The following is a 144,179-nucleotide window of genomic DNA, read 5'->3' as shown; positions in this document are numbered from 1 at the left end:
GTTCCCGTCTGCATGGGTGTCATGAAGTTTGTCACTTCTGACTTGAGTAGCATGAAGTTGGCTTTGGAGAAGTTTTTTTTGGAGGTTTTCCTACTGGGGTGGGGGTGGGATGTGGACGTCAAGGGTGATTAACTTATGGTCAGACCTGACCAATGAGGGGGTGACCACTGGTGTGGAGACTTGATCTCCCATGTTGGTAATGACCAGGTCTAGGATATTTGAGCCCTTGGTGGGACTATGGCTTAGTTGGTCCAGGGCATTGGAATTTATGAATTCCAAGAACCATTGCGCAAAGGTGTTGGTACCCAAATAGTTTTCCCAGTTAATGGCAGGGTAGTTGAAATCATCCAGTATTAGGGTGTTTGGTTGTATCTCAATATTTTCTAGTATGTTTAGAAAGGTGTAGTGAGAATCTTGGGGCATGGTGGGGGATCTGTAGGAAGCTAAAATTTGGATTGCAGTCTTACCTAGTGTTAGTTGCACCTGTATGTTATCTAATTACTTGTTAAATATAAAATTATTACTATGTCAGGCTGACTATTAATATAATCATTGTGAAGAGGAGTGTATGCCAAGTAACTGCCATAGTTTATAATTTTTTGTAACTTTTATCATTTTTGAGATATATGCATTAGCTTACAGCTAGACTGAAAAAAATGCATTGTCAGAATTTTAGCTTAGGCAAAGACTGTCCAGGCAGGAGCTCTTTGGGTGTCAGAAGGTGTGAAATTCCACTCAGGCTAGGTGTGAGAGAGTTAAGAGCAATCTTTCTAAACTCATGCATACTATCCAAATACTTTGTTATTCTCTCTTTAGCTTTCTGCAGTTGTGTCTCTTCTTGTACTGTGAGGTCCCCTGAATTCTGCAATCCTTTAACCTTTGTCAGCCCCTCTAAATAATTCCTATTACTTTTAACCCTATGATGTTTTCTTTTATTTCTACTCTATTTTTGAATTCCATTTTCATGTTATCCCCCACACTACCTATCACTTCTAAAGAAATTCCTGTCTTCTCTAATAACTCTTGAATAATTTCCACTACCCATTTCCTAAATTCCTCAGTTTTTAACAGGTAGTTGGGAAAGCTCCTTATTTCTACTTCATTACCATGTAATTTTATCTTATTTTTTATTGGTGCATGATCTGAAACAGTTATTGGATGGGTATTAAAGCTTTCAGTCAAATGCATATGTTCCTGTAAAATGTGACTTCTGTCCAGACTAACCCACTTATTGTACCTTGGAGAACAATATGTAAATTCTGTCCAAATTCTTACTATTGAATTCATGTCTTCCAGTCCAAATATTTCATACATTTCTTCAGAAATCTACTGTCTTTTGTTATATTTTCCCTTGTAAATCACCCTGATATATCCTCACTACAGCAAATCAACTTCCAGTCACCACCTGTATGTAATAGTCCCTGCTGACAGCTGATTATTTCTTCTAAAATTTTCTTAAGCTCCACAATACCATTTTTTGGTGGAATATAAACACCGGCCAGTGTATTCCCCTTCCCTTGCCAATAGATCCTTACTACCACAAATTTAACATTATTGTCTTTCTTTCCTCTTCTGTCACTATTGGATCTCCTGTAGCAATCAGTATTATTACCCCCCCCCTTGCCATTGTCCCTGATATTCAGCTGAATATCCATCCTGAAATAATTTCTTTGCCAAATTCACATGCTCATTTCTTTCCAGATGTGTTTCCTGCAACATTGCTATTTTCACTCTGCACTTCTTAATATAATTCAGTACTCTCTCCTTTTTCACTAAACCAGTAAGGCCATTTACATTCTATAAGATGGATAGCATAGCTATTATGACAAAAAGCTACTGTTACCACCCAATATGTACAACAGTTTTCTGAATGTATATTTATAACTTTTGTCTTACATGCAGACACTAATATTTGGCAGGCTAATCTTTTTACAGTTTCTTCTCATCTCCATTTGAATGCATTTCACATTTTGCAAGTCTTTTTGTTTTAATGAAACCCCTCAAACAAACAAAACTAAATATATTTTCAGAACATCCCCATTCCTTATTAATGTAGAACAAACACACAAAACTATATACATCTTCAAAAATGAAACTTAATACCCCAGGTAGGAACAATTGCCCCAAATCAACAGCAACAGTCACAGGCATTACCTAACCTAAAATTAAGGTTGCCAATACTAAAGTGCATGTTGCAGTCTGTGTTCTCACTTCCATTGATTGGTGTCTATTTTCTCCTATCTCTGTTCCCCTCCCAGATGTGAAACACAGCATGTAACCTTTTGGAAAACATTAACTTTTATCCATAGGAATAAAAAACACTGGATATCTTTAAGTAAAACTAAATTGTATGCTGTTCTATTAAATGCATTAAATCTTGACTGCTATCTCTTATTCAGTTCCCATAACTTACACCTTTATTTTTCACTAAACTGCTGCCATTGTACCTTTAAATTTTGCTTTTCACTCAGCAAAGTATGCTCAGAACTCTCAAGATTAGTTGGTTGCAGCTGCAGACAGCCCTTCTCCTTCTGAAAGTAGTCAGCAGTGAGAAAAAAAGAGCTAACATTTCTGCAGATACATGAAGGAATCTTTGTAAATTTCACTTAGGACAGAATGTACAACTGCCTTCAACAGCAGACTTCTTGATTCCCACTGAGAACATTTGCTAATGGAATAAAACAAGCTAATATCTCTGCAGGTGCAAGGAACTTAGCATTTTTCATTTTGTTTATCATTTTGTCTTATTTCATAAGACTACTTGCTTATAAAAGCATACATTTATAGCTTAAGCCAAGGGCATTAATCTAGGCATCCACCCACATAAAATAACAGAAATTATCTTATTTCTACAGGCAGTATAATCAATGCACTTTTATATCCCACCCCACCTAGCAGCCCAAGATCACAGCATATTAATTTAATCTTGCTTCTGTCCAGGTTTTCTTCTCTTGTTATACTGTAAAGCTTACATTTCTTTCAACTAAAACGTACTTGTTTCCTTTAATATCTTTAACATATACAACTGTCAGTGGAAAGACTTCCCTACATTAAAAATACCCAGATACACATTATACAAAGCTGCTTTACTGCAAAACATGCAGTTTTTATCATGAAATGTTTAATACAAATACTAAGTACAAAGTGTGTTTTACTTACAGTTATTTTTTTCCTTTTTGTGTCCTTCTAAATATTAATGGCATAAAGTGGGTATATCCTTTACAGTCCACTCATAAGTTTAACAAAGTCAGCAGTCTTTCTCAGCCACTTTTTTTGCAAAGCCATATTTCACAAGTGTGATTGATGCTTTATAATCTCCAATTTATTCACTAATTGTTAGTGTTACTAGTCTTCATTATGTTCACTTCCATCCCCCAGCATAAGACTGTGGTTCAAATCCAAGGTACTTCTGATTCTTCTAGTCAACTCCTGTGGTTTTTTCGGTCTCTCAAGCATTTTTCTTTGGAACATTGGAGAAGGTTTCCCTGGTAAAGTCTCTCTGTGAGCTATATTGGCAGAAAAATGAGAAGCTGAACCCCCTTCTGTTTTCTGGCTCAATTTTTTGTTGGATAAGGTTTCTTATTTCCTCTTTAGCATGTTGTGCATTCAAAAATGTATTTGATTTTCCAGAAAAAATATTCTGAAGACAACTGGATAGAGCAGCCTGAATCTCACGCCTGCTAATGAACAAAGGCTTTTTCCAGATCTAGCATCTCCAGTCCTATTCAGCACTGTGGGATGATGTTTTAATGGTTTAACAGGTCATTTACATTTCCCTTATTTTTCTTAAAGTAAGCTAGCTGGGTACATTTAATTCAGTTGCAATAATACATGTACATTTATTTTCATTCCAGCAGAGTGTAATGTTAATACATTTTAACACAAGTAAGACAAGCAAAACTCACAAACACATTTTCAGCACAAACATCTGTACAAATCAGTTTGACATACAAATGAAATACAGTTCTAATACATTAAACACAAGCATCTTGTATAAATCAGTTTGATATTCAAAGGACATATCATTCTTTATAAAACTCCAGCTGGCTATGCTGGCACTTGTCCATATAATCACAAGCTACTTAAAGCTTCTTCTGTTTCTCCAGCCTTTTGTTATTTGAGTTGATATAGCCCTTTAATGTTTGATTTATTTTAATCACCTCTAAGTACATTTGATTTATTTTTTCCTCTAAATTATTGGAAACCATCTCTTGCACCAATGCTGAGCATTAAAGTTGATCCAGCAGACTACCACTGCACAGGGACTACACATGAATCTAAGAGAACCCATGGGAATCAGTTCAGGACTCTGCAGCATGGTCCACTGGCTATTGTGGAAATGTCTGTTCATCAGAATAATTTGTACTCTATGGAAAGAAAACATTTCCTGTGTTATCATAGGGTATTTCAAACATATTTGTTTAAACTGCTGTTGGGATAATACCTAAAACCTAATGAGTTTAGGAGCTTATGGCACTTCTTTGGTGGTGAGCTGTTATTAGTAGTAGGAGTGAAGGCAGACCATTACAGAAACCATTTTTCCATTTTAGAGGTGTATCAGACTACTGAGAAGAGAGATACGGCATCAGGCATTGCATTTATTAAGCCTGCAGTAGTGAGAAATATGTCCCATTCCATCAGTTCACTTCTTCAAAAGGACTCAGTACCAGAGCTGATATAGCAGAGCTAATTACTTGGCTGTGTTGGATTCTATAACCATCTGGATATACCAAGCCGATATAACTAACTTTTTTGCAGTTTATCTGTTTCAGTGATAATTAACAAAACTATATATTTGCTTCATTGTTCATTGCTGCCCTCTGCCTGTCTGCATTGTTTGTTTTCCCCCTCTCTCCCTCCCACCCAACTGTTGTTGTAGTCTTAAACTTGGTGGATTTGGAATTGCCCACCCCTGCTATAAATTTGATTTTGGTCACTCCTCTCATTCCTGTTTCATTTTGCTCACTCAGCTGAGCACAGTGAGATCATTTGGGAAGGACAACCCCCTTAATTGCTTAATCTTGAACTATCTTCTGTTTCCTCCCTCTCCACTTAAAAAATATGCTTTATTCAGCTGCTTTTACTGTAATTGTGTTCTTCCTACTTTAATGCCTTATTTTGCTGAATGCTCTTAAGTGTTCAAGTGCTTTTGTTCTGCTGCATTTATTACTAGTCATTAATAGCCTGATTAAATTTATCTGTTATTCTAAGCATCTTAGTTTTGGTTTCAGCACTTGTGCTTCAGGCCAGTTACTTTACATTTAAGAAGGTTTTTGTGGTCTACACTCTTGTGGACAAACCCTTATCAAAGTCCTCTCTCCATAAGTCTGCCCAAGTATTTGGAACACTATGTCTGGACAATTCTCATCAGTTTCTCCTGCCAGCCTGGTCTACATGGGCATACTGAGACAGTGTAGCAATTGCTGGATGTTTACTGACAGCCCTCTTCTCCTAGCACATAATTCTTCTACTTGCAAGAAATGCATCTACATCAGTAATCTGGAATCCATGTTCTCTTGTGCCACAGTTAGTACTCCTGATAAAGAGGAGGTTGCCAGCACAAACACCACACCACTCAGATCACATAGCCAAGCACAACATACACCCACCTATGCAGAGGTCTTCAATAAAAACTTACCTAAACAGCAGAGACCTCCAAAACACACTCAGAAACATTCAACACACAACACCAAACACATCACACTCAGCAGACAACACACCAGTGTCTCACAAACACAGCCCATAAGGCAAAACAATAAACCAACACAGCCCACAGGGCATAACAATTAACCAAACATACTAGTCATTACCGACTCAGTTGTGAGACACACCAATGTCCCCCTCAATGGGCTCGACAAGGAGAGGGTCATTGTCAGTTATCTGTCTGCTGCCAGAATCCACCACATCACGCATGCACTTAAGTCTGTCCACAACAGGTACAAGTATGACTTTGTCATTGTCCATGTTGATATGAATGACTTGAGATGTACCTCCCTGGACTATATGAAGAGAGACATGATTGATCTCTCAGAGTAAGTGTCCCAGGTAGGTATGACCATAGCTCTAAACAGCATCCTACCTTCACCAAGAATGATACCACAATACCAACAAAAAATAATTGACGTCAACAATTGGCTTAGTTTCTGGTATCATTCCAAGGGGCTACAGTATCTGTCTGCCTGGGATGACATGGTTGACAGGCCTTGATGCTTTGCCAGAGATGGCCACCAACTGTCACCACTGGGATTCTGGATCCTGGCCAATGCTCTTGCCTCCCTCATTGTCCCTTTTCTAGGCAATGTCCCAAAGTCAAATCTTCATAGGTTCATAGGTGTGTACTAGGCTAATGGCCCTCTTTGCCAGAGATGGCCACCACCCGTCACCACTGGGATTTCGGATCCTGGCCAATGCTCTTGCCTCCCTCATTGTCCCTTTTCTAGGCAATGTCCCAAAGTCAAATCTTCATTGGTTCATAGGAGTGTACTAGGCTAATGGCCCTGGAGCCTTTACAAGCCTAGCCCATAGGATAACCCTGGCATTGTGCCACCCGACCTTAGTTCCCAGTGCCTCTGTTGAGCAGAGCCACTGGAGTGATCCCCGGGGTGAATTTTCTATTTCCCATCCACTCATCAAGATTTCTCTTGAAAATGGCCAGTGAGGTGTTCTGTTTGACATGTATGGGGAGTCTAGTCGATAGCATGGGCAGTCTCTGGGTTATGAACCTGTCCCTTCGCCATGTTCTGTTGATTGTGGTAATGAGGTTGAGGTCTCTGGAGCATGTGGTGCAGAGGGATTGGGATTTCTTTAGATGTAGCATTTCTAACAGAGCTGGGTCAGACATGGCTTTGTAAATCAAGCAGAGATTGCCTCTAAGTAGGTGATATGAGACAGAGAATAGTAAGTCTGCCCATATAGGACAAGTGTTTAAGGCCTAGGATCCTCTTTGTGAGGTACTTTTGCAGGCTCTCCAGTTGTTGCAGATATCTAGGGAGGTACATGCCAAATGGGGAATTATACTTGATGATTGGCCTAATGAGGGAAGAGTAGAGGGGGACAATGACCTCTTTCTTCCTGGATGCAAAACCCTTAGTAATGAGATGTGCCACATAGAAGGACTTTCTGACCACTTTGGCAATGTGGTGGTCAAAAGAGAGGTTGCTGTCAACCTGTGTTCCCAGATCTCTTATAATGCCTTCTGTGTTCAGTGGTCTACCATTGATGTGGTAATTCATGGGAACTGGGTTTTTCCCAAAGGGGATGATGACACATTTTTTGGCATTGCGCTTAAAGCCATGGTTCTGACACCAGTCGTTGGTCTCAGTGAGGCCTTTCTGTAGGATGTCACCATCACTTGGGGAGTTAATAATGGCTGCCAACTTGCAATCGTTTGCGAACTTTGTCAGCCAGAGTCCCTTCGTATTGGCCTGGATCAAACAGGAAAAGACCCAAGACTGATCCCTGTGGGACTCCTTGTGACTGGTCGGCAGTCTGACTTGAAGTCATCTACTTTCACACTGTGGGTTCTATCTGTGAGCCAGTTTGCAACCCACCAAGTGATACAGGGTTTGATGCCTAGCTTAGTGAGCTTTTCTATGATTCCTGAGTGGGGAATGGTATCAAAGGCCTTGGCCAGATCAAGGTAGGGTGTATGAACCACCTTGCCTTCATCCACATCTCTGGTGACTGACTCAAAGAAGTCGACCAAGTTGAGCAGGCATGATCTATCCTTCACAAAACCAAACTGTGTAGGATCCAGAGTTTGGAGATTCCATATATCCTTGTTTATTAGGTCCACGATGATGCATTCCATAGCTTTACATATCAGACTTGTCAGACTAATGGGGTGATAGTTGCCAGGGTCTGTAGTTGTTCCTCCTTTGTGGAGAGGGATGACTGTAACAGTGCACCATTCGGTAGGGTCAAAGCCTGAGGTAAGGCTGTGACTGAACAGGGTACACAGGTGAGGTGCCAGTTCACTCAGTAGTTCATGTAGAACACAGCCAGGGATATTGTCGGGTCCAATGTAAGCTGTATTCTTGGCCTTGGGCAATACTGTTTTAACCTGTGCAGCAGTAATACTGGGTGCCTGGCAATCTACTGGTATTATGATTGGTCTTTTGGGGGGGGGAGCGGTAAAGTTGGCACTGAATCTGTCAGCCAATATATTGGCAATATCTGTTGGCTTGGTATAGGAAGTACCATTGTGCAGTAGCTCAGAGCAAATCTGTGTATTGCTGTGGAAATTCTTTACATAACTATAGAAGGCCTTGTGGTTGTCTTTACTATCTGCTGCAATTCTGTTTTCATAGCTAGCTTTAGAGGATTTGATGAGGATCTCAACTTTTTGTTGAGGCTGATAAGGGAGTTTTACCAGTCTTGAGACTTCACCTTATTCAGCATTAGTTTCCTCCTTCTGTTGTAGAGTTTGTTTCCATAAAACATAAAAGATCTGTCAAAATGTAAACTGAAGGTCATGGTGCTTAACGCTAGGAGCCTTAACCTGAAAATGCACTCACTGGAGGCTTTCCTTGCACTGGAAGATACTGATATTGGTGCAGTCATGGAAACTTGGTTCAGGCCTGCAGACAGCACCCCTGGCTTATCAGGCTATATCTCATTCCACAAATTCCGTCCCCAAAAGGAGGTTAGGAAGACTAAGTGTGGTGGAGTCTCCATTTTCATTAAGGACAGGCACACCTCCAGCATGGTTTGCCAGCATGATGCATTGGAACTACTCCAGGTGCAACTGACAGTTGGCAAGACACCCATCCAAGATAAAGCCATTTATACACCCTCATCCATGACTCAGGACACCCACTCCTCCTACCTGGATCTACTTGACTCTATCAAGGTAACAACTAATATCCTGATCCTTGGTGACTTCAACTGCCCCCCATAGACTGGGTGAAGTATTCCCGCACTAATGCACCTACCCAACAATTCCTTGATTTCATCAATTCTAATGCATTAGACCAGCTCTTCTTGTCCCCCACAAGGGGAGATAACATTCTGGACTTGCTTCTCACCAACATGGGTGATTGCTGCACCACTCCCATAGTATGTCCTTCCCTGGTTAGATCAGATCATCGGTCTGTCCCATTAAGAGTTTCTATCCCACCCAACCCCCTCAGCCATAATCAAGCTAAAAAAATTCTTAAAAGCTGACTACAGCCTCCTAAGGGAGGGTATCAATAGCTTCACACCACCGCCCCTCTCAGAGGATGCAGTAAACTGTGCTGAGAAGTATGCCAGAGCAGTATAAAAGCATCTGTACAACTGCATGGACTCAGCCATACCCAACAGAGCTAAAACCTGCTCCTCAAGGAAACACAAGCCTGTCTGGTGGACATCCTCTATCAAAGGAAGAAACTGTTGTCCAAGGGTAAAAAGGAACAAATTCCAAATTGGAAAACCTCCCTCCTTAGCTTCAACAAGCAAATTAGATCACTAGTGAAAACCTCCAAAGCCAATTATGAATCAAAACTAGGCTCTGAAACAAAGGGAAAGCACAAAGCCTTCTTCAATTACATCAGGAACCTCCATGGCAAAGCCCAGGTTTGTTTCAAATTAGTTCTTAACAGTATCACTTACACTGATCCTGTTGACTTAGCCAACAGATAGGTTCAGCACAAACTTCAACCCCCTGTCCCCCCACAAAGGCCCTTTTGACATCTCACATACTTGTCCCGTACCTCACATCTCCATAGATCAAGTGTTAGAGGCCCTATCCAAAGCAAAGAACACAGTTCCATGGGACCTGATTGTATCCCAGGCTGTATTCTGCACCATCTCCATCAAGAACTAGCTTCACCATTGAGCACCCTATTGAACCACAGCCTAAGTACAGGTTTCATTCCAGCAGAGTGGAGAACTACCATTGTCATTCCTTTGCACAAATGCAGTCCCACTTCTGATCCTGGAAACTATCATCCCATTAGCTTGACAAGTCTGATCTGTAAAACCATGGAGTGTATTATTATGGATCTCATAAACAAGGACATAGGTAATCTCCAAGCACTTGACCCCACCCAGTTCGGACTCATCAAGGGCAGATCTTGCCTACTGAACCTTGTTGACTTCTTTGAGACTGTCACCAAGGTCCAGGATGAGGGAAAGTCAGAACATACAGCTTACCTTGACTTGGCCAAGGCCTTTGACACAATCCTCCATTTAAGTGTCATCAAAAATCTAACACAACTTGGCGTAAATCCCTATCTCATCAGGTGGGTGGCCAACTGGCTCACTGACAGGACCCTCAAGGTCAAAACTGGTGCCTCCACCTCTGATAGCAGACCTGCCACTAGTGGAGTTCCCCAGAGATCTGTCCTGGGACCCCTACTGTTTGACATCTACTTCTCAGATGTCCAGACAAAGACAAAAGGCCTGTGGCTGACCAAGTTTGCGGATGACTGTAAGATGGGTGCTGTCATTGACTTCCCAAATGATGCTAACATATTGCAAGAGGGTGTCACAGCAGCTAATGACTGGTGACAAAGTCATGGCCTCAAGTTAAATGCAAAAAAATATATCATCATACCATTTGTCAAAAACACAGCCCCTACTGATTACCACATCAATGACAACCCCCTAAGCACACAACCTGTGGTATGAGACCTGGGTACTCAGGTTGACAACAATCTCACATTCGGCCATCATGTAGCGGCAGTGATCAGAAAAACCTTTTACTTGGTTCATTTCATACGTAAAGGGATTGCTACCAGAAAACAGGAAGTTATTACCTCTTTGTACTCTTCCTTCATTAGACAAATAATTGAGTATAACGCCCCGTTTGGTATGTACCTCTCCAAACATCTGCACTAACTGGAAAGGCCACAGAAATACCTCACAAAGAGAATCCATGGCATCCAACACCTGTCCTATGCAGACAGTCTCAAATCACTATCACTCTACTTGGTATCCTACAGATTGCTCAGAGGTTGACTGTATCTCACGCACAAGGCAGTCTCGGACCCTGCCCTACTAGAGATGCTCCATAAAAGTAAGTCTAACTCCTCATCCATTACCCGCTCAAAAGGCCTGAATCTAATATGCGACATCAATAAAACCTGCTGGAGAGACAGGTTTGTCTCTCAGAGGCTGCCTTGTCTCTCGAATAGACTTCCCATACACATTAAAGAGAGTACCTTGCTGATTCTCTTCAACTGCAACCTTGATGAGTGGATGGGAAACCACAAATTTATCCCAGGGGTTCCACCTATGTCCCTCATTGACAGAGGCAACAGGTGCTTACTGAATTTTCTTTCTGGGGACAAATTCTTGTCTAGGCTTGTAAGGGCCCCATGACCATTAGCCCAGTAACTCCTATGATCCTGTGAGTAGGGGTACCTCATCCCACTACCTGCAACCAGAATCTTACTAAACTGGAAAGGTGGTCATATAAGCTAGCAAGTGATAGTGTTAAAAACTATCTCACCAAATGTCCTAATTTGTGTTTATTGACTGGGAAAGCCCAGCTGTGCAAATGCACCTTTTCAGCAATGGCAAGGGGAAAAAAGCCCCAGTACAATTCTTACATACAATTTCAAAAAGTATACAAACAGATATTACATTACATACAAACCAGAATAAAGCGAGTTGAGTGAAACGAACACCAAAAAGCAAACGGCAGCTAGCTGTAATAACAGCTGCTGCCTCTCTCTCAAATAATCTCATAAAAAAAGAACGAACGTTGTTGGTAAAATCCAAGATTCATTTAATGAACAAAACAAGAGTTTAGCTTTTTCACCTGAGGCTTAGCTTTTTTCAGACACACAAAAAATTCAAAAAAACACTGTGTAAATAAAAAAAAAGGCAAAACTGGCTGAATCAGATAAATTAAAGAAATATATGCATATTATAGGCCAGGTGATTTTTATGATTGCCACCCCTGGGTTTACTCTCCTGACCAAAAAAAAAAAAAAAAAAAAAAAAAGTCAGTTCCATATTCCATTCCAATATGTGCCTGTATATATTTATTTGTATTCTTCTTTCTAGATATACAGGTGAGTTGCCTTTCAGTTTTGCCAATATAGAAAAACTGACAGAAAGAACAAATAGCAATATACACTAACATAATAGATTACAACAATGTCCCTTAGATAAATACATAAGTAAGACAGATGTTGTTTAAACATATACTGTTTGAATCAAAAAAATATATATGAACATGATGCATGAAACATTTTTCCAAAATGTGTTTCAAATTTTTACCATTTTTTAAAAAAAAACAATAAGTTCCTGGCTGTATGGACATATTCAACTATAAGAGCACTACAAAAAAATTTAGTGTGGCCTTTAGGTGGAGTGTTTGTGTGTACTGGAACAAACAATATAGATCCTGTAGATCTAATGTCCTTTAAAAATATTTCTTTTTTTTAGAGGGGATGATAGCTATGTAAATCTAGGTATGAATTTTGAAAAAGTGGCTCCATAAATTGTAGATTTAAAAAAACTTCAACAATGTAATCAGAGTGTCCAGTCCAGTAGGGTGGGACTGATGTGTAAAGTAGGAGTAAATTTAAGAAAGTCACTACTATTTCTCAGACTTCTAGAAAAAAAAAAAAACCTTCTCATAGGATAGCTACTAATAAGTCGAGCAACATCAATCGAACTGAATATTAAATTTTTGTTATTAATGTGAAATAAATAAATTGCGAAAAAAAATAAAAAGAGTAAGTGACCAAAAAAGTTGGGGATTGAGTTGGTCATAATGAAAGATGAGTGAATGACAAGGGAAACACCCCATAGGTTTGCTTTTACCGACATAATGGAATAATGGGAGTGGGTGGGGGATCTAACTTATGGATATGTGCACTTTAACCACTCATGGTATGAAAATTAAAGTGGGAAAATAAACTTCATAAATTCTCAAATTTCTCTCTGTTAACTCTCTTCAAGAAATTAACATATCAATCCTTCTAAATATATCAATTCTTTTATATTTGTAATTCAATTCATTTAAAGAAGAAGACAAGTATATATACTCATTTTGGAACTATACATCATGGTGTCAAAGATGACAATACCTCAGCCTCAAAGATTGGTTTCAGCAAGCCTTTGTTATTACATATCAATCAATATTAGATTAATTATAGAAGATCATTAAGAATAGCTAAAAAAAAATTGAAACAATTAGAAAAATTTTTGAAGTTTTTTTCCTTTTTTTTTTTGGTAGTAACCTTATTATCAAAGGCAGAGATACAAGGATTGTTGGGCAGAGATACAAGTACTTTTTTCCCCCAGACGCTTGAAGCATAAGTGCGAGGGTGGTGTGTGTTTAGGTCTAGCTTCTGTGTGTGTCTAGCTTCTCAAAAAAAATTGACGAAAAAAAAAAAAGTAAAGTCGCATGATGTTTCCAGTCTTGTTGTCTAAAACAAAAGACAGACCCAGAGAGAATCAATCACCATATGCGCCAAGCAACCCCCCATCCCTATTTGGGGGATTCCTGGTGACGGTTGGAGACTTGTCACTTCCTCCTTGTCAAGTGGAGACGCAGACCCGCGGCCCTCTGGCCCCTGGCATGAAGCAATGATCAGGTGGGGTGCTGCTGGTGAAACTGTGAGGGGAACTCATGACGACACCAGAATAAAGTGAGTTGAGTGAAACGAACACCAAAAAGCAAACGGCAGCTGTAACAACACGCTAGCTGCCTCCTCTCACAAATAATTCTGTTTAAAATGTTTTAAATGTAGAGATGGACTGTTTGTTTTTTTTGTTTCCACGTTTTAATGTCACTTTTATATTTATTTTTTTATTTTATATTTATCTTTTTAATTTATCTATTCCAGCCTTTTTTCATTTTTTTTAATTTTGTATTTCAAAGTTGTTTTCATTTTTAAGTTCTCAAGTTTTCTTGTTCAGCTAATGGAAACTTGTTTGTTCTTAAATGAATCTTTTGTTTTTACAAATGAACCTTTTTATTTACTGGAGGCTATTAGGCTTTTGTGCCATAGTGTTGCAGCTGTGTTTTTGGTGTTCGTTTCACATTACATACAAAGAGAGGAACGAGTTATGACATATTTAGTCATTATGTTGTTAACAGAAACAGCACATTATAGTATGTTTGGTAGGGTACACAGTAGGGTACACATGCCTGGAAGAAATGCAAGGATGTATTTAAAAGAGTATTATCATCTTAAGATTGTTGGTAGTGGAAAAAACATGGGTAGTAGACGTTGGAGAGAAACATAATGTGAGCGATTAAGATATGAAAGTAGGGTAGGGTACTAAGACATTTGCAAAAGTCTAAGTTTAGGTGATTTCTATGAAAGGAATAGAAAAGTAGGGTTGTAGTGCCCTGCTTTTAGGCAGTAATTGCTTTAACACACATATCAGTATGCATGCAATCACATGCAGCCAGGCATAAATAGAGTCACATGGATTGTTGACACATGCACACACACACGCTCGCACACACACACACACACACACACACACACACACACACACACACACACACACACACACACAATTCCCAGGACAATGCCCATGGCTCTATAACAGGATGGCACTGTGATTCAGATCTACAGCAGCAGCTGAGAGCATGAGTCTGAGTCACAGGTAGCAGAAAATAAATAGCTGTTATCCAATAATGATTTGAGGAGGATCAGCAGGGAGAAGCTTGGAGAGGTGTAGCTCTTAAATCTGACCTTATAGGATTTGTGTGAGTTAGGTGAGGGCCTTCAGACAGCAAAGGACACAGAGTATGGAAGCAATTAGTTGTACAAGAAGTGGATTCCTAAGGATGGAACAGAAGAGGAAGTTGTCCAGCAGCTGATCTTCCCAAGGATATGTTGTATTGCGCTTCTAGTACTGGCCAATAATGTGTCATTTTTAGGTTATTTAGATATAATGTGCATCATGAGGTGGCTTTTGCATAATATTTGTTAACCTCATATTGCAAATGATGCAGCAGAGTACTGCAGTACCTATGAGCAGTGTAAACAAGGAAGTAAGGCAAAAGATAGAGCTAGGGCCCAGTCAATGCCTTTACCCATCTTAAAGCCATATCCAAAGGAAGTTACTGACACAGCAGTGGCACTTAGTATGAAGCACCACAGATAGACATTTGTGCTAATACTGATGGACTATGTCATTGGTTACCTTAAGGTAGTGTCTCTGTCATCCTTTGAGGCAAAAAATATGGCAAATAGTTTGCTTGGGAGATTTAGCATGGTGAGATTCACTGGAAATTTCGATAAGCCAAGGTACAAATGTCATGTCAGAGTTAATGACCTATTTGTAGGAACAGAGTGGCATGAGGCAATTAGCCACTCCATATGACCCACAAACAAAACAATCTGGCAGAATGATTTAATTCAAATCTCAAGACCATTCTTAGGGCATCTGCAGATCAGTTTAAGAAGGAGTGAGACAATAATTTGTTACATATCCTCAATGTGATCAAAAAGTGCATAAGGAATCCACAGGGCTTTTCACCATCTGAGCTATTGTATGACAATATGGAGAGGCAGACCCTGGATTTAATCGGTGACTAGTGGGAGTATGAGACAGATTTGAACAGGATTTTACAAAGAAAAGACTGGAACCAGCAAAATGTTGCAAGGGTCAAGAGGGAGAAGCCACATCTAGTGGTACAGTTTAGGTCAAATATTTCGTTGTGAAAGACAGCTGAAGTGGCAAAATGAAGGACAAGGGATAGAGAACGTGGTACCTATGGCACTTTGGAATTTATAGTGCAAATCTCACATATGCAATTGCTTTCTTATATTATCACAGAGTAAAAGAAAAACTTCACTTATCTGTTAAGCATCTAAAGGTCTCCATTAGAAAGGAGGGCGTTGGTATAGCAGGGAAATGGGGTGATATGTGAGACAATCAAGGACTATTCCCAGGGGACTGCCTGCATCTAAGTAAAGCAAGAAAGCAAGTATTAAAGGAAATACTAAAGGACAGGTTAGATTTAGTGTAAGATGTCTTGATGGTAATGAACCGGCTCTTAAAAACAAATATCTGTCATATATAACTGCTTATGATTGCTTGTTGTCTCATATTTCTCTGCTATTACTGTAATAGCCTCAAGCTAATTTGCTTTGTTCTCCTTGTATTTGCCTGCTCATGACCTTTGGAACTAATACCATAGAGACAGGTTATCCTTTCTTGTCAGTATGTTCTTGTTCTTCTTTCAGCTCCACCACGGCTTAAATCCTTTCTTGTCAGTATGTACTTATTGTAAATACATTGTGTCAGTTGTTTTGTTTGCATTTCTTTTCAGTGCTTGTGACTGTTATGTGACATCACATTGCACTCTAGTTTTCAAATTTCTAGGACTTTTTTATGGATTTATAAATTGTTTAACTTGTCCTATTTCAGAGGCTATACAGCTTTGGGTGATAGTATATTACTAGATGGTATACAGTTTCTGTCTGTCTCTGTTCTGTAAATTTGAGCAGACTTTACCATAGCGTCAATTTGTTCTGCTAGCTATGCTTCATGGTAACATCATCTAACTGTAAACTTGCTCTGTTTAGTGCCTTGCCTCCTGAGTATTTCCCAGTAGGATTTTCCGCTGAATCTGTTCCACATATAAATACTTTGTGGAAAGCTATACTGGATTATGGGCTTCTTTAAAATGAAAAATGGGGGGGGGGCAACAACAGGTTATTCCAAAGGATAGATAGGGAAGTAAGGAAGTACATGTGTGAGTTGGGGGGGGGGGTAAAGATTACAGACTGCAAAGAGTAGGAAGATTAGGTGGGTGACAGCTGAAAGTCTGAGGACCACAATTGTGATCGCCCCAAACAATGTAAATAGAAGTATATACTAATTCTGAGATTGCAGTATTTTGGAATAATATTTCAGTGTACATTAATGTTGAAGTATATATAAAGAAGCAGGAGGGGATGGCACAGTCAACCACATCAAGATGTGGAAGATGTGGGAAAGGGCTTTCACCCTGCAAAAACCTTTTAAATGTGTAACAGCAGGTTTGACAATTCAGTGCTTTTTATTAGCATTGCATTTACATTTTTGATTTATTAAGACTTGCGGTACTGAGTCTCACTGCTCTGATAGGGAGTCAGGAAGATCACAGGAAAAACTGGAAAAGGGTGGTATTGAATACCAGTGGCCTTCAGAGGATAATGATTCAGCAATCATGCAATAGCAATGGTTGGAGCTCTAGATTCTGCATCAGAACTGAAGCACTGAGACAATGAGAGAGTTACTGAGTTGTGATAACACAAAGTAAATGGGATAAACACTGGTGCATTGTATTGCCAGAATACATCCCCTACAGAAAGGACAGAGAGACAAAAGATAGACCAAGTGTTGCGTCATGTGTTAGGGAAGAAATCAAGAAAGTGATAGATAAAAATGCGAACCACGACCAGAGTGCCAGGTCAGATATGTTAGCTTTGAATCTTTGGTAGGTAAGTGGAGGAAGCCTTGGCTGTACTATTTATCACCATTATCCAAGGAACAAAGACGATCAAACTAAGCAAAGAAAGAGGAGAGCAATAACAACAGGAGACCTAAACCTTATGGGATTTACCTTGGAGACACCTATCCTGTTGTATGAAAGAGTAGCAAAAGAGAGAGACAGACTTGCTGGAAATATTAGGATTTAATGTTTATATATTTTGATTTATGTTCCTTTGCAAAACTGCACTGTATAGCTATCTTCTTTTTTAACTTATTCTCATGAAGTACACACTACAAGCACTCACCAAAAGGATGTAACACTAAAAATAGTGTTATCCTAATGCTTACTTAGTTATCCTTTTCTAAATAGTAAAAGTGCAATGTTAGCTTTTCATTCATCGGTTTTGGGATTGCCTTGTTTGCCTCATATACATTTTGCACATGGTACAGCAGTAGCGTTGTTGCCTCACAGCAAGAGGTTCTCCCATTCGATTCTCAGCTGAAGCGCCTTCTGTGTGGAGTTTGCATGTCCTCCCCGCGGTCGAGTGGCATTCAAAAGACATGCATAGAATGGGCATACCTTTGTTGAAGGTTGGGCGTCGAGCTGGCACCTCGCCACCTGTAAAAAAGCTACTGCCAATCATTAGTGGACCGAAGTTCCGCTGTGGCGACCCCTAACCGGGAAAAGCCAAAAGAAAAACAAACATTCATTCATTTTGTGTTGAATGCTAAGTCACATACCTCAAAGTTAACACTTAGGCAAGCACTGTCTTGCAGCTCAAAGGATTTGACAGTTTTTGACCTCACATTTTTCAGCTCTGTCCACCTGGCTGATCTTGGCTTCATTGACAGGGTAGTCACACTGTAAACCCTTTGAGGCATCCATTAAAATGGCACAACTAGTCTTTATGTAAGCTTCTTTTAGCCTGTGTATTTTTCACTCAATAAAAATAAACTGAATGCCACCATAAGAAGACTTTTTTCTGTTTTTCTTATCCAACTCAGAAAACAGTCCTCAGGTCGAGACTCATTAATGCTACAAGGCTTCAGAATTTTCTTCTAATTAAATCATTAGCATAAAAGGCAAGCATTCCATTTACACATTTACGTTGTAACCTTCATCTAACAAGTACAAAATGAGAGGATTTGTCTTTGACTTGGTTACACATATTTTAAGCATTACTTCCTGGTGCATGTATTAGGCTGTATACACACTTTTCAAGTTTCACACTTACATAGAGCTTCTGTCAGTGGTCCCAAGACAACTCAGGAATGCAGATTTGATATACATACAATGCAGTTTCCAATTTTGTGACACATCGGTGGCAGAAAGAATCAAAATATTCTGAGAGGCATGTTGGAGAATTTTTTGAGAGCTCCTTGATGTCCATTTCTTCAACGCCTCTGACCACCAGATAGGCTTTACTCGCTATTACATACAAAGTCTTTCCTAAGGTCTCATTGAGACACACTTTGGCAATTTATATTTCCTCAAGCACATCATTGACTTGCTATTTAATTAGCTCATCTTGCCTGTCTGAATAAAATGCTTAACATCAAGCACATAATTCTCATAAAATTTTCTGTTTGCTCAATGCATATATTTTCAACATATGGCATGTTAGCTGATCTTCTGGTACCAAAAGTCAAATCTAACTTAGAAGAATACAGTTTGCACTAATTCTTGTATTTCTCTTTAGTTTTTTTTTCCTGCTTAATCCATGATCTTTGCAATGTATAAAGTTCCACTTTCTTTGTCTCTACATTTAAATATCCTTGTTTATGATAGCAGGCATCAATTTACCATTTTGACAAAGCATTTTTGGTTTGTATATTCCTTTCTTCATCTGTAGTCTCAGCAATTGTACTTATTTTCTCTCTCTCTCTCTCTTTTGATTATTTGTTAACCAAGTAAACTAACTAAGCAAAAATATCTAAATTCATTCCTTTCAACTTCTTCCTTGCACAAGAATTGTGGACAAAGGCCCAGAGTCAAGGACAATTTTTAAATGTTACTGCACTTTACTTAGCTAATTAAACAAAAGGTTTTGCATCAACATGCATATTTTGAACAATGAAATTCTAATGTCTGGCATTATAGACTCACTATAATCCAAAGTGTTTTACCACAAAATCAAATATTTTATGAGGGACAGGGCAACAATATGAGGCAAAAATCAGCGACAGTTGAGAGGTTAGCCTCATTTTTGGGGTAATACAGTATGTTTAAGTGACTTGATCAAAATCACAAAATACACACATGGGGAAGCCAGGACTATAGGGTGAAGATTGTTGGCAGCTTTTTATAGCCTTAATTCTCTGCACTAAATACTAAACAAAATTATCTGTGTCACAGTGGGTAGTTTCCAAGGCTTCCTTTATGTCAACCTAAACACAAAGGCCGATGTGTTTTATAGGTGTGTATTACCTTGAGATAACTGCCTTTGTGAATCATAAAGATCAGTGTTCTGTTTGATAACTTTTCCAGGCCTATTCCATTCTGCACAATCAGCTGTTTCATAATGTACTTCCTCTTTCATTTCAGACTTATCCACTAGAAAAAGTTTTCAAAAGCAGCCTGAATTATTCTGGAGCGTTCTGATTCAGTAAATCCTTTCCTTGCTGCACATAACTGTGGTGTTTGTGAGTGCAGGCAGATTGTCAACCAGCACAGAAAGGTTTGGGTTTTGCTGAAACACTTTAACTGGTTAAAAATGTAATGATGACTACTGTAGTGATTTTTTAACCATCGGTGATGACCATTCAAAGGATGTCTACCAGTCACATGACTGTCTTGTGTAACCTACATTACAATAAGTGTCTGATTATGCATTTGTAAATGTCCATTATTTGAGGGATTAGATGTTGTGGCTGATTTAATTTCAGTATTGAAATGCTCTGTCATGTCCCTCATCTAGCCATTACTAAACACTGTTCCATTATCACTGTATAGCTTCTGAGGTACCAGCTGAGGAAGTTCACTCAGGTAAATGAAAGTATTCACTATCTCAGGGAAAAAATGTTTTTGGTGTGGACACTAAGCTGGCTAGATGTATGCAGTGGTGGACAGGAAGCGGAGAAAGATGCGAACACTACCTAATGAGAGACTGGTGGCAGTTAAATAGTAGGGCTTGATGTTCATCACTATATCTGTCGCTGAAATAGCCTAGGGGTCTAAGGATCAATGAACATTATAACTGTCTGTGCTTCTTTACTGCATCAACATAGAAGCTATAGTCACAGCGATGCTGACAGGGTGGGCAGATGGAATTTAAAGTTTAAAAAAAAAATCAACATTATATGTCCTGATGAATATAATTCATAATCTGTGGGTTCTATATCAATCTACATCAGAAATCAAGTCTGCAGTACATTTATTCAAAAACATGCAATAGCATCTATCACTGTGTATCGACTCATAGGTATTTAACAGGCATGCTGTCCAGGAGACCCTTAAAGAGCCTTGCCCAATTTTCTAATTGCCCCATTCCACTGTTTATGTCACTGACTCTGCATCATACAGTAGGCAAATGAAGGCTGAGGGAATCACACTCTGTACTACAGAAAGCAGCTTGTTAACAGCTTGTAACCTTAATCCTTTGCGGCATCTGCCAGACTGGCAGAAGAAGAAACTTCCAACACACCTCTCGTTTTAGTCAATAAATATCATAGGATAAAACACAGTAGTAAAATATTATTACCATTTGTTTTTTTATATTCTGGACTAAATATTCACCTCCTCTGTAATAGAACAAGTAACACCTAAAATTATGGGCTAAGTATATCCTGGGGCAGATGGGTGAGAAAAACAGAAAGGGAAAGATCCAGGCGTGATTATGTTTATTGGTTCCCTCAAGTTGTAAGTTTCATTGTACAATACAGTTAGACAGTGAGATGTGGCTAAAGCAAATGGGATGGAGGGTTATATGTAAAGTGAAGTGGACTGCAGTGACACAATGGTCATTATCACCCTAAATTGAGTACTGCTGTAATACAGTGTGCATTTCAATAGTTTATTGAGGGAAAAGGACATTAGGCTAGCTCAGAGATGTACAGTCATTCCTTACACTGGTATTTTGTGATGGAAGCAACAGACATCATGGCTTTCCACAAAAACAGTAGCACCACTGTCTTATACAAACTAAATAATCAAATCTATCATAATATGAAGAGGGAAGAATGGACAAGAACTTTTTTTATCTTAAATTTGCATTTGAAAATGCTGACCACAGTTTACTTATAAGCAAGCTGAAAAACATTTGAAGTGTTGTAGTGGTTTCATAGCTGCCTGTCTTTTAGTACTTTTACAGTTTACACAAACAATAGCTCAGACTTTGGCACTACCTCAAATGGTGTACCGCATGAATCTGTATTTGGAGCACTTTTGTTCTTAGTTTTATATATGACTTGTCATCATACCTTCCTAACATAGATTGTATATTGTACACTAATAATAATTTAGTACTACTTGAAGCCTACAAAATCCTAACCAACTTAACTCAGGTCTGTAAAATTATTTCTCGGGGGTTTAATTTCTCCAAGTATTCTGGGTTTCTAACACCATGACAGGAATAGACACCATTCCTAAGTCAGGATATTATTAGAATTCATAGAAGTCAGTATTGTTTCAGTTTTTAATATTAACCAAGAGTGCTCATCTTAGCACCCTCAATGTGCCCAGAACTGTCTTCTTATGCAGTTCTTGCCGGGTTACATGTATTGGTAGCATATTTATCGAAGATTGTAAATTATTTTTGATTAGTTCTGTTACTCTCACTTCTGTTGGAACTGTCTGGATATCTTTCTCCGACATTCCTCTCATTTCTGCTTGCAAATCCTGGTAGTTTTCGATTTTGTGTTTCTCAGTACATAAGACACTATAATTTCTGGGTATAGCAATTTCAATGACGAAAGCTGCTTTTGTCTATTTTTGGACTATTCTATCTGATTGTTTTGCATCTATTTTTTTAACTGTTGGTAATGTGATATAAACTTCATCATGCTCAAAAATGCTTTGTAATCCATGTTTCCAATTCTTCTCAGCTACTTCTATGTTGTAGTGTTTGCACAACCCCAAATGCAACAATCTTAGCACATTATATTTTCTTTCAGTGTTTAGCCACTCTGCCATGAGTGTATCACACCCAGCAACAACATGTGCAGCTATTTCCAGTTCTGTTTTACAGAACTTACATTTGTCTGTTTCTCCGACTTTTTCAATGAACTTTGTAAACCAAAGTGTACATAGCCCACTACCTTTGGCTGCTATTACTTATTTCTTTCAGCTATTTCTTTCATCTATCTTAATATATTGATTAATCTCTATTAAATCAAACAGATCTTCCGATAGATGATTTTCTTCTAAACTGAGAGCATCTTCTTTGCTCTGTGTTTCCTCTGAGTCTTCCACAGAAATTCCTGATCATCTTTCTGTGACATATCCTCTTTCAACTACTGCTTCTCCATATGGGGACCCATTGACCCCTTACTCCATACGAGGACCCACTGGCCTCTTACACCCAACATTACCTGCATTAGAGTTGTTAATGTTTTCTGCTCCTTCCCTTACTGTGCAACTTCACCTGGACTTTCATGTGAGTTTCCTACAGGAGGCTTCAAACCATCACCTTGTGGCAAGTCCTCCTCAGGGGCATTCTGATCCACCCACTGCTCCTCTGTCTGGGGATACACTGGTCCATCATGGTGCAACATTGCCTGTGTTGGAGTTTCTATACTAAACACATGATTTTGCATAGCCCATCATTTCAATTTCTATTTGTTTAATTACCTAACTAGTCTTCTTTTCTACATTCCCCCTTTCAATCGTATTTTTGTATTGTGAAAGTTTCCATATCCAAGAGCCTTTGCCCGTATTTCTCTTCAAATATTTTGGAGCTGCTTTTTTTGTATTAGTTTGGCTTTCTCCTTTACATAAATATTACACCATATCAGATCTCTTTTTCTTTCCCATGTCCATGTTTCTATATTATACCTATGAACCTATAAAATATAGTCTATATTTTGTGAGATTTTGTACAGACAGGTCCACCATGTGAAGGTTCTCACAAATACTTGAGAATGAGTTTAGTTGCAGCTCGTTTTCTTGCCAAGTTCATCTCTCCCTATTTGCAATTAGGTATGTAAAAATAGACTAACTACTAATAGCAGCAAATCGACCATTATGGTGCATGTAATTCATTAAACAGCTAAAACCATATCATTGCTAAGCAAGGCTCCAGATAACACTCCAATATCTTATACCATCACTTGAAAGTGCTTGACCATTACCCTGGACCAAACACTGACCTTCACCAAACACAGAGAAAAACAAATTAGTAAAATCCTTATCCAACTGAAACTGTCATGCAGAACATCTCATCTTTTATCATAGGAAGTTAGCCAGGCAAATGCAATCAGCATCCTGCTACTAAGACTTGAATATGCTTTGACTAATATTGTACTCCATTTCCACACAATACAAATATGTTAAAAATCACATAGAATAGGGTACTAAGTATATCTGGACCACAATCATCATCATCATCTCTCTGCTAACTTGCAGATACGTAAGTGGCATTTAGGGCTAATTTCTTACCCAGTAACCTGTCTTGTTTGTTTTTTAGTAATGAATGGCAGGAATTACATCTGCAGTAAGCTCTTCATTAGAAATCTCACTTACAATCTGAGAAGTCAAAAAGAGCTTCCATTTCCAAAGACCTTCATTTACCATAAGTGGCACAGATAAAGGATTTAGCAAAGTTGCTCCTAGCATCTGGAATACTTTCCCAAAAATGTGCAAAATAGTGACAGTCTCCCAGTATTTTGCTAACTGCTACACTCTCACCTTACAAATGGATTCAAGTAGAGCTGTCCTAGGGAAACTGGTTAAAAGCCACACATGCAAATACTTTTCTCTGTATGCAGATACTCTTACAGGACAAGCAGTGGCTTTGTCATCTGTTCAGAACTCAGGCACTCATTCCCTGAAAGCTGCTATCATTTCAAAAATATGAAAAAATTCTTTTATTAGGGGATACATTGGAGGATAGTTATTACCATAATTTTACTTTTTGCTCTGTTTTTCAGTGAATGCATTTTATTATTCAAATTTATTGGGCAATTTGTACTTATTTAGGATAAAAGAAATGCTGAGTTAAAAACTAAGTATCTAGTTCATTACTATATATATGGTTCCTATTGTAATTCCGAGAATCAGAAATGCAATCCCTGGAATTATTAAAGATATATTCACAAATGCAGGAAACAGTGAATGTAAAACATCACTGTTCTGCTTCAAAATTGTGTTTTGCAGGGGGAACAAGCCCCCCCTGCACATCTCAGTGCCAGGGGGGTAAGCCCCAAGACCCCCCCCCGAACTTATAAAGTCCAACTTCAAGATCACCATAACTTGGAGAAAAGAGAATACCCGGCCCCTAGACTTATTTTGTTTAAGTTCACATTTACACTGATGCAATCTAGCTATTCCAGGACTTGCATTAACAACTCTTAGAATATTAAATCCCACCATATGTGCATGTACATATATGTATTTTATTACTTCTTGTTCCTGTATATTATTCAAATTTATTGGGCAATTTGTACTTATTTAGGATAAAAGAAATGCTGAGTTAAAAACTGTCTAAGTATCTAGTTCATTACTGTATATATGGTTCCTATTGTAATTCCGAGAATCAGAAGTGCAATCCCGGGAATTATTAAAGATATATTCACAAATGCAGGAAACAGTGAATGTAAAACATCACTGTTCTGCTTCAAAATTGTGTTTTCCCACCTCTCCTCGACTAGTTAAGACCAGTTTACAGGCATTGCTGTATTCTGGGCTGTGGTGTAGTTCCTGTGTTGTCCATTACCTTACTTGGATAGAAGGAAGTTTCTTTGCTCACCAGTGGGAGTGGGGAGCCTTGAGCAGCCTACCTGTCCTGTAGGAAGTGACCTCAGCACAAGAAGCTGTAGTAATTGGTTGTTTTGGACCATTTCTAGTTCTTTTGTAGTTCCCTGTTTAAAATCAGCCTCTGTGCGTTTTTTTCTGGCTATACTGCTCAGACAAGCTCCTCGTGGTCCTGCAGAGTGGTCCTAGCTACAGAGAACTCAGAAAAGCGACTACTTTCTGGATTTAAGTATCTTTGCTTTTTTTCACTTGGAATAGCTTCTGCAGCTTACCCTGAACTAGCTTGAACTGTTTTTTAACTGTTTGCAGCATTGTTTTAAAATCTGCACTTAAAGTTACTTTTTAGTCGAATTTGATCGAAAGTTTGTTTGTTTGTTTGTTTGTTTAATTTAACTGTTGAGGCTGCCCACTAAAGTGTGCTAGCCTGTGTAACTGATTTATCACTGCTTCTGCATTTTCTGTGTGTTTCTATCAAAAACAAAAAAAAAAAATAATCCTTGTTTTCCCGCCTCTCCTTGACTAGTTTAGACCAGTTTACAGGCATTGCTGTATTCTGGGCTGTGGTGTAGTTCCTGTGTTGTCCATTACCTTACTTGGATTGAAGGAAGTTTCTTTGCTCACCAGTGGGAGTAGGGAGCCTTGAGCAGCCTACCTGTCCCTGTAGGAAGTGACCTCAGCACAAGAAGCTGTAGTAATTGGTTGTTTTGGACCATTTCTAGCTCTTTTGTAGTTCCCTGTTTAAAATCCACCTCTGGGGGGGGGGTTTCTGGCTATACTGCTCAGACAAGCTCCTTGTGGTCCTGCAGAGTGGTCCTAGCTACAGAGAACTCAGAAAAGTGACTACTTTCTGGATTTTAGTATCTTTGCTTTTTTTCACTTGAAATAGCCTCTGTAGCTTACCCTGAACTAGCTTGAACTGTTTTTTAACTGTTTGCTGCATTATTTAAAATCTGCACTTAAAGTTACTTTTTAGTCGAATTTGATCGAAAGTTTGTTTGTTTGTTTAATTTAACTGTTGAGGCTGCCCACTAAAGTGTGCTAGCCTGTGTAACTGATTTATCATTGTTTCTGCATTTTCTGTGTGTTTCTATCAAAAAAACAAAAAAAAATCCTTGTTTTCCCGCCTCTCCTTGACTAGTTTAGACCAGTTTACGGGCATTGCTGTATTCTGGGCTGTGGTGTAGTTCCTGTGTTGTCCATTACCTTACTTGGATAGAAGGAAGTTTCTTTGCTCACCAGTGGGAGTGGGGAGGCTTGAGCAGCCTACCTGTCCCTGTAGGAAGTGACCTCAGCACAAGAAGCTGCAGTAATTGGTTGTTTTGGACCATTTCTAGCTCTTTTGTAGTTCCCTGTTTAAAATCTGCCTCTGGGCATTTTTTTCTGGCTATACTGCTCAGACAAGCTCCTCGTGGTCCTGCAGAGTGGTCCTAGCTACAGAGAACTCAGAAAAGCGACTACTTTCTGGATTTAAGTATCTTTGCTTTTTTTTCACTTGGAATAGCTTCTGTAGCTTACCCTGAACTAGCTTGAACTGTTTTTTTAACTATTTGCTGCATTATTTTAAAATCTGCACTTAAAGTTACTTTTTAGTCGAATTTGATCAAAAGTTTGTTTGTTTGTTTGTTTAATTTAACTGTTGAGGCTGCCCACTAAAGTGAGCTAGCCCGTGTAACTGATTTATCACTGTTTCTGCATTTTCTGTGTGTTTCTATCAAAAAAACAAAAAAACAAAAAAATAATCCTTGTTTTCCCGCCTCTCCTCGACTAGTTTAGACCAGTTTACAGGCATTGCTGTATTCTGGGCTGTGGTGTAGTTCCTGTGTTGCCCATTACCTTACTTGGATAGAAGGAAGTTTCTTTGCTCACCAGTGGGAGTGGGGAGCCTTGAGCAGCCTACCTGTCCCTGTAGGAAGTGACCTCAGCACAAGAAGCTGTAGTAATTGGTTGTTTTGGACTATTTCTAGCTCTTTTGTAGTTCCCTGTTTAAAATCCGCGTTTGCACGGCTTTGCACGGTTGTGCGCATAGCGCAGCGCCGGTTAAACAAGGTTGAACTTCGTCTGGCTCCGCCAAGTCTGCTCTTCAAATTTTCCCTTAAGGAAGCTCTACTCTTAGTATAATCAGACTACTCACTATATTATAAGCCTAGCACTTGTTCTCAATACTTCTCTACTAAGTAAGCACTATCGTACTAAGTAGAGCACTACATCTACCTACCACCCCTGTGAATATCCACTTCCCTTAAAGGTACAGCACTCCCTTATACTGTTCTAGCATGTCGAGTGGTAGATTACTGTCGTCCTCTCCAGTTCAGCTGGTCAATCTGGGTATCTTGAGACAATGCTACAATTGTCTCATGTACACAGACAACCCTCTCCTCCTCCCAACAAACACAAATACATGTGAGAGATGCAACTATATAGCCAAACTGGAGGCTGAACTCTCTCAACTCAGGGCTGGCATGACCAGACAGGAGGAGATGGTAACCACACACACAACAATCCCAGTCCCACATAGACCTACCACAACTGCAGACCAAACACATAAAAACACAAAGACATACTCGGAGGCTCTAATAAAAAACTTACCAAAACAACAGAGGCTCCCAAAGCAGACATCCAAAAATCCACCACCTCAAAACAAAACACATGCAACACATACTTCAATAAATCAGTGTGTCAACCAATCACAGCCCTTAAGGCCAAACACCATGCCTGATACACTAGTAATAGGTGACTCTATAGTCAGACACACTGATGTCCCGCTGACCAGGCTGAACAAGGAGAGGGTGACTGTGAGCTGTCTATCGGGAGCTAGGATCCGCCACATAACACACGCACTCAAGTCACTCCAAAGCAAGTACAAATATGACTCCGTCATTGTCCATGCTGGCGTGAATGACATGAGACGTACCTCCCTGGACTACATGAAAAGAGACAAAGAGGAGCTCTCCGATTATGTAGCCCAGGCTGATATGACCCTGACCCTGAGCAGCATCTTGCCCTCACCAAGAATGATACCACAATACAAAGACAAGATGATCAGCTTTAATAATTGGCTCAAGTACTGGTGTCATTCTAAGGGGATCCAATGTCTGTCTGCCTGGGATGACATATTGGACAAACCACGCTGCTTCGCAAGGGATGGCTTACACCTGTCACCACTGGGCTTCTGGATATTGGCTAAGGCTCTTGCCACTCCCATAGTGCCTTTTTTAGGCAAGGCTCAAAAGACAAACCCACCTCCTTAGAAAACAAAAATGGAAAAAAACTAAAGGTAATGCTGCTCAATGCCAGAAGTCTAAATCTCAAGATGCAGGCACTCAATGCACTCCTCAGCATGGAGAACATCGATGTCTGTGCAGTAACTGAAACCTGGTTCAAGACTCCTGAGAGCACCCCAGCGCTACCAGGCTATACCTCGTATCATGCTTTTCGGACCCAAAACCCGGGCCGAACCACAAAGGGAGGGGAAGTGTCCATATTCATCAAGGACACTCACACCTCCAGGTTAGTAGCAACACATGAAGCATCAGAGACCATACAGGTGCAACTAACCATAGGCAAAACTGCTATACAACTGGTAGCATGTTACAGATCACCCTTCCAATCTCAGGAACCCCACTCAGCCTTCCTGAAGACATTGGAGGATATGAATGTATCACAAAATACCATCATACTGGGAGACTTCAACTACCCAAATATAGATTGGCTACATTATTCTAGCCCTAATACCCTAGCCCAAAGGTTCCTGGAATTCATAAATTCAAATGCACTGGAACAACTAGTCACCTCTCCCACTAGGGGAGATAATATACTAGACCTGATCATCACAAACATGGGGACAAAATGCTCCACACCAGAAGTATACCCCTCACTAGTGAGATCTGACCACAAACTAATCACCCTGGATATACATATCCCACCTCCACCCGCAGCACAAAAGACCACAGTGAAAAACTTCTCAAAAGCAGACTTCACTCTTCTTAAGACTGAGATGGTATCCTTTAAGCCCACTGTGCCAGTGGATACCATATCCCACGATGCCGAATCCTTCACAAATGCTTTCTATGGACATCTCCAAGAATGCATGGATCATGCAATCCCAAATAAATCCAAGTCCCTCTCCACCAAAGGCAAGCGTCCTGTCTGGTGGACCTCAGCCATTAACAAATTGTATAACAAAAGAAGGAAGCTACTGCACATCAGAGCAAAATCCCATGAAGGGAAGACATCTCTGATCAACATTAGCAGAAAACTATGTTCTCTCATAAAAACATCCAAGGCCAACTTTGAGAGAAAAATCGCTAAGGACACTAAAGATAACCACAAAGCCTTCTTCAGCTATGTTAGAAACCTGGGCGGAAACCCTCAGATATGCTCAGAGTTAGTTCACAACAACAAAAAATACATTGAACCCACAGATATTGCCAACATTCTGTCTGACAGGTTCAGTGCAAATTTCTCCCATCCCTCACCCCCAAAAGAAGAAATACTTATCCCAGCTGAATGTAATCTCCCTGTCATCTCAGATGTCCAAGTGAGAACCGCCCTAAACAAAGCTAAAAACACAGCATCAATGGGACCTGACGGTATCCCGGGTTGCGTGTTACGTGAACTCCAAGAGGAGCTAAACCCACAAATAAAAATGCTATTTAACCTTAGCCTTACTTCAGCATATGTACCTGAACACTGGCGTACAGCAACAGTGGTCCCACTCCACAAAGGGGGTACCTCTACAGACCCTGGGAGCTACCGCCCCATAAGCTTAACCAGCCTGGTCTGCAAAGCTATGGAAAGAATCATTATGGAACTCATAAACAGAGACATAGGGGACCTACAGACACTTGACCCCACCCAGTTTGGCTTTGTAAAGGGCAGATCCTGCCTTTTGAACCTGGTTGACTTTTTCGAAACAGTCACTAGAGCCATTGATGAGGGCAAAGCAGTCCATACAGCCTACCTGGACTTGGCTAAGGCCTTCGACACAATACCCCACTCAGGCATCATAGATAAGCTCAACAGCTTAAACGTAAACCCTTATGTCACTAGATGGGTTGCAAACTGGCTAAAGGACAGAACCCATAAAGTTAAAATCTCCGGAGCAATGTCAGACTCAAAGCCAGTCACAAGTGGTGTCCCACAGGGATCTGTCCTGGGACCCCTCTTGTTCGGCATTTATTTCTCAGATGTTAAAGCAAACATGGGAGGGTTGTGGCTGACAAAGTTCGCAGATGACTGCAAACTAGGCGCCATAGTCGATACACCAGCGGACACATACATCCTACAAAAAGGCCTCACAGAAACAGACAACTGGTGCCGGAGTCACGGCCTTAAACTAAATGCCAAAAAATGTATAGTCATCCCTTTTGGGAAAAACAAAGTACCCACAAATGATCACATAGACAGCAACCCACTGACTACGGAAAAAGTAATCAGAGACCTATGGACCCAAGTCGACAGCGACATCTCATTTGACACCCACGTTGCCAAAGTGGTTAGAAAAACATTCTACCTTGCACACCTCATCATGAAGGGATTCACATCCAGATCCAAGGATGTCATTGTACCCCTATACTCCTCCCTCATCAGACCCATGATTGAGTACAATGCCCATTTGGTATGTACCTCACCCGGCATTTGCAACAGCTGGAGAGACCACAAAAGTACCTCACCAAGAGGATCAAGGGTCTCCAACATATGTCTTATTCTGCCAGACTAAAGAAACTTCAGCTCTATTCAGTAGCATACCGCCTGCTCAGAGGTGATCTCTGCCTGACGACAAGGCCATGTCCAATCAGGATCTGATGGACATGCTCCACCTCAAAAATCCAAATCCATCAGGACCACAAGAGCTAAAGACTTAAACCTCGGCACAAGTATGAATAGGACATGCTGGAGGGATAGATTCATAACCCAGAGGCTTCCCATGCTTTGGAACAAGATCCCAGTTCGTATTAGGCAGAGCCCTCACTGACTCTCTTCAAGAGAAATCTTGATGAGTGGATGGGAGATCGTAAGTTTACCCCAGGGGTCACATCTGTGTCACTGCTAGACAGGGGCACAGTAAACTAATTCTATTATATAAGGGGACCTTCATTGTGTCACTACTAGACAGAGGCACAGTATTCTAAATTTATTCTGTACATTTTTTGTACCATTTCATGGGGTGGCAAAAGCCACATCACTATGGCTAGGCTTACAAATGCCCCAGGGCAGATAGCCTAGTACTATACTATGAAACTATATGTTACTGCATGTTTGTTATTGCCATTTGGCCTGGGAATGATTGAAAATGGACTTCTATTTAGGATGAGTTGATTTACCCAGTTAAGAAAAGAAATAAAATATGATTCGCATGGGATTTAGGTGAACCTGTAACAGGTAGATGAATGGATAGATAAGGGAGACAGTAGGGGCAGCTGTGTAGGAACTGGCTATAGATCATGGGATGACTTGGGGGATCATTGGCCTTGTAACTGAAAATTGTTCATAGGTAGGTACTAGGCTATCTGCCCAAGGGCATTTATAAGCCTAGCCAGAGTGTGTCGGCTTTCGATTAATTAACTGAGCCTCTGTCAAGCAGAACCAATTAAATGATCCCAGTGGTGTATTTTCTGTTACCCATCCACTCGTCAAGGTTTCTCTTGAAGAGTGTTAGTGAGGGGCTCTGCCTAATGTAGTTAGGAATTTTGTTCCAAAGCATGGGGAGTCTCTGTGACAGGAATCTATCCCTCCAGCATGTTCTATTTATTGTTGTGGCGAGGTTTAGCTCACTAGAGCACGTGGCTCGCAGTGACTTGGATTTCTTTAGGTGGAGCATGTCCAGAAATTCTGAGTTGGACATGGCTTTGTAAGTCTGGCAGAAACCACCTCTGCGTAAGCGATATCCCACTGAGTACAGCCAGAGTTTTTTCAGTCGGGCTGCATAGGACATACGTTTGAGGCCAGTAATCCTCTTGATGAGGTACTTTTGTGGTCTTTCCAGCTGTTGGAAGTGTCTTGTGAGGTACATCCCAAATGGGGCATTGTACTCTATGATGGGTCTGATGAGTAACGAGTAGAGGGACACTATAACCTCTTTATTTCTAGATGCAAACCCTTTAGTAATTAGATGGGCCCCATAGAAGGATTTCCTAACTACTTTGGCAATATGATTGTCAAAGGAGAGATTACTATCTACCTGGGTCCCCAGATCTCTTATTACCTCTTCTGTATTAAGGGGGCTGCCACCTATGTGGTAATTTGTGGGTGTTTTGTTTTTCCCAAATGGGATGACTATGCATTTTTTGGCATTTAGCTTGAGGCCATGACTTTGACACCAGGTGTCCGTCTCAGTAAGGCCTTTTTGGAGAATGTCCATGTCAGCCGGAGAGTCAATTATGGCTCCCAGTTTGCAGTCATTGGTGAACTTGGTTATCCATAGTCCTCCTGTGCTTGCCTGTACTTCTGAGAAGTATATGTTGAACAGTAGGGTCCCAGGACCGAGCCTTGTGGGACACCACTTGTGACTGGTTTGGACCTGGAGCCTGCTATTCTTACCGCGTGAGTTCTGTCTGTAAGCCAGTTGACAACCCATCTCATGACGTAGGGGTTTATGTTCAAGCTGGTAGGTGAGTTTTTCTATAATTCCTGAGTGAGGAATGGTGTCAAATGCCTTGGCGAGGTCAAGGTAGGCTGTGTGAACCACCTTTCCCTCATCTATGGCCTTGGTGATTGTCTCAAAGAAGTCAACCAGGTTTAGTAGGCATGATCTGCCCTTAACAAAGCCGAACTGTGTGGGGTCAAGTGTTTGGAGGTTCCCAATGTCTTTGTTAATAAGTTCCATGATAATGTGCTCCATAGTCTTGCAGACCAGGCTAGTCAGGCTTATGGGGTGATAGTTACCATGGTCAGTTGTTGCCCCTCCTTTGTGGAGTGGAATAACCATTGCTGTGCGCCATTCTACGGGCACGTAGCCTGTGGAGGGGCTGAGGTTGACTAGCGTGTTTAGGTGGGGGGTTAGTTCGTTCTGTAGTTCATGCAAGACGCATCCTGGGACACCATCTGGCCCCATTGATGCTCTGTTTTTGGCTTTTGAAAGGGCTGTTTTCACCTGTGCGTCTGTGATTTCCGGGACACTACACTTTTCTGATATTGTTGTGGGCCCTTTTGGAGGTGAGAGGAGGGTGAAGTTTGCACTGAATCTATCTGCTAGGATGTTGGCAATATCACTAGGTTCAGTATATTTTGTGCTATTTTGCACTAACTCAGAGCATATCTGTGAGTTGCCACTTAAATTCTTGACATAGCTAAAGAAGGCTTTGTGGTTATCTTTCGAATCCGTGGCTATTTTTCTTTCGAAATTAGCCTTGGATGATTTTATGAGGGACCTTAGTTTCTTACTGATACTGATCAGGGATGTGTTTCCTTCTTGGGATTTGCTTTTTTTCTGAACTAGTTTCCTCCTTTTATTGTATAACCTATTTATGGCAGGGGTCCACCAGACTGGTTTCCTTCTCTTAGGGGAGTGAGTCTTAGTTTTGCTAGGGATGGCATGATCCATGCATCCTTGTAGGTGCTCATAGATTGCATTTGTAAAGGATTCTGCATCTTGGGCAGCATTATCCTTTAGCGTGGGGGCTGTGAAACTTACCACTTCTGAGTTAAGTAAGGTGAAGTTTGCTTTAGAAAAGTTTTTCACTGTGGTTTCCTTGGTTGGGGGTGGTGGTGGGTTGTGGACATCCAGAGTGATTAGTTTTTGGTCTGATCTAACCAGTGACAGGTTGACCTCCTGTGTGGAACACCTGTCACCCATGTTGGTGATGACCAGGTCCAATATGTTTTCACCTCTGGTAGGGGAGGTTACCGGCTGATCCAGGGCATTTGAGTTGATTAATTCCAAGAAGCGCTGAGCATGGGAGGTTGTACTCAAGTAGTTTTCCCAGTTAATGTTAGGGTAATTGAAATCGCCCAATATCAGGGTGTTCGGTAGGACCTTCATGTTTTTCAGTGTCTCCAGAAAGGCAGAGTGGTGGTCCTGGGTCATGGAGGGTGATCTGTAGCAGGCCACAATTTGCATCGCAGATTTGCCCGATGTTAGTTGCACATGGATGATCTCAGAGGTATCATGCTGCGCCACTAACCTGGAGGTATAGGTATCCTTGATGAATATGGGTACACCCCCTCCTTTTGTGTTTTGGTCCATGTTCTGTGGCCGAAATATGTGGTATGAGTTGTAGCTTGTAGTGCTGGAGTGCTCTCTAGAGCCTTGAACCAGGTTTCAGTTGCTGCACAGATGTCGATGTTCTCCATACTGAGGAGTGCTTCGAGAGCATGCATTTTGAGATTTAAACTCCTGGCATTGAGTAGCATAACCCTCATTTTTTTATTTGTGCTGTTTATGGAGGTGGGTTTGTCTTTTGAGCCTTGCCTAAAAAAGGGTCCATGGGGGCAGCAACAGCCTTGGCCAGTAGACAGTTAGCAGTTATATGTTGGGGGGCAGTCAAATTACATCCTCTTGGAAGAAAAGTAGAGAACAAAACAGAGGAATATGATTAGGTCTACAATCATAATTAAATTATTATATGTCTGAGGAATGCATGTCAAGAAATTCACCTTGAGAGAGTGAAAGAAATCTTGAGAGGTGAATCATGATATACATTTTGAGAAAATACAACTACCTGATTTTGGTCGGACAGACATGATCATAATTCTTTGTTTGCTTTACTTGCTCCACGTACTATCACTTACAAAGGAAGAGAGAAAAACTCTTTGTAGGAGAGGCAAGTGTTTTATAACTCTGAAAGGTGGAACACACGTGGTGCTGCCAAGCAAGTCTTTGTAGTACATGGAGCTTTGACTGCATCAATGCATTACAAGACGGGGGGGGAGGACTGTAGGATCACAACGTGTTTTAGAACTGTGAAACTTGTAACACACTTACTGTTGTTTTACACACAGTGGCCAGAATCAAAGTGTATCTGACACTGTAACAGCTTTAAAATCTATAATACACTTTGCACTGTCATTGCACTGCCATGCACAAAAAGAAGCAAGCAGCTCAAAGTGAATTGCCACTTTTAAACTGTTTGAGCTACTTAATGCTGTTCTTGGGAGCATTTATGCTCTAGCATGAGACTAGAGCTTAATATTGATAAAAATGTACATTTCATTATGCACCTTTCTTACTTAAGAAAGGTGCTTAATAAAGTTTCCTTTCCCAATTTTGGAGCGCAGTCACTTTGCTGTATGTACTACATCCAGTTTATGCCAACATTCCATGGAACTGCCCCACTCACAGGCACAGTTCAGACGTTTGGATTTGTATATCAGTTTCCAGAGTGTAGCTCAACTCCACCATGTGTAACTCTCACTCCCACTCCAGACAATGTATGGTTCTAGGCAGCATCATTTTACAAGGCTGAGGAAAACTGATAAGTTGGGCCTATGTAAAATAATAATATTAATGATAATAATAATAATAAAAATAATAATAATCATCATCATCATCATCATAATAAAAACAAGCATCCTGAAAAAAGATATTTCTTTGTCCTTTGTTTACAAGGTTAATTCCATTAGGCTAGTGGCCTCTTTTCAGGGGAGATAAGGTGGTATTTTTAGTACTAGGGGAAGTTTGGCCAGGGCACTAGGGAATTTCCCCCACTCTTTTCGATATGTGCTTTGGGATCTTTTATATCCAGATGAGCTATCACCAACTCAAGCAGATGGGACCTCAGTTTAATGTCTCATCAGAAGGATGACACACACAGGAGTGTGTTGTTTTGAGTGTGCCATCCTTCAGATGACACACTCAGGAGTGCAACACATCCCTAATGCTGCACTACAGTATCAGCAAATCAGTCACCAACTAAATATATAATTTAAGAAAATAGAACTTATTTTAAATTCTAGCATATCTTTCTGGGGAAAATAAAGAATTTTAAAAAAGTGTAAAAGGCTTTCAACCACCATGTCTAAAGTAGTAAGGAAATCATTCTATGTTGCTGAACAAGGGTATGGCATCCACGTCCAAGGAAGTCATCATTCCATTGTATTCAGCCCTCACCGGACTCATCATTGAGTATAATGCCCCCTTCAGAATGTACCTGACCAGGCACAGAGGTTCCTCACAACAGTAATGCAGGGCATAAACAACATGTCCTATGAGGATTCCCTCAAAGCTCTATTCCTATGCTTTGTCTCCTACAGCTTGTTGAGAGGTGATCTGTGCTTGGCATGCAAGACATTTTGGGATCCTGCTCCGATGGACCTTTTTGCATATCTACCCAATCCAGGTGTCTGCAACACAATTAGGACTTGTTTCCCACAGGTAAGTGTCACTGGAACAGGTGAAACAGAGATCTTCTCTAGCCATATTCAAAAATAAACTGCGCCAGTGGGTGGGAAATCAAAAATTTACCCCTGGTCTGTCACCTGTGTCTTTAATGGACAGAAACAGCCTGTAAATGCTTGACCAACCATGCCCTTACTTACATATAACCACTAAATATACCCCTAAAATAACCTATAGGGCACTGAAAAACTTGCAGGATACATTTGGGAAGTTTGGTTAGGCTTGTAAAGACCCTTGTTGTAATTAGCCTACTATATTTACCTATGAACTTACATTGGCATGCATGGCATGGGTCTATAGTAAATCACTGAATTGTCGAAAATACCTTTAATCGAATGGCCATTTCATCATAATGATTTTCATTGAACGATGATAGTTGGCCAACATAAAGGAAGTGTAAACATATACTTACTTACTGGTAACTGAGCTATAAGTAAACCTGCCCCTTCCCCACTGTACTGCGATCTCGGAGTTAGTATATATAATTAGCCAGGGTGTGGGAGGTGCAACCCCCCCCCCCCACAAGAGGAACATTATGTGAACAATAGACACTCGTTATGCTCCGCACACCCCTGGTGATTATATATACCAACTCTGAGTTTGCACTACAGTGGGAAAAGGGCAGGTTTCCTTATAGCTCAGTTACTGGAAAGCAAGTATTCGTTTATGCTTCCTTTATGTTAGCCAATTATCATCATTCAAGGAAAATCATTACAATGATATGTCCATTTGATTAAAGGAATTTTCGACAATTAGTATTCGATGAACAGCTGTTCGATTAACGTGCTGTTCCATGAATAACCATAGACCTGCATGTTATATGCCTGGATATGGCCTTGGCCCCAGTATATTTGATCACATGCTAAGTCAAGCCCTGGTTAAATATTCCCAATGTGCACATAAAACATCATAATATTTTATCCTAAAGAAAGGACTTTTATCGATTTTGTTAACCAGATGATCATACTGTGACATGAGAAAGAAAGAGAGAGAACAGGAGAGACATTCTGACAATGATAGATATGTACGGGTCTATAATATGATGTCAAATGCACAGGTGTTCGAACGTTGTTATATCGCACTCATATGTCCGAAATGTAAAAATAGAGAAGCCGTAGAACACAGATTTTTTTCCCAGGGAAAAAAATTGGTGGGCCGTTTTTGCGGTTTTGCTATTTCCTCCGCTGTGGTGTGATCTTGGAGTTGGTATATTGAAGTAAGGGGGTGTGGGGGGGCACAACCCCCCATGTTGGGGTGTCTGGGGGGGTGAAGCCCCCCCACATTAGTATTTTTAAAGTGTATGTGGTTTTTTTTTTGCTTTTGTACCAGAACAGCAATTTTTTTCTCTGGGAAAAAAATGGTGTTCTGTGTGTTCGTACTTCTTGCATTTTGAACTTCTCAGTTCGATATTACATCATTCGAACACTTGTGCATTTGACGATGTGATATAGACCCGATATTTATAGTGACTGTGAATGGCTGTCTCAAACGGCTGAGAAGCCTCCATCATTGTCTCACTCAGTTAAAGAGGTAGAACTGTGGAACTTTCCAGCTATAGGCCTATAGATTTGCCCCAAAGTATTAGAACATTTTACCTGTAAGCAAATCACAGTAGACATAGAAAGCAATACCTTGCTCTCAACCACACAACATGGCCTTCTCTGTGATCACAGTACAGAAACTGTATTCCTAGTTTTCACAGATTTTATTTGTAAGAAAGTCAGTGTTAGTGAAATAGAATTTCTGTTGCTCAGTCAAAAGTGTTTGATACTGTCTTTCATTACATTCTAATTGCATGTCTAAATCGGGTCTATATCATTTTATTGAAGCCCCAGTTTGCTGAACGCCTATTTGTCGAACTTAAAGCATCAAATACCATTTCAGCGAATAATTATATCATCAAAAAGATTTCTCAGGGAAAAAAAAACACTTATCCACCAGAGCGATTGTAACACAAATTATATTAGCTTAAACTTACCAAGGTGGGGGGCTTTACCCCCCACACACCTCAACAAGGGGGGGCTGCACCCCCACACCCCCCAATTATATATTCCAACTCAGAGATTGCACTACATTGGGTAAAAGAGCAAATTTGTTACAATGGCCAACTAACTCCCTTCCCTGGGAAAGATTTTGATGATGTAATCCATCACTGAAATAGTATTTGATGCTTTAAATTTGACGAATAGATATTCAGTGAATTGGAGCTTTGATGCAATGATAGGTACCCATCTAAATCATCTTGGCATCACTTGTGCAGCCATCAGTTGGGGCTCTAACCAATCATTCAGTCAGTTCACTGGGTTGACTCCCACTCCAGGCCTGAAGCTAGTCCATCAGGGATCAATATTAGGCCTATTACTCTTTAATATTTTAATGAAAAACATGCTTACTGTTATCACTCATGGTGCCTTTAATACAGTATACTGACATCTCTACATTTCTGTACTCTCAAGAATCCTTAAATATTGCCGGGGCTCATCTCTTTTGAAAATGGTCTCTGCTCAATGACTTTTCCAGGTAACAAGTAAAAATAAAAATAGATTTTATTTATTTATTTTTTTATTTTGAATTTGTTAACCAGGGAAAAGCACTGATCCCATTTAACCCACTTCAGTCTCAGTCCAGGATAACTCCTAAAAACAGTTTCAAGAAAGTGGCTGCAGACAGGACCTCCAGTAACAACATTTTTTGACTGTTGGATAAGAGTAAGAGGTGGACAGGATAACATGCTCTGGGCAGCACAATGTCTGGCAGTACTTGAGCAGATCAATTCGGTGTGTCTTAGTCCTAAAAGCTCAGATCACAATATAAAGCAGACAATGAGCAGTTAAGGAAAGTACAAATAACTGATACTGGAGCCTCAGCATTTTCATATAGAATGTATATTTATGTATTTATTTTAGAATTTAAAGATGTGGGATTGATCATGCAATAAAGATAAGAAAAAAGGTGAATGGGTAGTAACTTTATTCACAGTAGCATACTGTCAGAAAAGAACCATACCATTGTGTTAGTACATAAAGAGTACGATAAACCATGTGATGTGAAAATGCTACTGATTTCACTAAAGCAAAAATGTGAAGCTTTCCTTTCATAGAAGTAAGTACAAAACTGGTGATAAGATGTTTGAATGTTGGAGATGCACTTCCCTGAGCTGTAATACATAAAAAATGCGTCCCCTCAAAGCAAAAGAAAATTGTAAGAAAGAATTGTAAACCTAAAATTAAGTATTTTTATATTTATTTGTTAACCAGGTAAGCCCACAAAGCATAGCTGTCTTTTTTCAGGGACTACCTGTGGGTAGTGTCTGCTTAAGAGATTTTCCCACATGACACAGTAGGCAAATGTAAACTGTAGGAATCAAACACTGGCCTACACAGGTTGTTAACAGTTCATAGCTTTCATCCTCTGTGCTAAATAACAAGAGTTATTAGCTTGCTGTATCTGAAGAATTAGATCAACAATACAGGATGCAAGCCTATAACAAAAACGATAACAAGGAATCGTGTAGAAATATTGGAAATACTTAGAAAATTCTATGAAAGCCTGTCTAAAGCAGAGAAATATGGAAATCAAGAAAAGGTATAAATGGAATGTTTATGGAAGAATTAAATATGCCAAGGTTAGAGGTAGATGAGGCTCAAGTACTAACAGTCAGGATAGTAGGAGATGACATAAAAATGGATATGTATAGCCAATCTACAGGGAAGTCCCCAGGAATGGGTGGTATTCTTGTGGAGGATTGGAAGGTAGGAGGGAAAAACTGTTAAAAGATCTGTAAGGTTTCGTTTAACAGTATTTTAAGAGGAGGAGAAGCACCAACATCCTGGAAGAAAGCAGTGGCGAGTGTAATACCTAAAGTGGGTAAAGATAAATCAGATCCATCTTCGTGCAGGCCCATTTCAATACCAAATCATGATTATAAAATGTTTATGTCTATAATGACAAAAAGAATGGCAAAAGTGATGCCAAAATTGATAAATATGGATCAATGTGTAGTTTTGTGGAGGGGAGGCAAACATTTGACAACATTAAGAGAACACTGAAGATCCAGAGGGAAGCAGAATGTAAAAAAATACCGCTGTTGTTGATAGGTCTTGATGCAGAGAAATCATTTGACAAGAGTGAGCTGAGCATTTATGAACAGGGCAATGGAAGCATTTGCATTCCCTGAAAAAATTATAAGGTTGATTAGGAAGATATATGAGGGATCGAAGGAGAAAATTAAAGTGGGTGAGGTCCTCTCGGATAATCTGTGCTTGAACAGAGGAGCTAGGTAGGGGTGTACTCTCTCCCCTTTGTTGTTTGCATTATATTTGGAACTATTGGCAGAGAAAATAAGCGACTCAGAAATTCAAGGATATAGTTGGCATGGTAGTCAAGAAAAGCTGGGTCTATTTGCAGAAGACATTATTTTATACTTGATAAACCCAGAAAGAGATATTACAGTGCTGTGGAACATATTGAGACTATGTCAAACCTTTTTGGGATGCAAAATGAATTAATCCAAAACAAAAAGCAGTAGCAGTAAATTATGTACCCACATACGAATTGGTTCAGCAATACCTATACTTATGGGGACATGATAAAATGAAGTATTTAGGAGTATGGATTAAAAATTATACCGATGGAGCAGCTAAGGATATGTGGGAACAGACCAAACAAAAGATAATACAAAAATTGAGAAAATGGAAGCTCTGTTATATTGATATTGATAGTAACATACAAGCAGTTAAAATGTTTTTAGTCCCTTTAGTCTTATATATAGATCAGGCATATTTTTATCAACCAGAATAGAAGTTGTGGATAGTAATTAATAAAGTGTTGAATGATTTTATCTGGGAGGGGAAGATGACAAGAATGAAGCGGGATAAGCTTATTCTTCCAATAGAACCGGGTGGAATCGAGATTACCCAATCTGAAGGGGTATTTCAGACCTGCCCAGTTAAGGTTCCTATACATAGCACAAGCAGAAAACTATAACTAAAAATGGAAAGAGATGATGAAGAAATGGGGGGGGGGGGAGTTCAAGTAACAGGGAGAGACTGGGATTTTGGATGCAAACCTATAAGGAGAACAACATAATCATACAGAATATTATATTTACAAAGTAGTAGAAGGTATTCTAAGAATTAAGCCAATACAGGAATGGAGAAAGGAGATTCTGCCAATAGGGGTGGCTGCAATTAGGGATACAGACAATAGGAAAGAGATGGCAGGAGTATATCAGAGAAAACTGGCAAAGGAAACAACATATTGGAAGCAAGTAACTAAACAGGGAAAGGTAATAGAATGGGAAGACGTTAAGAGCTTATTTGGACACTAGGCGAGAGACTGCCTTCTTTATCGAGGACTGATATCAGAGCACATGCAAAAAGAAAGAAATAAGGGGGTCCTAAATGAAAGACCAGCACTGGTAGAGTTGTTAGTAGAATCTAGAACAGAAGTGGCTGATGAGAAAGGAATAATTAGTACAGCATATAAAGTATTGCATGATAACTATGAGAATCAATCAGAAGAGGTTAGGAAGAATTGGGAAGAGAGATTGGATAAGCAATTCACAAAGAAACAATGGGGGGGGATATATGTATGTCTCCCAAATTCACTGGGAATCCACATCCCGCCCCCACCCCAAACAAAAAAGACCACAGTGAAGAACTTCTCTAAAGCAAACATTACACTACTCAAAACTGGTGTGGTATCCTTCAAGGCCCCTGAGCCAGTGGAAACCACAACCCAAGCTGCGGAAGCCCTTACAAATGCCTTCTATGAAAACCTCCAGGACTGCATGGATCAGGCAATCCCAAATAAAACCAAGACTCTTTCCACAAAGGGCAAACGTCCAGTCTGGTGGACCCCAGCCATTAACAAACTTTACAATAAGAGGAGAAAGCTATTACATGATAGAACAAAATCCATAAAAGGGAAGTCACCCCTGATCATTATTAGTAAAAAAATACGAGCACTCATAAAATCAACTAAGGCCAATTTTGAGAGAAAAATTGCCATGGATTCAAAGGACAATCATAAGGCCTTTTTCAGCTATGTTAGGAACCTGGGTGGAAACTCCCAGATATGCTCAGAATTAGTCCAAAATGATACAAAAATCACTGAACCCACAGACATTGCCAACATACTGGCAGACAGGTTCAGTGCAAACTTCACCCCTCTCTCCCCCCCTAAAGGAGAGATAACTATCCCAGCGGAGTGTAGCCTCCCAGACATCTCAAATGCGCAGGTGAAAGCTGCTCTCTCTAAAGCTAAAAACACAGCATCAATGGGACCGGATGGTGTCCCCGGCTGTATGCTACACAAGCTAAATGAGGAATTAAACCCACACATAAGGCAGCTGTTTAATCTCAGCCTTACCAAGGAGTGGCGTACGGCAACTGTGGTCCCACTCCACAAAGGCGGTGCCTCTACGGACCCTGGTAATTACCGCCCCATAAGCTTAACAAGTCTAGTCTGCAAAGCTATGGAGAGGATCATAATGGAGCTCATAAACAAAGATATAGGGGACTTGCAGACATTGGACCCAACCCAGTTTGGCTTCGTCAAGGGCAGATCATGCCTTTTGAACTTGGTCGACTTCTTCGAAACAGTCACCAAGGCCATTGATGAGGGAAAGGCAGTCCATACAGCCTACCTTAACCTTGCAAAGGCTTTCGACACAATACCCCACTCGGGTATTGTAGAAAAACTTACCAGCTTAAATGTAAACCCATATGTCACAAGATGGGCTGCAAACTGGCTTAAGGACAGAACCCACAGGGTTAGAGTTGCTGGCTCTATGTCAGACTCCAAGCCGGTCACAAGTGGTGTCCCACAGGGCTCGGTCCTTGGCCCCCTATTGTTCGGCATCTACTTCTCAGAAGTACAGGCCAACATGGGAGGACTTTGGCTGACAAAGTTTGCAGACGACTGCAAACTGGGCGCCATAGTGGAAAGTGCATTGGACACGGATATCCTTCAGAAGGGACTCACGGAAAAAGATAGCTGGTGCCAGAGCCATGGCCTGAAGTTAAACGCCAAAAAATGTATAGTCATACCCTTCGGGAAAACAAGGTAACTCCAAGCTACCATATAGGTGGCAATCCACTAAGCACAGAAGAGGTTATCAGGGACCTGGGGACCCAGGTTGACAGTGGCCTTTCTTTTGACACTCACGTTGCTAAAGTGGTTAGAAAGACCTTCTACATTGCCCACCTGATCATGAAGGGATTCACATCCAGATCTAGTGAGGTCATTGTTCCCTGTACTCTTCACTTATCAGACCAATGATCGAGTACAATGCCCCATTCAGGATGTATCTCACCCGACATCTGCAGCAATTGGAGAGACCCCAAAAGTTCCTCACCAAAAGGATAAAGGGACTCCAAAATCTGTCATATGCTGCCAGATTGAAGAAACTCCAGCTCTATTCAGTCGCATACCATCTGCTCAGAGGTGACATGTGCCTGACATACAAGGCCATGTCCAACCCGGAATTAATGGACATGCCCCACCTCAAAAAATCCAAATCCACCAAAACCACTAGAGCAAGCGACTTAAACTTTAGCACGGATATAAATAGGACGTGCTGGAGGGATAGATTTATCACTCAGAGACTCCCTATGCTGTGGAATAAAATCCCGGTCCATGTGAGGCAGAGCACCTCGCTGGCTCTGTTCAAGAGAAATCTTGACCTGTGGATGGGAGATTGTAGGTTTACCCCGGGAATCATCGCTGTGTCACTGCTGGACAGAGGCACAACAAACTAATGGGCACGGTATTTTTTCATATAAGGGGTGGCGTAAGCCACAAAACTTTGGGCTAGGCTTATAAATGCCTTAGGGCAGATAGCCTAGTATAAACCTATGAACCTATGAACCTAAATATGCAACAAAATGTAGAAGATTTCATAGGATCATAGGATCATAAGAAGTTACTAGCCAGGAATTTAGCCCATGTTCCAACAAGTGATGCCACTGTCCAGCAGGGACACAGGTGGCACCCCAGAGGTGTATTTTCTGTTCCCCATCCAGTTATCATTAGGATCTTTGCCTGGAAATGTTTACAAAGATATTTTTATACCCCATGCAGGCTCCAAAGAATCTTTCCTTAGGTAGACAGCAAATGTTAGAGATGTGATGGGGAAGAAAGATATAACTGGGAACATATTTTCTGGGAGTGTAATGAATTGGATGACTTTATAGATTCCCTGCAGACTGCTGTGTCGGAGATGCAGAGTGAACAAATTGGAGTGACTAGGGAAATGATTTTTTTGAGCTATGATGCAGAGTTGGAATTGCCTAGATATAGGCCTTGTTGAGTCTCATTATGATGGCTGCCAAAAAACAATAATTAGAAAATAGAAATCAAAGTGTAAACCAACTTTACTAGAAGTAACAAATATAGTAACAGAGATAAAACAACTGGAAGCTTTAGAAAAGGGTAGGAGTAAATTACACAGGAAAAAATGGGAAATGTGGGACCACATGCAGAGGATGCATAATGTTTAAAAGAAGGCAGGATCTGAATGAGTTACGCAATGGTTGACTGACAACAAATGGATATATTAAAAGTGATGTATAATGTTTGCAGTTACAGTTGTTTGTAAGGTATAATGTTTGCAACTGAGATTGTGTCGCTATGATTTATTTTCATTTATATAAATGTAACATTGTCTGTCTGTGATAACTTAATAAAGATGTTTCTTGTAAAAAAAAAACAATACAAGATGCAAAGCTTTCATGAATACGTCATTTCTTCATGCAGTGGTCATCATAAGAGTTAAAGAGTGCAGAAGAAATCATAATTAGATATGACTTACTATTATATTTTTAGGAATTTTATATTCAAAATGTACTGGTTAATGATTGATTAGCCCCTGCATTGTCCACTTTGTAGCAACAATCCTAAACTTCCATTTATAGAGAGTCATTACTGCAAGGGAGGTTTTGATCAGGAATTGAGTTAACCATTAGCAAAATGCAGTTTCTGCTGTTATTGAATTTGTAGACAGGGGACTCCATGGGTAATTTAGAAACACTGGATATGCTCAGGGTCCCACTGATTACACATGGGAAGCTACAGATTCAAAATACTGTCCATTGGAAGCAGTTAAATTGCAGGCCCTGCTGTTTGGTATAACAGATATGGGGTAGTGCTAGTAACAGACAGCTTCACTTTACTGAGTACTACATGGAGCCTGACCTTGGCTAAGAGAAGATTCTTCATCAAATCTCTGTAAGGGATCTTTCTAAGGTCAAATCCTGAGAGCGTTGTTCTTGATAAAAAATTAAAACAGTGTCTGACCTAATGGATGTGATTAAAACAGTCTTTTAGTATGAGAGTTGGGTATCACATAGAAATGCTAATCCCTTGATAGTACTATTTTTTGTTTTCACTTGCTAGTGGATTTTATTACCAGGTAGATGCAGACGTCCATTGGTGTATACTCAGGCATAAACAATGTCAGAAAGATGGCAAGATAATTCTAACAGAAGATGGTATTTTAAAGTTACTAGGTATTCAGAGACAATAAGAATCTAGCTAGAATAACAAGAAGTTTGTACAGCTCATATTACAAGCTATGACCTTGTAGAAACAGCATTCTTGTATCAGCTGTGAAATCAGCTAAACTTGTGTCAAAGAGCAAGCCACAGAAAGACAAATACTACTTGGCCCTACTATGGCAAGCCGTAACTGAAGGAAGGCATGTATAAATCTGAACAGGAAATGAAAACATTTGTTTGCGTAATTGCATAATCACTGCGGATCGCCTGAGGATGGCTTAAATAACACAAACATTTAGGTGGTTGTCAGCTGTTGTCACTCACATACAGTTTGTTAGTTTATAGTTTATCTAGTAAATGTACCTTATATGAGAGCTGCTGTTCTGTACTGCATTTTGCTCATCTAATTCCCCAGGATCCCCTAAACCTATACTATAATTCTCTGTTTTTACACCACCATTGGACAGAATTATCCTTTCTTGGCATGGTCTGAATGGACATGTGGCCTTTAAGGTCTCTTTTTAATATGTAGTTTTGGTTATGTTGAGTATGTGTATTTCCCAAGTTTTATTTATTTAATTATTGTGAAAGAGTGCAATAAGCATCTGACAAGGGCAGGTGTACCTCTGATGACTTTTGTTCTCAAGAATAAATACAGCAAAGTCATTATAGCAGTGATTTGTAACTCAATACAGCAGAACAGTACTTCTGCAGAAATGGGAGCAGAAACTTCATATGGTGACATATTCTGGCAATCAGAGGCATTCTATGTGTGTGTGTGTGTGTGTGTGTGTGTGTGTGTGTGTGCGTGTGTGCGTGTGTGTGTGTGTGCGTGTGTGCGTGTGTGTGTGTGTGTGTGTGTGTGTGTGTGTGTGTGTGTGTGTGTGGTGTGTGTGCATACATGCTCATTTTAAATGGCTCAACATGGCATTTCTAGATCTATTGTGGAGACTTGATTCACTAAGACTGGGAGTTTTGAGGTAACTATATTAGATTACGCTTTACAAGGATGGGCATTGTAAAAATGCAGAAAGGGATAGCTATGCCAGTATTAGAGAGTTTCATAATGACACAAAAACAACTGCAATTAAGGGTGAATTTTGAAATTTGCTCATTCTGGGAGGAAGGGATGGGACAGCAATTTGGTGCATCCCCTATGATGTGGGAATGCAGTGATTACAAGACAGTCTGCCGTTGGATTATGGCATTAAGGTAGGGCTAGAGCTGACTGATGTTACATGCAGTGATGCATGTGACATCAGCAGCTCAGCCCATTTACACATCCCAAAAAGGAGAAAAAAGAGCATATATGGTGCTGCTATAGTCTCAGGTTCATGCAGCCTTGCTATGGCCAATGCAGTTCCTGCCCCTGCAGGGGTAATAATGAGAAAAATAAAGTTAGGAGCAATAGCAATCAAAATCAGCAAACTGATAGGCTGAAAGGTTGCAATCATGGGGTCAGACAAATTAAAATAAATAAATAAAGTGGAAAAGAGGGAGGAGAAGCTATGCATCTTGGGACAGGTCACTTTTGACGTAGCTATGGAATACAAGCTTTTGTGCATCTGACATTGAAGGTGGGGTGGGGACAAAGTCCAGTAGTGGAAGATAGCCATATGGTGGTAACAGTCTGGAAGACATTCCTACATAATTTTCATGTTCTAGATGTCCAGGTATCCACATGAATCTCTGTTTTAGCCAGGGTTCATATATCCTACAAGTCTTATAGAGGCTGTGGCAGTCTTCAGCTTGAGTCTGAATCTGCTAGTGATGTGAGCTTCTGAATGTAGTACTATTAATCAGGGATAGAATCACACGATTCAGTGATAAATTGTGCAGAAGGTTTAGTATCATATTGTCTGTTTGATAATAAAGGGCACAGAAGGTTTAATATCAGACAGACAACATTGTTTATTTATTTATATAAATATGGTCTTGCAACAATGCAGTATACTTTGCTAGTGAGGCAATAATTGTCAGTGATTTCATGGAAAAGAAAGACAGGGCTCACTTAAACAACACTGGAGGAATCTATGTAACAGAAGTACAAAGCAATATAGTAATGACTAAGAAATAAAATTTTCATGGCTATAATATGACGGAGATGGAATAATATATAATTAACTTCATGAAAGGAAGCAAAGACTGTGTTATGATAAAAGGCATCAAATCAGCTAAACACTACTCACAACAGCCCACCTAATATAAGTCCTACAGACTGACTCTTATCCCTAGACTCAGAACATTTCAACAATAAATGATACCTAACAAAGGACACACTCCACAAATAAACCTCCCCTCCCATACCCACATGCACTCATATCAAGACATCCAATGTCCCCCACACTTAACAACTACCTGCTCCCTTATAATACTCACAATACTCATATAACCTACCATCACTCAGTAGAATCCCACTGGATATAATCATCATCTCTAATCCACTATCAGCAAAACCCCTAATCCATAGCTAACGAAAACACTCTCTGCTGTGCACTATTCAGTGCCAAAATCGTTTGAAACAAACTAGATAATCTCACAACCTCAGATTTTCTCAAATAATTCACTAACTTCAAAAAAAATCACTAAGCTCCTACTAACACCCACATAACTATCCCTCTATCCAATCACAGCCCACAAGAATACATTCCCTCCTACTTCACCAAGATTTCAGCAAAACAAATAACACCTCTGATAAAAAAACTCTCTCTTTATTCATTAACGGGCACATACAGTCTTTGATTTCTATATCACTACTAAATAATTATCCCTCTGAAGCATATTTACAACTTCTGCCTCATTACAAACACCATGTCATCAGTCTGGAAATCTACACTAATCAACCAGTGCCAAAAGAATCTAAGCCAACCAGCCCTATTCAGTTATGACCATTTTCTATACTGCAAACACTAGGCAAAATCATAGAAACTTATCAGTGATCAACTCACCACCTGTCTTCAGAAAAAATCACCTACTCTTCAAAAAGCAGCATGGATTCTGGTCTGTGAGGAGTTCAAAGATTGCTCTCTGGACCATAACTGATACACTTATCAACATGGATAATGGAAACCTAACAAGTGCTATCTTCATTGACTTAACTGGAGCGTTTGACATGGTCAGTCATGTCATCATGCTAACACACTTCACAGACATACGAATCAGTGCACAGGTCACACAGTAGTTCCAAGATATCCTCAACAAAAGAACCTTCCAAGTGAAAATTGAATCTTCCATTCCCAGCCAGCTCATGCTTTCTCAAGTGTTCCACAAGATTCTATTCTGGACCATCTACTCCTCTCCACATTAATTTATAAGCTATTACTTGACCTAACAACTACACTTCCTTCTGTATGCCAATTCCATGATTATTTATTTGCCATCTAGTATCACCTTGACATACAAAAAACACTGCAAACAGGCAGAAATCTAAGCAATTGGTTCACAAAAGAAAAAAAAAAACCTCTTACTCTGCCCCCCCCCCAAAAAAAAATCTTTCGAGCAAACAAAATACTATCTTAGTGCCTTGCATATCACTGACCACTATAATAACCCATTGAAACAGTGTCATCCTTTAAAGTCCTAGGCATTTGGCTAGAGCAATCACACAACTTTCAGGATCACAGTAACAAACGCAGAACCAAGATTAATTACATGCTGTTTTGGGAACAAAGAATTTCCCACTGTCTCTGTTCAGCTGTCAAAGCTGCCATTGGTAAAGGCATTCTCTTGCTCACTGTAAATATGAGTTATTACTCTATCTCTAAAGTCTCTCACAAAAATAAAACAATACTGCAGTCCATCGCTAATAAAATCTACTGCTTCATTACCAACTCCCCTCAACTATAACATCATTATGTCACCAAGTCTAAAGCCAACATAGTAAGAAGATCATGTCTTCTATTGGGATCCCTTCTCTTCAGACTACATCACCAAGTCACCTGATAATCATTTGCCATTAAATTGATTGCAACACCTCCACCATACAAACTCAGGAGCCATGCTGACACAGGTCCAACTCTCTAATGTTCTGCAACTAAACTTGAATGTAATTGCCATAATGCAGGGCATATCACTATGACACCACCATTATCTTGCCCCTTACCTCAACATCTCTGTTACCAGCACTTAACTATAAACAATATTAGTTTATGTAAATATGTGCACGGTGCTCCTTGCCTTACTAGCACTACACCCCCTACTCCACTTACTAATCATACATCACTGCGCTCAGTTTCTATTTTACTTCTACAATGCATTCATTTAAGTTGTTGTTGTTGTGTCTTTTGGCTTTTCCCAGTTAGGGGTCACCACAGTGGAACTCCGGTCCGCTAATGATTGGCAGTAGATTTTTACGTGCCGAGTTGCCAGCCCTGATGCACAACCTTCAACGTAGGTACGCCCCTTCGCGCATGTCTCCACACAGAAGACGCTCTAGCTGAGAATCGAACAGGACGACGTCATACTGTGAGGCGACAACGCTACCGCAGCACCACCACCGCAGTTTTACAATGCATTCATTTAAGTACTTACGCTTAAGTTCTGGTCTACTGTTTATGTTGCATTTGCTGGATTCAGTCATTCAATAAGTTACGTTCACTACACATTCTAAATGTATTCTTGTATTACTTGTATACCTATCCTTCCTAGATCGCTTTGTTGTATATTACAACCCAGGCTGAGTCTGCATTTGGTTATGTTTAATCATTGCTCTCTAGGATGATAAGCTATCATTTCCTTAGATACTGCCATTCGCTTCCCCAATATATCTGACAGAGTATTCTGTAGAGAAATTTTTTAATTTACCAACTCATTACACTCCCAAAAACATGTTCTCGGTTATCTCTTTCTTCCCCATCACACCTCCAACATTTGCAATCTACCCAAGAAAAAAATATTTGAAGTCTGGTTAGGGTAGAAAAGTACCTATGCAATCACTTCCAAGAAAAAATCCTAAACATTCTAGACTTTGCTGCATACTTGGGAGCTCTCTCTGTCTCTCTCTCTCTCTCTCTGTCTCTCGTCTCTCTCTCTCTCTCTCTCTCTCTCTCTCTCTCTCTCTCTCTCTCTCTCTGTCTGTGTCTGTGTCTCTGTCTGTATCTCTCTCTCTGTCTCTCTCTTTCTCTCTTTCTCTCACTGTCTCTCTCTGTCTGTGTCTGTGTCTCTCTCTCTCTCTCTCTGTCTCTCTTTCACTGTGTCTCTCTGTCTCTGTCTGTGTCTGTGTCTCTGTCTCTCTCTCTATATATATATATATATATATATATATATATATATATATATATATCCTCCCAGTGTTCCCTTTTAAATTACTGTTCCAGTCTCCTCTCTTCCTAGTCTTTTCTAACCTCTTTCAATTAATTCTTAAAGTTTCCATGCAAAGTTTATATGCCCTACAAATTATCCTTTTTAACAGCAGCTTTTGTTCTAGATTAGACTAAAATCTCTATCAGAGCAGAACTTTCACTTACAATTCCCCTAGCCCTTTCCCTATAGTGTGATATCAATATCTGGTAGGAAAGGCAGTTACAACCTGCAGTCCAAACTTCTTCTTGGCCTCATTCCACTGTATTAACTTTCCCTTTAAGTTATTTGTTCCCGATACCATGGTTCCTTTGCCAGTTTTGTCAAGTACATTCCAACCCCATCTTGTATATTTTCTGTACCCCTAATTGCAGTCACCCCTATTGGCAAAACCTCCTTTCGCATTCATGTACTGGCTTAGTTCTTAGAATACTTTCTGCAACTTTTTGAATATAATATTCTGCATAGTTGTTATAATTCTACTTAAGGATCATTTTTTAAACATCTTTATTGAATTATCACCTGTAACACAGGTGCATTTACATTTATATAAAAGTAATCAAACTGTATTAACAAATTAACATTAACAAACATTATACTTCATATATATTGCTATATATCATGTAACCTAAGCAACATTACATAGACTATTCAATTCCTGCCCCTTTTTTTAAACAATAAACATATTTGTTAAACCATCATTTATGACATAAGCAGTCATACATTTATATAAATGAAAACAAAACGCAATCCTAGTTGCAAGTATTTTACAATTCATACCTCTCAACTGTCCAGATTTTCACAGAATGTCCAGATTTATGGTTCATATATTTGGTTTGTTCCTCATAAAATTTGTGGTTTTCTGGAAAATCACTGGTATGATCTGCGGATTGAAGTCACTGAATAATTACATACATTTGAGTTTCAGACTTCATATCCACCAGAAAATGTATGTTAAAGCAAACCCTGTTATTCTAGCAGCTTTCTAAGTTTATAAGAGCACTATTTAAAATATGTCCCTATTTTTGGGCCTTTGTCCCAATTTCTTACGCTAAGACGTTGAGAGGTATGTTTTACATAGCAAATCATACTGACATACCCCTAGCTGCAAACATTATACATCACTTATAATCTACTCGATCATTTTCAGTCAAACATTACATAGCTCATTCCTCCCCTGTATTTATTATTCACACAATTCCCATTTTTCCTATGTAGTTTGCTCCTACCTTTTTCTAAAGATCTCAGTTCTAGCTGTTTTATCTATGTTACAATATTCACTACTTCTAATATAGTTGGTTTAGATTTTGATTTCCATCCATCCATCTTTTACTAATTGCTTTTTGGGCAGGCTAAACCATGTCTAGGCAATTCCGATTCTGTATCATAACTTAGAAAAATTATCTCTCTCATCAGACCAATCTGCCTACCCAGCATCTCCGACAGTGCATCCTGCAGGGAATCCTTAAAGTCTGCCAACTCACTGCATTCCCAGAAAATATGTTCCCAATTACCTCTTTTTTCCCTGTCGCACCTCCTACATTTGCTATCTACCTGGGGAAAAATTCTCTGGAGTCTACTTGGGGTATAAAAATATCTATGTTAACATTTCCAAGCAAAAATCCTAAATATTCTAGATTTTGTTGCATATTTGAGAGACATACATATATCCTTCCATTGTTTATTTGTGAATTGCTTATCCATTCTCTCTTCCTAATCCTTTCTAACCTGTTTTGATTGATTATTATAGTTATCATGCAATATTTTATTTGCTCTACTAATTATTCCTTTTTTAATGGCAGCTTCTGTTCTAGATTCTACTAAAAACTGTACCAGTGCTGGTCTTTCATTTAGGATCATCTATTTCTTTCTGTTTGCCTATACCCTGATATCAGTCCATAACAGGGAAGGCATTCTCTAACCTGCAATCCATATAAATTCTTGGCCTCTTCCCATTGTAGCATCTTTCCCTCTCTAGTTATTTGTTTCCAATAAAAATTAGTTAATTTGCCAGTTTTCTCCAATAAATTCCAGCCCCCCTCTTGCCTATTGCCTATATCCATAATTGCACTCATCTCTATCGGCAAAATCTCCTTTCTCCATTCCTGTGTTGGCTTTGTTCTTAGAATACTTTCTACTACTTTATGGATATAATATTCTGCATGATTATTGTTATTCTCCTTAATGGCTTGCATTGAAAATCTCAGTCTCTGCTTGTTTCTTGAGCCCCACCCTCCATTTCAACATCATCCCTTTTCATTTTGAATTATAGTTTTATGCTGTGTATAGGAGCTTTAACTTTGTAGCTCTGAAATATCCCTTCATATTGGATAATCCCAGTCCGCCCTGTTCTACTGGAAGAATCAGCTTATCCCACTTGACTCTTGCCGTCTTCTTCTCCCAGACAAAATCCTTCAACTCTTAATTAATTACTGTCTACAACTTCTCCTCTGGTTGATAAAAATATGCCTAACCTATGTGTAAAACATCTTCTTCTTCTTTTGGCTTTTCCCAATTAGGAGTCACCACAGCAGATCACCTGTCCGCTCATGATGACTAAAAACATTTTGACTGCTTCTATCTTACTATCCATATCCATATAACAAAGCTTCAATTTTCTCAGTTTTTGTATTATCTTTTGTTTAGTCTCTTCCCATATATCCTTAGCTGCCACACCAAAATAATTTTTAATCCATAGTCCTAAATACTTCATTTTATCAGGTCCCCATAAATAAGGATATTGCTGAACCAATTCATGTGTGGGTACATGATGTATTGTTATTGCCTTTGTTTTAGCTTTATTAATTTTGTATCCTGAAAAGGTTTGAAACTGTCTCAATATATTCCACAACACTGTGATGTCTCTTTCTGGTTTTGTCCAGTATAAAATAATATCATCTGCAAATAGAGCCAGCTTTTCTTGACTACCATACCAATTATACCCTTGAATTTCTGAATCCCTTATTTTCTTTGCCAATGGTTCTAATTATAATGCAAATAACAAAGGGGAAAGAGGACACCCCTGCCTGGTTCATCTTCAAAAGCAGAAATGATCAGAAATTACCCCATCCACTTGAATTTTCACCTCTGATCTCTCATATATCCTCCTAATCAACCTTATCATTTTTTCAGGAAATGCAAATGCTTCCATTGCCCTAGTCATAAAGTCCCACCTTACTCTGTCAAATGCTTTCTCTGCATCAAGACCCACCAACAACAATGGTATTTTCTTACATTCTGCTTCCCTCTGGACCATCAGTGTTCTGTTAAAGTTGTCAAATGTTTGCTTCCACAAAACCACATTGATCCATATCTATCAATTTTGGCATTATTTTTCTCACTTTTCTAGGCATTATAAACATGAACACTTCATTATCATAGTTTAGTATTGAAATGGTCCTGTATGAAGCTGGGTCCGATGGTCTTTACCCTCTTTAGGTATTACAGCTACCACTGCTCTCTTTCAGGATGTTGGTACTTCTCCTCCTCTTAAAATACTGTTAAACAAAACCTTTCAGTTTTTTTTCTGTCCTAGCTACAAACTTTCACAGGAATACCATCTATTCCTGGGGACTTTCCTGTAGATTGGTTATACATCACAAGTTTTATCTCATCTCCTTCCATCCTAACCATTAGTAATTGAGCCTCATCTACCTTTAACCTTGGCATATTTAATTATTCCGTAAACATTTCCATTTGTATTTTTTCTTGATTTCCATATTTCTCTGCTTTATATAGAACTCTATATACTCTACAGGATCTCTTGTTACCTTCCTTGTTATAGGCTCTCTAAGCTAGGTGGTATCCCTTTCTACTTTCTGTTACCCAAGTTCTTGTGCTAAAAGTTTTTTGCTCCAGTGTTATTATCAAAAAACAGTTGCTTAACAGCAATTTTTCTAAACTCATGCATATTATTGAGGTAATCCATTATTTTCTGCTTATCGTTCTGCAATTGATCCTCTTCTTGTTCTGTGAGATTCCCCCATTCTGCAATACTTTAACATTTGTCAGTCCCTCTAAATAATTCTTATTACTTCTTAATCATAGCTCCCTTTCTTTTATTTCCACCCTATTTTTAAGCTCTACCTTAATTTTATTCCACTCCCTAGCTATATTTTCAGAAGAAATTTCTATCCTCTCCAATAGCTCCTGAATAATCTCCACTTCCCATTCCTTAAACTCCTCTCTTTTCAACAGATAGGTGGGAAAGCACCAATGTCTCATTTTTATTTCATTACCCTGTCTTTTTATTTCAGTCATTATTGGTGAATGATCTGAAATAGTTATTGGGTGAGTATCAAGACTTTCAATTAAATGTACATGTTCTTGTGAAATGTAAATTCTGTCTAGCCTAGTTCAGTTTTTATATATTGGGGAATAATATGTAAATTCACTTGGAAGTCCTATTACTGAATTCACATCTTCCATGCCAAATATTTTCACAAGTTTCTTCAAAAATCTACCCTGCTTTGTTATATTTTCCCTTCTCAGCCCTCCAGGCACATCTTCACTACTGCACATTGTAGTCCCCACCTGTAAGTAATACTTCTTACTGAAAACTGATTATTTCTCCCAGAATTTTCTTAAGTTCCATTATTGCAGTTTTAAGTGGAATATAAATACATGCCAGTGTAATCCTCGTCCCTTGCCAGTAGTCCCTTAGCACTACAAATCTGCCATTACTATCTTTTTTGTCCTCTTCTATCACTATTGGAGCTCATCTTGCAATCAATATAAGTACTCATCTTTTCCTTTGCCTGAGGTGTTCCGTTAAATAACCATCCTGAAAACCTTTCTTTATCAAATTCACATGCTCAGTTCTTTCTAAGTGTGTCTCCTGTAACATAACTATTTGCACTCTACATTTTTAATAAACTTCAGTACTCTTTCTTTTTGGCATTTATCTGTGAGATCGTTGATATTTAAAGACATTACAGAAAGCATCTTTACATTAAAAAGTTATTATTCCCACCTTTTGTGTATAACACTTTTTTTGTTAAATGTCTAGTTCCAGCTTTTGTGTTACATGTATACACTGTTTGGCAGGTTGAACTTTTATAGAGTTGTTTTTGTCATGTCCATGTGAGACTATGTCACATCTTGCAAAACTTTTTGTTCTATTGAGAGCCTTCAAAAAAAAAAAAAAAAAAAACAAACACACCCAATACCCACCAAAACCTATTAACTTAATACTACCACACAAAACTATGTACATTTTCAAATATTGAAGTTTTACCCTCCCAGTAGGAACGTAAGTCACAAACTGACAGCCACACTCATAAACTTGAGTTAACCTAAAAGAAAGGTTATGCATGCTAAAATGCATGGTGCAGCTTTTGCTTCTACTAAGTGGTAATTGGCTTATAGCTCTCCCAGCTGGGAAAATGCTTTCAGAGAACATTATGTCCTAGCCAATTTCTCTTTTCTTTTTTTCCTCAGCCAATCATTCTCCACCAGACTTTAGCCAGTTTCTCTTCATCAGATTGTCTCCATGGAGACATGAGAACCAGATAGCCAGTTACTCTTTATCAGATTGTTTCCATGGAAACATGAAGACCAGCTGCAGAATTTCTACTAAGCAAACATGTATTTGCTAGAAAAAAGCCTCATAATATTCAATATTTTTTCATTTACTTGCTCTCTCTTAAAACGTGTTACCATATCAATCTAACATTCTTAATCCAGTCATTTCCCTATGCAAGAATGAGAAAAAGCACATTAATTTTTCTCTTGTCATACTTTTTAACCAGGCTTTTTCTTTTACATTGCAGTGCCTACATTTCTTTAAACTGAAGAAGAAGAAAGAGAGAAGAAGGGAGAAAGAAAAGAAAAAAACCCAACAGCACCTGTTTACAATCCATATTACACTTATAAATAATGGAGAAAACTTGATAGCATATAAAGAAAACCACACACCACAAAAATAGTACTATTTAAGAAAAAAATATTTACTTGCGGTTAACTTTCTCCCTCCTCTTCCCCTCCCCAAAGCACTTTTTGAACATCAATGATATGAAGTAGGGCATATGCTTTAGAGTCCCCCAAAAGTCCAACAAATTCTGAAAAAGTCCAATAATTCCAGATTTTCTTCTGTCATATTTCATAAATATAATTATTGCATTGTAAACCCATATTAAGTTACTGGTTTCATTGTTGTTCATCTCCATCTCCCAAATCCTGTCTCTACTTCATTTCCAACATACTCTCAATTCTTCTAGTCAACTCTCGTGCTCCCTTCCTTCTATCCAATGTTTTCCTCTGTCACATTGGATAAAGTTTCACAGGTACAGTCTCTCTGTGGTCTTTATTACCAGAAGAACAAGAAGTAGAATCCCCTTCTGTTTCACAGCTTACATTTTGTTGGATAAACTTTTGTATTTCTTCCTTAGCATGTACGTAATCAAAAAATGATTTTGTCCCTCCAGGGAAGAATACCTTGAAGACAGATGGGTACAGCAGTTTGAGTCTCACACCTGCATTTCACCATTCCCTGAATAGTGGAATACATTTGCTCCTCTTCTGCTTGGTGTACAATGAGTAATCATTCTCCACAAACACTCTGCTATCTCGCACTTTTAGTACTTTGTCCTTCTGCCACAGTTTTGTCAGCATCAACTTCTTCTGCTGGTAGGATTGCATTTTTACTATTAAAGGTCTAGGTTGCTTTCTCCTAGCCATGTATGGAGCATACACATGATGTGCCCTTTCAACTAACAACTTCTGCTGTGGAATACAAGTCCAGTTGTTTATTTGTGATTTCATAAAATTAATGTAGTCTGTTTCTTCCAGCTTCTCTGGTATAACTGAAAATCTCTAGTTTTCCCTACGTCTTCTGTCCTCTAATTCAATTATTTTTTGAAACATCTCTTCCTGAGCAGTCTCATATTCAGCCAGCCTTTTGTTCATTTTGACCTCTGAGTTTTGCAGCTTTATCACCTCATCTGAATATCTGTTTAAAGCTTCTTCCAATTTTTCAAACCTTTTGTTGTTTGTGTTGATATACTCCATCAATGTTTCATTTATTTTAACCAGGTCTGTGCGCAGTTGTCTTATATCATCCTGTAGGTTACTGGACTTTATGTCTGGAGATTGCATTGTTTTTTGCTGAACAGCTGCAGAACTTTCCCCATTCAGTGTTTCTTCCTCACTTTTTGTAGCTTATTGTTTACCAGATCATCTGTATTTCTTTCTCCTGGTATCCAGGCAGTACATTTACTAGCCCATTACTGAAATTTACCCATAAACACAAGCCCACTGGCCTTCTCTGCTGAGTTTCTGTTTTCACACTGGGAGAGCTAGAATTAAGTTGTTACTCAATGTGCAGCCATATTGGAAGTTTCTCCTACTTAAGGATCTTCAGCCAAAATCCCACTTTCTACCTTTTCCTTGAAATCTCCCCCACTTTCTTATCACTCCTTTCCACTTTGAATTATAACCTTCTGCTTGTGTTATGTATATGAACCCTAACTGCAACAATTTCTTTAAACTCTTTATTGATTATTGTCCATAACTTCTGCCTGATTGATAAAAATATGCTTGAGCTGTATACAAACTAAAGGGGCTGAAACATTTTCATTGCTTGTATATTGCTATCTATATCCATAAACAAGAGCTTATAGTTTCTCAAGTTTTGTAATATCTTTTGTTTAGCCTCTTCACACATATGCTTAGCTGCTATAACAGAAACCTTTTTAACCCATACTCCTATTTACTTAATCTTATTGCATCCCCATGAATATGGATATTGCTGAACCAGTCTGTGCATTGGTATATAATTATCAGCTATAGCTTTTGTTTTATCTTCAATAATCTTGCATCTTAAAAATACATGAACATGTCTTAAAATATTCCACAACACCATAATATCCATTCTTGGATTTATTAAGTACAAAATACTATCATCTGCAAATAAAGCCAACTTTTTGTGATTACCATACCAGATATATCCCTGAATTTCTGAGTCCCCTATTTTCATTGCCAATGGCTCTAAATATGAAACCGGTATCAATAGTGAAATAGAACTCCCCTGCCCAGATCCTCCATTCAAACACAAATTATTGGAGGGGAACTCTCTAATTTTAATTCTTGCCTCTGATCCTTCATATAGCCTTCTAAAGTCTGGTGATATTTTTTAAACACCTTTATTCAATTACCACTTGTGACATAGGCAAACTTATATCTATATAAAAGTAATCAAATCACAGTAAAAAACTTCATATTTACAAACATTATACATCACATATAATCAAACTAACATTACATAAATTGTTCATTCTCTGCCTTCTCTTAAACCTCATTCCTCCTACAAAACATTTTTTCTGCATGTATTTTTCCCAACATTTCCATTTTTTTTCTAAGTAATTTACTCCAACCTTTTCTAGAGGTCCCATTTCCTGTTCTTTTATTTCTGTTACTGTATTCACTACTTCAAGTATGGTTGGTTTAGACTATGATTTCCATTTTCTATCAATTTCTTTTTTAGAAGCTAACAGAATTAAGTTTAACAGGTCATTACTACTGCTAGGCAATTCAGATCCTGTATCCCAGCTCAATAAATATAATTTCCTTATTTGCTCATTTGTTTGCTCAATACTCCTGAGAGAGTACACTGTAGGGAATTTTTAAAGTCTGCTAACTCATTGCACTTTGAGAAAATTGCTCTCAGGTACCTGTTTCTTCCCCAGGTCACCTCCAACATTTGCCAGCTACCTGAGGAAAACTTCTTTGGAGTCTTCTTGGAGTAAAAAAGTACCTATGTGAAACACTTCCTGGCAAAAATTTAAAATTTTCTAGATTTTGTTGCATATTTCAGAGCCATACATATGTCTCCACCATAGTTCCTTTTTGAATTGTTTATCTAATCTATCTTCCCAATCATTTCTGACCACCTCTAATTGATTCCTATAGTTATTGTGCAATAGTTTATATGCCACACTAATAATCCCTTTTTAACATCAGTTTATGTTCTACATTCAACTGAAAACTCAACCAGTGCAGGTCTTTCATTTAGGATTCCTCTATCCCTTTCTCTTTGCTTATACTCTTATATCAGTCCATGACAGGGAAAGGCAATCTGTAGCTTGCAGTTCAAATGTCTTGTTAGCCTCTTTCCATTCTATTACCTTTCCCTCTCTAATTATTTGCTTCCAATACATTAGTTCCTTTGCCAGCTTCCTTCAGTAAATTCCAGACCCCTTTTGCCTATTCTCTGTATCCCTGAACTATAGTCATCACTACTGGCAGAATCTCCATTCTCCATTCCCATATGGCTTAGTTCTTAGTATACTTTCTGCTTCTTCTATAATATTCTGCATGACGGTTATTATTCTCCTTAAGGATCTGTGTCCAAAATCCCACTCTTTGCTTATTTCTTGAATTATCCCCTCCTGTTTTATCATCATCATCCCTTTCCACTTTGAATTGTGGCTATCAATTTTGGCAATACCTTTGCCATTCTTTTAGTCATTACAGACATAAGCACTTCATAATCATGTTTGAAAATTGTAATGGGCCTATATGAAGCTGGATATGATGGATCTTTACTGTTGTTAGGTATTGTACCCACCACAGCTTTTTTCCAGGATGTTGGTGCTTTTTTACTTTTAAAATACCTTTAAAACCTTCAATATTCTTATCACTCCCCCCAACTTCCAAACTTCCACCAGAATACCAACTATTCCTGGACTTTCCTGTAGATTGTTTATACATCATTGTTTTTATCTCTTCTTGACTGTTATTTACTGAGCCTCATCTACTTCTAGCCTTGGCATAGTTAAGTCTTACATAAATATTTCCATTTGTGGTCTTTCTTGATTTCTCTCCTTCTCTGCTTTATACCAATTTTCATAAACTTCTGAAATATCTCTAATACTTCTACAGGATCTCCAGCTGGTTTTCTTGTTATAGGTTCCGTAAGTTTGGCAACAGCCCTTTTTACCTTCTGTTGCCCAAGTCTGCGTGCCAAAAGTCTTTGTGCTCTCGAGTTATTATCAAAAACCTGTTGCTTAACAGCAATCTTTCTAAACTCATGAATATTAACCATATACTCCATTATTTTCTCTTCAGCACCCTGCACTTTTGTCTGTTCTTGTTCCGTATGATCCCCCTTAATCTGCAATACTTTAACTTTTGTGAGCCCCTCCAAAAAATTATTATTATTTCTTGGCCATATCTCTTTCACTTTTATTTCTACCCTGTTTTAACCTCCACTCATTTGCTATAATTTCTGAAGAAATATCTGTTTTCCCTAGTAACTCTCATATAATTTTCTCTACCCATTCCTAAATTCTTCTCTTTTTACCAAGTAAGTATGGAAGTGCCAGTGTCTCATCTTTGCTTCATTAGCCTGCACTATCTTTGTAATTATTGGTGCATGATCTGAAATAGTTATTGCACGTGTGTCAAAGTTTTCAAATAAATGCATGTTCCTGTGAAATACAATTTCTGTCTAGTCTAGCACAGTTATTTTACCTTGAGGAATAATATGTAAATTATTTCTGAGTTTCTACTACTAAATTTATGTATTCCATAGCAAATACTTTCATAAATTACTTCAGAAATGTTTTGTTATATTTTCCCTTCTAGGCCCCCAGATACATCTTCATTGCTGCAAATCAAATTCCAGTCCCTTCATAAGTAATATTCTGCTGAGAACTGATTACTTCTCCCAAAAGTTTTAAGCTCCATAATAGCAGTTTTAGGTGGAATATAAATACATGCCAGTATAATCCTCGTCCCTTGCCAGTATCCCTTTACAACTACAAATCTGCCACTTTTATCCTTTTTTCTTTTTTATCACTATTGGAGCTCCTCTAGTAATAAATATAAGCACTCCTCCTTTGCTTTGTCCCTGACAATCTGCTGAATACTCATGCTGAAGTCCTTTCTTTATCTAGTTCACATGCTCATTTCTTTCCATATATGTCTTCTGTAGCATTGTTAGTTGAACTCTGCATTTCTTAATATAATTGAATAATCTTTCCTTTTTGTTTATAGCTGTGAGACCAGTCACATTCCAAGATAATATGGAAAGTGTTGCCATTATGATAAGAAGTCATTATTCTCACCTATTGTATATGAAATCTTTTTAAATGTATATTTCCAGATTTTATGATACATGTATCCACTAATATTTTGCAGGTTAATCCTTTATGTAGTTTTTTTTCTTATCATCAACATTGGAACCTATGCTACATTTTACAATATATATTTTTTGTTTTAATGAATGCCCTCAAACAAAAAAAAACACCCCAAGAACACCCCAGAACCTTTTAATACAAACACACAAAACTATGTACATTTACAAATAATGAAGTTTAAACCTCCTAATAGAAAAAAAAATGTCCCAGATAGACAGCTGCAAACACAGACCTTAATTAAACTAAAATTAAGGTTATCCATGCTACGGCTTATGTTGTTGCTTGTACTTCTACTTACACTAATTGGTGTCTGCTCTTTTTTTATCTTTATTTCCCTCTAAGATGTGAAAATAACTTCCATCCTTTTAGAAAACATTAACTTTTAGCCTAGAAGAAACAAGTGTTCTGGCTTTTTATTGCCCTGTTATCTGCTTGTCTCCATGGAAAAATAAGAGAAAGCAGTGTAGCCCTCAGCTGCAGGCTTATAAAGACAAGCTGAAAAATGTATTGCTTGTGGAAATTTTTTTTTTATATTTAGCGTTCTCTTATTTGTTTGTTTCCATTTAAAACATGTAATTAGATTAAGCCTAGGGTCTTAAAATATATTTTTACCTATGCAGCAGTAAGAAAAAATATATCAGCTCTGCATATATTGTGATCTGTGTACTTTTGCACCCGCTGAACAACACAAAATTACAGCAAATTAACTTAAATGTGTTTTTGTAGCCTTTTTTCTCTTTCTGTGTTGTAATGCCTACATTTCTTAATAATAAAAAAGAAGAAAGAAAGAGAAAATAAAAAAGCCACCTGTTTACTTTAGTAGCATATACAAGAACAACTAAAATGCTTTACTATAAAACATGCAATTCATATAGTGGTGAAACATTTCATAGAAATACTGTTAGGAACAGAAATTGTTTTACTTACACTTACCTTTTTATCTTATTCCCCTCCCCTCATTGTCCTTTCAAATGTTAATGACATGAAATGAGGCAAATGCCTTACATTCTCCCACAAGTTTAGCAAAGTCAAAAGAAGTCCACTATCTCCCTTTTTCTTATACAGCAGTATTTCACAATTGTGACTGATGTTTTGTTGAATCAGATGTATTCACTAATTTCCATGTTGATGGTCTTCTTCCTGTTCATCTCCAACTCCCAGCTCCAGATTCAGATTCAGTTACAAGGTATTCCAAATCCCAATTCTTCTACTCAACTCCTGTGCTTTTCTCTGTCTTTCAAGTGCATTCCTCTGGGATAGTGGAAAAGGTTTCACTGCAGGAGTCTCTCCATGTGCTTTATTATCTGAAGAATCAGATGCAGAGTCCCATTCTTCTTGATGACTAATTTTTTGTTAAACAAACTTTTGTATTTCCTCCTTAGCCTGTTCTTTATAAAAAAATTACTTTGATTCCCCAGGGAAAAAAGTATTCTGAAGACAGCTGGATACAGCAGCTTAAATCTCACATCTGCCTCTTGGCATTCCCTGATTGCTGGAATAAATTTATTTCTCTTCCGCCTTGTGGACAGTGAATAATCATTTTCCATGAACACTCTACTATCTCCAACTTTTAATCCTTTGCCCTTTTGCCACAGTTTTGTCAGGATCAACTCTTTCTGCTGGTACATTTCCATTTTTAATAATACAGATCTTGACTGCCTTCTCATAGCCAGATTTGGAGCATACACATGGTGTGCCCTTTCAGTTAACAAACTCTGCTGTGGAAAACTAATCCAGTTCTTTATTTATGCCTTAATAAAATTAATACAGTCAGCTCCTTCTAGTTTTACTAGTATAGCAGAAAATCTCAGATTTTCTTATGTGCTCTGTCCTCTAACCTTACCATTTTTTGAAACATTGTTTCTTGAACATTCTCATATTCAGCCAGTATTTTCTTCATTTCAACTTCTGATTTTTTGCAGTTTTAACAGCTTATCTGAAAATCTGTTTAAAGCTTCTTCCATTTTTCCAACCTTTTGTTATTTGATTTGATATACTCTTTCAGTGTTTCATTTATTTTAATCAGCTCTGAACATATTTAACTCATTTTTCCTCTAGATTAATGGAAGCAATGTCTTGCACCAAAGTTGGAGGTTGAACTGCTTTTTGTGAAGCAGCTTCAGGATTCTTACTAGTCAGTATTTTCTCTTCATCTTTTCTCTTTATTTTCTTTCTGTCTGTCTTAGTTTCTTCTTTGCTGGCATCCAGGCAGTGTACTTACTCGCCAGTAACTGAATTTACTGAAAGTGACAGAGTTCCTGACATTGTCTTTTAGTTTCTGTTTTTACACCTGGAGAACTGAAGATAAGCTGTTAATCAGCATGAGGCCATTTTGGAAAGTCAAAGTTTGGTGATTTTGCAATAGGTTTGTTCTAGGTGATGAGTTGGATTAACTGAATGTTGGTGAGAGTGAAAACTGCATAAGAAAGAGTGGGTAATGCTCGAGCAGATGCTATACATTTCACTGTGGAATATGTAAAGTAGACTTTTGCTCTGTAGAGCAAGTACACTTTTTTTTGTCACTTGAAGGGCATATATGTCAAATGTAAAGTTAACTGTGATAGCTTGGTGTATGGGATGATTTCAGCAGGAGTCGTACTTGAGGAGGAAAGACAAAAATTAGTTATGGCATTTTAGAAGGCATTGGGGCAAACAACATAGCCTTAGACTTTTTGCATTAATAATGAGATTAAAATCTATAAGCCATGTTTCATAACAATGAGTGTTATGTGATTTAATTATAGTTCTTACATTGTTTTGCAGGGCAAATATTATGATGGAATCATTGTCACATTGGAAAATGGAAACAACGCTAGAGTATAAAGGGAGGCTACTGATGAAGATGTTAAAGATAATAGGACTTGAAATGGAACCTTTGGGACTCCATCAGGTATGAGGAGAAAGGAGGAATTGAAATGCCATCTTTTGATACTTTGAGTTCTGTTGGAAAAGTAAGATCTGAATCAAAAGACAGAAGAGGAGGACAGGCCAAGTTGTCAGAGTTTTGGATGAGAATTTGGTGAAAGACTGTTAAATACTTCTGAAATGTTGAGGGCCACTCTAAACACAAGTAAGTTATTTCTGTGTCAGTGTATGATATTAGAAAATGAAAGGAGTGCAGTATTTGTGCTATGTGATGAACAAAAACCATGATGAGATAGAGAAAAAATGTTATTAGATAGTAGACACTGAAGCAGTTGATTGTGTATATATTGTCTACGATTTTGAAGTGTGGAGGAAAGGATAGCAATGGTTATAAAGGTGTTAATTTCAATTGAAGTGTCTCCTTTGTGGAGAACAATGTTGTAGAATTATCTTTAGGAGTGGGGGAAGTAAGATTTTTGAATGGACCTGTTGATGAGCATAGAAACTGGGTAGGTTATGGCATCATCAGCTAGTCTGAAATATTGGGAGGGAAGGTTATCAAGAGCTATTGTCTTGGGCTTTATTTTGAAGACATATGTCTGTATTATGGTGAATAGGACAGGTTGGATAATGTAGGGATGAAAGTGATTGCCTGTTGCTGGGTGTTGGGAAAGTTAGAATGTGGTTCAGAATTAGATAAAGAGGTAGCAGAACTGATGAAGGGAGTGTTGAAGACACAATTTGTTGTGCTAGGTAGGGATGGTTTGTCTTGTTTAAGGAGTTGAGATATACCTGACCAGAAGTGTTTTTGGTGATTTTGTTTGTGGATTTTGATAACTGGTGAAAACCGGACTACACCTTTTCTGGCAATTATGTGTGTGTAGGTTTTGATGGCTATTCTGAACATGATCAAACATTTTTTGGCGATTTTGTGTGTAAATTGTGATTATTGAGGAAATGCATTTATTTATTTTTTGTCAAGAATAACTTGGGTTTTGGATGCACTTCTCAGGGTTTGATAGGACTGGATGGAGGATGGAGATTTGTTTGTGCAAGAAAGTCAATGGGTAAGACTTTCCAAGTTGGATGCATATTGATCAGGGCTTTCCAAAATGGCTACACACTGATCAACATCTTAATTTCAGCTTTCCTAGTGTGGAAAGAAAAGTCTGTTACTGGCTAGTAAGTACATTGCCTGGATACCAGCAAAGAAGACACTTAGAGAGCCTGAAAGCAAAGCAACCATAAAAGGTGAAGTGAAAGCACTGACAGGGAAGAATCCTGCAGTTAGTCAGCAAAAAGCAGTTCAAGCTCCAGCTTTCGTACAAGAGATGGCTTCCAGTAATTAGAGGAAAAATAAGTCAAATCTGCTCAGAACTGATTAAAATAAACATTCAAGGAGTAAATAAACTAAAATAACAAAAGGGTGGAAAAATAGAAGAAGCTTTAAACATCTATTCAAATAAACTGATAAAACTGCGAAAATCAGAGGCTGGAATGAAGAAAAGGCTGGCTGACTATAAAACTGTTCAGGAAGAGCTGTTAAAAAAATGGTAGAGGTATGGACAGAGTACACAGTGAAAACCTAAGATTTTTAGCTGTACCAGACAAACTGAAAGGAATAGACTGTATTAATTTTATGAAAGCACAAATAACTATCTGGTCTGGCATCCTTCAGCAGGATTTGTTAATTGAAACATTACATTGTATGTATGCTCCAAACATGGCCATGAGAAAGCAGCCAAGACCTATATTAGTAAAGATGCAATCATTCCAACAGAAAGAGTTCATCCTGAAAAAACTTTGGCAGAAGGAAAGTATTAAAAATTGTAGACAGCAGAGTGTTTGTGGAAAATGATTATTCATTGCACACCAGGCAGAAGAGAAACAAATTTATCCTAGAAATCAAGGAATGTTGAGAGGCTGGTGTGAAATTCAAGCTGCTGTTTCCAGCTGTCTTCAGAATATTTTTTTTCCTGGAGGATCAAAGTCATTTTTTGATGCATAACAGGCTAAGGAGGAAATACAAAAGTTTGTCCAACAAAAAGTCAGCCATCAACTGAATGGGTCTCTACTTCTTGTTCATCTGATAATAAAGCTCATAGAGAGACTTTGCACTGAAACCTTTTCCAGTGTTTCAAAGAAAAATGCTTGAGAGACAGAAAAAGCACAGGACTTTACTGGAAGAATGAGGAGTACCTTAGATTTGAACCAGAATCTGTGTCTGGGAGATGGAGATGAACAGGAAGAAGACCAGCAACACTGAACTTGGTGAATAAATATGAGTCTATAAAGCAATAGTCACATTTGTAAAATATGGCTTTACAAGAAAAAGAGGCTTACAAAGATTGGATTTTTGTTGACTTTGTTAAACATGTGGGGGGGACTGAAAGGCATATGCCCTACTTCATGTCACTGACAAGGGAAAAAAAGACAAGTAACAGTAAGTAAAACAATTGTTCTTAATAGTATTTGTATAATGCATTTCATGATATAAATTGCATGTCATTTATTTATTTATTTTACATTTGTTGACTGGGAGAGTCCAACTGGATTACAAGTCCATTTTCAGTGGAGGCCCGGGGAGAAAAGCTCCAAGAGAACAATTTTTTTACAAAACATAGTTTTAAGGACAAACTTTTGACATACAATTTCCATAGAAGAGACTTTGACATACATATTAACTAACATATAGGATACATTCATTCTCTACAATATAATATTAAATTTTAGAAGATATTCCTAAGTTTAGGATTCCTGTGATAGAGTTACTATCAGAGTAAAAGCAGAGAGACGCAGAATAAGGCTGTGCGAGAACAGATGATGCTCGCTATAATTCAGAAGGATAACAAATTGATTCACTATATGTCTTTGCCTAGTTTTAGTTCAGAAGGATAACAAATTGATTTTAATACATCTTCTCCTGGTTTTAGTTGCTTATGGAAAGCTCAACATTGCTGGGGTAGTTTTCCCTAACTCCTGGAGAGATGAGCAGTAGATTAACAGTTCTAAGTGGGTACAGTACTATGATTGGTTGGCTTAGCAGAGTTACTTAAGTTAGGCAAAGTGTTCTAATGAGACATTAGCCAGGGGGATACATGAACACAGTCAATTATTCAAAAAGTGAATTTTAACAAGTTTCTTGAACTGTGATGGGGATTTGTTGTCAGTTATGTGGGCAGTGAGTTCCAGGTTTTTGCTATACAGTGGCTGTAGTCAGACTTACCAGCTTCATTGTTATATTTGGTTACTTTGAGGAGGTTTTGTGTGTTAGACCTCAAGGGCCTGGTGGTTGTATAGGATTGCAAAATATTTTATAGGCTGGGGTGTTTTTAGAGTTATGTATTAGCTTGTGGGCTAGTGATAGTTGATTGAGTTGAAGTAGTAGTGGTAGTTCTAGCCAACTGAGTTTTTTTAGGCATTCACAGTGATGTGCTCTGATGCGAGAGGTTGTAGCAAATTTGACTGTCTTATTATAACAACTCTCACGTTTGTTTAGGTTGGATTTACAGAGATTTGTAAGCATGGGGGAGGCATAAAGTAGAGTGGATAGTAGGTGAGTCATCACTATTGTAGTTTTGGAGTGGTTAGTGAGGAATTTTTTATTGCGATACAGTAGGCCAAGTTTTTTATGTACTTTTTTATGGTTATAGAAATATGTAGGTCACATCTAAGGTGATTATCTATTTCAACCCCTAGGAGTTTGGTGTGATTTGTGGGGGTGATTGTGGTCTTGTTAAATGAGGAGGTGAAGTAAGACTCAGTGGGAGGTATGGCTCTGTGGGAGCTAAACAGTACTAGCTTTGTTTTACTTGGGTTCAGAATGAGCCTTTGGTTTGTAATCAAAGTTTCTGCTAGGGAAAAGCATTCTTGTATTAGGGAGTGAAGGATGTCAACTGATTTGGCTGTACATATTATGGTGGTATCTTCTGCATATTGCACTACTGAGGCTTTAGAAATACTGTTTGGAAGCTGATTGGTGAAGAGGGTAAAAAGAAGTGGCCCCAGGATGGAGCCTTGGGGTACTCCTAGGGAGACTGGTAGGGAGGGGGAGAGTTGGTTTTGCCACATAACAGCTTATTTCCTTCCCTCTAGGTAGTTTTTGAACCAGGAGATGGCAGGGGTGGTAAGGTTTAGAGTTGCTAGTGAAAGAAGGAGTTTATTGTGGTTAACCATATTGAATGCTTTGGACAAGTCAAAGAAAGTGGCAGATACAAAGAGTCCATTGTTTTTGTGAGTATTGACAATGTTGGTGAATTCTATTAGCATGGTGGTGGTGCTATGGAAGGGTCTAAAGCCATGTTGTTGTGTTGCTATTAGATTATTTTCTAGGAGATATTTCATTAGTTGCTTGTGTATTACCCTCTCTAAAAGGTTATATAAAGGGGGTAGTATGGCTATTGAGCAATAGTTATTGAGTTCTAGGAAAGTTCCCCCTTTATGTAGAGAGATGATATGTGATATTTTCCATAGCTTGGGTACTATACACTCGAAGATGGATCTGTTAGTTAGGATGGAGACTGGATGTGATATGGCTTCTGCAGCCAGGTGGGGGTATTCAGGGGTAATTTATCTGTGGCTGGAGATGTTGGTTTGAGCTTGCATAGTAGTTTTTCAATGGATTTGGTTGGTTCTGGGTAGAAGCTGAACTTGGGGCAATTGTTAGTTGGGGTGGGGTGGATTTGCAGGGGTGGGGATTTTGTCATAGGGTTGGTTGTTTGCAAGGGTCTGTATGGTTTTTGTAAAGTATTTATTAAATTGAGTGGGGATGTCTTCTTTGTTGTTATCTATTTTGGGGGTTGGGGTAGTTGTTTTACCTGGTTGTAGAATAGAGTTAATTGCTGCCCAAAATGTTTGTGGGTTGTTCCTGTGCTTATCCTGTAACTTTTGGTAGTAATATGTTTTGTCTGTTTTGGTGAGTTTTTTGGCTTTGTTACGTAGTTCAATGTATATTTGTTTGTTCAATTGGAATTAACTGTTGAGGTAGTTGGTCCAGGCCTTGTTTCATTTTTTGAGGAGGGATTTTGTGCCTGGGGTCAACCAGGGGGCATATTTAGTTTTAATTCTTGTTGTTCTGGAGGGGGAGTGATGGTTAAGGGTGTTTAAAAAGGTAGTATTGAAATTTAGTAGAGCTTCATCAAGAGGTAGCTTTTTTAGGAGGGGGGCCCAGTTGCACATTTTTAGGTTGTTTATAAAGTTGGAGTGGTTAAAGTGTTTTTCATTTCTAATTAGGTGCATAGATATTTGGGTCAGTTGTGGTGATTTTGATCTGATTAAGAATGTGGCTTGGTGGTTACTCAGGGTGTCTAGTAGACACCCTGCTAGGGATATCAGTGATGGGTGGGATACGAGTATCCAATCTAGAGAGGATTGGTATTTGGTTTTCTTGTCTGTTCTTGTGGGAGAAGTGATGAGTTGGGTTAGACCATGTAGGTTAATATAGGAGAGTTGGTTATGACTGGAACAGTTTTGTCAGTCAGTATTAAGGTCTCCTAATATTATGCTTTCCTGGGGGAGGGAGTTGGATATCCATAGCTTCATAGGTTCATAGGTTCATACTAGGCTATCTGCCCTAGGGAATTTATAAGCCTAGCCAGAGTGTGTTTGGCTTTCGCCACTCATTTTAAATTTATTTTGCTATGCCCTTTTTCGAGGTTAGTATACTGTGCCTCTGTCTAAGAGTGACACAGAAGTGATACCCGGGGTAAACCTACGATCTCCCATCCACTCATCAAGATTCCTCTTGAAGAGAGTCAATGAGGGACTCTGCCTAACCTGGACTGGGATTTTATTCCAGAGTGAAGGGAGCCTCTGGGTTATGAATCTGTCCCTCCAGCATGTCCTATTTATTTCAGTGCTGAGGTTCAAGTCTCGAGCCAGAGCTCGATGGGATTTGGATTTTCTGAGGTGCAGCATGTCCATTAATTCCGGGTTGGACATGGCTTTATACGCCAGGCACAGATCGCCTCTGAACAGGCGGTATGCCACTGAGTAGAGCTGGAGTTTCTTTAACCGGGCAGCATATGGCATCTGTTTGAGCCCTTTGATCCTCTTGGTAAGGTACTTTTGGGGTCTTTCCAGTTGCTGCAGGTGTCTGGTAAGGTACATCCCAAAAGGGGCATTGTACTCAATTATGGGCCTGATGAGGGATGAGTAAAGAGGCACGATGACCTCCCCTGATCTAGATGTGAATCCCTTCATGATTAGGTGGGCTATATAAAATGTTTTTCTAACCACTTTGGCCACGTGGTTGTCAAATGAGAGATTGCTATCAACTTGGGTCCCCAGGTCCCTAATTACTTCTTCTGTACTTAATGGATTACCACCTATGTGGTAATTTGTGGGCACTTTGTTTTTGTCAAAGGGGATGACTATACACTTTTTGGCATTTAGCTTGAGGCCATGGCTCTGTCACCAGTTGTCTGTTTCTATGAGGCCCTTTTGGAGGATGCTTGTGTCGGCTGGAGAGTCGATTATGGCGCCCAGTTTGCAGTCATCTGCGAACTTGGTCAGCCACAGTCCTTCCGTGTTGTCCTGTACCTCCGAGAAATATATACCGAACAAGAGAGGTCCCAGGACTGAGCCTTGTGGGGCAAAACTTGTAACTGGTTTGGAGTCTGACATGGCTCCAGCAATTCTAACCATGTGGGTTCTGTCCCTGAGCCAGTTTGCAATCCATCTAGTGACATAGGGGTTTATATTTAAGCTGGTGAGCTTATCTATAATGCCCATGTGGGGTATTGTATCGAAGGCTTTTGCAAGGTCCAGGTAGGCTGTGTGGACCACCTTCCCCTCGTCAATGGCCTTGGTAACTGTTTCAAAGAAATCAACCAGGTTTAAGAGGCAGGATCTGCCCTTAACAAAGCTGAACTGGGTAGAATCCAGTGTTTGTAGGTCCCCAATATCTTTATTTATGAGGTCCATGATGATCCTTTCCATAGCTTTGCAGACCAAGCTAGTCAGGCTTATGGGGCGATAGTTTCCAGGATCCATTGAGGCACCACCTTTATGGAGAGGGACCACTGTTGCTGTACGCCACTCTTTGGGCACATATCCTGTAGTAAGGCTGAGATTGAACAGTAGTTTTATGTTTGGGTTTAGCTCTTCTTGGAGTTCATGTAGGATGCAGCCCGGGACACCATCTGGTCCCATTGATGCTGTGTTTTTGCTTTGGGAAGGCGGCTCTTACCTGAGCATCTGAGATGTCAGGGGCAGCACTCTGCTGGGATAGATATTTGCCCTTTGGTGGGAGAAGTTTGTGCTGAACCTGTCAGCTAGGATGTTGGCAATGTCTGTGGGTTCGGTGTATTTTTTGTCATTTTGGACTAATTCTGAGCATATCTGGGAATTACCACCCAGGTTCCTAACATAACTAAAGAAAGCCTTGTGATTATCCTTAGTGTCCTGTGCAATTTTTTTCTCGAAGCTGACCTTAGACAATTTTATGCATGCCCGTAGTTTTTTGCTAATACTGATCAGTGATGCCTTCCCTTTTTGGGATTTTGCTCAATCATTTAGTAGCTTCCTCCTTCTATTGTATAGTTTGTTTATGGCTGGGGTCCACCAGACAGGTGGTCTGCCTTTGGAGGATTGGGTCTTGGTTTTATTTGGGATCGCATGATCCATGCATTCCTGAAAGTGTTCATAGAATGCGTTTATAAAGGATTCTGGTCTGGGCAGATTTTCCACAGGCCCGGGGGCTTTGAAGGATTCCACCTCAGTTTTGAGGAGTGTGAAATTTGCTTTAGAGAAGTTTTTCACTGTAGTTTTCTGGGCAGGGGGTGGGGTCGGGATGTGAATATCCATTCTAGGAGTTTTTCTGTAATGGGGATATTGTTGCCTGGAGGGATGTAGCATCCTATGATGTTGATGTGTTTACTATCATTAAGTTTTAGTTTTGTTAGAGTGAGTTCACCTTTATCGAGGTTTGGGGTTATGTCTACTTTCTCAAGGATGAGGTGAGATTTATACACTATAGCAACCCCCCCCTTTTTTTACATATTCTATCACTACGAATTATATTGTAACCTGGTGGAGTGATTTCATTGTTGTGATTGTCTGGATTAAGCCAAGTCTCTGTTAGTATGACTATCTCAGGTTGATAAAAGGAGAGTAGTGCATGAAGGCCGTGGACTTTGTTTAGTATACTTCTGACATTTAAATTTAAAATGAGGAGCATGGATTTGTCTTGGTGGAGTAGGGTATCATTCAGGTTGAGGGCTGGGGCTCCTAGATTTTGTGGGCCTGGGTTTGGGTGTATATCACCGTAGCTAATGAGTTGGGTTTTGAGGTAAAAATAGAGTTTGAGTAGTTTGTTTAGGGTCTTAAAGTTCTTTATAGTTGTTTGGGACTGGTAGTGTGATGGTTGTAATCTGTGTGCATAGTGGTGAATAAAGAAGGTTTGGTAGTGATATGGGACTAGTTGAGTAAAAGAGTGTGTTGTAATAATGTTAGTAGAAGTAGTTTTTCTTGGTATGTGGATAAAATTAAGTTGTTTTTGGTGGTTGGTGATAGAAGTTAGCAGTGGGAGGGTGGATACACTTAGGGGCAATAGTAAAAGGTGTATGTGTGTGGGTTTGGGTAGTTTGGGCATGGTTTGGTTGGGTTTGGTCATGAGTGAGAGATCTGCTTGGGATGGGGTGGGTGTGGTGGATGATGAGAGGTGTTGTTTGTGATTGTAAGGTAGTTAGATGGAAGACTGTGCTTTACAGGATGTGGAATAGTGGAAGAGAAGGAAATGAGTCCAGGGGTGGGGTAGATTCAGTGATTGGTGGTTAGCATGAGGGGAGTGGCTAAGTTTAGTTGATATGTAGCACTAGTGGGGGTGGGTGGAAATAGGGGGCAGGGAGGGGAGCAGAGTGAGCCCGAGTGCAGCGGGGCTAACACTAACTCCAATTATATCTCTGGTCTTACTTGTTTCTTTTCCAAATGTATCTTTTTGGCTGTATTGTACTAGTTTAATTTCACTCCAAATGTATCTTTTTGATTGTATTTTACTGGTTTGTTTTACACCAAATTTATGGGCTATTTTTAAGCTATAGATTGTCCCTTTGCAGAGATTAATTAAGAGCTGCAGGGTATATTTTATTGGCTATGTGCAGGGGAGCTGTATGCAATTACTGTGTGCAGGGTAGATTTGTAGGTTAAGGAGGTAAGATCTGTGGGGAAAATCTAGCTAGGTTACACAATATGGAGGGAGCCTAGAGGTGCCTTTAGACCCAGGGCAGCATGAAACAGTACATAGGTAGAGTGTTAAGGTACTAGTACATGTTATGGTATTAACCTTATTCAAATTGCAGTTTGGACTTCAAAGACTTGTAGCAGGTAGGTTTTTCAGGGTAACGTCCTTTCAGTCAGGAGTGTCTTATACTGGGGTAGTTTGAGTGGGACTACCTAGAAAGAAAACATTTATTATGAGAAAGACCTTATCAGCACTAATAACTAGCCATCAGTCAAGCAGGCATAACACTGTCACTTAAACTATGTAAGATACGAAAATACAGGAGCTCTGTGGAGCTCTGTATAACTACGAAGCACAGTATATGCTTTTTAGTTACATAAATGGTCAACAAACAGTTAAAATGTGTCACTAGCTTTATAGACTTCTCTTGCAATCAGACTATAATGCTTTATAGACTCACATTTATTCCCATTCATCTAATAAAACATTTTAATATCTGTTGTGTGAGATGAAGATACTAAACTGAAGTACTTTTTTTTAGTTTTAAGAAATGCAGGCATTACAATGTAAAAATAAGAAAGACCGGACAAAGGCACATTTCAATTATTGGGCTGTAATCTTGGGTTGTGTGGGAAGTGGGGTGTAAAAGTGCACTGAATATAATATAATATAATATAATATAATATAATATTTTATAATATAAGTTAAGATGAAATGTTTTCTTTTACTTTTGCATAGGTGAATGTCTGGATTAATGACCTTGGCCTAATCTAATGACAAGTTTTTTTGTTTAAGCAAGTGTTTTTTAAATGAGAGACCACAATGTTATGAATAGTTTTCCTTTAGCAAATAAGTATTCAGTGTTAGTAGAAAAATACAGTTTTTCTTATGTCTCCATGGAAACAAGCAGACTAAAGGTGAAGTTAAATTGAGAGGTCTGAACATTATTTACTGAGATAAAGGACAAGTAGCTCAGTAAAAAATAAAGTTTGAAATTATTATCAGTAAATAGGAGATAGCAGCTTTTTTGGTAACTAAATACTTTAATGCATTTACTAGAATGATGTATTTTTTATTTTATTTATTTATTTATTTACATTTGTTGACCGGGAGTGTCCGACTGGACATAGGTTCATTTTCAGCGGAGGCCCGGGGAAAAAAGCTCCACAGTTAAAATAAACAGACAGTAGTTACATTGGATTACATAGTGATTAACAATTTAACATAGGAATTAATTATAAACATATTTACAGATGAAGAACACCGTACATTAGTAGACAACTAGAATCTTTATCTACAAAGTACATAACGGACATTAACAAATGTTACAATAAGAAGTTCCTGCTGTATAAAAAGTACTAGGCTTATGAGCATCTGAGCTTGCTATAATCAAGGTCGTTAGAAAGGTAGTGGTTGGATGGGGTGGGTGATATTAGAGTGGGAGTTCCAAGGGCATAGCCAGCATGTTTTTAGGTGCGCTTTTAGTAAAGTTTTGAAGTGGGTGCATGATGGTATGGAGGTAATTGTGGGTGGGAGGGAGTTCCATAATTTGGCTATGGCACAAGAGAATAGTGCTTCACCAGCAGAGTTATTGGCTTTAGTGATTTGCAAGTAATTTTTGTTGCTGGATCTTAGTGGTCTGGTGGTGCGATAGGGTTGGAGTAGATTCTGGAGGGGTGGGACATTTAGTGGATGGTTTACTAGTTTGCGGTCGAGTGATAGTTGATACCATTGAAGGAGGTGAGGGAGTTCAAGCCAGCCCAGTTCAGCAAGTGAGAGACAGTGGTGACTACGGTAGGATGCCCCTGTGGCGAATTTGGCGATTTTGTTGTAGCAGGTCTCTAACTTGTTTAAACCGCATTGCCTTAGGTTGGTATATATTGGAAAGGCATAAAGTAGGGTGGAGATAAGGTGGGAATTTGCTATTGAAATCTTTGCTGCTTTGGTGAGAAGTTGCTTATTTCTGTATAATGCTCCTAGTTTTTTATGGACCTTTTTATGGTCATGGATATGTGAATGTCAAATTTTAGTTTATTGTCTATTTTCACTCCTAGCAATTTGGTGTGTTCAGTTGGGTATATAGTGGTGATGTCTTTTGCTGTGATGTTAAAGTGAGAGTTGTTTTGAGTATCTTTGGTGGGTTGAAAGATGAGTAGTTTAGTTTTGTTTGGGTTGAGTATTAATTGGGCATCGGATAACCAAGTTTCAACAGAGGAAAAGGCTTCCTGTGTGACTTTTTGCAGTTTGGGTAGGGACTGGGCTCAGCAGATGATGGTTGAGTCATCTGCGTATTGTATGAGTGTGCCATGTTTGGTGGCAGAGGCTAGATTATTGGTGAAAACAGAGAAGAGTAGGAGTCCAAGGATGGATCCTTGGGGAACCCCTATGGAGACAGGTAGTTGGGGAGATATGTCATTCTGCCATACAACGGATTGTTGGCGGTCAGACAGGTAACTCTGAAACCAGTAGGTGACTGATTGAGAGAAGGATTGGTTATTGAGGACATAGATGAGTTGTTTGTCTGGGACCATGTCAAATGCTTTAGATAGGTCTAGGAAAGTAGCAGAGGAGAGATAGCCATTGTTTTTATGCTGAAGGATAGTGTTAGTAAAGGAGAGTAAGGCAGTGGTGGTGTTATGGTTTGGTCAGAAACCATGCTGAATATTGGAAAGGAGGTTATTAGTAAGAAGGTAGTCTGAGACCTGAGAATGTATGCATCTCTCTAGTATTTTTGAGAGTGGAGAGAGAATAGCTATGGGGCAGTAATTGGTTAGTTCTGTGGAGGGGCCGCCTTTGTGGTGGGGAATTATATGTGATACTTTCCACAGTGTGGGAACGTAACTTTCTGACAGAGATCAGTTAATCAAGATGGATAGTGTGTAGGCCAGAGCATCAGCTGCAGTTTGTAGGTATTCACTTGGGAGGTTGTCTGCTGCTAATTTGATGGGCTTAAGTTTAGTTAAGAGTTTTTTTTATGTTGGAGGTAGGTACAGGAGAAAAAGAGAAGGCAGTGGGAAGATTACTAGTTGAAGGTGTGGGATGAAGGGGAGGGGGGTTGTGTTGTTTAGCTAGTGATAGTATGGTTTGTGTGAAGTGTGTGTTGAATGAGGTAGCCATATGTTTGGAGGAGTGAGGGATGTTAGGAGGAGGGGTACTGACTTTACCTGGGTGGAGGATGGAGTTTATGGAGGACCAAAATTGTTTGGGGCTGTGTTGGGAGGAGTCTAGGGTAGACTGGTAGTATTGGAATTTGTCCTGTTTTATTAGCTTTTGGACTCTATTGCATAATTCTAGGAATTTCTGTCTAGTTGAGGGGGTTTTGGTTTTGCGCCAGTGCTCCCAGGCTTTATCCCTGTTTTTCATTTCTGACTTAGTGGTTTTCTGTAACCATGGGGAGGGTTGTGTATTTGTTCTGGAAAGACCTATGGGGGCATGGTAATTAGGGATGCTCAGGAAGGTAGTATTAAAAAATTCAACTGCGTCATCAAGACTGAGGTACTTTTGGGAATGCCAGTTACATTCTTTGAGGGATGAGATGAATGTGAGTGAGTTAAAGTTTAGTTTTTTACATATTTGACGGTAGATGACAGGTTTAGCTTGGTATAGGTATTTTTTTGAGTAGGAATGTTGGGGAGTGATCACTGAGGCTATCTGATAAGCAGCCTGTTACATATGACTGGGGGCTCTTACTGACTAGTATCCAATCCAGGGTGGTCTGCTTGCTGGAGTTTTTATTTATCCTGGTTGGCGACTGGACTAGTTGGGTGAAGCCATGAATGTTTATATGATGGGTTGGATTGTTGCCAGAACAGGATTGCCAGTCAATATTGAAATCACCTAAAATTATAGTTTCTTGGGGGAGATGGTGGGTAGACCAGCTGAGGAGGTTTTCTAGTGGAGGGATGTTTTGGCAAGGTGGGAAGTAGCATCCAATTATGTTGATGTTTTTTTTTGGTTTATTTTGAGGTTGGTATATATTATTTCTTCATTGCCTATTTGTGGAGCTGATGATTTTAAGATCTGGATGTTTAGATGCTGTTTAAATATTATAACTATACCGCCTCCTTTCTTGTTTAGCCGGTCTACTCTTAGTATGCTGTAACCGGTAGGGAGTATTTGCTCACTGGTAATGTGAGGTTTTAGCCAGGTTTCTATCAGGATGACTATATCTGGGGAGTACAAGTCTATGGTTGCATGGAGTTCATGGACTTTGTTGGATATACTTCTAATATTTAGGCTTAGTAGAAGGAAGTCACCTGGCTTTCTATTGGCTGTGATATGGGAGAAGTTGTGGTTTCTAGTCTGATTATGAGGACTGGGGTTGGAGATGGTAGTGCCAGGATTGGGGTGGATGTCTCCACTTAGGGCTAGTTTTGATATGCATGAGGTTATTAGTTTTCTCAGTTTTTGAATGCGTTTGTTTATTAGGGAAACTTTATTATTGTGCTCTGTGGGTAATAGGTATGGTGGGAGGGTTGCTATGTTAAGTTGTAGGGATGTTTTATGTTTGAGTAATATAGTTGGGAGAATATGTGGGGGGTGCATAGGGATGGTTCTTGAGTTGGTGGGAGGGGAGCTGAGTGAGATTGAGACATGAGTGGTGGTGTGAGTAGTAGTACAGTGGTAGTGGTTGAGTGGGGGAATGATGGAGCTTTGGTAGGATGTAAGATATGCAAGGAGAGTGCATGCAGTGAGCATAGGTAAGGTATGTTTGTACATGTTAGTTGAGGAGATGTGATATTAGTAGGAAAATGGAGGAGGTAGTGTTGGGTTAACGCTGTGGTTGGCTATTGGAAAGATGGGAGGGGTTTGTGAGTGTAATAAAGGTAGGACCACTGGGGGCGGGAAGAAATAGGGGGCAGGGTGGGGAGCGAACTGGGTAGAGACCCTGTTAGTTGCTCTTATGAGGGGGCTGGAAACAATCAGTTAACAGAGAAAACTGATAAATGAACATATGATAGTGACAAAGGGTGGTTGTAGTTTTAAAAATGGTGCCTGCCACAGGTAATATTTATTAACTTTGGGATTGGCTTAAGGTAATAAACAGGGAAGGGAGAGGGGGAGAACAAGGGTGTGAGCAGGCAGTTCTTTTGTACTGCTGCTAATGAGCCAAAGCAAAGACAAGTTTGTGTTTAATAAACAATCAGAACTGACCAAGGACTGCTCTGAAACTGTAAGTCATTTCTTAACCATTTCACAGGTGAAAAAACAGGATAACCTTGTATCAGTAGGCTACTGTGGTCTCATTTTAAATTAACAAACACACAGTATTGATCAGTTATGGATACTATTTGCTAACAGAAGGGAATAAGAGAGAGAGTGGAAGATGAGTGTGTGTGTGTGTGTGTGTGTGTGTGTGGGGGGGGGGGCTGCTTACAAGCCAAAGCACAGTGCTCTCCAGGGGAAAATTAACATTGGCTCAAACAGGTAGACACATGCTCAAAGTTAACTTTAGCTGTTTGCAGACAGTTCAGACTCAGACTGCGCTTTTCTTATAAGAATGATAAAGGTGGTATCGCAGTTGAATACTTAAGAGTGCTGTTAGGTTCAAAGTTAACTTCAGCTGTTTGCAGAGAGTTCAGACCCGGTCTGCGCTTTTCTTATAAGAATGATAAAGGTAAATATAAATGTATAATTTAGTTTTAGTTAAAGATAGCCAGTGCACATTTTCTTAAGGCTAAAAGTAAATGATTTCTGAAAGCATATAAGCCATTTTTCACATCTGGAAAGGGAATACAGATAAGACAATAACAGACAGCAATTAGTGTAAGCAGGAGCACAGGCAGTAACATGCACTTTAGTATACACAACTTTAATTATAGGTTAGTTTATGCGTGTGGGTGCAGCTGTCTATTTTGTACAATTGATCTTATCAGTCGGATTAAACTTCATTATTTGAAGATGTACAGTATAGTTTTATGTCTTTTGTTTTTTTTCCAACAAATATCTTTATTAAATTTTCACACATGACATAGGCAATCTTACGTTTATACAAATGAAAAACAAACAACATGACACCAATTTGGTTGCAAACAGTATACATCACAGACACCATTGAAACAACTGTAGTTGCAAACATTATAAATCACTTATAATCTATCCAGTCACTGTCAGTTAAGCATTACATGGCTCATTCAAATCCTGCCTCTTAAACCTCATTCCTGCTTTGCATATAGTGTTACCACAATTCCCATGTATTCCTACATAGTTTACTCCCTCCCCTTTCTAAAGATCCCAATTCTAGTTGTTTTATCCCTGCTACTATATTCACTACTTCTAGTAAGGTTGGCCTAGGCTTTGATTTCCATTTTCTAGTAATTGCTTTTTTGGCAGCCATCATAATTAGACTCAGCAAGGCTTTACTATGTCTAGGCAATTCCGATTCTGTATCCTAACTTAAAAAAAAAAATCATCTTCCAAGTCAATCCAATCTGCTCAACAACATCTCCAACAGAGCAGTCTGCAGGGGATTGCTAAAGTCTGCCAGCTCATTTCACTCCCAAAAAATATGCTCCTAGCCACCTCTTTCTTGCCCATCACACCTCCAACACTTGCTATCCACCTGAGGAAAAATTCTTTGGAGTCTACTTGGGGTATAAAAATACCTATATAGACATTTTCAGGCAAAGATCCTAAATCTTCTAGACTTTGTTGCATATTTGGGAGATATACATATATCTTCCCATTGTCTCTGTGAATTGCTTATTCAGTCTCTCCTCACAATCCTTTCTAAGCTCTTCTGATTGATTCTTATAATTATCATGCAGTATTTTATATGCTTTACTAATTGTTCCTTTTTTAATGGCAACTTCTATTCTAGATTCTATTAAAAACTCTACCAGAGTTGGTCTTTCATTCAGGAGCCCCTAATTTCTTTCTCTTTGCCTGTACTTTGCCATCAATCCTTGATAGGGAACGCAATCTCTAACCTGCAGTCCAAATAAATTCTTGGCCTCTTCCCATTCTATTACCTTTCCCTTTCTAGTTTTTTGCTCCCAATACCTTGTTTCCTTTGCCAGTTTTTTTCCAATAAATTCCAGCCCCCTCTTGCCTATTATCTGTATTCCTGACCACAGTCATCCCTATCGGCAGAATCTCTTTTCTCCATTCTCGTGCTGATTTGGTTCTTAGAATACTCCCTGCCATTTTATGAATATAGTACTCTGTATGATTTTTGTTGTCCTCCTTAAGAGTCTGCGTCAAAAATCCCAATCTCTCCTTATTTCTTGAGCTTCCTCTCTGTATCAGCATCATTCTTTTCCACTTTGAATTATAGTTTTCTGCTTATGCTGTGTACAAGGGCTTTAACTGTGTTGCTGTAAATTACACCCTCAAATTGTGTAATCTTAGTCTGCCTTTTTCTTTTGGAAGAATCAGCTTATCCCACTTGACCCTTGCTATCTTCCCTTCCCAGATAAAATCCTTCAACTCTTTTTTAATTGCTATCCAAAGCTTCTCCTGTGGTTGATAAAAATATGTTTGACCTGTGTATAAGACTAAAGGGATTAAAAACATTTTAATGGCTTGCATCTTAGTATCCATATCCATATAACAAAGTTTCCAGTTTTTCAATTTTTATATTATCTTCTGTTTAGTCTCTTCCCACATATCCTTAACTGCCACAGCAGAGTCATTTCTAATCCATACTCCTAAATACTTCATTTTATCATGTTCCCATAAATATGGATATTTTTGGACCAATTTGTGTGTGGGTACATAATTTACCGCTATTGCCTTTGTTTTAGTTTCATTCATTTTGTATCCCGAGATGATCTGAAACTGTCTTAAATTTGTTCCACAATGCTGTAATGTCCCTTTCTGGTTTTGTCATTATAAAATAATATCATCTGCAAATAGAGCCAGCTTTTCTTGACTACCATACCAATTATATCCTTGAATTTCTGAATCCCTTATTTTCTTTGCCAAAGGTTCTAAATATAATGCAAACAACAAAGGTGAAAGTGGACAACCCTGCCTGTTTCCTCTACTCAAGCAGAAATTATTGGAGAGGACCCCACCCAGCTTAATTAGCACCCCAGATCACTCATATATTCTTCTAATCAACCTTATAATTGTGTCAGGGAAAGAAGATGCTTCCATTGCCCTGCTCATGAAGTCCCAGCTTACTCTGTCAAATGTTTTCTCTGCATCAAGGCCCACCAATAAAAGTGGTATTTTCTTGCATTCTGTTTCCTTCTGGACCATCAGTGTTCTGTTAATGTTGTTAAATTTTTGCCTACCCTCCACAAACCACACTGATCCATATCTATCAATTTTGGTATCACTTTTGCATTCTTTTAGCCATTGTAGACATAAACACTTTATAATCATGGCTTAGTATTGAAATGGGCCTGTATGAAGCTGGATCCAATGGAACTTTACCCTCTTTAGGTATAACCATTGCCACTGCCTTCTTCCAGATCTTTATCAGTTTTTTTCCCTCTTAACTTCCAAATTTCCACAGGAATACCATCTATTCCTGGGGACTTTCCTGTAGATTGGTTATACATAGCCATTTTATCTCATCCCTTCCTGTCCTGACTGCTAGTAATTGAGCCTCATCTACCTCTAACCTGGGCATATTTAATTTGTCCATAAACATTTCTATTTGTACCTTTTCTTGATTTCCACATTTCTCTACTTTATACAAACTATCATAAACTTTCAGAAATATTTCTAATACTTCTAGATGGTCTCTTGTTATCTTCCTTGTTATAGGCTCCCTAAGCTTAGTAACAACCCTTTCCACTTTCTGTTGCCTGAGTTGTTGTGCTAAAAGTTTTTGAACTCTAGAATTATTGTCCAAAAAAGTTGCTTAACAGCAATCATTCTAAACTTATGCATATTGTCCAAGTAATCCCTTATTTTCTGTTTAGCATTCTACAGTTGCTCCTTTTCTTGTTCTTAGAGATTCCCCCTAGTTTGCAATCCTTTAACATTTGTCAGTCCCTCTAAATAATTCTTGTTACTGTTTAACCATATCCTCTTCCTTTTATTTCCACCCTAGTTTTAAACTCCAGTTTAATTGTATCCCACTCCCTATGTTTTCATAAGAAAATTCTATCTTCTCAAGTAGCTCCTGAATTAATTCCAAAACCAATTCCTTGAATTCCTCTCCTTTCAACTGATAGGTGGAAAGTGCCAGGGTCTCATTTTCATTTCATTGCTTTGTGTTTTTATTTTAGTTATTATTGGTGCATGATCTGAAATAGTTATTGGGTGCATTTCAAGACCGTCAATTAAGTGCACGTGTTCCTGTGAGATATAAAATCTATCCAGCCTAGCCCAGTTTTTGTACCTCTGCAAGTAATATGTAAATTAATTCCAAACTCCTAGTACTGAATTCACATCTTCCATGACAAACATTTTCATAAATTTCTTCAAAATTCTACCGTCCTTTGTTATATTTTCCCTTCTAGGCCCCCAGACACATCTTCACTGCCGCAAACCAAATTCCTCTCTCCACCTATAAGTAATATTCCTTGCCGACAGCTGATTATTTCTCCCAGAATTTTCTTAAGCTCCATTATAACAGTTTTAGGAGGGATGTAAATGCATGCAGTGTAATCCTCCTCGCCAGCCAACAGCCCCTTAGTACTTTTTGTGTGTTTGTTGTAAGTGAATGCGTTATAGGGGTGTCTTGGGGGTGTTTGATTTTTTTTTTTTGTTTGAGGGTTTTCATTAAAACAAAAAGTCTTGCAAAATGTGACATAAGCTAAAATGGAGATGACAAGAAACAATTATACAATGGATTAACCTGGCAAACATTACTGGGTACATGTAACACAAAAGCTGGAAACAGACATTTGAAAAAGCTGTTTTATATAATAGGTGGGATTAATAACTTCATATCACAGTGTCTACACTAAACATTTTATTTTATTTTAGAATGTGAATGGCATCACATGTATAGACAAACAGGTAAGAGTATTGAATTATATTAAGAAATACAGAGTGCTAATAGCATTTCTACAGGGGACACATTTGGAAAGAAATATGAATTTGATAAAGAAGGGATTTTAGGATGGATATTCAGGAGAATATCTGGGACAAAGGAAAAAAGGAGTACTTATAGTAATTGCTAGAGGAGCTCCAACAGTGACAGAAGAGGGACAAAAAGATAGTAATGGCAGATTTGTGGCAGTAAGCAACTACTGGCAAGGGAGGATGATTACACTGACTTGTATTTATATTTCATCTGCAATTGCTGTTATGGAGATTATGTTATGAAAATTTGGAGAGAAATCATTTGCTTTTGGCAAGGAATATTACTTATAGGTGAGAACTGGAACTTGATTTGCAACAGTGAGGAAGTATCTGGGGTACCTATAAGGGATATATAACAAAAGAGGGTACATTTCTGAAGACATTTATGAAAATATTTGGTACGGAAGGTGTGAACTCACTAGGAAGGACTCAGAGAGAATTTACATATTTTTCCCCACCTAAGGTACAATAACTGGGCTAGACTAGAAAGACATTATATTTCACAGGAACATGTGCATTTAATTGAAGGCTTGAACACACATCTAATAACTATTTCAGATCTTGCGCCAATAACAACTAGGATAAAAATGCAGTATAATGAAGTACAAATGAGACACTGGCACTTTCCCACCTACCTGTTAAAAAGAGAGGGATTATAGTATGGATAGTGAAACTTTAGGTTCATAGTTCATAGGATATTGGCCTGGAGGCCCTTATAAACCTAGCCAAGAATTTCACCCATGTTCCCACAAAGTCAGCACCTGTTTCTCCTGTCCAGCAGGGACACAGATGGGATCCCAGGGGTGTATTTTCTATTTGTCATCCAGTCATCCAGGTTCCTCTTAAAGAGGGCTAGTGAGGTATTCTTCTTGACATGGAGAGGGAGTCTGTTCTACAGATGGAGCAATCTTTGGGACACAAATGTATCCCACCAACAAGTTCTATTAATGTCACAGACCAGGTTGAGGCCTTGCATGTGGGTTATGTGAGTGGAGTTTGACTTATGGATATGCAGAAACTCCATCAGAGTGGATCTGAGATGGCCTTGTAGATCAGACACAGGTCACCTCTGACCAGTCTGTATGAGAATGAGTAGAGGGACAGGGTTTTTAGCCTGTCTGTATAGGATAGGTGTTTGAGACCCTGGATTATCCTGGTCAGGAACCTCTGTGGTCTCTCCAGGTGCTGCATGTGCTTGGCAAGGTACATGCAGAAGGGGGCACTGTACTCGATATAGGGATGTTATGACCTTCTTGTTCCTGGTTGAAATACCCTTACTTATGAGGTGGGCCATGTAGAAAGCCTTCCATACAACAGAGGCAACGTGGTGGTCAAATGTCAGATTGCTATCAACCTGGGTGCTCAAGTCCCTCACAATTGATTGTGTGCTTAGTACATTGTTATTAATGTGATAATTTGTGGGGGATGCCATTTTCCCCAAAGGGGATAATGATTAATTTCTTGGCATTCAGTTTGAGGCCATGCTTCTGGCATCAGTCATTAGTTTGGGCAAGGCCCTCTTGGAGGATGTTCACATGACTAGGGGAATTTAAGACAGCACCCAGCTTGCAGTCATCTGCAAACTTGATCAGCCACAGAGTACTGGTTTTGGCTTTCACCTCAGAAAAGTATATCCAAACAGTAGGGGCCCCAAGACCAATCCTTCAAGTATGACACTCATTATGGGTCTACTACTAGAAGTGTCTTCCCCTATTTTGACTGAGTGGGTTCTATCAGTGAGTAAGTTAGCTACCCATCTGGAACATACGGGTTGATTCCTAGCTAGGAGAGTTTACCTATTATGCCTGGTGGGGAATAGTGTCTAAGGCTTTGGCTAGGTTAAGGTAAACAGTGTGCACCATCTACCCCTCATCCATGGCTTTGGTAACTGTTTCAAAGAAGTCAACCAAATTTAACAGGAATGATCTCTCTTTGACAAAACCAAACTGTGTGGGGTCAAGTGTTTGGAGGTTGCCAATGTCCTTGTTTATAAGTTCCATGGTCTTGCAGATCAGGTTAGTTAGGCTGATGGGCCTATAATTGCCTGGGTCAGTGGACACTCCACCTTTGTGTAGAGGGATGACAATGGCTGTCCTCCATTCAGGTGGGATGAAGCCGGTGCTCAGACTTTGGTTGAATAGGGTGTCTAATGGTGCTGAGAGCTTATGCCTGAGTTCATGTGGGAAGTAGCCTGGGATGTTGTCAGGTCCCATGGAGACTGTATTTTTTGCCTGTGAGAGGGCATTAAAGACCTGTTCTCTGGTGATGAGGGGAGGGAGGATAGGTGTTGGGGATGTCCTGGTTTACTGATGAGGGGGACAGTGGGGTGAAGTCTTCACTGAACCTGTCTGCCAGCAGGTTGGCTATATCTACAGCATTTGTGTATGTAGTGTTCTTGACCACCAGTTCAGAGCAGACTTGTGTGTTACCTTTGAGACTGTGGACATATGTGGAGAAGGCCTTGTGATTGTCCTTAGTGGATGTGACTGATTTGGACTCAAAGTTAGCCTTAGAGGATTTCACCAGTGAGCTTATTTGCTTGTTCAGACAAAGGAGAAATTGCTTCTGATTTGGCACCTGCTCCTTCTTGGTCCTGGACAGCAATTTTTTCTTTTCATTATAGAGTTTATTTATTGCTGCTGTCCATCAGACAGGTTTACTCTTCCTTGAGGAAGATGATTTGGTTCTGTCATGTATTGCTGAGACTATGTAGCTATGTAGGTGCTCATATAGTTTTTTGGTGCAGGCTTGGACATTAATACTAGTTCCAACTGAAGGGATGGTGGCTGTGAAGCTGCTTATACCTGCTCTCAGGGGATTGTAGTCAGCTTTGGAAACGTTTTTTTTGTTTGACCTTGACAAGGCGGGGGGGGGGGGTCTGAGGAGATGGTGATATGAAAGTGATTGCTTTATACTTGGATCTTACTAAGGAGGATGACACTGTAGAGGTGCTACAGTGGCTACTCATGTTGGATAGTACCAGGTCCAGGATATTTTCACCTGTCGTGGGTGTATCGACCAGCTGATCCAATGCATTGGCACTGACGTAGTTGAGGAATCTCTGGGCATTTCTGTTTGGGCTAGAATAGGTCTTCCACTCTATGGTGGGTAGTTAAAGTTACCCAGGATCAGGGTAAAGGGTTGAATCTTGATGGATTCAAGTAAGTCCAGATAGATGGAGTGGGCGTCCTGAGTCATGGTTGGGGGTCTGTAGCTAGCTATGATTTGAATAGGTGTTTTTTCACCAGTTAACTACACTTGGAGTGTCTCCTGTGTGTGTCATACTGTTTGACCATGCTGGAGGTGTGTATGTCTTTGATAAATATTGAAACTCCACCTCTTTTGGCTTTGTAACCCTCCATTTAGGGTCTGAAAGTATGGTAGGATGAGTAATCTGGTATGGCTGGGATACTCTCCACAGCTTTGAACCAGGTTTCTGTGACTGCACAAATATCAGCATCCCCCAGGGTGAGGAATGCTTGCAATGAGTTCAGTTTCATGCTAAGACTCCTAGCATTTAGCAGGATGACCTTTAAATTTAATTTAGATGAATTTTTCACATTGGTAATTTTGTGCTCATGACTTTGCCTCAAAAAGACACTATGGGGGAGGTAAGAGCCTTTTCCAGAAGCCTGAAGCCCTGGGGAGACAGATGAAGGCCATCTCTGGCAAGGCATTGTGGTCTGTCAATCATGTTCTCCCAGGCTGTTAGGAACTGGATCCCCTTGGAATGACACCGGAAACTAAGCCAATTGCTAAAGTCAATAATTTTCTGATTGTATTGAGGCATCATTCTGGGTGACGGTAGGATGCTGCTTAAGGTTAGGGACATACCCGCCTGGGGCACATATTCAGTGAACTCAATCATGTCTCTCTTCATATAGCCCAGAGAGATACATCTCAAGTCATTCATACCAACATGGACTATGACAGAGTCATAACAGTACCTGTTGTTAAGACACTTGAGTGCGTGTGTGATATGGTAGATTTTAGCACCTGACAAGCAACTTACTGTGACTTTCTCCTTGTCTAACCTGGTGAAGGGCACATCTGTGTCTCACGATAGAGATCCTATGACTAGTATATTGTGGCTGGACCTTAGAGGCTGTGAGACACAGGCATGTATACTATGTGTGGTGCTTTATGCTGTGGGTTGCGATGTACGTGTATGTTATTGCTTTGGAGGTCTCTTTTGTTTAGGTATGTTTTTGCTGAGAACCTCCACATATATAGGAGTATGTTGTATAGTTGTCACTAATGTTAGAGGTGTGGTGTTTGTAGTGTTTGCACAGACAACCTTCTCAGTGCCAGATGTACTGGCCTTTGATTGAGACAGCAAGGATTCTAGGTTCTTAATGTAACTGGATCTCTCACATATTGTGTTCCTAGTTGATAGTAGTATAGGGCTGCCCATATACAAGAGGAAGTTGCTACACTATCTCAGGATGCCCATAGCAACCAGACTAGCTGGAGAAACCATAGGAAATTGTTCATCCATGGTTGTCAGAATCTGTGGAAGAGAGGTCAGGGATAGTAGAGTTGGTACTATCTGAGGAGAGTACCTATAAGTGTGAGAAGGGCTGGATAAAGTCAATACAGTACCTGCAAAGGAGGGCCTCACTTACACAGTAGTGCTGGTAAGGGAAAAAAATGCATCTGAGATGCCTCACAAAGGGTTAAAACAGTGCAGCAATGGTGCACAACATGCAAGCAACCACAAAAACAAAAGTAAAATAGAAACAGTGGAATTGACCAGTCATCCCTTGTCCCTGAGCTCTTAGCTAAACACCCTATGCCAGACCAGTTCCAACCAGTTCACTTACTCCCACTAAGTGCAGGCAGGTCCCAGCCAATACAAGATGGCATAGTAGGAAACACAGGAATCACATAGACAGATCTGGATACAGCAAAACCTGTAACCAGACTATGCTAAAGATATTTAAACTCTGTTTAGGTCAATTTAACACAGGAAAACAGATACACACTTAAATATAACAGTAGCAAACAAAGGCAAACTGATTTAAACAAATTAAAAAATTAACCAATAAAAAAGCTCAAAACTGAGCCCTGTTCCAATAACATTCAACCAGAAGAGTTCTAACTGCACACTCCTGCCACAAGGATGCAGTGGAACCCTCTCCAACAAAAGATGGCCTTGTTTAGTGCTCAAGTTATACAAACAGAGCTAGATTCAGCAGGTCTGTATCTAGTCTATGCTAGAGCAAATAAGATGCACCAATTTCAGAAAGACACAGTTCAGATAATAAGCAGGCACAATAAGCCTTCAATCAGTAATTCCTAGCTCAGAATGGCAGAATCTATTCTCTCCTCCCAAACAAGTATAGACCGCAAACCTTCTTATTGTAAAAATAACTGGCCTGAAGTCCAAGTGCTTAAACCATAACTAAGGCACTATTAGAATAACAGACCCACTAAGCCTTCAACCAGCAATTCCCAACTTAGAAGGATGTAAGCTACCACTCCTGCCACAAGAGTGTAGACCACAAACCTTCCTAATGTAAAACAACTGGCCTGAAGCCCAAGTATGTAAAACAAAAGGCTGAGAATAACAGTTACAATTTAATCAGGCTACTAATAACCAGTAATAAATGCAGCAGAATAAATGCAATTGATTTCTTTTAAGAACAAGCAACAAAAGCAAAATAAAGTAATAAAGTAGGAAGAAACAGAAATACAGTAAAAGCAGATGGATAAAGTGCAATTTGTTTAGGTTAAGTGGGAGGGGAGGAAACAAGATAATTCAAGGGTGAGAAACGTAGGGGGTGGGCCTTCCCAAATGATCTCTCTCTACTAAATCAAATGAGCTGATAAGCTAGGACTGGGAGGAGTGTCCAAAATGAGATTTATAGTAGGGGCGGGCAACTCAAAAGCCATCAAATTTAAGAACACAACAAAAACTGGGTGGGTGCGAGGGATAAAAATGCAGCCAGAGATCAGCAATATTCAGAGCAAGCAGGTCAAACAAACACTTCAGCTAAATAGAGATATTTCTAAATAAAAGAGCATTGCTGTTTCTTCCCAGCTTATTAACTGATGTTATTCACAGTTTGCAAAGGAATTCTTTGTTAACTTTTTTATCTGACCCTAGCCAAGGTCCCTTAAAACTCCAACAAAACAGAAAACTTAAAACAAAAGAAATTTAATACTAGAATAAGTTACAAAATAGAAGTGATCAAACCTTAAATGAAAGTGAAAATAGGGAAGATAAAAATTTCTTCAGCAGTTACAGCAAGTGAGTAGGATAAAACGAAAGTGGAGTTTAAAAACAGGGTAGGAATAAAAGCAAAAGAGATGTGGTTAAGAATTATTTAGGGGTAACAAAGGTTAAAGTGCTGCAGAATAAGGGAAATGTCACAGAACAAGAAGAGGCATAAGTGCAGAGTGTTAAAGAAAAAATAAGAGAGCATTTGAATAACATGCATGAGTTTAAAAAGATTACTGCTAAGCAACTGTTTTTGATAATAACTTCAGAGCACAAAACCTTTTAGCACAATGACTTAGGCAACAGAACATAGAAAGGGTTGTTGCCAAACTTAGGGATCCTATAACAAGAGAAATAACCAGAGATCCTATAGAGGCATTAGGGATATTTTGGAAATTTTATGAAGATTTGTATAAATCAGAAGAATGTGGAAATTGACCAAGTGTTAAAATATAATCTCTATAGCATATCCTGGGTCTACCACAGGGCCTACCCCCCCGGGCCATATCTGGTAACCTTCTGAAGGAGGTACTCATGGGGCATCGTCAATAGTTGAAGTGTTAAAATTCCTACACAGTTTGCAAATATATGTTAAACATTTAATATAAATAATCAACAACAAAAAAACTAAAATGATATGTTAAAACATAATCTGAGTCAGATTAAAGCCATATTTAAATAGTCAGTGTTTAAATTCAAATAATGAATAAATGAAAATCCAAAGGCTATGGTAATACAACTGAAGCATTATAGTATATTTCAAAGGTAAAGCAAAAGTGTCAACATTCACTATTAATACAAATGGAATAATTAAAATGAAAATTGCATGTCCATTAAACTTCCATGGCCTCTCCCCCACAAACATCCATGCAAAGACTGCATTAATGAGAGAACAGTAAGAGCTTTTAGATGACACCGTGATAGGAAGTCAACTTCTATGTCCAACAGAATCCATAAAATGGTTCCAAATTATGACATTAACACCATAAACAGTACTCTGAAACAAGTCTTAATGTCACTTTAAGGCACACTTACCTGAGATTTTGCTTAAAGACTAGCAGCATAATGAGTCCACACCAAACAACAGCAGCTGGTTCCTCTCAGTCCTTGAGAGCAGTGCCTGTACTTCCAAGATCCTCCTGAATTGCTAAAGTCCACACTTTGACACAGAAAGTGAGCCTACCTGCACTGTGAAGGAAAGTTATTTCTGCCTCTTGTATCCATGATTTCATCCTTTTAGTCAGTATCCAAATCCCACAATTATACTCTTGGCTAGGCTTGTAAGGGCCTCAGGGTCAATAGCCTAGCAACTTCCTATATGTGAGGATGGCGAAATACATTAACTGGTCCTAGGATTCATCTTTCAATTCACCACCATGGCCTGGTGTACTGCTTGTAGCATTACCACCTCTGCATCCATGCACTGGTCAATCTCCTGATGTCCTCTACCTTCATTTGTGAAGAAGACCCACATATACTTAAACTCCTCTCCTTGCAATAGCTACTCTCACTTACCTTTATAGACAATCCACGCTCCTTCTGGAAGAGGACCATGACCACAGATATAGAAGTACTGCTTCACACATAGTGGAGAACTGTTCCAGTACATGCCACAGATCGTGCCCAAGAGAACATCGGCAGCAGCATACAACATACATGATACCCTTACGTCCCCAAACTAGATGTCCTATAAAACTGGGCTGTAACGTAATGTCCTAGCCACAAAAATCGCAAACAAGAGAAGAGGCAAGGTACACTTTTGTCAGAGTACTGTTCATACCCCAAATGTATTTAGCTTTAACACTGAGAATGCAGACACAACTCTTGTTCCACTAATATAGGGACCAAATGATATGCAGCAAAAGCAGTGGTCCTAGAACCCCCATACTTTATAGTGCCTCCTACAAGACATTCTGGATTACTGGGAAATATCTACAAGTCAACAAAGCACATGTAGGTAGGACTGGCAAACTTCCATGACCCCTCTAATATCCTTTTTAAGGACATACAGCTGATCGAGTGATCTGCAGCCAAGATGGAAATTGCATTTCTCTTCATCAGTCAGAGGCTTGACTATGTGATGGAGTCTCCTTTCTGGCACTCTGGCATAGGCTTTTCTAGAGAGTCTGAAGACTATGATCCTTCTGTAACAGGGGAACACACTCTTCTTGTGTTAGTTTTGAAAATGAGGCTCACAACCACAGTTTACCATGTCAGAGGAACCTTCCCTGCCTTGCATGCTTCATTGGAAAGATGAATTAGCCATGACACCCCAGCTAGAGCTCATCCTCTCCTGTAGTCTTGCCGCTGTGGAGCATTTTAATCACCACAGTCATCATATCTACAGAAACCGATCCTGTCTAATCAGTTGCTTCTGGCACTTCTTATTGGGCGGCGCAGTGGTGCAGCGGTTAATGCTGTCGCCTCACAGCAAGAGGTTCTCTGGTTCGATTCCCAGCTGGGGTGCCTTCTGTGCGGAGTTTGCATGTTCTCCCTGCGTTCGCGTGGGTTTTCTCCGGGTACTCCAGTTTCCTCCCACATTCTAAAGACATGCTTCTGGAGCATTTCTCCCCAGGCCTCTGCTGAAAACAGGATCTGTGGAACCTAGTCGGACTTTCCCGGTCAACAAATGTTAAATAAAATAAAAAAATAAATAATTTTGAAAAGGAATATTTACTGGATTCAGTGAACAGAACAGAAGTTTAAGGCTATTAGCTTTTAATGAGTTACTTCCTGTAGTCACAGGCTATTAGCTTTTAATGAGTTACTTCCTCCATCTGCCTGCTGCTTGACTTTGGATGAGTCATTTAACCAAAGAGTACTCCGAGTCTGAAAAATGTCCTAGCAGATCAGTGCTCTACACTGGTTAGTAAGCAAGCAAACAAACAACTCCATTCATTCATTCAGGCTATCATCTAAGTGCTCCTTCCACCTTACATTAATGTCCCCAGTCAAAGTCAGTATTTATGTACCCTTGCTGGGAACATCCTGGGTAATATCCCATCCTGAGTCACTAGATGCATTTCCAAGACCTAGTACGAAGGTTATAGCTCCAAAATCCACAAATCACGCCGACTAGTGTATACGATGTTCTTAACGCAAGATAAGTTTATTTTCCACAAGGTACAAAGCGTTTTCGCCAATCAAAATAGAGTAGCTATAATAATATATGAATGAGACTGACCAATGTAATAGTTACTTATCTCCAGACTTTAGTTTATACTGTATAAGAAATAAAGTCATGGATATGTAATTCTAGCTTTTGTGTATGTAGCTAGTTTTTAAATGGAGGGAGTTGCACGGACTAACAGGAGAGTCCCTTTTTTAACTTCTGTAATCTTTAAATTTTAAATGGATCTTATACTTGTATGTTTAATACATTTTACATAGGGTGTACGGGCATATAAAATTGTATGGTAAGGAAATGACATGTATTATACACGGAGCATGTCCGTTTTGCACTGTATAAATAGCGCCAACATTTAAAAAGTTTTAAATGTCTCTCTGAAGAAGCTACTCTATTTTGATTGGTGAAAACGCTTTGTACCTTGTGGAAAATAAACTTATCTTGCGTTAAGAACATCGTATACACTAGTCGGCGTGATTTGTGGATTTTGGAGCTATAACCTTCGTACTAGCAGTTTGGACATTTCCAAGACCTCATGGAGGCAATCTCAAAGTCAGCCTCTGTGGCTGCACCAAACTCCTACAGTGGGCCTCCACTTCAATGACTGCCACAGCTGATGCCTTCCTGGCCTGTCAGTGCTTACTGATCACATCCAAAGAACCTCTGATTAGCACTGCATGTAAACACAGAGTCCATAAAATTGATAAGAGAAAACAATAACAATGTTTTTAGATGAAGTAAGCAAAGCGTGACATAGAGGTAAACACGTAAAAAAAAAAACCTGAACACTCTTAAGAAGGAGCAAAATACTTTCCATAGTTAATAAAATATACTATCTCAGAAATTTAATGGCAATCTGTTATGTAAACTAGCAACAGAAAAATTGTTCTTAATACTATGAACCACAGAGCCTTCAGCAATCCCTTAGGGGAAGTAGTAAAGGACTGTAGCCTAGCCAGTTCTTCAACTGGAATATTGAAATACTATCAACTAAACTCACAAGTAGGATGGTGGTGTTTTTTCCAGATTTGGAGCTGGTTCCTGGGTTTACTTTGTATATTGAAATAGTATCCCACACTTTAGGGCTTGGATAAAAAAATGCTACTGGTCTACTGAGACTGAACTGAAATGATTAGTAAGTTAGAACCAGTAGAAGAATATCAAACTTTTCCAGAGAAGGGCTTTAGGAAGAAACAATTCCTCAGTGATGGTAAGTAGACAAAACATAGTAGCTTATAATTAAGTGAAACAATTAGTAATCAAGGTGTAACTATGAGCGGAAGGCAGACGGCCTTTGCTAAAGCTAAACAGTGTTGTTCTAGTTTCAGGAATGTACTGATAAACCTACAGATTATATGTATTTTATTTTGGTAGTCTTTGGTTATAGCCATTAAATGTAATATAAATTCAAGGATTAGTATTAAAAAAAATCTGTGCCAAGTGGTCTACTGGATTCTGCTCTTAATAACATTAGACATACTGTAGCAAGTCCTAAGCATTACTAGCTAGTTCTATTTGATTTTATTTGCTGTGATATTAGGACAGCCCTGAATCCAGCCAAAATATAAGAGCCTTTAGTATCTTACATATTTAATCGAGGTGCCTACAGGTGATTAACTAATCACATGCTAAGGAATGTTGCGTAGCCTGGCTGATGCCTCATGCATAATTGTTCTTTTTTTCTTGAAAGTTTATATTGAAGGGTTTTCAGTAAGCCAGTGGTAGATATATTCAAAATCATATCATAGCAACAAACTAATAGTTTTGTTTTATTGCAAACAAGCGAAAACAAAGCAAGATATAAACCAGTTGCCATTGGTACTATCAGCTATCTACATTAATATGATTATAATCTAATAAAAATATAACACATTTAACTCTGTATGATGAAATAAGGTAGCAGTGTAATGAGCTGTAGCAGGGAGTTAATTTAAGTACAATGTATCTGAGGAACTGCAGTTGGTGAACCTAAATGCATTAACATTTAAATATTTAGCTGGGGGATTTTCAAAACAGAATAAAATAGATATCTTGCTCATAGAAGTGGAATGAGTACAAAGATAAACATAAATACTAACAGCTCTGTATATTTAATATGTTAAATACTGTCCAAAAATGTATTAGTGTAGACTCAGACTGGGGGTCTGCTGTGCCAGTTCTTAGTCCTATACCACCTGCACCAGTTAATGAGAGTTGATTATTGTACTTTCTAACAAAGTCCTTTCTGATATATTCATCAGATTCTGTGATTTCCAATGGAGGGCAATGTATAAGCCTAGTTCTAACAGAAAGTTTTGCAAGCTGTATTTTTTAATGTTACTCAGTCTTGATTCTTTTAAATATTAGGCCAATACCCATGTTCTGGCTTGCAGTGGTAAAATAAGTCCCAGTACAGTATGTGACCACTGGAAGAGTTCTTTCCAAGTGGTTTTACATGTCCACATAACCAAAACATGTGGTCAAATCCCTCTTTTTGATTATTACAGGCTAGACAAGTGTTATTGGTGGCTAAATCTTTGCTCACCATCTTCTCTCCCATATAACAGTCTAAGTTGGTGGGGTCAGCAAATGTGGAAAGGGGAATATCAGCATTCATATCAGTTGAGTATGTAGAGGTTTGAATTCTTCTGCATCTTCTTTCCTGGCTGAATTTACATGAAGATTGAGTAAGCTGGCTACCTCCTTTCTATACTACTGTATAAATAGATGGTACAGATATGATATGCTTAGTGGTTTGTTTAAGCTCCTTTGATTGAACTAATTCAACAGAACCTCCTCAGCTGAACTTCTAATTTCACTTATCTTCTTGGCATATGGAGAGTGAACGAAAGCATGGCATAATTGAAGAGACTTCCAAAAAATCATCGGAAGGGATCTCAAATTCAGCTTGTATGTGGGCAAAGGACTTAAAGCATTTTCTGTCCATTAGTAGAATAAATATTCCTGCTTCAATCCAGTTAAGTCACCAGATTTTGTCTCCAGTCTTTGATTGCTGGTTGTCCCATATGGGCAATTGTTCCAACCATAGATCCAAATTAGGATAACTTCTATTAAGTTGATGGAGAGCATTCCTACCTATGGCCAATGTTCACCATTTCTTAATAGTCTGAATGTTAGAGGAATAAAACCCAAGAAGAGCCCAGTGAGAAATACTTCTTATAAGGTTGGCTTCTATTTTACACCAGAATGGGAGTATTTTAGCTGTGGTATTCACATATGGATATCAGGCAGTCACTGGAGTTATTTTTTTATATCTATTAACCCACCACCTCCATATTTCCCAGGTAAGAAAGCTTCTGGGGCTGGGAGATAAGATCTCCTGCCTTTCCAAGTAAATTGCAGTAATAATTTCTTAATGTTATGTAACCAGTGTGAGGATGGGGGGGGATGCCACAGCACATATAAGAGCTTAGGGCAGAACATTATCTGTATCACAGAAAGTTTGCCCCACCATGCAAAGTTTAATTTTTGCCAGATGTGTGTTTGGAGGAATAAATACTCCCAAAGAGATTTTAGATTATGGGCTAGCATTCCTGTGATTTCTCAACATAAATATATCCCTAAGTATTTTTTGGGGGCACATACTATGGAAATTGGGGTTCCCAAGATAACATCTGGATTTTGTTTACTGGTGCACTTCTAGGAAACAGCAGGGATTTCCCATAGTAACCTTTAAACTGGTTTCCAAAGTCAGCTAATAAATCAGCTAGTTGAGGAATGTCCTTCTTTGGCTTCTCTGTAAATAAACAATCATCTTCTAACAGTAAAAGTCATGTTGCTACTCCTCCTAACAACCATTCTGTGAGATCATTATGCAACCTTATTAGTTTATTTTGAGGCTCTATAGCTAGCAGAAATATGTAGGGTGACAGTGGGCAACCCTGCCCGATACCTTTCTGTAGGGGGAATATGGGAGAGATGTAGTTGCCTGGTAATAATGTTGCAAATGGTGAACTATATAGGGTTTGAACACTAGTTTTTCATGAGGGCGGGAAATCCATTTTGTCTAAAACCTCCCAGATAAAGTTCCAGTGAATACTACAGACACTAGTTTTAAATGAGGGCAGGGAATCCATTTTCTGTAAAACCTCCCAAATAAAGTTCAAGTGAATACTATCAAATGCCATCTCAAAGTCAATCATAATAGCAATGGCTGGCTAAGCATGGTAATTCACCCCTTCTAAATAAAGTGATAATGAGTGTAGATGGTCTGTACTGGATTTGCCTTTCACAAATTCCTCTTGAGAATCTGCCACTAAGTTTGAGATAAGCAGTTTGAGCCTGGTTGCTAGTACCTTAGCAGACATTTTTGTTTCAGTATTAGTAAGGGAGATTGATGAATAATTTTGTACTAACATCGGGTATTTCCCTGATTTTGGAAGAACAATAATACAGGATTCCCTTATTGTGATAGGCATTGGCCCTGTTTCTCTTTTATATTGTTAAATAGGGGAAGTAGAATAAGCAATAGCACATCTTGCATCATTTTATACAAAGATCCTGTGAGCCCATCTGGGCCCAGGGCCTTCCCTCTAGGAATATTTTGGGTGGCCCTCAATTTTTCTTTAGATTATTATTGAGATATCAATAGCTTCCTTGTTCTGTTCTAAAAGCCATGGGAGGGATAACCTGTTTAAAAAAGTGATAGTTCCAATTGTTTAAGTTGTGCTGGTCTTACTTTCATCATATAAGGACTATAATAGTTTAAAAATTCAGTGCATATCATCTGAGGATCCATTATTAAGGCATTCTTCCCTTTTATGTTACCTATTCTAGTATGCAGCCATCTTTGTTGAAGTCAATAAGTTAACAGTTTCCCTGATTTGTGTAATCGGGCCCAGGCCTGCAGTGCCACTCTTTTCAAATATAAATATGAACGTTCTTTCAAGGTTTCGTCTAATTGGCACCTAGTCTCTTTATACTTCTGAAGGAGTTTTTTAGGTTTAAACTTTGTGTTCTTTACCCTACTGTAAATGTTGTCTACTCTTTCACTTAGTTATTCTATATAATGGTCTAACTAGGACATTAGCCTAACCCTCGCTGAAGAGCAAATATTGCTTAATACCCATTTGAAGGATTCCCACCAGGGAAAGATTAGCCTGGATCCCAAATGGGTTTTAGCAATATATTTTTGTATTTATTTCTTTATCCATGTTATACACTCCTTATTTTAAAAAAATTAGGGGATCTACCCTCCAAGGCCTTAAACTTCTATGGTCTGTCGCACCCCATGCAAATAAGATTTTAACCCCATTATGACTGGACATAGGGCATGGTACCAGTTCATTCTCTAATATATTTCTATCCCAGATTTATGATACTAAAAATAGTTCAAATGACTATTCTGGTTACCTGTTGGGTATAGATAAGTATAGCCAGGGTCTGACTGGTATATAGCCCTCTAAATGTCAACAAGTCTGAGTTTTTCCATAATTGCTTGAAATGTGGTTTGTGTTTTTAAATGCCACTCTCCTTTTGGGTTAGATCTACCCATAAATGAATTAATGACTACCTTAAGCTCTCTTCCTAGTAACACAGGTGATTCTTTGTTATTAATAACTTTGAGTGCCACTGCTAAGATCTACCACTGGTTAGATCTGTAAATTGACCCCACTACCAGTTTCCCTTCTAGAGTGCAGACTTCAGCTAGGATCATTCTACAATTTCTGTCTACTTTTTTATCCAAAAGGGTCCAGCTCAACTGTAGGTGAAGAAAGATTCTGGCTCCACTCTTGGAAGAGGGTGCTGAACGAACACACAAATAACCCCCCATGATATGGTTCAAGCAGTGGCTGTGTTTTTCCTAATGTTCATTTCCCATACCAACAATACATCTACCCACAGTTTAGTTAACCACTTCTTGAGTGCATTGCATTTTAACTTGGTGACTAAGCCCCTTGTATTCAGTGTTAACATACAAGTTACTGGCATAACAACAATAATACTTATAAACATAACAAACTCTTAACCTACTAAGGCTTCCTAGAGAATGTATTTAAAGGACTACTGCTCCTCCTTAACAAAGCAACTAACTATTGTAATACATATAGCTAATATTATTTTGTTGTATTTATCTTATATGTGGTGTTAGCACCCCACTGTGGAAGTCACATTAGTAATACACAAATCTGTGGTTATCTGGTGACTAGGAGCTTACCATAAATCAGACAAATGCTAAGACCTGCTACATGTCAAGTTTCTGTGGCATTCTTTGTCTTCTTCTGCTTATCTCCCCATAACTCCACCACTATTACCTGCACCGATGCTTAAAATCTATGGACTGCTTTCCTGGCCGGACAGGGCATGCATCCAGGATCCTGAGAATCTTGTGAAGATGTTTTCAGACTATTATTATCATCCACAGTGTTGCTGTCTTCTTCCTCTGCTGTCAATGGTGAAAAGCTATTACAAGTCGGGACACTGAATAGCTATTGGGCTGCTTTCTTGTGGGTTCAATTTTTTGGTGAATGCAGATCTTTGCCCATGGCATCTCCACTGCACATATTCTGGTCAGCTGAAGCCCCAGTGCTTTGGATTGTTGCAAATTTGCCTGGTGCTGTGATCATCTTTGTCCTCTTAGAAAATGAGGATGCCTTAATGTCTTTGGGTTTGTCAGGCAGCTGCACAGATAGAGTCCAGTCAGTGCCAGTCTGTAATGGCAGGTTTGGCATATTGTCTGTTAACATATTGTGTTGAAAGAATGTCATAGTCTGTCCTGGGGCCATAAAAATGTGGTATCTCCCTTAATATTTTATAACCAAGTTCACTGGATAATTAAAATATGTTGGGAAAGAGTTTTTAAACCCGAGAAATTGGTCTTCTCTGTAAGCTTTATACGTTGATAGTGTGCTCTGGGAAAAGTCATGTATGAGTTTTACTTAATCCCCCAGCAAGTCAAATAGCTTCCCTTCTTTAACATTTTTTAATATCTTCTCTTTATCTGCATAGTTTAAGAAGCAGAAAAGTGTGTGTTTCTCAGAGGCTTGTTGTGTTGGGGGTGACACTGAAAATCTCTATGGGCTGTTTCCACTTTGATTACCGGGAGATCTGAAAGGAGAGTTGATAACATATTTTTTCTAAAAAAAGGTTTATATTATGGTTTTCACTCATTCTCATAGGCTCAGTAAATGAAGTTATTGTGACAGTGCCAATTATCCAAGTCCTCCATCTTGTCTTGTAGGGAGGCAACGCTGGAACACTGGTGATCCAGTCTCACTTGTAAGTCACTAATGTTTGCCACATTAATGGATGCATATGATTAAAGCAAATAATGTTCGGCTGTGAGTTTTTTTTTAAACAAGAAAAATCTTTATTAAAGTATCATGTATATCATGTATGACATAGGTAGTCTTACATTTATATAAATTAAAATAAACCATACCAACACAATCTCAGTTACAGTTATTATACTTTACAAACCAAGCTAACACAACTGTAGCTGCAGACATTATACATCACTTTTGATATATTCAGCTATTGTCAGTCAACCCTTACATAGTTCATTCAAATGCTGCCTTCTTTTAAATCTTGTTCCTCCTCTGCATGTATTGATCCCACATTCCTATTTTCCTAAGTCATTTACTCCTACCCTTTACTAAAGATCCCAATTACAGTTGTTTTGTCTCTGTTACTATCTTCGCTACTTCTAGTAAAGTTGATTTAGACTTTGATTTCCATTTTCTAGTAATTTCTTTTTTAGCAGCCATCATAATTAGACTCAGCAAGGCCTTACTATGTCTAGGCAATTCCAGATTCCATATCATAGCTTACACCAATTTGCTCACCCAGCATCTCTAACAGAGCAGTCTGCAGGAAATCTTTAAACTCATTACACTTCCAGAAAATATGTTCCCAGTTACCTCTTTCTTCCCTATCATACCTCCAACTTTTACTGTCTACCTGAGGAAAAATTCTTTGGAGTCTATCTGGGGTATAAAAATACCTATGTAAACACTTCCAAGCAAAGATGCTAAATCTTCTAGACTTTGTTGCATATTTGTGAGACATACATATTTCCCCCATTGTTTCTTTGTGAATTGATTATCCAGTCTCTCTTCCCAATCCTTCTAATCAAACTCCACAGCCTGGAAGCAGAATTCGCAGAAAATTTTGAAAAGAACAAATCCTTTAATGACACAAGTTGTAGCAGCAATGGAAACAAGCGCTTTCACCCAGGAAAATCCTGGGCTTTATCAAGTAAACAGTTTGCACTTCAAAAACATCACTTATATACTAAATAGACAGGCTTAAACTACTGAACAGCTAATTAGCTCATTAATATTTAAAAGGTTAATTTTTAACAATGTCACATTTGTACTTATTTAAGTAGTATTTTATGCAATACTTTTTATAACAAACAAGTCTGTTTGTATTGAAGGGCAGAGCCCCTTTTAAATATTAATGAGCTAATTAGCTGTTCAGTAGTTTAAGCCTGTCTATTTAGTATATAAGTGATGTTTTTGAAGTGCAAACTGTTTACTTGATAAAGCCCAGGATTTTCCTGGGCGAAAGCCCTTGTTTCCATTGCTGCTACGACTTGTGTCATTAAAGGATTTGTTCTTTTCAAAATTTTCTGCGAATTCTGCTTCCAGGCTGTGGAGTTTGATTACTTAGCTTTGGCTTTGCTGTTTCGTTTTGAGTCTTCCCAATCCTTTCTAACCTCCTGTGATTGATTCTTATATTTATCATGCAATATTTTATATGCTCTACAAATTATTCCTTTTTTAATGGCAGCTTCTGTTATAGATTCTATTAAAAACTCTATCAGTGCTGATCTTTCATTTAGGACCCCCTATTTCTTTCTCTTTGCCTATACTATGGTATCAATCCTTGATAGGGAAGGCAATCTTTAACCTGCAGTCCAAATATGTTCTTGGTGTGTTCCAATTCTACTGCCTTTTCCTCTCTAGTTATTTCCTCCCAATATCTTGGTTCCATTGTCAGTTGTCTCCAGAAAAATCGAGCCCCTTCTTGCCTATTGTCTGTATTCCTAATTGCAGTCATCCCTATCAGCAGAATTTCCTTTCTCCATTCTCATGTTGGCTTAGTTGTTAGAATACTTTCTGCTACTTTATGAATATAATATTCCGTATTATTATTGTTATTTTCCTTAAAGGTCAACATCCAAAATCCCAGTCTCTCCTTGTTTCTTGAGCTTCCCCCCATTTCATAATCATCCCTTTCCACTTTGAATTATAGTTTTCTGCTTGTGCCATGTATAGGAGCCTTAACTGTGTTGCTCTGAAATACCCCTTCAGTAAGCTTATCCCACTTGACTCTTGCTCTCTTCCCCTCCCAGATAAAATCCTTCAGCTCTTTATTAATTGCTATCCGCAACTGCTCCTCTGGTTGATAAAAATATGCCTGACCTGTGTATAAGACTAAAGGGGCTAAAACATTTTAACTGCTTGTATCTTACTATTGATATCCATATAGCAGAGCTTCAATTTTCTCAGCTTTTGTATTATCTTTTAGTCTTTTCCCAAATATCCTTAGCTGCCACACCAGAATCATTTTTAATCCATACTCCTAAATACTTCATTTTATCATGTCCCCATAAATAAAGATATTGCTGAACCAATTCATGTGTGAGTACATAATTTACTGCTATTGCCTTTGTTTTATCTTGATTAATTTTGTATCTAGAAAAGATCTGAAACTCTCTCGATATGTTCCACAACACTGTAATACCCCTTTCTGGCTTTATCAGGTATAAAATAATGTCATCTGCAAATAGAGCCAGCTTTTATTGACTACCATACCAATTATATCCTTGAATTTCTGAGTCCCTTATTTTCTTTGCCAGTGGTTCTAAATATAATGCAAATAATATAGGGGAGAGAGGAAACCCCTGCCAGGTTCCTCTGCTCAAGCAGAGATTATCAGAGAGGACCCCACCCACTTTAATTTTTGCCTCTGATCTGCCATATATCCTCCTAATAAACCTTACAATTTTATCAGGGAATGCAAATGCTCACATTGCTCTGCTCTTAAAGTCCCAGTTTACTCTGTAAATAGAGTCAGCATTTTCTGACTACCAAGCCAATTATTTCCTTGAATTTCTGAGTCCCTTATTTTATTTGCCAATGGTTCTAAATATAATGTGAACAACAAAGGGGAAGCGGACAACCCTGCCTGGTTACTCTATTCAACCATAAGTTATCAGAGAGGACCCCACCTACTTTAATTTTTGCCTCTGATGCCTCATATATATTTTTAATGTACCTTATAACTGTATCAGGGAAAGCAAATGCTACCATTGCCTTGCTCATGAAGTCCCAGGTTACTCTGTCAAATGCTTTCTCTGCATCAAGACCCACCAACAACAGTGGAATTTTCTTACATTCTGCTTCCCTCTGGACCATCAGTGTTCTGTTAATGTTGTTAAATGTTTGCCTCCCCTCCACAAAACCACACTGATCCATATCTATCAATTTTGGCATTACTTTTGCCATTCTTTTAGCCATTATAGATATAAACACTTTATGATTATGGTTTAGTATTGAAGTGGGCCTGTATGAAGCTGGATCTGATGGATCTTTACTCTCTTTAGGTATTGTAGCTACCACAGCTTTCTTCCAGGATGCTGGCACTTCTCTTCCTTTTAAAATACTGTTAAAGAAACCTTACAGATCTTTATTACTTTCTTCTCGCCTAGCTTCCAAGCTTCTACAGGAATACCATCTATTCCCAGAGACTTTCCTGTAGATTGATTATATATCACCATTTTATCCCATCTCCTCCTATCCTGTTAGTAATTGAGCCTCATCTACCAATAACCTTGGCATATTTAATTCTTCCATAAACATTTCCATTTGTACCTTTTCTTGATTTCCATATGTCTCTGCTTTATACAGACTTTTATAGAATTTCAGAAATATTTCTAACACTTCTACAGGATCCCTTGTTATTTTCCTCATTATAGGTTCATTAAGCTTGGCGACAACCTGTTGTCTGAGTTGTGCTAAAAGTTTTTGTGCTGTAGAGCTATTATAAAAAAAAAAAACAGTTGCTTAATGGCAATCATTCTAAACTCATGGATATTATCAAGGTAATCCCTTATTTTCTGTTTAGCATTCTGCAGTTGCTCCTCTTCTTATTCTGTGAGATTCCCCTTATTTTGCAACACTTTAATATTTGTCAGTCATTCTAAATAATTCTTGCTATTTCTCAGCCATATCTCCTTTCTTTTATTTTCACCCTATTTTTAAACTCCACTTTAATTTTATCCCGCTCCCTAGCTATATTTTCGGAAGACATTTCTATCTTCTCTAATAGCTCCTGAATAATTTCCACTACCCATTCCTTAAATTCCTCTCTTTTCAACAGATAGGTGGGAAAGCACTGGTTATTTCATTACCATGTGTTTTTATTTTAGTTATTATTGGCACAGTTTGGCTGTGAGTTTCTGAATATTTTCATCATTCTTAGCTGCCAGACTTTTTATCTCTGATGTGTCTTTAAGGACTTGATTGAGGAGACTTGTCAACCCATTGAGTTTTGACTCCCAGGCCTGTGGGATATCTGTTACATCAGGTGGAGGATCCATTATAATATCTGCAGCAAAAGGTATTTCTAGCTAGGCTTACCTAAGCAGGATCGAGTCATACTTATTTTACTCTTCAAAAGAACTGACTATGTCAAAGCAGGTTTTTTTTTTTTTTTTTTTTAATTTTAGGGTTAGAGATGTAAAATGTCTCCCACTAGTTCTTTCTCCCAAGAGCTAATAGTTGAGGAAGAGTTACTGACTTTGTATGATGTAGAGTCATCAGCATATACAGGGCCTTGACATGGTTGCTTACATATTGTATGGAATTTATGTAAAGAGTAAATGGCAAGGGAATAAGTACTCAGTTCTCTGGAACTCCTTTAGCGGCATTCAGGGAATAGATTTTGTTTTGCTCACAAATAATGTCTAAAAGAAAGAGAGAGACAACAAACTGATACTTTTGTATCCAGACCAGAGAAGTAAGATCTGGGTGAACAAGAGGGTGACATATAGAACCAGAAGCTTTAGCTAGGTTCATAAGCACAACTCCTGTAATTTCAGCTGATTCCTTTTTATTGAACATTTTATTAGTAAAGCTAAAAACTGTAGTAAGAGCATAACCCTTTCTGAAATAATGCTGTATTATATTCAGCAGGCTGTTGACGTGAGTTGTGACCTGAGCTGCTGTACAACAGCCTTCTCTAGAGATTTCTATAAGAAAATAGGCTTATAATCAGTAGTTAAGTTTGCTGCTAAATTTTTTTATGTGTGTGGGGGGAGGGGGAGTTAGGCATATCAGAAATGTGTATTTTCAGAAAGTTAGGAAGATAGCTGCATTCATGGAAAGGTCAAAAATATTTAAGGCAAAAATTAAATAAGTACCCAAAGAGTATTCAAACAGGCTATTGTGCAAACAAAACGGTGAGCATTTCCATCTTTGAGCAAAAGTGGCTTCATCAAACACCAGCATTTCCAATGGATTCAATTAAATATCCTTTTTAATTGACCACATGACAAATTTCACCAATCAGTATCCCCTAAGCTTGTAATTAAAATGCAGTTGAAATCTATTTGTCAGCAACCCAAAAGTAATAACTATAACAATATGTACTTTCAATAAAATATTTTAAACTGCCTTAAAATATAAAATGTAGAGGAAGGCAGATGTCATTTTAAAATTCTCAGCCTTAGTTTAGTTTTGATATTAAAATACTCATGTAATCCAGGAAATATTTTCACTTATAAAAGTAATAGCCAATATAACTCCCTCCTATTCAAATTCAGGTCAACATCCCCACCTCTATATACCTCTACTACTTATTTTAATATTAAAAAATTAAACCTTGTAAATGAAGTAAATTGTTAGGTATGTCTAAAATGAGCATTATGATCAGCCTTTGTTTTAATAGCATACCAGTGTTCTTTTATTCTCTTTTGCAATTGCTTTGTAGTTTTCCCACAAAGCTTTTTGTGTTCCTGTTCTGTGTTCTATCTAGACCACAAAAATGGTCTTATGACTGTATTGTCCATCATATTCATATGTCATACAAGATCTCTGATCTAAATAATATTGGCTATTTGTGATATATCATGTTCCACAAAGCTACAAAAATGCATCTCATTACCTTTAATAGTTCTAAGTTGTCACTTTCCTTGGCTTTCCCTGTTAATTTCAATTTCCAGCAAACTTTTTTTAAATTGATTCCTGTTTTATGTAAAAAAAATGGACCTTCACTAATCATTTTGTCTACTACACAGTCTTCCATTAACACTTTTCCAAGTTTATCTAGCAACAGTCTTGATTCCTTTTAGATCAGCACTAAACATAATGCCCATCCTGACCACGTTTGAATAACTAAGAACACTAGTTTGTATGCAGTCTACCTGCATTAACTCCTTGACAGGTTTATGCTTATCATGTCTCCCTCTTTTTTATTTAAACACACATTTTTGTGACATAGGCAAATATACATGTATACAAAAGTAATCAAGCTATATTAATACAATAATAAACATTATACTTCACATATATTGCTATATATCATATAACCTAAGCAACATTACATAAATTATTCAATTCCTGCCACTTTTTTAAACAAGAAACATCTTTATGAAACCATCACTTATGACATAAGCAATCATACATTTATATAAATGAAAACAACCCACACTGACACAATCCTAGTTGTAGGCATTTTACATCACAAACCATACTGACACCCCCCAGTTGCAGACATTATACATCACTTATAATCTATACGATCATTTTTAGTCAAACATTACATAGCTCATTTAAGTTCTGACTTCTTTTAAACCTCAATCCTCCCCATATGTATTGTTCCCACAATTCCCATTTTTTCCTATCTAGTTTGCTCCTACCCTTTTCTAAAGATCTCAATTCCAGTTATTTTATCTCTGTTACTATATTCACTACTTCTAATATAGTTGGTTTAGAGTCTGATTTCCATTTTCTAGTAATTGCTTTTTTTGGCAACCAACATAATTAGACACAGCAAGGCCTTACCATGTCTCGGCAATTCCGATTCTGTATCATAACTCAGAAAAATCATCTCCCTCGTCACAACAATCCACCTCCCCAGCATCTCTATGACAGTGCCTTCTGCAGGTAATCCTTAAGGTTCCCAAGTACCTCTTTCTTCCACATCACACTGCCAACATTTGCTGTCTACCTGAGGAACAACTCTCTGGAGACTACTTGGGGTATAAAACTATCTATGTAAACATTTCCAAGCAAAAATCTTAAATCTTCTAGATTTTGTTGCATTTTTGGGTGATATATATATATATATATATATATATATATATATATATATATATATATATATATATATATATCCTCCCATTGTTTCTTTGTGAATTGTTTATCCAGCCTCTCTTCCCAAACCTTTCTAACCTCCTCTGATTCTGATAGTTATCATGCAATATTTTATATGATCTACTAATTATTCCTTTTTTAGAGTGTTTAGTAGAATCTAGAAAAGAAATTGCCATTAAAAAAGGAATAATTAGTAGAGCCTATCACGTCTCTTTGATTTCATTTTATTGAACACTGTTTCCATTATACCCCATACAAATGAAGATTTTTTTCAACTTTTCCAAACTACTAAAATACTTTATCCATGCTAGTGAGAATAAAGAATGTCTTGGCTTTTTACCCTATTATTGGTTCATAGGTTCATAGGTAGGTAACTAGGCTATCGGCCCAAGGGCCTACGTAAGCCTAGCCAGCAAGGTACCATAGCTTACGCCACCCAAGAAAGTTATTTTCCTGTGCCACTGTCCAGCAGAGATACAGAAGTGATCCCTGGGGTGTATTTCCTATTTCCCATCCACTCATCAAGATTTTTCTTGAAGAGTGCTAATGAAGAACTTTGCTTGACATAGATGGGTAGCTTGTTCCAGAGTATAGGAAGTCTCTGGGACAGGAATCTATCCCTCCAGTGTGTCCTGTTTATTGTGGTGACAAGGTTTGGGTCCCTAGAGCATGTAGCTCGGAGGGATTGGGATTTCTTTAGGTGTAGTATGTCCAACAGCTCTGGGTTTGACATAGCTTTATATGTTAGGCAGAGATCACCTCAGAGTAAGCGATATGCTATGGAGTAAAGCTGGAGTTTTTTGAGGAAGAATGTCAGTGTAGAGCATTTGTCTGAGGCCAGTAATCCTCTTTGTGAGGTACTTCTGTGGCCTTTCCAGCTGCTGCAGATGTCTTGTGAGGTACATTCCAAAAGGGGCACTGTACTCTATAATGGGTCTAATGAGTGACGAGTAGAGGGGAACAATGACCTCTTTTTTCCTGGATGAGAGCCCTTTTATGATGAAGTGTGCCACGTAGAAGGACTTCCCGACTGCTGTAGCGATGTGACTATCAAAGGAGAGACTACTGTCCACCTGGGTCCCAAGGTCTCTTATCACACATTTGGTGTTAAGTAGATTGCTGCCTATGTGGTAGTTCATGGGTACAGAGTTTTTACCAAAGGGGATGACACTGCACTTTTTGGCATTCAGCTTGAGGCCATGGCTCTGACACCAGGCATCTGTCTCAGTGAGGCCCTTCTGTAGGATGTCCACATCATTTGGGGACTTGACTATGGCTCCTAGTTTGCAGTCATCTACGAACCTCATTAGCCAGAGGCCTTCTGTGTTAGCCTGTACTTCAGAGAAGTAGATACCAAACAGGAGAGGTCCCAGGACGGAACCCTGTGGTACTCTACTTGTCGCTGCTTTGAGGTCAGATTTGGAGTCTGCAACTTTTACAGTGTGGGTTCTGTCAGTGAGCCAGTTGGCAACCCATCCTGTGATGTAGGGATTTATACCTAGTTTAGTGAGTTTAGCTATAATTCCAGACTGGGGAATGGTGTCAAAAGCCTTGGCGAGGTCAAGATAGGCTGTGTGAACCACCTTACCCTCATCCACGGCTATGGTGACTGCCTCAAAGAAGTCGTTCATATTCAGGAGGCATGATCTGCCTTTCACAAACCTGAACTGGGTGGGATCCAGAGATTGGAGGTTACCAATGTCTTTGTTTATGAGTTCCATGATGATACGTTCCATGGCCTTGCAGACCAGGCTCGTCAGGCTAATAGGTCAATAGTTCCCGGGATCAGTGGTGTCTCCCCCTTTGAGGAGTGGAATAACTGTTGCTGTGCACCCTTCAGTGGGCACAAAGCCTGATGTGAGGTTATTATTGAACATGGTGCATAAGTGGGGAGCCAGTTCATTCTGAAGTTCGTGTAAAACCCAGCCTGGGACGTTGTCCAGTCCCATGGATGCTGTGTTTTTGGCTTTAGAGAGTGCAGCTTTTACCTGCATAGTTGTGATTACAGGGACTCTGCATTCTTCCTGTATAGATATGGGCCCTTTAGGGGTTGAGAGGGGGTAAGGTTAGCACTGTACCTATCTGCCAGGATGTTGGCAATATCAGTTGGTTCTGTAATTTTCGTGCCTTTGTGCTGTAACTCAGAGCAGATCTGGGTGTTGCCATCTAGATTCTTGACATAGCTATAGAATGCTTTGTGGTTTTCCTTGGATTTAGTGGCAATTTTGTTTTCATAGCTAGCTTTGGAGGATCTTATAAGGGATCTCAGCTTCTTACTGAGGCTGACGAGGGAGCTCCTCCACTCATGGGATTTTACTCTTTTTTGCAACAGTTTCTTCCTTCTGTTGTACAGTTTGTTTATGGCAGGGGACGACCAGACTGGCTTCCTTTTTTTGGAGGATAATGTCTTGGTTCTGTTTGGGATAGCACGATCTATGCACTCATGTAAGTGCTTATAGAGTGCATTTTTGTAGGATTCAGCAGTTGTAACTGTATTGTCCATCTGCATGGGTGTCATGACGTTCACCACTTTTGTCTTAAGAAGCATGAAGTTGGCTTTGAAGAAATTTTTCACTGTGGTTTCCTTAATGGGGGGTGAGGGCGGGATATGGATATCAAGGGTGATTACCTTATAGTTGGATAGGACCAACGAGGAGTTGACTTCAGGTGTGGAACACCGGCCACTCATGTTGGTAATGACTAGGTCTAGGATATTGTTGCCCCTGGTGGGGGCGTGGATAACTGATCTAGGGCATTGGAGTTTATGAATTCCAGAAAGCGTTGAGCTAAGGAGTTGGTACACGAGTAGTTTTCCCAGTTAATGGTCGGGTAGTTGAAGTCGCCCATTATTAGGGTGTTTGGTTGAACCCTAATATTTTCCAGTACATCAAGAAAAGAGGCGTGGGAATCCTGGGGCATGGTGGGAGATCTGTAGCAAGCTACAATTTGGATTGCAGTTTTGCCCAGAGTTAGTTGCACTTGTATAACCTCTGATGCATTATACTGAGCAACTAGCCTGGAGGTGTGGATAACTTTAATGAATATGGGCACACCTATGCCTTTGGTGTTTTGGTCCAGGTTACATGGCCAAAAAGTGTGGTATGAGTTATAGCCTGGTAATGCATGGGGTGCTCTCTGGAGCCTTGAACCAGGTCTCAGTCACTGCACAGATATCGATGTTCTCCCTTTTAAGGAGTGCCTCGAGTGAGTGCATTTTGAGATTTAGACTTGTAGCATTGAGTAGCATTACCCTCAGTTTTTGCTTGCCTGTTCCTGTTATGGTGGTGAATTTGTTATTTGAACCCTGCCTAAAAAAGGCACCATAGGGGCAGCAAGAGCCTTAGCCAGTATCCAGAATCCCAGGGTTGACAGTGCAGGCCTTCTGCGGCAAAGTATCGTGGTCTGTCGACCATGTCATCCCAAGCAGACAGATACTGGATCCCCTTAGAATGACACCAGAAGCTTAGCCAATTGTTGACGTCAATCATTTTGTCCTTGTACTGCGGTATCATTCTGGGCGATGGCAGAATGCTACTCAGGGCTAGTGTCATACCTGCCTGGGCTACAAGATCGGAGAGTTCTTCCATGTCTCTTTTCATGTAGTCCAGGGAGGTAGGTCATTCACACCAACATGGACAATGACAAAGTCATATTTGTACTTGTTGTGGAGTGACCTGAGTGTGTGTGTTATGTGGCGGATCCTGGCAGCTGACAGACAGCTGACAGTAACCTTCTCCTTGTTTAGCCTGGTGAGTGGGACATCAGTATGTCTGACTATAGAATCACCTATGACTAGTGTGTTGGGTACGTTGTTTTGCCCTATTGGCTCTGGTTGAGTGGCACACTGAGTCTGTGGGCTATGTGTCATTTGGGTTGTGTTGGGGGATGGAGGTTGCTTGGGTTTCTGCTTTGGAGGTCTCTGTTGCTTAGACAGATTATTATTGAAAGCCTCCACGAATGTTTTTGTGTTACTATGTGTGGATTTTGTTGGTGTAGATTCAGTGAGCCTATGTGATGAGTGTGGTGTGGTGCAAATGTTTACCTTCTCCTCATGACTGTCAAGTTCAGTCTTGGTTGGAGAGAGTTTTACCTCCCGTTTGGCTAGATAAGTGCATCTCTCACAGGTTGTAGTGTTGGGTGGTAGGAGGAGAGGGTTGTCTGTGTACATGAGGCAATTTCTACATTGCCCCAAGATGCCCAGATTCATCAGATAGACAGGAGAGAACACTGGGAGCTGACCCTTGGACATGCCTGAATAAAAAGCTATTTTCCTCTAGTTAGGTGAGGAAAGTGAGTACAAGAGCTGTTTTTCTCTAAGCCAGTGAGAAAAGTAAGTACAAAAACTGTTTTCCTCTATATATTAGGCGACTTCAACTACCCAAACATAGACTGGGAGCATTACTCTAGCTCCAACACCCTAGCCCAAAGGTTCCTAGAATTTATAAACTCAAATGCTATGGAACAACTTGTTACCACTCCCACAAGAGGGGAAAACATACTGGACCTGATCATCACCAACATGGGGACTCTATGCTCCAGACCAGAAGTGTATCCCTCACTGGTAAGATCAGACCATAAACTAATCTCACTGGATATTCACATCCCGACCCCACCCCCTGCCCAGAAAACCACAGTGAAAAACTTCTCTAAAGCAAATTTCACACTCCTCAAAACCGAGGTGGAATCCTTCAAAGCCCCCGGGCCTGTGGAAAATACGGCCCAGACCACAGAATCCTTTATAAATGCATTCTATGAACACCTTCAGGAATGCATGGATCATACGATCCCGAATAAAACCAAGACCCAATCCTCCAAAGGCAGACGTCCTGTCTGGTGGACCCCAGCCATAAACAAACTATACAATAGAAGGAGGAAGCTACTAAATGATAGAGCAAAATCCCAAAAAGGGAAGGCACCACTGATCAGTATTAGCAAAAAACTACGGGCACTCATAAAATTGTCTAAGGCCAGCTTCGAGAGAAAAATTGCACAGGACACTAAGGATAATCACAAGGCTTTCTTTAGTTATGTTAGGAACCTGGGTGGTAATTCCCAGATATGCTCAGAATTAGTCCAAAATGACAAAAAATACACTGAACCCACAGACATTGCCAACATCCTAGCTGACAGGTTCAGCGCAAATTTCTCCCCCCCCTCCCCACCAAAAGGGCAAATATCTATCCCAGCAGAGTGCTGCCCCCTGACATCTCAGATGCTCAGGTAAGAGCCGCCCTCTCCAAAGCAAAAAACACAGCATCAATGGGACCAGACGGTGTCCTGGGCTGCGCCCTACATGAACTCCAAGAAGAGCTAAACCCAAACATAAAACTACTGTTCAATCTCAGCCTTACTACAGGATATGTGCCCAAAGAGTGGCGTACAGCAACAGTGGTCCCTCTCCATAAAGGTGGTGCCTCAACAGATCCTGGAAACTATCACCCCATAAGCCTGACTAGCTTAGTCTGCAAAGCTATGGAAAGGATCATCATGGACCTCATAAATAAAGATATTGGGGACCTACAGACACTGGATCCTACCCAGTTCGGCTTTGTTAAGGGCAGATCCTGCCTTTTAAACCTGGTTGATTTCTTTGAAACAGTCACCAAGGCGATTGATGAGGGGAAGGCGGTCCACACAGCCTACCTGGACCTCGCTAAGGCCTTCGATACAATACCCCACTCGGGCATTATAGATAAGCTCACCAGCTTAAATATAAACCCCTATGTCACTAGATGGATTGCAAACTGGCTCAAGGACAGAACCCACATGGTTAGAATTGCTGGAGCCATGTCAGACTCAAAACCAATTACAAGTGGTGTCCCACAAGGCTCAGTCCTGGGACCTCTCTTGTTCGGTATATATTTCTCGGAGGTACAGGCCAACATGGAAGGACTGTGGCTGACCAAGTTCGCAGATGACTGCAAACTGGGCGCCATAATCGACTCTCCAGCCGACACAAGCATCCTCCAAAAGGGCCTCATAGAAACAGACAACTGGTGCCAGAGCCATGGCCTCAAGCTAAATGCCAAAAAATGTATAGTCATCCCCTTTGTGCCCACAAATTACCACATAGGTGGTAATCCATTAAGTACAGAAGAAGTAATTAGGGACCTGGGGACCCAAGTTGATAGCAATCTCTCATTTGACAACCACGTGGTCAAAGTGGTTAGAAAAACATTTTATATAGCCCACCTAATCATGAAGGGATTCACATCTAGTTCAGGGAGGTCATCGTGCCTCTTTACTCATCCCTCATCAGGCCCATAATTGAGTACAATGCCCTTTTGGGATGTACCTTACCAGACACCTGCAGCAACTGGAAAGACCCCAAAAGTACCTCACCAAGAGGATCAAAGGGCTCAAACAGATGCCATATGCTGCCCAGTTAAAGAAACTCCAGCTCTACTCAGTGGCATACCGCCTGTTCAGAGGCGATCTGTGCCTGACGTATAAAGCCATGTCCAACCCGGAATTAATGGACATGCTGCACCTCAGAAAATCCAAATCCCATCGAGCTACACGCTCGAGAGACTTGAACCTCAGCACTGAAATAAATAGGACATGCTGGAGGGACAGATTCATAACCATGAGGCTCCGTTCACTCTCGAATAAAATCCCAGTCCAGATTAGGCAGAGTCCCTCATTGACTCTCTTCAAGTGGAATCTTGATGAGTGGATGGGAGATCGTAGGTTTACCCCGGGTATCACTTCTGTGTCACTGTTAGACAGAGGCACAGTATACTAACCTCGAAAAAGGGCATAGCAAAATAAATTTAAAATGGGTGGCGAAAGCCAAACACATTCTGGCTAGGCTTATAAATGCCCTAGGTCAGATAACCTAGTATGAACCTATGAACCTATAATGAGGACGATTGAGTGCTATAGTAATTAGTAGCTTATTTAGTGCTTACAAGTTCTGAACAAGTGCTGAGCATCAATAAGCAAATGTAAGTGCTAAAACTAAGAATCTGTATCTGCACTAGACGAGTTACAGGACAGAAACAAGTGCAAATGCAGGCTTTCAAATCAGAAAGTTGAGAGAGATGGAAGATTGCCCAAACGGCCAATAACTACAATTTCTGGGCCAGAACCACTCCTTATGTGGTAGACAGGTTACCTAGTGCTTACCACTCCCACTGATAAGCTAGAAGGCTTCCCTCCAACACAGAAAGGCTTGGGGGCTCAGAAGCTTACATACAGTCCTGGATACAGCAAATCTGTAACTGGAACACTAGTTACAGCGAAGATAGGAAACAAGCTTACATTTTTTTTTTTTTTTTTTTTTTTTTTTTACGGAAAAGTAGCAAAAACTGTAGTAAAAACAATTCACATGCAGTGCAAGCTAGCACACTTGAGTATGCAGCAATATTAGACCCAAGACAGTTTAAAAAATGCAATTAAATTAAAAAGGACTAAAAGCAAGTGCAGAAAGAGTTTATTAGGTAGAATATGGTAAACAGATGGAACTGGGGGAGTGTCCCAAATCAAATATACAGTGGGGCGGCCAACTGCAAAAGCCACCAAATTTAAACTACAAACCAAAAATAGGGAGGGTGGGTAGGACAAAACAGTTTCAACAGAGATCTAAGCAACAACTAACAGTACAAACTTTAAAACAAAAAAATATTCTCAGCTCTGTATATTTGCCGATCAGTCTCTCAGAACAGTGAGACAACAGTTTCAACAGAGATCTAAGCAACAATTAACAAACTCTATAACCAAAAAAAATATACTCAGCTTTGTATATTTGCAGATAATAAGTTTCATATATGAAGTATGTCTACACCCAAAGTTCCAGTAGCTATTGTTTTGCACTTTCATTTTAGTTTTAACCATATACTATCTAAAGTCTTGAAAACCCCAACATCAGGATAATGTAAAGAGAAAAGAAATGGGTGCAGTTAACTTCAACAATAGTGCCCCTGTTGATGTCCTCTAAGAATTCATTGAAACATCCCAGGTTCTCTTGCCAATCCAAAAATAAATTGACGTAATCTGAATTAAAATGCAAACTTATTTTCCCATCTAGCCATAACCAGAATGAAATCTGGAGTCATGCTGGTCCCATTGTTACCTGTAAAATTTCATTACAGTGGGATATATTTAGGAAGGTACAACAGCATGTGCACATCACATGCCTTTTTGCTATTCAGCAACTGCCTAACATGGTGCTGCACAACACTGTAGTATGAAAACATGCAGCACTGTGTAGCACTGGCACCATCACTGTGTTAAATGCTAATGAGGAAGTCCAGGGAAGAGGTATATGCTAATTACCCATTGCTCACTTCCATGGAAACATCTCCAGGAAGGTATCTACACACCCAAACAATTCAAGAAATTGCTTAGCCATGTAGATCAGCACGGCTGGCCCCACAAAGTTGCAGTATAGAATATGGCCTTTTGCCATATTCAGCTATCTTTCACAACAATGGCATGGGGGTCAGGGGGTGAAGGAAGCCACTAGACACTACAGATACATTCAACCTAAGTGTCTTAATGGCACAGGGGTGGAAGAACACTAGACACCAAAGATTGCTCTAAATGTAGGTGCTGTACTCCTGAATATGTTGTCCTTCAGATGAGATGTTAAACCAAGGTACCATCTCATTGAGTTGGTGGTAACTCTAGTGGATGTAAAATATCCTATGTCACCTATTAAAAAGAATGGCATAAGTTCCCTGACACCCTGGCCAAATGTTCCTAGTAGTATAAGTTCCATTTGGGTCTCCCCTGGAAAGAGGTTATTAACCTAATGGGACTAACTTGGTCAACAAAGGATAAATCCATTGATCGATCGATCGATCGATCCATCCATCCATCCATCCATCCATCCACAACCCCTTTCTCTCATTTTTGCACATGGGGTCAGGGTGTCACTTCAACAGTGACAGTCACCTAGTTCCAAAGATCACACCGCCTGGTGGCTAGCCCTTCTATGTTTGTTCTTCCATACCACACATACATATGCACACACAGACACACACACATACACACACACACACACACACACACCCGCACGCACACACATACCTATGGCCAATTTATAGCATCCAGTCTACCTAATTCATGTGTTTGGACTTAGGGTGGAAACCAGATCATACAGAAAAAAAACTATGCAAAAACAGCGAGGACATGCAGACTCCACACAGAAGGCACCCTAGCTGAAATCTGAATCAAAGAACTTCTTGCTGTGAAGCAACAAAACTATCTACTGTGCCACTGTGATGCCCAACAAAGGATAAATAAAATAAAAAAGAACTGACATCAAAGCAAGGAACCAGGGAGTGAGGTGAAAGGACACAGTAGTCACCAGGGTATAATACATATGTGCCATAATGGCACTTCAACTGTTAAGGGGATCAGGCATTGGGGGACACTAGACACCAGGGATTTTACTAATGTGCCATAATGGCAATTATACTGTTATGGTGATCAGGGGTGGAAGGGAACCACAGGAGGAAAAACAAGTCAGGGGAACAAGTAGAGGAGTGTGTGTGTGTGTGTGTGTGTGTGTGTGTGTGTGTGTGTGTGTGTGTGTGTGTGTGTGTGTGTGTGTGTGTGTGTGTGTGAATGTGTACCTGTGTGTGTGGGAAAGTGAAAGTGCATACACAGGCAGCAGTTTACTACAATGAAGTGCAGACCAGCAATGATCTACATGTTTCTGTAGTAACTGCAATTCAGAGACATGCAGATTAGTTGATAATGACGTCTTACCTCATTATGTCTAACATTTCTGCGAATCTCAGATTAGCTCATAGTGGAAGCAGGTCCATTTTAGCATGAGCCATATGACTCATTCTAGGCCCTTTAATGAATCCCCAGGAGTATCTCTTTATCAAATATAAAGCAAATTATTTTCTAAAATCACTTATAATAAGTCATTATTGTCAAAATGACTGTCCAGATGTAACGAATATCTTCTTAAAACCTCTCCAATGTCATTAATATCTTCCAGTTGAGGAATTATTGCATGCAAAGCTTTGACATTTATACAAACTAATAAATTCAGTAAAGTAATAATCATATTACTAATCTTTTAAACAAAATCAAAGGAACCTTTAGCAAAGGATTTAGTATGGTATATAATGGCATCAGACCTCTCAACAGTATAGAGTTTCACAGAATGTCCAGATTTTTGCCTGATATTTTTGGTCTCTTCCTCATAAAATTTGTGGATTTCTAGATTTTTGTGGCAAATCAGTGAGGACTAAATTTACTAATTAATGACAAGTACTTGAGTTTTAGACTTCACATCCTTCAGAAAATGCATGGTAATGCAATACCTTTTATTCTAGCAAATTTCTAAGTTTATAAGAACAATATTTAAAATTTCTCCCTATTATGCAGACTTTGTCCCACCATTATTTTTGGCTTTGTCCAAATGTGTTTGTGCTAAGAGGATGAAAGGTATGAATGGCATTCAGTTTTCTGACTTCTCAACACTTCAGTAGTTCCATTTTGTATCCATTATGCCCCCCTCAAAAAAAAGACAAAATGGCAGATCCTTTTGAACTTTATTATATTTCAATATCTCAAAAAGAGTTACTGCTACAGGTTTTGACACAAAATAGTCATATAGTTTAGAGCAAATGCCAGCAGAATGCAATAGATCAAATAGGGTAAAATCTATAATTCTTTAGGCTTTATAAATATTTAGCAAATCCACCCCAACATAACAGGAAGACTCCAGCAACAGTTCATTGATGTATTTATAGTTAACATTGCCCATGATAATTAGCACTCCACTCTTGCCAGCCTTCATATATGTATGCTTTGTCACCGAGTTACTGCCTCAGACTCTTTGTATGAGGTTTGATAACTTTCCTTTCCTGGCTTAGATAACAATCCTCGGATGTCTTCCTCACATACAGAATTGAAGATTGACAGGATGTGATGGAGGAGTGGATTAAAAATGCTAGCCTTTCTGCAGCCTATAGAATCAGTGTCACTGGCACTTCATTCTGCTTTTGATTGCCTGATGAACAATTTTATCTAAGTTAATTTATCTACTACATGAGGTCATCTGCTTAATTTACGATTTCAACCTTTACTCAGAGGTGCAACTTACTTTGTTGTTAAGGGGTTATTATATAAATTCATTACCTTGAGTGTCTCATCACCTACTAAAATATGCTTGAAGGGGACAGAGAGAAATGTAGTACATGCCTTCAGGTATTTTACAAAGTGCTCATCGACTCCTGATCTACCATAGCAGGAAAGCCTCTTTAGTTGTTTGTTCATGGTATGTACCAAGATATGTTTTACTAAACTTAGTGATTTTATTCTGGTGCCTATAAATAAAAGCAAGAAAGGAAATCTTGGAGTAGAGAGGAATTCATTTTTTGTAAAATGCCATATTTTTGTGAAGGTATCCAAAGGAAAGACCAAGTAAGAACAATGTTTGTGAAAGATGGGAAAAAGGATGCCCCCAAGTGAGGATAAGTAACATGAAAAAGGAATGCATAATAATCAGTTAACACAGCAACTAGCAGATAATTAAACAGCAAAAGGGTTAACATAGTAATTTCATTATTAGAGATGAGGCACGTATATCTTGGACTAATTCAGTATAAACCACTGAAATTAATGGTGGAATTGAGGGGATAATACAAGCAGAGTTAGTTAGGAAGAGAAGGTGGCTCCAGTGGGCAGGAAGGAAGCAACATCCATAATGCAGAAGTACTCAACCCAAACCTACAGAAGCCTTTCAAATTCTAAACTCAGTGCCCAGGGTTCAGGCCTGAGCTCTCTCAGTGCAGCTGAGTGCACTGTCTCAGTGATTAGTGGAGTTGTTTGAGCAATGGAATTGTGATAACTCATACCACTCAGTTCCCCTGCCTAAGTTTAGAAACAATTTACATTTAAGCTTAGAAAAACAATATTTACAGAAGGTGCAAATGTAAGAGGGAATCCAAAGATTCACAGGAAACTTAAGGAGACGTTGGTATTATGGTGCAGAGATAGTACTGTTACACAAACTTGGTTGTCTTGTACAAAGTCCTTTTTGACCGAACTTCTAGAGTATACAGGAAGCCCTCCTGAATCAGCTGGGGTTAGCTCTTTACTCATTCAAGCATACAGTGCCTTTTTGTATTCCTTCAGTTCATATCCATAGCTCTTTATGGTGTCCAGACCTTTTTCTGGGTCTGGCTTGTTTAACTAAGTGTTTTACCAGCTAATTATAAGCATTATTAGAAAGTGTGAGGAGTTATTAACAACATGACACCAAGCTTGTTAACCTAGGATGCCCCACAGCAGAGAGGTTAATCACTGTGTGTCAGTTATTATTCATATTTTCATATTGATGGTTTTATTTTCATAGCAGACAGGAAGTTAAAAATAATTATCTCTTTACCTCCCTATGACTAACACCTCCCCCATCCCACTCCTCTCCCACCCACAAGATCTCCCAAACTACAACTAAACTAGACTTTAGAATCATATTATTTCACTACTTCCCCCCCTTCTTGCAGTCTTCAACCACCTGAAAGCCCTCCATTCAGTTTCAGTCATAAGACTCCCTACAAAGTCACTTACAGGAACAAAACTTTGCAATTTCCCACCTATTGTAAGTTTAAACTGTCTGAGAAACCCAGTGATATACTTACTGATTGTTTTCTTGGCTTTTCAGATATTCAAGGTCCTGGCTCACCCCCTCCCCTCCCCACAGCACTCCTCCATTAAAGCCCATGTGCACTCCGGAAAATACATATGCACCTTCCCCCACACTCTCATAATGCTTTGCGCCATTTAAAGCACCATCCCACATTTCTGCTTCCCCTTTTGCTCTGCATCCAGGCCAAACCTCCCTATCTTCTACCTAGGTGATGTGCATTCTGCTCCCTGAGGCATTAGTAAGGCATTTATCAGCTCTTGTCTTGTTATCTGAATTGTATTCGCTTTATCTTGCTACTCTCTGCCATGCAGCCATTTAGATACTAATTACTTCTTTCATGCATTATATCTAGTGTTTACTTAATATTTTTAAAAGGGCTAAACAGTCATGGTTATCAGAATTGTGCTGTGACTTATTCAAGCTTTACCTGTGTCTTGTAACTTTGTTTGTATCATGTGCATGCTCCTATCCATTTCCTGGTGGCGTGTTTATTTAATTCTAAGACTACAAGCCTATACCATAGATACAATTGCCTTATTATACCAGTTTCATTGTCTACCAACAGAGTGTGTGCTATCCTTGCCTGTTACTCCAACTCGTTTCACTTTAACATTCTTATCTTTTGAGCTCTGTTTTCATTTGTAGTTAACGTGCTAGTACACGCCTTGGACCCTCGTCGAGGCTTTTCTGAAGCCACACAGATTTTAGCATTGTTTCTTCTACTACCTATAACACTGTTTTCTTCTAACGTCTGGTCATATTTAAAGAAACTCGTCCGGTTTTATTCATAGCTGTTTATGGAATTAAAAGTAAAACCATATACTGTCTGGTAATGTCCAGTTGTAGTTAAGCTAGTCGCCCGAGTTTTGAAAGCCATTTTTCAGTTTAAAACTTAAGTTATATGCTCTGCTGAAATATATCCTCGCAGATAAGCTAGATGACTGGTATTACTGAATGCTATTCACAAGTAAAGACTACAGCCACATGTTTTATTTCTTTGAAAGGTCCGGTTGCAGTTAAAACTATTTTGCCCAGCTATACTTTGCAGCATTATTGGGTTAATTGTTCCATACTGTTAAACTCTGCTATTCATACCTGAGTACAGATAGCCTTTTCCAGCTTTTAAATTGCTAGTATTAGAACCATAGCAGAGAACAATTAGCATTTTCTGCTTATTAGTGAACCTTTGTCTACTAATTGCCTGTTTTTACCTTAACTGTACAAATATTAAGGTAGCCTACTGTATCTAGATGTGATATGATTTATGCTGCAAAATATACAATATGTTATAGTTCCTTCTATGGACAAATGCCTAAACTGTTACACTTTTCATCTTAGCAGAAGACTATCTTTGTAAGGATATTGCTTTCTTGATATACCTGTTTACATTACCTATATACTGAGAATTTGTTTTGCTCTGATATTGTAACCATCCCTCTGCTGCTTACCCTAACACCCCACCTAATCCTTTCCCTATATAATCTACGCTCTCCTTTCTTTTAATTGACCCTACTACTTTCTGCTCCTCCCTACGGCACTGTCATAATTTTTTTTCTGTTGCCCCTTTTCATAGGACTAGGACCCAGTATTTTTCATCCTGACTCCACCTCTGATATTGAGTATGTTAATGGACCTTAATTTACCTTAATTTTAATATAATATTTAATGATTAGTCTACAGCTATGACTAGCTTGAAGGTTCTGAGTACCTTTATTGCCCCAGTCCATACATCCCTGCAGGTTTTTGAAAAAATCTGTGAGGTGGATATTCAAAGTACTTTGAAGCAAAATAAAAATAATGTCAAATTAAACAATATGACTGTTAATGAACAAAAAAAACGAGGATGTAAAGCATAGTAATATAAGGGTTATGAAGCCCAATAAAGGGGGCAGGCTGGTGGTTATGGAGAAAAATGACTATGTCCATAGGATGGCTAAGATATTATCTGAAGATACCTATATCAGTGTACTTATTAATGAACTGAACACTGCTTATAGAAGGATTAAAAATGACCTCAATGATATGTTCATTCAACAGCAAACTGACATAGGTGAATATAATTATCTTAATGTAGTTGCCCCCATAGTCCCCATTATTTTTGGAGTACCGAAAATATATAAAAGTATTCAACATCCCCCAGTGACCCCTATTGCTGATGCCAGGGGGTCTATTACCCATTCCTGGGCAAACTATTTGGATGAAAACTTAAAAACACGAATCTTACAAGAGGTGCAAGTAGGCAGGGATTCTTGGGACATTATGGACAAGATTATTAAATATGAATATAAAGAGAATTATCTTTTATAACAATTGATGTTAAAGACATCTACACAGTAATACCACATCAAATGGGTATTGACTGTTTTTTGGAATTTTTATTTGATAAGGGGATACCGTAAAATAAGATTAATTTATATGAAATGTTACTGTTTTAAAGAATAATTTTCTTATGTTTGAGGGACAATATTATTTACAACAAAAAGGAGTGGCAATGAGTTCTGCTTATGATACTTTGTTTGCAAACATTACTATGATCCAATGGGAAAATAAATATTTGTTTAAAACTGATTTTGTTAATTCATGCAAACTATATATTATATATTTTGACAACATCTTTATTGTGTAGGATGATGATAGGAAGAAGATACCAGCATTTTTGGAATACATCATCCATAGCACTGACTTCCTACGTTCTACCCACAAAATGGATGAAGTTAAGATATCTTATTAGGGTATCTGGCTAACTAAGGATGTCACTAATATGAGGTTTACATCTACAATTTATAGGATATCCACTTATCCGAACACCTTTTTGCACTTTTCTAGTGCTTATCCTTTCACTCAAAAGAGAGCAGTTGTGAAAGGACAGTTTATAAGTGCAGCTCGAATGATTACTTTGGACAACCAATTTTTGTATGAATGTATGCTTTTGAAACAGATGTAGCAGAAGGGGTTATCCAGCTAAATTTATGGATAACTTCATTTATGGGGTAATTAACAAAAGAGAACTGAACTATTTTGTTCCAATCCTTAGTTCTAAAACAAATGAAAGTACTAACACCAAACCAGTGCAGAACACTGGATCTAACTCAGATTCAAACATAATGAATAGTGACCATTATAATCACTATAAAAATTCATTCATTACTATATATAATATGGACACCCACGGTGGTGGTGCTGCAGTAGCGTTGTCGCCTCACAGTAAGACGCTGTCCGGTTCGATTCTCAGCTAGAGCGTCTTCTGCGTGGAGACATGCGTGAATGGGCATACCTTCGTTGAAGGTTGTGCATCAGCCCTGGAAAGCCGGTATGTAAAAATCAACTGCCAATCATTAGCAGACCAGAGTTCCGCTGTGGCGACCCCTAACTGGGAAAAGCCGAAAGAAACAAACAAACAAACTATACATAATATGGACAATAATTTTATTAGATGGATTTAAAAAAAAACTGTTCCATTATCAAAGACAACAGACAGGTTTCACAAGGAATTGGTGATAAACCGCTTACTGTACATAAAAAAGGAAAAAATATGAGAAGTATTTTAGAAGAAGTTGGAAAAGGTAATAAATGTGGATGGTGTTCGAATAGTAGACATATACATGTTTGTGAACAATTTACTATTTATATGCACAAATGTAGAGTTTTAGGTAGCTATAACTGAGAAATTTCAGGAGTGGCCTGCATAGCATTATGCCAGTCATGTCCCAGGTTTTAGATAGGCAAGACAGAGAATAAATTGAAGAATAGGGTATATGAACTCCTTTATGATGTAAAAAAGAAAAACGAAACTAATGCTCTTGCTAAGCACATCCAAGATAACCCGGGGCATGAATTTAGATTTATAGTAATGGAAAAAGTGTATCCAAGTATGAGAGGGGGTGGCCTTGGTCTCTAATTTTAGAAAACAGAATTGTACTGGCAGCTGTAACTTAATGCCAGGAGCTGGCCAGGTTTAAACTAATAAACCTCCATTACATGCTTTTTAAACTTCAAGCACTTTCTAGGTAAAGGCATATGTTACGATTTTGTGTTATGGCTACTCATGTTTAATTATGTTTCTATTTAATGTATTTATAATTTGAACAAATAATTGGGGATATTTTGGTGTTTAAAGACTTATGTTCATATTATAATATAGTCTTTTTAAAATAAAAAGGTCTAGGGCACTTTAAATGTAACAATTACCGTGGGGGGCTTGACTATCACACAACTTTTTAAAAACTGATATAAAAGTTCTGTAAAAGCTTTTCAGCTTTGTAAATGTTTTATCTGATGAAGTTTTACCATTAAAATGGAAATTCTTATTTTCTGATATCTTTGTGGCATTGGATTATTCCATAACTTCTCGGTCTTAGCTGTGGTGTTCTGTTTGTGGCTTTGTAGTTATAATCCAAGATGAGTAATGAGTAATAGTGGAAAGTACATCGGACACAGATATCCTTCAGAAGGGTCTCACGGAAACTGATAGTTGGTGCCAGAGCCATGGCCTGAAGTTAAATGCCAAAAAATGTATAGTCATACCCTTCGGGAAAAACAAGGTAACCCCAAGCTACCATATAGGTGGCAATCCACTAAGCACAGAAGAGGTTATCAGGGACCTGGGGACCCAGGTTGACAGTGGCCTTTCTTTTGACACTCACATTGCTAAAGTGGTTAGAAAAACCTTCTACATTGCCCACCTGATCATGAAGGGATTCACATCCAGATCAAGTGAGGTCATTGTTCCCCTGTACTCTTCATTATCAGACCAATGATCGAGTACAATGCCCCATTCGGGATGTATCTCACCCGACACCTGCAGCAATTGGAGAGACCCCAAAAGTTCCTCACCAAAAGGATAAAGGGACTCCAAAATCTGTCATATGCTGCCAGACTGAAGAAACTCCAGCTCTATTCAGTCGCATACCGTCTGCTCAGAGGTGACCTGTGCCTGACATACAAGGCCATGTCCAACCCGGAATTAATGGACATGCTCCACCTCAAAAAATCCAAATCTACCAGATCCACTAGAGCAAGTGACTTAAACCTTAGCACGGATATAAATAGGACATGCTGGAGGGATAGATTTGTCACCCAGAGACTCCCTATGTTGTGGAATAAAATCCCGGTCCATGTGAGGGAGAGCACCTCGCTGGCTCTGTTTAAGAGAAATCTTGACCGGTGGATGGGAGATCGTAGGTTTACCCCGGGAATCATCTCTGTGTCACTGCTGGACAGAGGCACAACAAACTAATGGGCACAGTATTTTTTAACATAAGGGGTGGCGTAAGCCACAAAAACTCTGGGCTAGGCTTATAAATATGCCTTAGGGCAGATAGCCTAGTATAAACCTATGAACCTATGAAATGACTCCCCATGTTGTATTGGTTATTGTGTATTGTAATAAAATTTTGTCCTGAATGATGTTGTAAATAGTTTTCCCTGTGACAATACAGTACAACGTTGTAAAGCACACTAATCCCAAACTATAAAGTATAATCTAACCATAAAGAATAAGGTACTTATAATCTACATTATTTCCACTGATAAGGTAAAACAATTTCAAGTAAATCTACCCTTGTCATGATTCCTTTGCTTGCAACTACATTAGTCCTGCCATCAACTAATGTCTTTGATTATATTATATCTCTGGTGGCTGTCACACATATGTATTGACCTATATGAATGCCAAGGTTTACATTTTACAGTGCTGCGTTGTTTGAATGCAGACAAATGTGTAATTTACTTTATAGTGCTGCATTGTACTACTGTATTGATTTGTACTGATGTGTAAGTCTATACTGTTGATGTACTGTATTGATGATTTTAACATATACTGACGTGTGCATGTCCTCCCCGTGGTTGGGTGGGCGTTCGAAAGACATACGTAAATGGGCGTGCCTTCATTGAAGGTTGAAAGTCGAGCTGTCACCTCGGCGTTTGTCATAATCTACTGCCAATCATTAGCGGACCGGAGTTCCGCTGTGGCGACCCCTAACTGGGAAAAGCCGAAAGACAACAACAACAACTGATGTGTGATTATTGCATTGCTACATCTGTATTTCTAACCTCTGGAGCTTTTTTCTGGTTCAGCCATGTAAAAATGGCTTTGGGGTCAGTGGCATGGGTGTAGCCAGACATATGCTAAATATGTCAAGATATACACTTTTTAAGTTTCATTTATTTATTTATTTCTGTATGTTGCCCGAGTGATCCGTGTAATATTGGTGTTTTTGCAGGGCTCAGAGTAAAGGTAAACTATTAACAGTTTGTCTGAATATAGTTACATAACCCTCCATCAGCTTCATAATTGTGTTTTTAATCACAGAACTGTTTAACAGAATTAGCTAAATAGCTTGTCTATAAGTAAAAAAAAATAGCTGACATCAGACATTAGTGCAGAGCTATAGTGTAACTACTCTGCAGTCCTACTTCCCAGTCTGAGCACACAGTGACATGGCTTGGATTAAATATATTGTTGCATGATTGTACTCCCACCACTACCACCAATAAGTAAAACTCTGCAGTGGCCAAGCCATGCCTCAGGACAGGAACAAAGTCCATAAGGAGAGAACTCCCCTGAATGTAAGTACTTTTTATGTGATCTGCAGTTCGGGACTGGGGAATGTTTATGCTGTACATCCAATGTGATCACAGTTAAATACTGATGAGTGATAAGGACAACTGTGGAGTGTGTGAAAATTGTGTGTGTGTGTGCGTGTGTGTGTGTGTGTCTGTGTGTGTGTGTGTGTGTGTGTGTGTGTGTGTGTGTGTGTGTGTGTGTGTGTGTGTGTGTGTGTGTGTGTGTTTAGGGTGGTTGTGGGGTCTGTGAATATTGTGTGTGTGTGTGTGTGTGTGTGTGTGTGTGTGTGTGTGTGTGTGTGTTTAGGGTGGTTGTGGGGTCTGTGAATATTGTGTGTGTGTGTGTGTGTGTGTGTGTGTGTGTGTGTGTGTGTGTGTGTGTGTACGCATGCACATATCCACATTTCTAAAACAAGAAAAAAACAAAACCTTGAACACGGTCTTGTTTCACTCGAGTGCGAAAACCATCAGAAGTGTACTTACTGAAAAGGTTTAATTCAGAGAAGATTAGCCTGTGTGTAAAAGCAACCGATGTACTGTCTTTTGATGATAGTTAATAATCATGGGTGGAGAAAGGGTGATTTATAAGAAGGAAGATGAATATAGTACTCATGGCAAATTTCTTCTAGTTAATCACATTCAACCATATGAGGCGTACCTAGTCAAAATGTGATAAATGAGGTTTAGTGCATGCTTAAAATCAACTTACTGCTATTTGAACACAGTTATAAAATCATTAGTGGCAGAGGAGTTGTTTGGGTATGTGAAACAATCTAAGCACATTAATGTAAGCAGAACTCATTTCATTTGATTATAGTCAAACATCTAAGGTGTAGCCAGTCAAAATGTAGTAAATATAGGAAGGGTAAGTCTCTGCTTAAAAACAAATAAAAAGTAGTTTTCTGTCATTTCATTACAGTTAAATGATCATGAGTGAGGGAGGGGTTCATGTCTATGTGAAAAAAGCTGGATGCATTATTATTGGCCATATTTCTTTAATTTGACTACAGTCAAACATCTGAGGTGTACTTAAACCAAGAAATAAGAAAAAAACTACTAAAACAAATAAAAACAAGTACTGGCTAGGACAAGTAAACAACACTTTAATAAAAACAATAAATTTAGAGCTTTCGTAAAGTTCTATGACAATACTTCTTCAGATGAAAGTCACAAGTTAAACATGTCTTTAAATACAATTCTAAATTACTATACCATATGACAAACACATCAATAAGACTTTTAAATGAATCTTTTTAAATGAATCTTTTTAGATCCTTTAAATAACTCCACCTCTCATAACTCAATAAGGATACAAAATCAAAAATAGTAAATGCTTGTAAAACATTTTAAGTGTAAGTGTTACCTTAATAACTTTTTCATTTCAAAATACAAGTAAATGAGCAAACTTCATTCAATCCAGGCTGTTTAAAAGCATCAAGGGTAAGTTGCCAATATAGTTCTTGCTGCTCAAGTTTCAATGATAAAGGACCACCCCTCGCATCATATTCTACTTGATCAATTACTTTAAATAAAAAAGTGTGCCCTGGATTTTTCACTACATGTTTTGCCAAAGTATTTTCAAGTTTGTTGTTGCTAATGGAATATACATGTTCATAAATGCACTCTCTTAACCTATGATCCATCTTCCCTATATAATAATGAGCACATTTGGCATTTAGCTAAATAAATAATGGTCTTAGAGTTACAATTGTATCTACCTATACATTTATATTTTTGCCTTCCTATATAAAAGGAATTCCCTACTTCTATATACCTGCAGTAGTGGCATGACTCACATTTATACATCCCATATGATCTTGGGATACTCGGCTTGTCTAGCTCAAGTAAATTTTTCAAGTTCTGTCCCCTCTTGAAAATACATCTAGGTGAAACTCCAACACTCGGTCCTAAAGCTTCATTACCAATTAAGCCCCAGTTTTTGACCAGAATCTGCTTCAATTCAAATGCATCATAACTATAGGGAGTAATGAATGTCAGGCAAACATTTGTGTCTTTCACAACTATATTTCTCCCTTGTATTAGATCACTGTTTTCCACATGTACTGTCTTATCTTCCAGGATGGCTCTAAAGTGACCAGATGCTCTCATAGTCTGTACTTCTACAACCACCTCTTTCAGTACTTGGATAGGGGACCCGCGACTAAGAAACCTATTATTTAAAAGATCACAACTGAGGTGTACTTAGTCAAAATATGGTAATGGAGGTGACTTATTGCCATTTGATCACTGTTAAATTGTTATAGTGAGATGCTTGTTATTTTTATTTTCATTTTTTTTGCATATGTGAAACAAGTGGAATAAATTAAAATGGACATAATTGTTTTCACTGGAGCCCTTACAAGTCTAGCCCGTAGGATTACCATGGCATCGTGCCACTCGACCTTAGTTCCCACCCAGATCATCTGTCGAATAGAGCCACTGAAGTGATCCACTCATCAAGATTTCTCTTGAAGGGGGCCAGTGAGGTACTCCACTTGACATGTATGGGAAGTCTATTCCATAGCATGGGCAGTCTCTGGGTTATGGACCTGTCCATTCAGCTTGTTCTGTTGATTATGGTAATGAGGTCGGGGTCCCTGGAGCGTGTAGTGTGGAGGGATTGGGATTTATTTAGATGTAGCATTTCTGACAGAGCTGAGTCAGACATGGCTTTGTAAGTCAGAGATTGCCTCTAAGTAGGTGATATGAGACAGAGAATAGGTAGAGTCATTTTAGTCTTTCCATATAGGACAAGTATTTAAAGCCTAGAATCCTCTTTGTGAGGTACTTTTCCAGCCTCTCTAGTTGTTGCAGGTGTCTAGTGAGGTACATGCTGAATGAGGCATTGTTCTCAATGATTGGCCTAATTAGGGAAGAGTAGAAGGAGACAATGGCCTCTTTCTTCCTGGATGCAAAACCCTTAGTAATGAGATGTGCCACATTGAAGGACTTACTGGCCACAGTGGCAATGTGGTGGTCAAAAGAGAGGTTGCTGTCAACCTGTGTTCCCAGATATCTTATGATGCTTTCTGTGTTCAGTGGACTACAATCCATGTGGTAATTCATGGGAACTGGGTTTTTCCCAAAGGGGATGACGACACATTTTTTGGCATTGAGCTTAAGGCCATGGTTCTGACACCAGTCCTTGGTGAGGCCTTTCTGTAGGATGTCAACATCACTTGGGGAGTTAATTATGGCTCCCAACTTGCAATCATCTGCAAACTTTGTCAGCCAGGGAATCTCCAAACTTTGGATCCTACACAGTTTGGTTTTGTGAAGGGTAGATCATGTCTGCTCAACTTGGTCAACTTCTTTGAGTCAGTCACCAGAGCTGTGGATGAAGGCAAGGTGGTTCTTACAGCCTACCTTGATCTGGCCAAGGCCTTTGCCACCATTCTCCACTCAGGAATCAGAGAAAAACTCACTAAGCTAGGCATCAACCCCTATATCACTAGGTGAGTTGCAAACTGGCTCACAGATAGAACCCACAGTGTGAAAGTAGCTGACTCCAAGTCAGACTGCTGACCAATCATGAGTGGAATCCTACAGGATTTGGTCCTGGTCCCTCTCCTGTTTGGTATCTACTCCTCTGAAGTCCAGGCCAACATGAATGGACTCTGGCTGACAAACTCGCAGACGATTGCAAGTTGGTAGCTATTATTAACTCCCCAAGTGATGTTGACATCCTACAGAAAGGCCTCACTGAGACCAAAGACTGGTGTCAGAACCATGGCCTTAAGCTCAATGCCAAAAAATGTGTCATCATCCCCTTTGGAAAAAACCCAGTTTCCATGAATTACCACATCAATGGTAGTCCACTGAACACAGAAGGCGTTATAAGAGCTCTGGGAACACAGGTTGATGGCAACCTCTCTTTTGATCACCACATTGCCACTGTGTTCAGAAAGTCCTTCTATGTGGCACATCTCATTACTAAGGGTTTTGCATCCAGGAAGAAAGAGGTCATTGCCTCCCTCGACTCTTCACTTATTAGGCCAATCATTGAGTACAATGTCCCATTTGGGATAAACATCACTAAACAACTGCAACAACTGGAGGGGCCGTGAAAGTACCTCACAAAGAGGATCCTAGGACTTAAACATTTGTCCTATATGGACAGACTAAAAAAAACTCCAACTATTCTCTGTCTCATATCACCTACTTAGAGGCGATCTCTGACTTACAAAGCCATGTCTGACCCAGCTCTGCTAGAAATGCTACATCTAAAGAAATCCCAATCCCACCACACCACATGCTCCAGAGACCTCAACCTCATTACCACAATCAACAGAACATGCTGCAGAGACAGGTTCATAAACCAGAGACTGCCCATGTAATGGAATAGATTTCCCATACATGTCAAGCAGGGCACCTCAGTGGCCCTCTTCAAGGGAAATCTTGATGAGTGGATGGGAAATGGAAAATTCACCCCAGGGATCACTGCAGTGGCTTTACTCGACAGAGGCACTGGGAACTAAGATCGGGTGGCACAATGCCAGGGTAATCCTATGGGCTAGGCTTGTAAAGGCACCAGGGCCATTAGCCTAATACACACTTATGAACCTATGAACCTATTTCATAATGACAGACTGACAAATTGCATTATACTTGTTTTCCATTAAGGTGGGTATATGACTTCTTCTCAGGGTATGTAATGCAGTTATTTCCTAAAATATAAGTAAAATTACTAAGCATTCTAAGGCTAAATAACTGGTGTCATTTTTCATGACTTAAACACATGATCTATTGTGAAAAAAAACATAATTGCACTTTATCTTTCTAAAGATAGGCATAGAAATTGCTAAGAAAAAGAATGTGTTTATGTCTTGTTGTGTTTAATTTGAAGGAATATGTTTTGCCAGAATTTAAGTTAAAAATATTAATAGCGTATTTGGCATTGTTTTATTTGATTATGTTATAGATCTAGTTAAGTTAAATTTAAATCTAATAACTAACTGAACTTTTTTTGGGGGGCAGGGCTTATATCTTTTCTAGAATCATGCAATATCCATGAAAAAGCTGTGGCTATGCCTAATGGGAACTGCATTCTGAAAGTTAATCCACATTTCCAGAAGTACTAGCTGAACATTAATCAGTGGATTTCTCCTAGTTATCAAAATGAAATAAATGTTGATGCAAAAAAAATATGTTAGACTCTTGTCACAATGTGTGTGAAGTCATCTATATTTATTATGATCAGCTGTCAGGCTGTTGTATATCTGTGAACAATTTATGTAGTTTTATTATGAAATGTATAAATCAACCAAATGGATGACCCAACCACTACTAACATAATACACACTAGTTCAGATACAACATTAAATATAGATTTATAAATAGGGATTACAGTACAAGAATTCAGTGTTACCATTTAGGGAAGGCTTAGTTCTACTGTCTGTATTATGTATGCATAAACTACTTATTAATTTTTATAGCATGTGACCTTAGATAATGTAGAGAAAAATATGACTTAGAGACCACGAGTCATCACACAAAATCATCACACAAAATCCAGTTAAGCCCTCTGGTGCCATTTCTTATATATAAACAATTATTTGTGCAGCTAGGCAGCTAAGTATTACTATCAAAATAAATTTAACATATTATTTTAATGTAGATAGCTTTAATTCACTTCTGTTTGATTTCAAAGGTAACATGAGTGGACTTTAATAACCTTTCTTTTGTAGTGTGGAATTAATGCCATGTCTGTTATGGTTACCGTATGTGACAACCTTTCATATTCTATATATATTAATGCAGCACAATATGTGTACCTCTGAAATGCCTTTTTATAAAATGTAACAAAATTTTTGAATAAATCATGAGGGCCGTGATTTAAAATTACAGTAGTAATTATTATAATATCAGGTAATATTATAGCCTAACATTTTGCATTTACTTCATTAATTGCTGTATCCTGCATTATTCTGAATATTTGTATCATAATACATTCAGAATAGATTAAGTTGCAGTCTTACATATATACAATGGCTTCTTTAATTTAACAGCACACATAAATAATGTTCTCATTGATTCACTGAGTAATTCAGCCTTGGAATACAATCCTTGAGTTGCTTGTTACTTTGCTCATGTCAACAGAATGCAAAAATACGCAAGTTTCATGTTCCGTCTGTACATGCCTCATCTCTGTCTTTACTGCATTATGTGTTTTTGTTACTGTAATCTAGTGATGTAGGGGAATTTAGGTAAGTATAAAAAATATCACAATATGTATCAGTATCAACACATTTTTTAACTGCTAATAGTACAGTATTCTTTCTCCTGAAGTGTAAGGATCTCACAATAGTTTTGTGAGACATACAGGTGTCTGCTGGTATTAAGCCTGCATTTATGTAAAATCTAAGATCATAATCCAGTATTTGTTACAAACAGGAAGTGTGCTGATAAATATAACCTATCTGGCACAGTGCACTTGTAAACCGTATTATGTGGCAGGACCAGTGAGAAATTTCATGAAAGCACTTAACATAAAAGACAGAATAAATTAAAATCAAGAAAAAAAAATGAGCAAACATATTGAAGAAAGGGAATAAGGATATTGATATTTGTTTAAAGATTTATGTAAGTCTGATAATTATAGTTTAGGCTACATCCTGGTTTATAAATGTTACATATTGTACAAGGTTTATTTATACCATGTGACTAACTCACAAATGGTATGCTATTTGTAAATATGCATTTTACAGTAAACTCTCAGTTAACCGGCACCCATACGAATTGGTAGATGCCGGATAACTGCAGTTTCTGGTTGCTTGAGAGTTACTATTAAAAATAAGCCTGACTAATACTGTTGCTGTTGTTGTCTTTCGGCTTTTCCCGGATAGGGGTCGCCACAGCGGAACTCCGGTCCGCTAATGATTGGCAGTAGATTTTCATGAACGACGAGGTGCCAGCTCGGCGTTCAACGTTCAACCTCTTGCTGTGAGGAACAACGCTACCGCTGCACTACCGTGGAAGCCTGACTAATATTGTTCCCTATACTATTTGTTTGGTTTGACTTGTTCTCGGGTTGGTGAGAGAGGGAATTTATTCCTATCTTCCTTTTTAAAACTCTAAAACTCTGAAAATGTAAGGTATGTTTCTGCGGGGGGAAATGAAAGTGCAACACATGAAACTTGTACTGTATTGCTTTGATATTTTTTTGCCAGTTGCTTGAGAGTGCTGGTTGCTTGAGTTCTGGTTAACTGAGAGTTTACTTTTTACCACACAAAGAAATAATGCACAGCATAAAGCAGTACAATATATTTTGGCAAGCAGGATACTTATGGACATCTACATAATGCAAATTAGCATGTCACAATATTATGTCTAATGCATAAACATATAAATGCACTAATCAAAAGCACACGAGCTTGGCATAGTATGCAAATGTTTTAGAGTGCAGTCAAAGACATGACTGGCACAGGATTGAATGTGGTGAGACTGGGCGTGTTAAAAGGTGTTAATGGTACTGATGGTATATATAATGCCCGTCGGCTGTGTAGGAGGCATTATAGTAACAAATCTAAGTATTCTTGTTACTGTATTTTAGACACATAATACAACAAGTGCATGATATAGATCAAAAAGCATATATATCCTATCTACACACAGGTAGTTCATGAGTGCACTAGACAATAGTGTGTAATACATTGTTTCTTTGTGCCATATGCACTGTTCTGTTTATCAGGGTCATTGTTGCTTTTCATAAGAATAACTACTATTAGAACACACAATAAACCCCACTTTATTAAAATTCACAGTACAGTTTCTTGCAAGAAGCCTAGACACTTCATCTGCATAGTTTAATATGTTAAATGTAAGTAACACAACTCAATATATATATATATATATATATATATATATATATATATATATACATATATATATATATATATATATATATATATATATATATATATATATATATATATATATATATATATAAAATGCAGTACAAATACATTAAAGCTGAGATTCAGAAATACTGAATGCAACATGGTCGGCAGTTGTGCTCAACAACTGGCAATGCATAATTTGTAGAGACACTGAGGTGAAGCAGGGGAGGCCGAGTAACGTAGTTGCCTACATTGTCTACTAAAGGTATAATGGCACAGCAATGAGCAACAGTATTAAAATAAGGGACTTAGTAGATGCAAATGAGGTTAAGGAATGTGGCAGAATGATTCAAAAACATAAAATCTGGGGCTAGGTGCTACCACCAGTCAAGCTGAATGCCATAAAATCTTGGTATTACAGGAGGGAAATAGTGGAATGATTTTAGGGATAGTGACAGCTTTAACAAATGTGTATATGCAACAGGCTGAAGTTGCTGCTGGTAGCAGTAATGTTCTGTATCATCACCCTTAGAGATTCCTGACCGCACTTAACATTTCATGTCCTTCACAACACTTAAATTATAGTCTGCTACCATGTGGACAGAATCACCATGCAGAACAAGTTATATGTCTTCCTCACCTGCAGGCTCATGGGAGCCTTGGAGCACCTATCCCAGTGGATACTAAAGTAAGTGTGACTTTGAGAATACTAGCTACAGGGACCTTTCAGCACCCAGTGGGAGACACAGTAGAGGTTTCCCAGGCATCTCCCTCAAGGAAACCCCACCACTTCCTCAATGCCATACTACAGCTTGTGGAAAAGCATATGTGGTTTCCTCTTACCACAGAGGAGAGATCCAGCTCCAACAGAGCTTTTATGATCTAGCCAATTTCTCTGATGGACTGGGGCCACAGTCTGCACCTGCATTGAAATTAAGACCCCACCTGTTGAGGTGGGAAGAAGGTATATTAGTGGTGAAGTTTACCACTCCAACTGCCAGGTAGTCTGTTATTCACAGGGTATAATCTACAATGTGTTTGTAGACTACCCAGGCCATACCCGTATCTCCTGCATATGGCATTCATACAGCCTGTATTAAAAGCTTGTATGGTCGGGGTGACTTTTCCCAGGGGCATCTTATTGGAGATGCCTGACATGCCACTGAGCCTTGGTTGATGACACCAGTCAAAAATAAGTAGGGGGATCCATGGTAGGCAATGGATGTAACCATGCCCTGTCACAAACCTGGGTCATTGTCAAGCATGTGTTTAGGCTGCAGAAGACATGCTTTTGCTCTCTGGATGTATTTGGTGGTGCCCTGTAGTATTTTATTTTTATTATTTTATTTTACATTTGTTGACCGGGCTGGTCTAGCTGGATACATGTCCATTTTCAGCAGAGGCCCGGGGAGAAAAGCTCCACTACAATATGCTAAGAAAGTAACCGACATACATAATATTCTAAGGAGATAAAAACAGGTAGAGAACAAAAAACATTGTTAACATATATATAAATGAGTACATCAATAACAACTAGTTAGTACTAACCTGGCACATGTGCAAAGATTTTCTGCATATGTGTAGTATTAAATAATATAATATAATATTGAGGAATGTTACAACGCACTGCAGCAACCAGTTGAGGGTAAGATAAATAAGGAGATAGTAGAGGAACCAGCAGCATAGAAGGACCATGCCAGGTAAAGGTAGCCACAGTACATCATGGCCCTGGTCTTGGGGAAGTGGCTGGTCCTCATGACCACAGCAGTGTCTGGTGCATAACTTTTGTCTAGATTAAAATTTATACACAACAGTAAAAGTGATGCAGGCAAACCTACAACCAGATGTGCTTACCTGTGCATATACTGACCACATTATTCTTTAGACACAGGCAACCCAAATTACAAAGTGCAAAGGGCAGGTCACAGTTGTCATCATTTGCACAGGTGGGTGGGAGAGAAATGTGAAAATTTGCTGCTGTAACTATTAAATACAGTTTGGCAATTTGCACAAAGGATAAAATTTTGACTTGTCAATGAGTTGTTTCCTGTACCAAGGATACAGAGCTTGACTCTTTCCACCTCCATTTGCCTACTGTGTGAACCTTGGGATAATTAATTTGGGCTATATTATTTATTTTAGTTTGTTTATTAGGGTGGTACACTTATAACAACAGACTATTTGCATGCATAGCTCAGGTAAAGAAATTCACAAAAAATAGAAAAAAAAAAAAAACTAGCTCACAAGAATGCTGTAGTCACAGAAGGCAGAGAGTCCCGTAGACAACTGAGTCAATGAGCAAATATTATATTAACAGAGTGGAAAAACAAATGTGGATAAAATTTAGTAGTAAATGTGGGAGGTAAGCAGCAGGTGACAGCAGAGAGTTGAAGTAGAAGTGATATAGGTGGGGGGGAGAGTTCGGTGATATGTCTATTGGAAAAGCCCCTGCAGTCAGATTTTTGATGGCGGTGTCTTTTGAGTTGTGCTCTGAAAGTAAGAAAATACGTGATTTCTCTTAGTTTAGCCTAGAGATATTGCCAGAGTTTGGTGCAAGAAGGGAGAAGAAGTGGTTGGTACAGTGCAGTTTGGTTTGGGGGATCTGGATTGAAGGAGTTAATTGGAATTGGTTGCAGAAGTTGTAGGGGGTGGTTTTATTATGGAGTTTGACAGCAAGAGGCAGAAAGGCATCTGGCTGAAGAAGTTTGAAAAGTAGAGGCCGTAGGAGTAGCTCAACTCCATGGGAGACTAGGAGCCATCTGGCTTTGTAGAGGATTGTGCAGTGGTATTCCTGGGTGGGGGTGGGAGTTGGAAATGAATCTGCAGATTTTAAATTTCAATGGATTTTAGAGGCTGTGTCTATGATATGGAGCCTGTATTCAAGTTGAGCAAAGAGGACTCCTTTGCCTATTGCAGTTCTAGCTGGCCTGGAGAGAAAGGGAGATATTTTCCAGGACCAGAATAAAAGAGTGCTGCCACTATTTCTGTTTTGGTTTCAGAATAAAAGAGAACTCATCTTTTTCCTGTATTTTCACTGTGGTTATGGATATTATGTTAAGTATGTTACCTTAATCTCTTATTTCTATTAGGGTACTATTGAGATCTGTGATGTTGAGATTTTTAGGATTTTGGGAGGTTCCAAATATCATACTTTTTGTTATGGAAGGGTGTAAGGGTAGCTTATGGTTGTTTAGTAAAGAATTAAGGACTGAAGCTGGGTTTGAATAGGTGAATGTGTGGGAATGGATTGAAGAATAACCATGTCATCTGCATAAAGAGTGATAGGAAAGTTAGGGAGGTCAGAGGGTAATTTTTAATAAAGATTGAAAGCAACAATTGAATGAGTATGAATCCCTGGGAAACTCCTTTGGCAAGGAGTGCTGGAGGTAATAGTGATGAGCTGATTTTAACTCAGAAATACTCATTTGTAAGAAATCTCAGAACCAGATAACAGTGCTGCCGCAAACTCTGATTCCTTGGAAGGAGTCAAAGTGAAGGCGGTGGTCAATACATCAAAACCTTTAATCAAGTCAATGAAGACTGCTCCTGAAAGGCTTCCTTTATCCAAGCTGAGAAGGATCTTATCTGTAAATGACCACAGTGCTATCACTGTGCTCTGCTCGGCCCAGAATCCATGCTGTTTAAGGCTCCTTTATGGTCTTCCAGATTGCATGCTTAGTAACTACCTATGAACATATGAACTTTGTGCAGTGCATGTATGATGTGTGTTGAGTCAGGGCTAAAGGTTGACTGCTCTGCAATGGGGTACTGTCACCATGTGTGGTTGTGGAACTGGGCACTGCAGTGGGATGTGTGTGTTAGCTGGGACACAGTCTGGGCAGATGATGCAGCACTGTGGTGGGGTGTTACTGATAAGGCCAGGACACTCACAGGAGTAGTGCGGGTATCCCATGCAGTGTCCCCATTCAAGGGCACTTCCACTCCTTGGAGTGTCATAGGCAGTAACATGCCCTTGTCTAGAGACAGTTATGCTGCATGAATGTGGGTGATGGGCCGTAACAAACTTGCCAGTGACATGAGACCCCATGCCCTTGTGGATATCCTTGTCTGAATCTATGCACCTCCATACCAGTTGTTGCAATGGAAGCGGTTGTGCATAATAACTTGTAAATTTCACAATGGCAGGACACAGCAATTTTGGAAACTTTTGCTTTGAACTTTGAATTTTTTTCATCTTTTTTGATAACCATCTTATTCTCAAACAATCTGATACAGTACATGAGGGGTGTACTTATACACTGTCTCTGGAGTTAAGTCTCTCACATACAGCCACTACAAATACCAAACAGGTTGTCAGAAACACACAGCACCACACAATATGTACCACAAATACTAGAGGACAAATACATAGATCCACATATGCTAAGGCTCTTAAAAGTAATCTACCCAAACCAAAACCTCAAAGCCCCTCCAGATGCAGTAATTACAATAAGTACACTCAGCAACCTCAAAAATACATAACCAAAGCTACGCCCACCATGACACACTCTGCCTTAACTCACAGTATCTTTACAGCTAAACCCATAAGACAGATCACTATACACAACCCAACATTTTGGTCATAGGAGACTACATTGTGAGGTACACTGATGTCCCATACACCAGACTGACCTGTCTATCATGCATACACTAAGGTCTTTGAACTGTTCCAGTATGACTTATCAATAGTCCATGTGGGACTAAATGATCTGATATGTACCTCCTTTGACTATATAAAGAGAGACATGATAGAGCTCTAGGACTATGTATCCCAGGCCAGTATGTATCTAGAAATGAGCAGCATTATACCTTCCCCAAGGATAATGCCAAAATACAATAAAATAGTTGATTTTAACAGTTGGCAAGGTTTTGGTCTAATTCAAAGAAAGTACAATATATGTTGGCCTGGAAGGATATGGTTGACATACCATGATCAGGGATGGTCTGCACCTGTCCCCTTCTGATTTTTGAATATTGGCTAAAAAATTTTTTTAAACAAGAAACATCTTTATTATATGATCATATATGACATAGACAATCATGCATTTATATAAGTGAAAACAAACCATATTTACATAATTGTAGTTGCAAACATTATACGTCACTTATCCAGTCATTGTCAGTCAAACATTGCATAGCTCATTCAAATCCTGCCTTCTTTTAAACCTAGTTCCTCCTCTGCATGTACTGTTCCCACAATTCCCATTTTTTAAAGATCCCAATTCCAGGTTTTTATCTCTGTTACTATATTCACTGCTTCTAGTAAAGTTGGTTTTGACTTTGATTTCCATTTTCTAGTAATTGTTTTTTTGGCAGCCACCATAATTACACTCAGCAAAGCCTTGCTATGCCTAGGCAATTCCAATTCTGTATCACAACTCAAAAAGATCATTTCCTTAGTTACGCCAATTTGCTTACCCAGTATCTCTGACAGATTAGTATGCAGGAAATCTTTAAAGTATGCCAACTCATTACAGCCTCATAAAATATGTTCCCAGTTACTTCTCTCTTCCCCATCACACCTCCAACATTTGCTGTCTACCTGAGGAAAAATTCTTTGGACTCTACTTGGGATATAAAAATACCTATGTAAACATTTCCAAGCAAAGATCCTAAATCTTCTAGACTTTATATAACCAAAAATACACCGAGGTACCACACAATAGCGTCATTAATAACACAAAAAAATATATAAGAACAGTGGTGAGCACTTTCGCAAAACTAATTGCTTCATCAGACAAGAAAATAAAACACTCCATTGCTTATATACAGATGGAACCATTGACTCAATCACTGATGTCATAGGTCAATTAAGGCATTAAAGCTATATAAAACTTATAATGTAGAATAGGCTACATATAAAGAAAACTGCATATAAAAGACACATATAAAATACTGCATGTAAATGCATATAAAAACTGCATACAAAAACTATATGCAAAACTATTGGTAAAGGACCTAAGTAATGTGCATAGATATAAACTCCATAAATACTGTAGCTATGAAAAACATAGATAAAACTTAAAAATCTGGATCTAGTCATAAAATCTATCTACAATATGTATGTATAACTAAAAGTAGTCTATGTCACTAAAATAAATATAAATATAAGTGTATGAGGTGCCTAAAATTAAACATGTTTGAGGCGTCTTGCTTTCAAGAAAGGAACCAAGGAAGTAGAGCCATTAAGGCCTGGATATTTATCTGCATTCAGTTTAATGATCCATCTCTGTTCACAGCTTTCAGTAAAATTTTCTATATAAAATTTTCTCTTATATACTTTTTTGTGTTATTAAAGACGCTATTGTGTGGTACCTCAGTGTATTTTTGGTTATATATAGTTCTGGTTTTGTGCACCTGGGTTTTACCTGAAGCCGTTTCTCTCTTTATACATATTTATCTTCTAGACTTTGTTGCAGATTTGGACAACATACATATATCCCCCATCATTTCTTTGTGAATTACAATCTCTCTTCCCAATCCTTTTTAACCTCCTCTGATTGATTCTTATAGCTATCATGCAATATTTTGCACGCTATACTAATTATTCCTTTTTTTAACAGCAGCTTCTGTTCTAGAGACTTCTAAACACTCTACCAGTGCTGGTCTTTCACTGAGGATCCCCCTATTTCTTTCTGTTTCCTATACTCTGATATCAATCCTTGATAGGGAAGGAAATCTCTATCTTGCAGTCCAAATAAATTCTTAGCCTCCTCCCATTCTGTTACCTTTCCCTCTTTAATTATTTCCTCCTATACCTTGGTTCTTTTACCAGTTTTCTCCAATAAATTATACCCCCCTTGCCTATTGTCTGTATCCCTAATTGCAGTCATTCCTATTGGCAGTATCTCCTTTCTCCATTCCCGTGATGGCTTGGTTCTTAGAATACTTTCTGCTACTTTATAAATATAATGGTCTGCTTGGTTATTATTCTCCTTCAGGATCTGCATCCAAAATCCCAGTCTCTCCTTGTTTCTTGAGCTTTCTCCCAGTTTCATCATCATCCTTTTCCACTCTGAATTATAGGTTTTTACTTGTGCTATGTATAGGAGCCTCAACTATGTAGCTCTGAAATACCCCCTCAAATCGAGTAATCCCAAACCACCTTGTTCAACTGGAAGAATCATGTTTATTCCGCTTGACACTTGCCATCTTCCCCTCCCAGATAAAATTCTTCAGCTCTTTATTACTTGCTATCCACAATTTCTCCTCTGGTTGATAAAAATATGTCTGACCTGCGTATAAAACTAAAGAGACTAACACATTTTAACAACTTGTATCTTGCTATCCATATCCATAGAACAGAGCTTCCAATTTCTCAGTTTTTGTATTATCTTTTGTTTATTTGCTTCTCATATATCCTTAGCTGCAACACCAGAATACTTTTTCATCCATACTCCTAAATACTTCATTTTATTATGTCCTGCTAGATATGGATATTGCTGAACCAGTTTTGTGTGGGTACATAATTTACAGCTATTGACTTTGTTTTAGCTTCATTAATTTTGTTTCCCCCAAAAATTTGAAACTGCCTCAAAATGTTCCACAACACTGAAATGTCCTTTTCTGGTTTTATCAGGTATAAAATAATATCATCTGCAAACTAAGACAGCTTTTCTTGACTACCACACCAATTATTTCCTTGAATTTCTGAGTCCCTTATTTTCTTTCCCAACGGTTCTAAATATAATGCAAATAACAAATGAGAAAGAAGACACCTCTGTCTGGTTCGTCTGCTCAAAAAGAAATTATCAGAGAGGAACCTGCACATTTTAATTTTTGCCTCCAATCTCTCATATATTCTCATAATCAACCCTATAATTTTATAAGGGAATGCAAGTGCTTCCATCGCCCTGCTCATAAACTCCCAGCTTACTCTGTCAAATGCTTTCTCTGAATCAAGACCTACCAACAACAGTGGTATTTTCTTACATTTATCTTCTCCTGAATCAACAGTGTTCTGTTAATGTTGTCAGATGTTTGCCTCCCCTCCACAAAACCACACTGATTCATGTCTATTAATTTTGCTATCATCTTTGCCATTCTTTTAGCAATTATAGACAAACACTTTATAATAATGGTTTAAGATCGAAATGGGTCTGTATTAAGTTGGATCTGATGGATCTTTACTCTCTTTAGGTATTACAGCTACCACCGCTTTCTTCCAGGATGCTGGTACTTCTCCTCCTCTTAAAATACTGTTAAATAAAACCTTCCAAATCTTTATCAGTTTTTTCCCTCCTAGCTTCCAAACTTCCACAGAAATACCATCTATTCCTGTGGACTTTCCTGTTGACTGGTTATACCTCACCATTTTTATCTCATCTCTTCCTATCCTGTTAGTAATTGAGCCTCATCTACTTCTAACCTTGGCATATTTAATTCTTCTATAAACATTTCCATTTGTAATTTTTCTTGATCTCCATATTTCTCTGCTTTCTACAGACTCATATTAGCTAAAACCTTGTCCACCCCCATAATGCCTGAGACATGGTTTAAATCTACAGAGCGCACCCCAGCACTACAGGGCCTTAATGCTTTCCACACAATTATTCTAGCTACTGCACAAAAAGGAAGAAAAGGTGGAGGTGCCTCAATTTACATCAAAACAATCAACCTCAAGGCTGGTCAGGCAGTATGATGCACTTGAGCTCCTCCATATACAACTCACCATAAGCAAAGTCGTGTACCATATCTTTGCAAGCTATATGTCACCCTCTATGACCCAGGAAACCTGTACCACTTACTTAAATGAAATTGAGTCAGTTTCTATTCAACCCAACACCAAACTCATGAGTGACTTTAATTACCTCTCTATAAACTGGGGATCATAAACAGCATAAAACTTTCAGGCACAAAGATTCCTGGACTTTGTCAACCCAAATACCC

This window comes from Protopterus annectens, chromosome 2.part0 (genome assembly GCF_019279795.1).
Source record: "Protopterus annectens isolate FY-2018-M chromosome 2.part0, PAN1.0, whole genome shotgun sequence".
In the NCBI taxonomy this organism is placed as follows: Eukaryota; Metazoa; Chordata; order Ceratodontiformes; family Protopteridae; genus Protopterus; species Protopterus annectens.
This window is presented reverse-complemented; position numbering follows the sequence as displayed.